Genomic DNA, 144,179 nt, shown 5'->3' on the forward strand with positions numbered 1-144,179 from the left:
GTCGATGGATTTTTGGATGAATCTTAAAGAGGTGCACAAGATGTTTCCTTATGACCTCACACTTTTGTGTCTCTTCCTCTCTTTTTCCCCCTCATTTCAAGGGCCGATCTGTGCACTTCTGAGGTTTCATCTTCACTACAGCGATATTCTGCGTCATCTGCCTCGCCTGGAGAAACGCGGGACGCACCAACAAGGGTTCCCGGTGAGGGATTTTTACAGGAGCACCGGGAATTTCGATCTTTAATGGACCGTGGCGCTCTTTCATTTGCTCAGAGACGGAACAGGAGGAACAGCTTTTTAGGTACGGGAGGATTAATCGTGCGATTCCCAGCTCCGACAAAGAGCGTCAAAGAACGTGAGAGAACTCAACCCCCTCATTTATCTCCTAATCGCCATTGTTAAACAAATGTTATACTGTTATAATAATAAAACTTTACACCTTGAATAAATTAGCGTACCGCCAGCGAACGTGTAAACAAGACAGTTTTGTGCAAGCGCTCGGCTCATTTGCCATTTTATTTCCAGTCTTTGTGCTCAGCTATGCGAGTATATCCCCAGGGTTTCTTTCAATGCGCAGACAAAAATATCTTGAAATAATTCTGAAAACACTTCCCCGTGTCTCTTTCACAGCTAAATACCTCTCGATGACACTCAATGAAATAATTGGTGGTCATAAAAACCTGGCAAGTCTACTACGCGCCATTGGACGCGCAGGAATTGTGTATTACTCTAATCGTCCGCCTCGTTCTGCGTACCCAACTCTGCAGGAAGTCCGGAGTCGTAAAAACCCATTGTAATCTTATTTAATCGTATTCCTTTAATCAAATGGGCTTTTATTACCTGGCAGAGAGATAAAACGATAAAACGGCACATGCAATTTTTTTTTTTTGCTTCGGGGGTGATATGAAACTCTGAATACAGATTAAAAACTTGTTTCCTCTGATATTAAATTAAAATGTCTGTGTCTTTTTCACTCTGCTCGTCTCCCCAGGAAAGCCAGTCCTCTTGAAAATTGCTTTCAACACAACCAGAATACACGATTAATATTTTCACATCGGTGCCATCAGTCGTCCCGGCTCTGTGTCACATCTGTCGATTGAGAATAGAGCACGGAGCTGCAGAAACTGCGTTTAACACGTCTTCGGGTGTGAATTTCAATTCTTACAGAGAGACCTCAATGTGATTTCAAGGTGCCGTATTCATTATTCTGAGAGGTTATGATTTGGATGCTGACGTCTGACTGCTCATTTCAGTGATGGATCAGTCCACGCCTGGGATGACGCTCTTCTGCTCGGCTAATTCATAATATTAGAATACAATATATATCAATCATGGTATAATAATTTTCATCATCATGAAATCATAGAAATGCAATGATGGTGATGATGATGACGATGATGATAATAATAATGATAAAACAACAACAACAACAACAATAATTGTTATTATTGGTATTATTATAATTGTAATAATAATAATGATTATCATTGTAATCATTATTATTATAATCATGATTATCATTACTATCATAATTGCTATAATTGTAATAATAATGATGATGATGATGATTATTATTATTATTGTTATTATTATTATTATTGTCATTAGTCAAAGTAGTATAGTTATGCTATACTTTTGCTTGTACTATTGTTATATTTATCATTGTTATTATTGTTGTTAAAGATATTAAATTACTATCATTTTTGCTCTGATTATTTCTGATATTGTTGTTGTTGTTGTTGTTGTTGTTGTTCTTCTTCTTCTTCTTCTTCTTCTTCTTCTTCTTCTTCTCATTATTATTATTATTATCGTTGTTGTTGTTGTTGCTGCTGATGTTATGATTGCACTGACACTGTTGTGGGGTGAATGTTATTTATTTTGGAATTAATTTTAATCACATTTATGGCAGAGTTTTTTGATTTTTTTTTTGGACAGAGGGGGAAGTGAAACACGAGTATTAGGTTCCATCTGGCTACTTTAACAATCTTTCGTTGTCACGTGGGACAGAGATTAAACCAGAAACAGTTTGCTTTTTGTCATTCGGAGCGGTTGCAGTTGTTCACACACATCTTGCAGACAGCGATCACCTTGTTTCACTGAACAAATGTCAAAAATCAACGTCTTTTTCACTTTACACAAAATAATATACCATATACCACAGGTCACGGTGAATGTTACTTATGGTGTCAGACGTCACATCCTTTCAACCTGCAGGGAAGTATTGCATGAAGAGCATGCATTCAACTCCCAAGAGGTATGGCTCTTGTGTTTTGGGGTGACGCCTGAATTCAAGAATGTGCTGACTTCAGAAGTGGCGAATGGCAACGCCGATAATCGTCCAGTCATTAAAGTGTTGTGATTGAAACCATGTCTCGTCCGGCAAGAGCGACTTGATTTAAAAAGACGGGGAAATGCATCCAAGTAACGCTGAATAATAAGCGGCTCCGCGGGTCGATTTACAAGTCGACGCAGCACACGGATCGAGCGACGGTTTCGCCGATAACAGAATGATTGATTCCTCTGGCGACCGGCGATGCGTTGTTTTCATTTGTTTTCCCTTCGGTTTTACACGGTTTACCGCAACATATCACCGCGGGGTTGGACGTCCGCTTATACAATGTCGCGATCCTCAAAGCCGACATCGGCTCGGAGGACCGATCTACATCGAGACGCACGGAGACGTCGCTAAAAAAATGCAAAGGGATCCCGGCTGAGGCTTTTGTGATGTCCCAAGCTAGGAATTTAACATGGATATATCGCAGCGCTTTGTCACATTCATGTGATTAAAACGCCCGGAGAGGATCATTATTTGCTAAACGCTCGTTCCTTTAGCGAGTAAAAGATGTCCGCGGTCGTTTGACTGGTTTCGATGGAGTAGATTGCTTTGGAATTATTGCGCTTTATTTGGAATTAGGAATGTTTCTCACAGAGCGCTATAAATCTCTTTCACAATCTCATTGGACAGCCCACTTTACAAGGCTCTTAATGAATCTTTGTTAAATCAACACTGTTGCAAGCTTTCAAAGGAGTCCTCAGAGGACGATCTGACCGGCCACCATCTGAGTCCCATCAATCTAACCGTGTCGGTGGTTGGAGAGGAGGGGAGTCACTTGTTATATCACCATAATAAGTGTAACTTCACCGAGGTATTACTGGTAAACTGGTTTTATAATAATGTCTATTATTTGCGTGCATGAATACATTTACCACCAGTCTAATACATAATTGATTCCCAACAATTTCGGCGTTGTTTGACCGCAGCGCCTTGCCGTTTTTTTTTGTTTTTTTTTTATTACATTAACGGTCGTGCATCAATATTACACAAGATATTATAAAGCGGCTTTCAAATTTATAAACACGGCGTTATTCTTCATGGGAAGCGGCGCGTGCATTTCTAGTTCCAGATTCTGAGAAGGTTGAGAAGGTTGGTGTTCCTCCTGTGACTGTCTTTCAATATGATAAATTAAAAACATCAGGTGAAAAAAGGGCTGCATTGTATTATGCACTAATCGTGCGTTGGTGTGAGACTGTTAGGGACTACAAAAATAAAACGGACCGTTTTACAGCTTCCACCTGAAACACCGAAACACATGTTTTCACCGAATGAACTGTTGCGTTATTTATTTCTGTGCGAAAAACATCATAAACAACCAAGATGAGTGGAATCATAGATGTGTGTGTGTGTGTGTGCGTGTGTGTGTGTGTCCACCATGCAGAAATAGCTTCTATGTGAAAGGATCCAGAACGACCTCTCGTCCTCGACGGTTCTGACACGTAATAATTTGATTCCTTTTTTTATTTTTCCAACATTTTTGCAAACGTGTTGAGAAATTCTGAGAACTCATGCTTTCCGACAAAGAAGCCGATGGATCGGAATGCGGACGTTTCAAACCGGATTCTACCCGCACACTGACACTCTCCTTCTCAAAAGTTATTTCCAAATCGAGGTATCGCTGAGTATATTTAGCGCGAATGGATCGCAGGTGAATTCATTACATAATGTTCACTCGCATTTTGACGAAGGGGATTTTCCTTGAGAACCAGGAACTTTTTTCCACAGCAACCGGGGTGTTTATTTAGTGGCAGCCTAACAGCTCTGCATCCAAACTCTTTCCAAAAGCCAAGGAACTCTGGGGAGGCGGCTGCTCGCATTGAATCTGATTATCCGAAGGCTCGAAGCGTTTCTTCTGTGTTTCTCCTTCTTTTTTTTCATCGTGTGTCAGAGCTGTTTTTCGTTCCATCGTAATCCGGGATGAGTCAGAGCAGAGAACCTACAATACATCACACAGCTGATTTATTCTGTCAGGTGATGCGCGCATGATTCAACAAAGTCAAATAAATAAAACAAACTAAATAAATTGGATGCACTTTCTTGTCTGGATCATGATTATGGAAAATAATTCTCTTGTTTGCGGAAACCAATGAACGCTTGGTCAGGGTACGCTAAGAGCTAAACGCACAGATTAAGACAAGTGTCAACAGAGCCAAAAGCCATGAGCAAGGCACGGATCGGACCTCGGGGACGAGAAGGTCCCCGGTTTGATCCCAAAGGGAGGCGTCTTTGCGTGGAGATTGCAGATCGCGGCAAATTCTCGTGGAAATCTCCCGTCGTGGCGACTGGGCGTTTCACCTTTCAACCTAGAAGCGTCTTCAGTTCTGAAGTCAGGTTGCGTTTGAGCGCTCCAGAGCCGATCGGGAGACACGGCGGATTCAAGCCCGCACAGTAAAACAAGAAACCAACATATTGACTGTCATTTCTAGTTCACGAGGTATCGTTAATATTCATGATTGAGGAGAAAAATAAAGACCTTAATCAACTTAATGCTGAGCTGAGATGAGAAGGGGAGAAATTCGAGTCCAGTTGCCACAACAGAGGATTTCAACAAGAATTCACGACAGGGTGAACGGTTGTTTGTCCCCAAACTACGGCCCGGGGGCCGGATACGGCCCGCCTCCACATTTTTCCCGGCCCCTGAGCAATAACAGAGATGCGTTATGATTTTTTTTTTTCATTCTGGCCACGTTATTGAGACTTGTACATGCATAGAACGTAACATTCTATACTACCCTTCTGCAATCTGTGCCTTATCTGAAACTCCTCCCCCCAAAAAAAAAATCCTGGACAAAATCCTGTCAAATAACACAGAATAATGGCGAAAAAGACTCAGAATGCAGGATATTTAACCTGGTAGGTGTATTTCACTTATTAGCCTGCCCGCTTTCTGGTTTTCACAGTGAATTTGATATGAGAGAGCTGCAAACAGTTGTGTCTACAAGAAAGTTAATGTTCCTTGGTCTTTTTTTTTCCATGAAAACCTTTGTTATTATTTGATATTACCGGTATTTGCTTCATAAATAGTGGTATTTATTTCATTAAAAATGTTATTATTTATTTTCTGATTTTTTTTTTTTTTTTCATCCTGTCAAGATCCCAGAAAGGGTTCATTTTCGGTTACGTGTGGGTTTATGTGCGAAAAACCTGAAAAGGGTTATTAGGTTATTATTTGTTTAATAAATAGTGTTAATTATTTCATTAATAATATCATTATTTATTTTCTGATTTTCTTTTTTCCTGTCATGATACCAGAAAGGGTTCATTTTTGGTTACGTATGGCTTTACGTGTGAAGAACTGGAAAAGGGCAATTTGTTTATTATTTATTTCATAAATAGTGTTATTTATTTTATTGATAATGTTATTATTATTCTTTTTTTTTTTTTTTTCTGTCAAGATCCCAGAAAGGGTTCATTTTTGGTTACGTGTGGCTTTCTGGAAAACAATAAATGTTTACATTTAGACACCTCTGCTTCGTCCCCCTTTTTGTTACAAACTGGCCCGGCCCCCCCGTCAAAGAGGGAAAAAATTATTTGGCCCTCGCAGGAAAAAGTTTGGGGACCCCTGATCTAGAAGATGTTTGAATGAAATAGTGAATATGTCATGCGATGGAGTGAAATCTTGCATGGACCTATATGACGTGTGAGTGAAAGAGTGAACGTCTCTGCACCGTAAATGTCCCTGTGATCGACCGGCGTGAATCCCGCCTCTCGACCAATCACAGCCGGGATAACGACCAGCCTCCCCGTGACCTTTAGTTACAATGAATGAATGACTTCCACATTATATGCTAAGGAACACGGACGAGCTCGCGTTGGAACTTTTGACATTTCGCGGCATGGACCTTTCTGCGGCTTCGATGTTCGAGATAAGGCGTCGAGGAGGGAAAAAAAAAAAGAAATAGAGACGTTTTCTGCTGTGTACGCAACACAGTTGTTAATTAGAGCCAGACACGACTGCCAAATTCTTTCTCTGTTTTTTTTTTTTTTTTTTTTTTTTTTTTTCCGAGTTCTGATGTCAACAGCGATATCGCGGCGCAGAAAGTTGAAGACAATAAAATCTGATCGGCTGTTGGAATATTAAAAATTAATTGTGTGGTGCGACTTTAATTCTTGCTCCTTGCTTGTTTTTGACAGTTTAATTCACTTTGAATACGGCGTGAAATACGACTTTAAACCTACGCGGTCGCTCGCTCGCTTGGATTCATTGTTTTTAACCAGAACCTTAATAAAAATCTAATCATAAGAGCGGAGACCCTACTAACTCTAATCGAAACAATCAGCTCGGAGCCGTTAAATTTGTACCTATAAAACACATTTCATCCATCATTCACATATCCGCGCAAGTATTGTTTGTACTTTCTTTATCTGCCTGATCGGATGTGATTTTCTGGCCTGTTAAAGATGATATGTCGCTATCTGTGAGTTTGAGGATGTAAATTACACAAGATCATAGCAAAAGGCAGAAAAGAGGAGAAAAACCGGGCCTTTCGTGCAACTTTAACCCGAGCCCGAATATAAATAGTGAGTTGTATGAAAGCTCATTAGAGTTTTATTAGTGTTGTCTTTTGCCCGCACCTGGTTTGGATTTCACAGGGGTCAGGGGTCATCGTGGATCTTAATCAGCCAGTAATAAGTATCAGCACGAACCTTCACCTTTGTCGTCTTTAGTTTATGGCTCTAGTTGCAAGATCCAAATCGCAGAATTCGCATTAAAATGAGGTTTAAATTATATACTCAGAGATCAGCCCCGAGCTTGAAGCCATTTTCATTCCCCGGGTCGCGTTTGCGAAAATTTTCTCTCAAACCGACGACGACGGGGAGACGAGAGAGAACATCCGAGATGAGACATTTTGTTCTCCCCCGGTCGATCCTGCTCCTCGCTGCGTAAATGTTTATGGCCAATACGGTGCACTTGTGAGATTAACGCAGAGAGCCGAGCAAATGTGACACCCTCAAGAGGGATAAGTGTGACGGATCAGCCAGACGTGTGTGTGTTCAGCAAATGTGATTAAGGGTCAATCAGGGGAGGAACATTTTGACACATGTCTTGTATTTGGAGTTGAGATATCAGTGATTACCGAGGAATGAAATTGCGAGGCTGATAGTTGATACCTTGCCGGACGAGTCCGCCAGGTATTGGAGATTTGCGGGGAAATACCCAGTTTTTTGGGGAAATTTTCCATTTTTGCCACGAAGCCCAAAGAGAGAGAATATTCATTCATTCAACTGCTTATCCTGTACTCGTTCGCCTTGACCGGTCACCGGACCATTCACACCTTATATAGAGACATACAACCTCTTGGTAACCATAAAAATAATAATGCATTTTATTTAAAGGCGCCTCAAGGACAGCGTGCAGACACGTGCGTGCAAAGAGTACACGTTAGTAGCCCGCGAGCATTCACTGAAAGCTAAGTATGCCATCGGAAATCATTAAAAATCTATGAAAGTATTAAAGTCCGTAATCTGTATATGGTCTATAATCGATGTCTATAATCTACATCGATGATCCGTCTAGAATCAATAATAATATCATTTAATCGCATAAATAGCATAGTGATGAGAATAATAATACTGCATTCACACAACATATAGAGACTTATCCTCTCATTCACGCGTCATATAAAGGTATATAAGCGTTCAGTCTGTCGTTATTAAGGGTCCCCAGTGAGCCTCCGGCATGTTTTCGTACTGCGGGAGGAAACCGGAGAACCCGGAGGAACCCCACGCAGACACGGGGGAGAACGTGCAAACTCCGCACGGAGAGGCCCCTGGTCCGAATCCAACCGGGAACCCTCTTACTATGAGGCGGAAGCGCAACCGGTCTGGAAAAAACAATTGAAAATAATAATTTCAGGACGGTATAAAGTTCAATTTCTGACAAAACTGCCATGAACGCTGAAACATCAGTCAGTGGAGGAGTTTAACTTCACCCAAATAACAAATCAAATATTCTTTTCCCTTCGCAATCATTTTGATTGCTGTTTGTCCTGTTGTTTGCAAGGAAGGTTCTTTCAACTATTTATTTTAACTTCAGTATAAATTGCACACTCACATGTCGATGCTAGTCTACGCTTTACTTTTTTTTGGAGTCGCCGGGATGTTATTTGATCCCTTTTTGGACCAAACCTGGCAAACAGAGTGAGCGGACCGAGCATTCCAGTTGAGCTCCACAGGGTGGGGGTTCTCCGGCTATCAAAACGGCACATTTCCGAAAAAGCAGGCAGAGCCCACGACGGCTGGTAAATGTCAAGCTGACATTTCAAATAAAAAATCAAATAAACAAAACAAACAAAATGCAGAAAAAACGTATTTTGTAGATATTCTTCTTCCTGTGCTTATTCTCAGAGCGGCTCCAGCTGCTGGAGTCGTCCTTTCTGTTGATGTATTAAAGGTATTCAGTCACAAACTTTGTTTTTATTCCGAAGCCTGTATCATATCCAACAACAATTGCGCATTTGATCCATTGCAGGACCGGGCTTGATTTTTTTTTTTTTTTTTTTCTTTTATACAGTGTGGGGGGGGGGGGGTTGAACCCATCCAGAACGTAGCAAACTCCGGCGAGAAAAAAAAAAAAAAAAGAAAAAGAAAAGAAAAACACACAGAAGACTGACATGACCTCACATTTCTACAAGCGTAGATGAAGTCAGTAATACGCCGTGGTTCTCTACGTCACTGGAGAGCTCTGTGAAACCATTAAAAGCAGAGCTGCGGGTCTTGTTTTGGTAAACACTCCTCTAGAAACCACCTCGATCAGAATGTGGCTCCGCAGCCGCTGCCAGAAGTAATATGCGGTTAATGACATGGTCTGTGTATGGATTCTTCCAGTCCACTTTATTACCCTAATGTAAAACATTCATCACTGATGATTTCTGCTGTCCAACTCGGCTCAACAAGTTATATGCACTATTTTTCCCCGAGGCAGCCGCAGGCCTCCGTATATGGTTGAGATCATTAGATTTGCATCAGATTTACATACTTTTACTGCTCTACAGCCTTAAGTGGGTTAAAGGCCATTGGCTTGAGGCATTTGTACTAGTACAGTAACATCTAAACTTTTTCTCATGAAGTGCTTTACATGCGTGCACGGCAGGCGTGTCCAAAGTCCGGCCCGCAGGCCAAATGCGGCCCGTGTTCAAATTTCCACCGGCCCGCAGCCTCTGTCATAAAAATCTAACAAAATCTAATTGGGTCCGGCAGCCCATTTTTCTATTTTGTATTTTGATCTGAATCTAAAATTGAAATAATGAAAAACACAGCATTTCCCCTTTTTGATAAGAAGTAATACAAGGATTCGTATGGCACTCAATGCTTTGTACTTCTGAATAATATCACCGGTCACTGTTAAGATCACTGTATTTTCCTGTTTATGTGTTTTGAATTTAGAAGTTCAAAGTGAGCATTTAATAGTGAATAAAATGTAATGTTTCAAATGAACCTATATATGTTTAACCTTATTCCAGATGGACTTTTCCTCATTTTATGTGGTATTCAAATATGACAGAGTAAAACTTTAGATTTGTGTTCTGTGTTAAGACATGAAAAGAATGCCGATTGCAATGAAAAATGTCATGAAATAGTTGATTGTCATTTAATGTTAATAATTCAAAGAATGTCTGGTTGAATGGTCGGCCCTCACCCCTTTTAACCTCACCAAATATGGCCCTCTTTGCAAAAAGTTTGGATACCCCTGATGCACGGTTTATATCCAGTGTGGAGAATAAAAGTGCTTCTGCATTGATAATTTAATGCAATACTGCTAAAAAAAAAAAAAAAAAATAGGAGTGAATTAAACTCTACAGAACATGGATTTAAAACCGCTGTCCGAGCTTTGAGTTAATAAACTGTATGTCAGGGTATATCTGAGAATTTCTTCAAAAAAATGTTCTGTTTGTACATACTGACTATGATAATGTACGATGTTTGGTGCTTTTGTCAAATAGTGCTTGGAGATGATGAAACCGTAACAAGTGGGTTTCCAGGTCGTCCCAGAACCAGTCAGATAAGGACGGCTGAACATTTTAAATCTGTTTAACTTAATTTTTTGGATTTTGGCATGTATATACTCCCTGCAATTGTTTGAATACATTCAAGTCATCGGCTAAAAGGGGCAAAAAAAAAACCCAAACTATAATGGATCTTTTTTTTGCAGATTTCGTTGTAAAAATGTTCAAGAAAAGTCATGACCGCAAATTGGGTTGTTTCATTATAACGCCAGGTAAAACTCCAACAAGTCATAAATCAACTGGGCAGTGTTTAAACGACTGCAAAAAAAAAAAAAAAAAAAAAAGCATCTCAGCTTATATTATTTTGTTTTAATGAAAGTGAAAATATGTCAACATCTGGAGGTGATTTCTACAGCATGGCAGCCTCGCACTCGGTGGGGCGGAGAGGGTCCGCCTCCGAAAAAAGCATGGACCGCTCTCGATGAAACAATTAACGGCTAATGAGAGGCGATGGCGGCGCGGCGAGCCGGGATGCTGTCACACGCTTGGAGGTTTACGGATTCATCCGGCCCGTCGTCGTGCCTCTGACGGTCCCTGGGATGGGCTCCAGGTGTGTTGTAACACTGGAGTCGTTTCCAGTGTACACTTACTGCACAGGCGCCAGAGTGCTGCGGCTCCTCATGATAAGGTTTCATAAACAGTTGGTTTGGATCATCCAGATGTAGCGCCAGTGACACCGACTCACACACTCGTCGAATGAGTGTCAAGACCCACACAGAGCTCATCGGCTCCAGCCCATGTGTGTAAATACCCGGTGAAAGACTGCATACGCTCTTCTGTCCACTATTATAGCAATTTTAATCAGTTGCATGATGTGAAAGCGGAGAGAGGTTTTACTTTACGTTTTGCGAACGCAGGAAACATGAGGGTTTACGATCGGGTCATTGCAAATATTTAATGCCAAAGCCAAGCTTTCTGCCACTCGCCAAGAAATTGTAATGACATACTAAATTGGGCAACCTGTGTTTTGTCATGCAACTACACATGAGAAGCTTTTAGCATGTAAAAACTCCAATAATATAACACAGACTTAGCTAAAATGATATAATTTCTCATAAAGTGCAGCGCTGACAATGAACCCGACAATTATTCCCTCAGTTGCCAAGAGGCTGAACTACTTCCTCTGTGCTTTTTGTCCAAAATCTATAATAAACACGTCAATAATACAACACAGTACCGTTATAATGTTCCAGAATGAACAAAAAAGATCAACACAACATTCAAATCCAACGTTTGTGTTGCGAACACCATTTGAACCAGGAGATAGAAAAGCTCTTGCAAACAAGTAAACTAGGTATGCTAAGCTAAGCTAAGCATGCTAAGCTAAGCTATGGTTTTGTCTTTGTCTTCAGCAGGTGAAGGCCCACACAAATTCACTCGCATTCTAAATCGAGCTTGTATTGCTTCTGCTCACTTTGCATTTGACTTTCTTTTTTTTTTGTTTATTTTTGTTTTTGTTCCTTCCCTCTAAAATGTGCCTCGTGACTGTGTTTGTGATTTTTGAACCGCCACCTGGATCACCGGTTCTCCACCCTGTGTACTGTTGTTGGCTGAGGCGCCGCAACTCCACATGGGAAATATGGGGAGTTCTTGAAGTCAAAAAATAAAAAAAACAAGAAAAAAAAAAAACGCCTTGTGGATACAATCATAAGGGAAGATACTCTGCAGGAAAACATTCCACAGCACATAAATAGGGCTGTAAGCGCAGATGGAGAGCTTGCATTACACTTGCAGACTACTTGTTAACAAAATTTACTAGTCGTGTCTTTAAAAATGCTGCTCAAAATGATCTATCGGGTCGTGATATAAAACATTCTCAGAGAAAATGCCAATTCATTCTTCGGTCATCAGTCACCGAGAGATAATGGTTTAATATTTGATTTCAGCGGCGTGTTGTTTTTCTATTGTGTCTCCTGTTTTTATAACTTCCTGCCCATATACTACCCTTAATCATTTAATTACAGAACGACATTGCACATGTAAATCTTCAATGCCAATATTCTGGAGCCTAACCTAGCGGCCATCGGGCGAGATGCGGGATTCACGCCGGGCGCCAGCGGATCAGAGGGCCGTGTAAAGACACGAAGAGCAATTTAGGGGTCTCCGGTGAATCGTATGTTTTGGGAGTGCAGGAGGAAACCGGAGACCCCGGAGGAAACTCAGACACGCGGGAAAACATGCAAACTCCACGCAGAATAGCTCCCCGTCAGAATCCAATCTTGCTACGAGGTGGAAGCGCTAACCGCTGAGCCGCCGGAGCCGCCAAATTCCAGGATCTATGGGTGCACAGGTTGCTCCGAAAAGCCCGCGAGGACCCGTATTCGGGCTCCCCAAAAAACTAGTATACTTTTAGTTTACCGAATGTTCTTCCTGCCGTCGGCCTCCACCCAGATAGAGAGAGACGCCTTCGCGTCTTATCTTCTCTCTCAATGATCAACCAGAATATGCATTTTAAATCACAGCGCAATTATTTCTTAGTCATGTGTTTGGTGACTTTATCAGATGACGTTACAGTTGAGATATGAATGATGATTAATTTCTAGTATTAACAAAAAAACCTGTTCCAAACCCAGTGTCTATCAACAGAAGAGGAAAACCCTGCCCTTAAAACGAGATATGCTTTCGTTGTTAGACAATAAATCACCAAATAATTGAAGAAAACATCTTTTTTTGCTTATTTTAAAATAATTTGATAAATCTGTCATTTGCCAATGATTAACTATTCAGTGACATAATTTGTATCAACTAATCGTCCTGTTGATAAATTGTCCAACTGTCAACTATCTTCAAAAGGTTATGTGTGAGTTTCATGATTTGGACAGCCCTTCTTTTTATCACAAAATACAATCTATAACATGAAAATTACAAAAATGTGTTGTTTTTATTTCCCCAATTGACTTTACAGATTTTGATATGACCTCATGCACTACATTTCAATGTCCTCAAATGTACTCTGTTACACTATTTTTTTTTTGTTTTTTTTTTCTTTTTAATACATCTGTCCATCGTCCTTCCAGGCGTCCCATTAAATCCCATCCTGCCTCGTCTCTACCTGTCATCATATCCCATCCTGTCCGGTCCCATCCAAGCCATTTTGAGTTTCTCATGTGACTTTCCTTTTTAGAGCCTCCTCCTTCACATTCCTCCACCGCTCCCCCCTTTTCCTCTCTAATAAACACTCCGTCACGATAATATTTGCCTTGCGGTTAAACTATTGACAAACACGACGTGAATCTATCCAGAGACCGCATATCAAACGGGACAAAGTAGCCAAAGAAAGCCACGGACGTCCAGCTTGGACCGCTTCAAAAACACACACACACACACACACACACACACAAACACACTCTGGATATTCATCCCTAAACCTGAACTTCTATTCAAACACATTTACCGCATAAATTGTACTAACTGACACCATTAGGACCAACTTCAAGCCCTAAAAAAAAAAAAAAAAGAAGGCAAATCCATAACATGGAACTGTAGAGATTTATGTCCCTGCAAAGTTAGAAATGCAAACACACACACACACACATACACACACAGTGACATGTGCAAAGGGTGAAGGATTTGTTACAATCCAGCTGCCTCCCATTCGAGGCTCCGCCACGCTGCCAAAGGATGATGATGCTGATGATGAAGTTGCGCTGGACGGCGTGCCAGCATCGGTCCCCTGATGACATCACGGGCTGATGTCATGCGGACGGGTGTGGTGACTGCACGAGCAGCTGAGAAGGGTTATGTGTACTTGTGTGTGTGTGTGTGTGTGTGTGCGTGTGTGTGTGCACGCACATGTTAGGACAGTGTAAAGGTATGCGGTATCCTCCGGGGCTTTCTGCAGTCGGTCAGCGTTTTGGACGGGTACCCTTTATTACGTTTACAGCAGAGGAGGAAAAGATTGAGGAAGTAATGATGAATGACTGCGCGATGAAAAAAGTTCAGCAAAAGCAAATGGGAGCGAATGATCCGCAGCAAGTTGATCAAAATAAAATTCTATTTTGTTATCTAACTTTCAATGGTCATGTTTAGGGAACTTTTTTTTTTTTTTAAGGGAATCTGATGTGTTCCTGTCTTTCGGGCCAGAGGCATTAAAAGCCAGCCATTTTGTACGCAGGAATATTTTGAGCTGGAAGCTACGATCGCAATATCTTGATGATCATGCAAACATGTGAATGCTAAACAGGTGTGTTTACCTTGTTCACATTCTTACTTGGAAGCAACATGTTGACATTTCCCCCATTAATATCCAAATGTATTTTTGGTCCTAAACCAAAGGATCTAATGATGGGAAGAAAAAAAAAAAGAAAAGAAAAAAAAAATCAGGTGAACTCTGTGATTATTTGGATTTGGCCTCAGGCGATTATGAATGTTATGAATACCTCTGAAATATTCCACTAAATCCATGGGATGATGATTTACCAAAGCAGCAAATAAACAAACCAGAATTGAATCATAAAATTGGAGAAAATACTTAAATAGAATGAGGATCTCTGAAGTCCCTTAAAACATGTGGTTACTTGAATAATGAGCTTTGGCTGATTTTGAATGCTTATGGTTTCTCGATTTCAGCCTGGATGATATGGTAGAATTATTACACGGTATTATTTTGAAACATGATAAACTTTGAGATTTCTTTTGAAGCGCAGAGACTGGAAAAAGCCCGAGGAAGTGAATTCTGACCAACGGAGAGCTTTTTTTTTTTTTTTTTTGTTTCCCCCCCACTCCTTTCTCTCACTTCTCAACAATTCACTATACATCGGATGAAGAAACTTTCCAGAACTCCAGGAACGATGTTGCTTTGACATGACAGACTCTATTTGAGACCGCTGTTGTTTGACAACACGATTAAATGGCTTTTCAAAATTCAGCCACATCCTCAGTTACTCAACGGAGGTGGGGATTATCACTGCCTCATATCCGTCCAACGTTGCGTTCCAGTAACACAATGCTCGCTTCCATTTGAGTTGCGAAACGCTATAAAATCTCATTGCATGAGGCGTTCAGGTGCGGCCCTGGGGTTTCAAATTGGCCTGAAACATAGCAAAGCTTTGGAGCTTTGCTTCCTGCCATCTATCAAACATCAAACTTGCAACACTGCGTGGGCTTAAACTCTACAAGTAAACTGACATCTGACAGCTCTTTGGTGTTGGTAAAAGTAGGTAACAGTTAAAAAGATGACTAAGTTGTCTTACTATGCATCTCAACAACAATAGAAGAAGGCTATTCACCAGCAGGTTACATTGTTCTTTCATTTTTGGAGTTTTTAGACTGAAGGTGAAGCCATTTCAGGTTTTCATGTTGCACAAAAACACAAATGTATGTATATTTTACAAAACTTGTATGTGTTGTGCTACTACTGAAATATATATACATTCTTTTTGTTGTATTGTTTTGGTAAAATCGCAAAGAGAGATTTCACAAAACTATCATTTAGTGGATGGGTAGCCTGGAACATCAAATTTCAATCATAATAGATTTATATGCATTTTAAGGATAAAGCTGCTAAACGTTTTGTAACTGCCATGTTCAATATTTAAGCATTTTATTGTTCTTATAAATCATTTAGTGCCATTAATCCCATTGGGAAATCTCAGGAAGATGATTTCACTGTAAAATAAAATATCAAATAACGACACTACACATAATATTTATTCTTGTTTTTATTGTTTACTGTAGCTATTCAGTAAAATTACCAAATAAACGGGGTTTGTCGCTGTTTTCCGGCATCGACGTGCTGACTGATATCATCTTGTGCCCTGACGTTTGCATGTCGCTCGCACCCTTTGAACTCGACAACACATTTAGCATAAGCAAAGTGCAGGTCACTCCACGCCTCATCGCAGGCTCCATCTATTCTCCTATAGGCTCCCATTATAGACGCCGCAGAGCTAGGCTTCCCTGGAAGTTCTTATTTGTAACCCTCCCTGTCCGACCCGTGAGGCAAAGCAGGTAATTCCTTGGACTTTGGTTGGCAGTAAAATGCGCCTCCCACGCAGTCCACATTTGATAAGCGCATATCTGAAGTTAATGCGCCAGAGAGGGTGATGTTACTCAACAATGGCGGAGCCACGGCGCTACTATATGGTGCTTATCACGTGAAGTAAATGATACCAATAAAGAAAAGTAGGATCTGTGGAGACGGTAACAGCTGACAATCGCAAAGGCATGCTTGGTTTTTATCAGATATCGGGTTGTGATGAGTCATGTGTGGGTGGAAGTAGGCCAGTCTGAGAATGAGCGAAAGGATTTCATGTGGAACCGCACGCCTGTCAGTGTGCAGATGACAGATTTAAAAAAAAAAAAAAAAAAAAAAAAAAAAATCGAAGCATTAATTTGGAACTCAAAATGCTGTTTGAGGAGATTTTTTTACATTTTTTTTTATTTAAACCTTTATTTAACCAGGAAAAAGTCCCATTGAGAATAAAAAGCCTCTTTTACAAGGGAGTCCTGGAGATTAGTGGAAAATTAAAAATAAAATAAAAATAAAATTGCAGCGAGCGTACGGTGTCTGCATTCATGTTCTGTCAGATAATAACAGCGGCATTTAATAAATTATAGGTGCTGCTGTAAGAAAACATGTCATCATGGACGTGATGACATGTTTGACATGATATGTTGCTTCTGTGGGAGAGAGCGTGTCTGAAAGATGCAGGAATTCATACCATTTTGTCAGATATATATTCTTGTCTTTTGTTTTTTTTTAAGATGTACAGATCCCATCCCCATTGTTTCAATGAAATGTTGAAGTTTGGCCTTGTGTTAGAAAATGATGCTCTGAAAAACAGGGAAAACGTGGGACTTTAGTTTGCATTTCCACATCGACGAAATTCAAATTCATTCTATACATCGGGAAAATAAAAGCTGCCGGTAAAACGCTGGAATCCGGCGGGTATGAAATGAAAACACATAATTTATATATCAATACCTCCAGCTGCTGAGTTGAGAGCGTTATGACCTTGTTACATAATTTAGGGTTTGTTTTGCTGCTCTGACGCAACTGCAAATATGGCCCCGCAAACCCAGGAGGTTACTTTATAGACATGTAATTTACTTTTATAAGCCCAGCTTTAGTAGTTGAGAGTCAGAGATGCAGAAATGTGAATAACTGCCAGTGTTTGCTTGGATGAAGATGGGGGCAGAAGCGATGGGGGCGGGGGGGTTACACCGGCTTTCCACTGAGCCTGAAAATGAATCTTTTCTGAAATTGAATGTAGAGCATTTCCTAACAGGGGAAAGGATATGTTGCTGTAAGCAAACACATTAACTGACACAGTGCGGCATCTGGACGGGGATTTTTTTCATTTCCTCCACTGAGATAAATCTCTTTGGGTATGAAAACAAACAAAAATGATGTGGTCAAAGTAGGTGTCAGAAGGTATATCCTTAAATACACCTCATCATTATCGTTTTATTCCTGTTGTGTTCGAAATGAAGACAGACAAGAGGCTCCGCAATGGCGTGGAAACAACATGACGAAAAATGACTGTTTGTACTTGTGTGCGTTAATCACATAGACATATTGACATTTAAAATGTCAAGATCGATGCACCATTTCTCTGCCTTCATTGAATTTACTAGTTACCGTAATTCTATGATCGTATTTAAATGATTAGTAATCAGAATTTTGGGTGAATGATGTGTGTGTGTGGGTGTGTGGGTGGGTGCATGCGTGCGTGTTTTCATTTCTAACTTTGTGGACATAAAAAAGCAGGAATTCATTGGCGGCCTTTCGCTCAATGCCAGTTGGGATCTCCCCCGAATCCACCGCGCATGTGCTCCAATAAACAGATAAATAAAAATACAATATCTTGCAATTTAACAACATGAGCTAATGAATGAGGAATGCATAAGTCAGGTAATAGGTGATAGACCGATTCTACAAATATCTGTTCATCTTCACAAACCACCCAAAAAGGAGGTTTCCCGGGATTAAAGTGATCATCGTAAACAATTAATTGTCCTCTAAATAATGAATTGGAGAAAAAATAAAAAAATAAAAAATAATAAAAAAAAATAAATAATATATATATATATATATATATATATATATGTATAATTTTTTTAATATATATATATTTTTACATATTTTTATATTTTGTATATTTTATTTTTTTATTATATTTTTTATATTTTATTATATTTTTTATTTTATTTTTTATTTTATTTATTTTTTTACATATATTACATATATATATATATATATGTATAATTTTTTGGGGGGGAGGGATGACATGTTATGTATGTTTTTTTTTGTTTTTTTTTTTAATTTTTTTAATTTTTTTAATTTTTTTTACTGTTCACACAATTTCCTACTATTATTTATTATTGTTACGTTTTACTTGAAACTCTGACACAACAATTTCCTTCGGGAAAAATAAAGTTGTTCTTATTCTTATTCTTAAATAAAATTATAAATATAAAGTAATTGCATTTTAACTATTAAATTAAATGATATATATTATGTAAAGAAGAAATATATAATTTTATTCATGTTCAAAAGTGTTCATTGATTTCCAAATTGCTTGGATCTGTTTTGCATATATACTTCAGAGCCGAGTCTGTTATTACTTAATTCTGACCAAACTAAGTTTTCATCGTGTGTCCTTGAGGTTTCGAGTGTCCGCACTCATTCTCCTTAGGTACGCATATTATACGCAGAATTAAATCAAGCACGGAGAAATTTTCCCACAGCAGCAGCCGGCTGGTGTCTAAAAAACACGTTATCCCACGCCGAGAAGGTCAACCATCGACGTGAAGTAATAACCTAAACGCATTTCTGAGTGAAGGGGTGGATTCAAAAATACCACCCACTCGTGCCTCGAACACACGCGAAACACCGACCGGGCAGACGGACAGGTAGTTTTGCGGCGGTTGATCCCGAGCCAGAAGGGCGGGAGTTCGATTCCTCTGCCAGCGCCGTGTCAGCCGTCAGGCAGCGGCTCCGTGTCCCCTAGTGGGTGGATATATTGTGCGTTGTCTGGTGATCAAGTGCCCCGTCATGCCAGAGGAATGAGGGAGGAAACTTGGAGACGGCCTAAATGTTTGCAAGCATTAATAGGTTAACTCGCATTCTGCACACGTAGAACGAAATACCCGGCTTTACTAGCGCTCACGAGTGTGTGTGTGAAGGGAAGAGACATGGGCGTGTGTGTGTGTGTGTGTGCATTGCTCGAACACGGCGGGGTCATTCTTCAGCGTCGCCCTCAAGCTGAGCTTCCTGTTGTAGTAATTGTACTTTTTATAGCTAGACTGAGACGCCCCTGAATCCCGTGGCAGACAAATAGAAATGCCCTTCAAAAAAAAAAAAAAAAAAAAAATCACCTTCCAGTCAGTGAATAGGAATCTCTGAAACGAACGAGGAAAGTGAAAGGAGATTGACAAAGGGTTTTGAGGAGTGAAGAATGCAGCGAAACCTTGAAAGGAGGACAAAGCTAAGTGGGAGCATTCGCCGCTGTTTCTTCACAACCTTTGCTTTATTTTGTTCCTCTTCATTCGCGTCCTGCGTAAAAGGAGCCGCGTATTGTTACCGAACAGAATACAAACAAGATTAGACCCCGGCTTTTGCTTTGTGTCTTTACGATAACTCCACCTCTGTGGCATTCATAACCCGAGCCCGGGTCAGCGTCGAGAGGGGAAGGGAAAAAAAAAAAAAAAAAAAAAAAAAAGGATAAAATAAAGCGACGGCAGCTCTCTTATCCGACGTTCCCCTCCCTTTTGCTTTTCCTTCCTGCGAAATCAGATCTGAGCCGTGGCCTGTCTCTCCACCCGGCCCCCCGAGAGGGAGAGGGGAGAGCCGTCTGTCCTCGGCGCTTCCTCTCAGGCCTCGCCAGCAGGGGTGGCGCAGAGGCTGTTGTGTAACTACAGGTTGAAGGAATGATGATATAAGGTCACGGTCCTACAACCGACGCAACGCCGTCCGACTCCTCTCGGGGTCACGCCCGTACCTCCCTTCCTGAGTGCATCCTGAGATACAGCGAAAGTGTGCGTCCCTGTCTCGGGAGAATGTGATTTTTATACCAGAGTTTGTCGGATCTCTTTGCCATCTGTGGAAAGAAAAAAAAAAAAAAAAACTGTCCCCATGCCTTGAAGCTTTGAGCGTTTTCATATTTCAACTGGAACTATCAAAAGAACTCTATCCGTGTACATTTCCTTAAAAGATCAGGTAACAAAAGTAGCAAACTGTCTGGTTATAATCATTACAACTGCACTGAATTTCAATAAAACTCAATATGAGACTTTACAAATTTATACTGGATTAACCCCGAAGTCCAAAAAATGGACTAGTTTTAAATGAACTCGCTTGTATGAATCAGCTAATTCATTTAATCATCAAAATAAACCGTTGGTTTTATATCCCTGATTTAGAATAGTTGCATTTGTGAGATTGTGGTTGAAACATGAAAACACCTGACAAATGTCCCACCGTAGATAGATTTGACAAAAGTTCAGACTAAGTTAAACAAATTTACCTCAGGCTTCTAGATTATCAGAGAAAGCTGTATTTCCAAGTAAGTCCTATAGATTTAGGCTGCTTTAAGATCATTGTTCAACAATAACTAGTTTAATACCATTTGAACTTCACATTTGAAAAAAAGTTTGACTGGTGAATTTCTCCTTTATTTTTTTATTGGATAATGAATCTGTTGTTTTATTGAAGGCTCTTATTAAAACGTTCTGGGCTCAGATTTAGGGGAATCACTAAATATATCTTGTTTTTTTTTTATTTTTTTATGCCTTGAACTTTTTTCTGTTGTTTTTGTTTTACCGTGATTTACGAGCGTTAGGACCCCATTAAACCATGAGCTTTTATATTTATTCATCCACCAAATGTCTCACGGAGCAATCGGTCACGTATGCGTGAAATTTCATTTTTAAAGACGACTTCGGAAATTTTGCCTTCGGTCACGTCCGGACGTAAAAGCTGGATTTAAGCCGAAACGATCCGTCAGAAAAAGAGTCTATCTTATCTTGCTCTACCTGGAGCTGGACTTTAATAGGCCTACTTGGACAAATACTACCTTACAACACCTTCCCACAACACGGCGCTTATTGTGAAACGTTTCGGTTTTTGGAGCGCAGCTCGCCATTTACTGACCGGAGACACAAAGCTGTCTCTTTGTGCTTATCGCAGCCATCGGAGGACTCAAAACAGGAAATGGCTTTTTAATGACCGCGCTCCCCCTGTACCATAACGCCATGCTAACAAATTAGCTCCCAATAATTATATGCTTGTGCGTATTTTAAAAAACGGGCCTCTCGGTTATCAGATGTGCTGAGACAGTAAAAAAAAGGCGGCTTTGACAAGTTCCTCAGGTGTGTTCTGGCATTGCCGCTTTATCTGATGAGCAGCGAGATGAAGATGTTATTATGTGGTTCGCTTTAACATTTCCCGTGGCAGTGACTGAAGCTTGTTGTGTCGCGGCCCGTCACAACATTGAGCGGAGACCGGGCGGCGCACAAAAGTAAAGATTAAGCCTCAATTCGCTCCTGTTCATGACAAAACGTCCTCTGTTGCTCGTACTTTTTTGGACGGTGCCGTTGGCCCTCGGGAAAAAAGGGGCCCCTTTTAAAAAATGAAGATAAATAAAAACACGCTGCAGGGAAAAGAAGAAATTACAGCATTTAGATGGTCCAATCATTCAATGTGTTTCTTGACAAGTGGAGACTTATTACAATAATTAAAAGGTTAGGAGAGTTTTTTTTACACACGGATCCTGAAATAAACCATTCCAGAAAACGAAAAGCAAGAAACACTTACTTTTAACGGATGATATTTTTAAAAATAGAGCAGCGCGTTTTCATGTTTAACACGTGTCACTGAGAATAAGGCACGAATCGGTGCATTTATTTCTAGCACATTTACCGTCATTATCCTATTTGCTAACGAAGATGCTGGGTCAGCAAACTCTCGGCTCTAGGCGGCTATTTTTCAGGGCAGCCGCTGCTACCGAACTGACGTGTGTGTATAGTTTAAGATAAAGGACAGCTTCTATCTGTGAGCGGAGGGTGTGTTCACCATATCAGCAGACGCATTATTTACCCTCTGGTCTGCTGCCAGAGCTTCTCTCCCTCTCACGATGGCATCCGACATTGTTTCTGTGCCTCCGCATTCCCGCGCCGTATATCGCATCCCCGTTGCCAAAATCACGTTCACATTAGAGGTTTGATTTTCAAGGTTTCCGAACCCCGGTTTTCGCGGCGCGCCGGCGTGCTGCGTATAGATCGCTGACAGGTTTGATACTTTATTAAGCCAAGTGTAATTGTATCGCTGGCTGTGGCCACCGTGACATTATAATTTAGGTAACACCCTTATTATGGCTTAATGGGACTTTCAGAGTGACTTAATACTACAGAGACCCTCAACCATATATGACCCCCTTGAAAATTAGCTCTGTTTTGACCTTAGGTTGTATCACTACTTCTACAACATCTGCTCCTCGCCGTTTAACCGCCTTTTCCCCCGATTCTATTCAAGTCTGTTTCGTCCGATAGATCTTCTACCCTATTTATTAAAGTACCGCGATCTGATTTCTTGACTTGCTATTTCTGCGACTGGCATTTGGAAACCTTTCATTAACTTGCGGCGAACAGAACGATTTCGACAACACTGCGAGTCGAACATTTCCATGGAGATGAATTATGATCAAAGATGCCAAAGTAAGCTGTTCTTTGTTTATGATTGTTGCCGACATTTACACGGGCCTGGCGCTTCGACTTTACAATAATGACGGAGAACAGGAATACCATAATAATGGCAGGAGTAATGGAATACTACTTTCAGGTCTGTAGCAGCTGCTTACGCACATATCAGCGTGAGTCACAGGGAGGGTAGGTTCCTCCCTCCCTCTGCAAGTTTGTGGTGACGTATTAAATAAGCGAGAAGAAAAAAAACTGGTTTGACAGACAGTTACACAATCTGGAGTCTTTGTTAAGGAAAGCAGGCAACGTTGTGGTCAACGTGTCGATGAGGGGTCTGCAAACATTTCAGAGCAAGAAAAACTGGCACTGACGGAAAGTTCAATTTCATTTTATTTATTTAGTAGTATCAGATCATTTATCCCTGGGAACTTTTCAGTAAGGGAATGTCTACACCGCAATCTATAAATTTACACAGACCCAACAAGTCTTCAAAGCATGCACAGAAAAACTCAGTTTAATTGCAAAAACCACAAGGCAGAACCAGTCTACTCTGGAAGGTAGAGCGGAGAGAGACAGAAGTCGCTGCATTTGCCCGATTGAATGCGTTGGAGTTTGTGCTGTCATACCCTCGGCGAGATGCTCTTTCGCTCGGTATTGTTTATATTGCAAACGAAGGTTTACAGGTTTGTGTCGGTTTCCATTGCTCTTACCGCGGTGAATGTTTGAACCTGAACTCGGTCACTGGCCCGTTGGATATATGGGGACACATTTGACCTGAATAAATAATGGTTCATTCCATTTTTGGTGAAGTCGGGCCCATAACAACAACAACTGCCAAATCGTAAACTCAGCAATATAATTCCAAAGGTGTTAAAACAAAAAAAAAAAAAAAGGTAAAAATGTACATTTTCATTGAAGTTGTTTTTTGAATTGTTCTTTGAGCCTTAGAGACTCGGACGAGTTGGATTAGATTCCGTTCTTTCCTAGTAATGACTGCGGATAATTGGCGACTGACATGTTTTAATTCCGACACCTGTACAATCATTCGCTGAAATGTCAATGAATTTAAATCTACAAACTACTGACAAATTATTTTTTTCCCCATTTAAAATACTCGAATAGTAAAATCGGCCGTCTTATGGGAACACATAAATTTGTGCGTTGTTCTGATACGATCGAGGGGCCACAAATGGCGACGCGCAACCACTCGTTCTCTCATTAACGCGTCCGGGCAACTTAGAGTCAATTAACTCGATCGATTAACTCACCTAACACCTGTGGTGTGCCTGCATGAAAATTGATCAAAAAACAGTGTAACACTCCAAAGTATATGCTGATTTATAATTGTCATGACTGCATGAATAATCCTCTAATACTGGAAGAGAAACTGAGTTTTTCCAAAAATAGCATCGCATTCTTGTATTTTTCACTGCTCTATGGCAGAGGAAGGAAATTAACCTCCCTGGTGAAACAATATATAGCCCCTATACTCATATGTCACTTTCAGACAAACAAGCAAATGCGAACTGATGAAACGAGAATACCCATAGCTCCTGGCGACGTGCGAGAACACTAACACAACTGTTTAGTCCAAATGACACCTCAGTCACAACACTGTGTACTGTTTTTCTCCTCGCGTCACCCAAAACGCTACGGAGCCAGCTCTTGCACTTGTTCGTTCCCCAAACCCTTGAATTATTTATCGAGAAACAAGGCCAAACACAAAAACAAACAAACAAACAAACAAAAGGCAAATGAATAAGCCTCTCATTGATAGCATGGATGGGCTATAAATAGCAAAATTAGTTATTCTTGCAGTAAGCAAATGTGGTGACACTGGTGCCGAAGAGTCCGATTCAAACACAAAGTTGTATTTTTCCCTCCGCGTACAGCGTGGTGGGGTGTTTGTGCATGCATATGCATGCACAAACATGGTGTCTGTATGCCCATGTCTCACTTAATGTCACCGTAGCACAGAATCCTGCATCATATTTTCCCTCGGTGGAGAAAGATGTTGCTCGCTCATGTCTGTCACGTATATTACAGGCATATATATTACAGGCATCGTGGGGTAGTGGAACAAGTCGACACGCACACACACACACACACACACACACACACACACACACACACACACACACACACACACACACACACACACACTCCGGTTTGCACAGTTGCTGCATTGTGACCTGTAAAATGTCCCAAAGAGGACTGCAGGATCTTTGCTAAAAAAAGCTCTCCAAGAAGTAAGCTAGCAGAAATAACAATCTGATTCAAAGACGTCTCTCTGTAAATTTTTGTGAAGAAAACGCTGATTGTGTTTATAATATAATATAGTGAGAGAATATTTGAATAGATATAAGCGTAGTTGTCTAAATAATTCTGAATCTGCCGATCAAAGAAACACTTTCTTTTAGTTATGATAACAGCTGTAGGCTTCTCCAGTTCAACTGGCATCCTCAGACATATTGTAATTTACCCCCGGTGAAATTTTGCATGTTCTCAAAAGGAAAAAAAAAACAAAAAAACAGCTTGACTGTTACCTCCGGAGGCAACATCTGGCTGGGCAAGGTGTCAGCCTGGGAGCAGAATGCAGCCCCCAGCAATTTTCTACTTAGCATGACAGGTGCACCATCATGCAACTGCAGCCCAATTAATACATATATACATTGTATATATGTACAAAATATATATATACATATACAAAATTGAACATAAGTGTCAACACTGGAAATATTTACATACATGAAGCTTTGGTACCATGTGACACAAATTTAAGGGTAATCATTGTGACAAAATATTTATTTTTAGTGCGTCTATATCACACTGTATGCCTGGCTTGGAATTTTAGAAAAAAGCTATTTTTTTGCGGGTATTTCAACATCACACTTGTGTTTGCTGTTGCAAGGGAGTCATTTTAATGTCTCTGATAACGTTTGCTGACTCACGTCATGAAAAACAGCCCCGTAAAAATAAACACATATCATTCAAGATGAGTCTAAACCTCAAGTGCAGGAAAAAAGATGAAGGGAATATTTCTGGTTGCATGGGGATATAGAAGGATTTTTGAATTAGGTGAAGGTTCAAGACACACCAAAGGCCTTTTAATGAAATGCTATCATGGTTATAAAGTTACGATGTAATATTATCAAGATTTTATATATGTTGTCATATATTTTAACAATCCCCCCATTCAGCTGTTAGTTATGTCCCAGGGGAACTCGATGACTTTATCAGCATCTGTTGCTCTGATTCTACAGAAACCACGGGTTTATTTGTTTTGTATATCCTTTAATTTCTCGGCATTAAAGGACTTGAAATAGCACATATTCAATATTAAATCTGCCGCCCATCATCTTGAATATACATTCTAAATTTCTATATACATCGTCAGGTCATCCAGACCAGGTCGCATGGTCTCATTCGCTATCAACGTGTTAAAAATGAGTAAGTCTCATATCACAGCAGATGAAGTGCTGTACTGTTATGTAGTACAGATCTCAAGTCATGTTAGCCGATAGCGCTGAATTCATAAATGCCAAAAAATAACCAGAAATTAAAAAAATATATAGATTTGGTATCCTTACTTCCCTTGTCTTTTGAACTGCATATAGCACGCTTGTCATTTTTAACATTCATTTTAACATTTGTATATTGCTGTATTAAAAACTTGCTTGGTTTTGATAATGGCAAATATTTGTCATTCTGCTGCAGTGGAAATCCCCCTGGGTAAAACCTCTTAAAAAGTTTGATATCATGTAATAACTGTTCTCTGGCAGTAGCAGGGAATATGAGACAACTGCTGTGACAGGGATCAAGTGTTAATCTTATAAGGCACATCAGTTCTGGTGGTCTGGTGATTTTTTTCTCTTATGTTTCCAAAATAATAGTGAATAATATAATTTATCGTATTTCCTCTCATAGTCCTCTTTTTACATCCAGACACCGAAGATCCATTACATCCCATGGGCAAGAAACATAGTATCCGGCATGAAAAAACAGACTACGTATTTCCACTGATGGCCACGTTTTAATGATTACCATTCGTTTGTCGTGTTTTAATTTGCGGGCATGTATGTGATATGATTTACTTGTCGAGGCAATCCTAATTGAATTCATAAGTACCTCTCAAGTTTTTCAGTTAGATCATTCGATTGTGATACCATAACACGAATGTAGAGTTTTGAATGTCATCAACAGTCGATAAAAATGACTTTCATACTTCAAGCAGAACTATTGATCACAGTTGGTATGAAATCATACGTCTTTGATGCAGTTTCAAAAACGTCCACAACTGCAATGGGTTTAATGGTGTGGCAAAATTCCCGTTTTTAAAAAATCCATGTGAACCTACCAATTTAGTTCATTTCTAACAGGCAGTTTTCGTTGCAGACTCACCAAATCCATGTGTTTAACAGGCTCTTTCTCTCCCTTCCTCCCTCCATCCATCCATCTCTCTCTCTCTCTCACTCTCTCATGTCTACAAATGTACATGTGTGTCATAACGCTTTGTTTTGAAGCCCGACTTCTGGAGCCAAAAGACCGAGTCTGACATTTTGGAAACTGACAGCATTAAATACGGAAAGTCATAACACCTTCACATGCTAACTTACCAATGAGGTTTATCATAATATTACAGTTTCAGGACCCAATTATTGTTGTCGGTAACATAAACAAAATGTTACAACATTGATATAGTCAAAAACAATATCGATCGGTATTGACAGACAATAATAGTAGTGGTGATGTAGTGCGGCTATGTCGCTACAGTTTTTATGACGTGCAATTCATGTCTTTTTATCTAACAAAGCAGGACACATTTTTTTTCTCTTGCGCGATTCTTCTTCCAGCTGATAAGTTTTAGTTTCCTCCTCTGCTTACATGATTGATGCTGGATCAACTTCTTGCCACGGGGCCATTGTTTTTCACTTGATTAATTACTGTTAGACCCCGCAGTGCTGGACACTGCTGAACAAATGCTTTGTACCCATTCCGATGAATAGGACCGCTGACATCCCCCCCTCTCAGATCTTTAGCCTGTGCAATTGCATCAGAAGACATTCCTACAGTGGCACTGAAAGCTTTTTGGAAAAATTGTCATTCATTGAGGCTGTACACAAAATGAACATGGCCGTTTTCCAAGAAATGGACCAGGAAGTCCATGTTTACCATGTAGCTAGTAGCATTCTATTCGTCCACTTCATACACTCTGATTTCATGCCAGTAGTTCTACCTGACTCGGAAAAAGAGGCTGACTATCAAATATTAACGTGTGTGACGAAAATCAAAAGATGACGTTACATTACAAGACACATGGCATTGTTCTTTCGGGCCCTCTGGAGTCGGCGTAGATGCCTTGCACACACGTCATTTGTTGTCGGTAAAGTAAGAGCCACACAAATTGGGCCTTTTGTGACACATTACCACACGCCATGTCGCGACAAAGTGGCTCAAAGCCATGTTCCGTGTGAATATGGCCAATCTGAAAGGATTCGTTCGGTATGAAACCCATAATGGTAAACATTCAAAAATAACCCCCCCCCCCCCCCTATTTCTAGACAGCTTTAAGTGTTTTAATGATAAATGGCACGGTGTCAAGTTCTAACAATCACAACACATTTGACGTAACAGGTCGGTTGTATGACTTTTTTTTCCACGGTAAAGTATCTAATTGAGGCAAGACAGAGGGAGACAGTGAGTGAGAGAGTGGAGAAAGAGCAGAGCTGTTCATGAGCTGGTGGCCCATCTGGTTTGAGTTTCTGAAACCCCCCTCCTCAATTAAACTCAGCATGATGTCAATAAAATGTCAGACTGGAGAAGCTATCATTTAAATTGGGCCTGTCAAGTATCGCTCTCTTCTCGGCATTCCAGCGGGGACCATCAGTCTGAATGATTTGTAGTTTGATTAAGGTAACCGCAACGTGCCATTTCTGATTTGATTTGGTAGGTTGCCTTGAAAATGTTGCCCTACAAGTCGCTTGCCTATTACTGGAGATAAAACCACAGAGAGAAAAATGCACAGGGAAGGAAAAATTATGCTATTGAGTGAGAAAAGACAAAGAGTTCTCTTTTCAGATTTATGTTGGAATATTTTAACTTTAAACTAAGGAATAGTCATGGCATTTATGTCTCTGCCTGTCTCCCCTTTCCTACAGACCATCGATCATCCTGTAGAAACTTAATGTGGTGGTACTCAGGGCTATTGCTGGCATTTTACAGTATATATCCGAATCGTTGCCCCAATCTAAGATACATTTGCAAAAAACTTCCAGAAAAAATGGCAATCCCTCGCAAAGGTCACACATTCCCAACTGCTCCCAATGGAAAAACAGGAGAGTCCACGCCTTCTCCGGAACGCAGGGGCCTAGTACCCCGCAATCTGACAACAATTACCGCATAGATTTGGGGTTATTATAACGCCAAACACTTTATCAGCAGACGTCCTCTCAACAGTATTCAGTCAGTCTGGAGATCATCAGCGGATGATGATGGTGCTGTAGCTGTAAAAACACCGTTAAGTATTAATATGTCAACCAAATTTGCTCAGGAGTTGGGAATAATTCAGATTAGACTTGCCAGAAATTGCAACGATTTACAGTGCATTACACGTATCTGGATGCACCGCGGACGGAAAAGTAAGAATTTCAATGAACAGGGAGACAAGTTTCCCGACTGTGCATATGACATAATAACACTTTTTATCTTGAATCTTGCATCCTCAGAGCCAGTCTCACACACACAGGCTGCTAATCCATAGCATCAAACTGTTGCTGGATACCAAAGTAACTCACGAACATATAGATTTAATCAAGTGCCGTGAGAATGTGACAGACAGGGTTGGACAAGCTCTTAGCCGCCTCCAAATCAATGCCGGCAAGCTCTTAGAGGCTGCAGAACTCTGGTGATCAGCATAATTGCTGCTGGAGAAAGATTTCTGCATCTGAGGTATGAAGACTTTGATGCTTCTTTAGGAGCCCCTCTGATGTTGTAATAAAATGTTTTTTAAAAAGCACTTGGCATTCATTTTACGTGCACAATTAAAAATGTTTCTTTCAAATTAGTTTATTCTACAGCTCGCTGCATAAACATTATGGACCAATATAGTAATAAACTTTATGAGTATAGCATTGTTTATGTAAGAATTGCAACTGAGTTTGAGTTAATGGATGGATTACATGAACCGAAAAAGGTAAATAAAACCCATATATATTCACTTTTAACGGGATCCCCGGTTACCATGATGTTATTGTACTACTACTTGATGTATATTTGTACCAGCTACATTAAACAATCATAAAATCGCTCAACGTGTCTTTGTTTAAATTAGTAAAAAAAAAAAATCTCACTTAAAGGCCGCCATCGTTATTTACGTCACATTGCTGTAGTTAAGTCAAAATGTTGACCTGAAATGAGAGTCAAAATGAACACAAACAAAGTGGCGAGAGTCTGCAAAAGTCGCTGGAGTGCTAGTGGCAACTGCGTGCTATGCTAACAACAACGGAGAATGTTAGGAGCTTCGGTTTTTGTCATCGGCTGTTCACTGGTAACGTACGGGCCGCTGAGCTGACTGACCGCGTGACTCGTCGTCAGATTTATCCGTGACTTTGCCGTTGCCCTGTCTTTCATCATCAGATGCTACTTCTGCAGTAACGGGTTGTCGATGTCCTCGCAGGAGAACATCCAGCATCTTCTACCTGCTAGGTTTCTTTAACCGGGCTTCACTCGCTTCCCGAGGACCTTTTCTATGCTTGTGAAAGAAAACTGAGGGCATGGCGTTTGGCTTCAGTGTCCGTTTAAAACTAGCAACACCTGCGAGCTCTTTCAGCAGCTTAGCTCGGCTAAATGCGTCAAATGCATCCGAAGAGAAGCGGCGGGAACACAGCTGCGGATCTTTAGTAAGTTGTGTATGTTCACAAGCAATTTCCCACTCCTTTCTTTTCTTTTTGACTTTTGGAAAGCTATGTAGACGAGCATCAAGCCGTTTGATCCCCTCGGACTGGAAATTACACCCAAAAGCAGCACGATGTTGCATTATTGCCATATATACCGTCCCATACACAGGCAGAAAGCCAAAGTTGACACAATGCAATCTGTATACTTCATCAATCCAGCAAGCATTGCACTAGTAAAACAATTGCTGCGCCCCTAATTTTTTTATTTTTATTTTAATTTTTCATGCTTTTTTCTTTTTTAAACAACACATTCTAGTTTGAGACCAACATTAAGCATATTTATCTCAATTAGTCCTTCCAAGCCAGGTTCCCTTTTAGGATTCTTGATGATATTAGTAAAATTTAAAATGACAAGATGTAAAACTCTTTCAAATCTAAAATGAAAAGATAAAACAAAGAATATTTTACCAACGCAAGCTCCTTGTTTTGATAGTGAAGTGAATAATATATTACCATATCAAAGAACAGAGAGAAACAAAATAACCCAGATGAATTACTCACAATTCCTTTGGAGGAAAGATCTTAAAAATGGCAGAGAATTTGTTTCAGGTAGAATTCTTTCCGTAAACTATTTAACAGTCGGCACATAAGATGACGTGTCCTCTCAGGCTGTTTTTTTTTTTGTTGAAACTCATACAATTTTTAGAGCAATTACAAACTGGATGCTCCAGGCAATCAACCTTAAATAACCTTTTTTTGAAGCTGTGTTTGCAGTGATAGAGGGATTTAAGATCTCTTCAGTGTTTGAATTACCTTATCAATAGCCTGCAGAAAGACAGAATATTCATTGTGTATTTCATCATTGTAACTGCCATATCTGTACAAATAGCTCATAACCCATTACAGCTGTACTAATAGTATGGATGGATGGATGTAATGGAATGTATGGATGTAACAGCAAGTCGTTTTTGCTGTTACTATTCAGTTATTTATATATATATATGTATCTATATGTACACACACACACACACACATATATATATATATATATATATATATATATATATATATATATATATATATATATATATACCTTTTTTATTTGATCTGTACCAAACCATAAAGGGCTGCAAAAACTGAAATTAAAAAAAACAAACAAAAAAAAAAAAACAATGGGAGTGTGCTGATCAAAGTACCGGTCAACACAGAGACAGGACATCCAATCAGACTTGCCGTCACCCTGGCATCACACAAAATGCATCACCGACTGCTTTTCCCACAGTCTTTAAGATTCCTTTGAACTGATTGGATTTGTTTTTTGGAGGGATATTCAATATAAAAATGTGTCAGATTGTGTTATATTAATGTCATCATATCATTAACAACATTCATTAGCCATCTTCTTCTTTCTCTTTGGGCTTTTCCCTTCAGGGGTCGCCACAGCTAATTATCCTCATCAAACTAACCCTCTTCTCCGTAGCAACATTCATTATCCAGTCATTTGTGAACTAAAACAAAGCAGCACGCTCATCCATTGAAGTGGCACTCATCGTCTCGGGATGCGAAACGATTAAAAAACAAAAACAAAAAGAGTCTATGAAATGTGGCTGGTACTAATTCTGCCGGTGAGGCCGGTCCAGATTGAGACACGAACCAGCCCAAGTTGTCTGTATGTCAACAAGGTGAGCTCATGGGAAGTCCCAGATTCTCCCATGCTAGAAAGACCAGAAATACAGAGAAACACATTCTCTCCAACTCTGGCAGTCTGCTCCCAGGCCTTTTCTTTTTAGAGGCTTCTAATCCTGGCGGGTCCCTGGCCTGACGTCACAGGGCCCTCCCCCTCATCCCTCTGTCTGCCGATGTGCTGCACCCGCACTCTCATTTCCTCCGCAGCTCACGAACACCAGTCTCAGCACTGGCCCGCTTGGCTTCTGACGTCTAAACATCTGATTAAAACAGACTGCCTCATCTGACACCCCGGCTGGCGGAGGGAGAGGCAGTGCTGAGTGAAGACGTGGGCTGGTGGGTGCGTGAGCCTGCCAACACAACTCCCTCTTATACGCTATCCCCCCCCACTTTCCCTCCTGTAAGTCCTGCTGCCGGAGTTAGATCATGTGACCAGGAAGTGTGGCTCCCTTCCATTTCCCCTCCCGGCAGAAAGGAAATATTGTAACAGAGGGGGCTGGAGCTGGGCTCTGTTACGTCGCCGGTTAAAAATAACTGGCATATTTAAGGCTGCTGAGGAATCCCAGGGCAGTCAGAGGCTGGACAGCCTGCCGCCCAGCAGGAGCTCTCTTTTCTCCTTCTCTGGCTGTTTCTCGCTAACGTATCCTTCTTCCTGCCGCCTTCCCTGAACCCATTCCACTTTACACGAGCCCTACAACCATTACTGTGACCATCGCTCCATGCTTCACATATTATTTCTTATTTAAGCGAAGCCCACCGCAAACTTGTGTGTTGAAAGCAATGTGTTCCGTCTTGGCTTGGCTGCGGTTCCATCTGGCTTCGGATTGTCCAAGCAAAGAGTCCCACCTGAATCAGACCTCATTCATTTGCATACCATCACAAAACAGTGGGGTCAACCAGCATCTGTTAACTCAACAAACAGATGACTATTGTGAAATAAAAATCTATCTCCATTATTGTCTTGGCTTTGCAAAGTATTTGGATGGACTATAGCAACAACTCCCAGATCAACACTCCTCTTCTATTAAGTAATATTATTTTAAGTTTGTATCATTTATATTGTGAGACTTCATGTTTTGGTATTTTTTTGCAGCGTTATAAATGCTGACCCTACTCTCGTGCACATTGAGAGGCAGGTGTGGACAGAAGATATCAGTTCACTTACCAGAAAACCCTCGTCATTGGTTGACTTCAAAGGCCATGAATTAAATCTGGGGTCATTATGATAATTAATTTGGATCAGTCATCACAGATAATCTGGTCAGTTGTCGAATAGCCAAAACCCTGAGCTGGTCCAGATGTCACTGCTGCCTAGGACATGATTTATTGATGAATTGAGAAAGTTATCAGGAAGTTATATAAATCATGTTGTAAGAAAATTCATTTCAAAAGAAAAAATTGAAGTCCTTTCTCTGTGAGGGACTTTCAGAAAAGGGAACGTTTTTGCAGCCTAATGAATGTCAGAAAAAAGGTTATGAGGTAAAACTTATTCTGGACACAATGGATAGGGAACATACTAGTCATGTACATGGGATTGAGCAAATAGTTCTTTTCCTCGGTCAATTTAAAGTGTTATCAGCTTTCTTATAGCTAACCATGGAATGAGTAATTTGCTGCATGCACTGCTAACACATAAAAGACAAATACGTCACCAGGTTTGTTGTTTGCACTTGCATTATTGAAAGCCGACATACAGAAACAAAGTTTTATGCGAGCTGTATGAGGTGAAGCGGGATGGAAGAGCAGCTGCAATCATAAAGGAAAGCCGAGAAGAGAGAAGGGAGAATAAAACCACTTCAAGTAAGCAGCTTTCAGAGGCGGCTGAATATCTGAAGGTATGATTCCCACACACTCGTCATCACTTGGGGGTTTTGTGTGTGCAGACTGACAACATCATTTATGCCAGTGTTCACCACTGATGTGTTTATAAATACCAAATGTCTGCATTGCTGCAGAAGACCGAAACCCTCAGTACAGCCAACAAAAACACCTGAGCTCACTCTTAAAAACAGATTTCGATGTGACTTCTTCAGGTAAATGCCATGACATAGGCGCCTCAGCTGATAAGCGGAGAAAAAAAAAATCACAATGAGGAGTTAATAAGAGGAAAATGTGTCACCTCAAAAGTATCAAATCAGTAGGTGTTCATGTGTTAGAAAAACATTACCTCAGTGTCTCCACACCTTTGCGTTTCCATGGATGACTTTTAAATCAGGAATTGTGTTTGTGGGTCTGGTCTTGATCTCTTTCATATTCCTAACACGAATTTCAATTAAAATTATTATCCTTATGGTCACATATTTCACTGCCCAATTGTGATTTACCAAACCTAATTCTAATACACAATATTAATCTTCCCAAAAACAATATTTAGTTTAAACTATTAGCTTTGCATTAAGCTATTCCACAAAAGTGCTCTTTGTGACTTACTACATATATTTCTTATATATAACAGAATATTTATATTCCTAGCACTAAATTCAGTAAAAACTAATAGCCTTGCGTTAACACATCTCACATAAGAGCTCACTGGGACCTTATTGTGTCAGGAAAAAAAGCACATGGTGGTGTTGTTTTCAACTTGTTTCAGTCCTTTCTTTACTCTGTCATTATTCTAATGCAAAACACCTCCGTTGTCAAAGTCAATTCTTTTTTTTCAGGATCATTTTCCAAACCATTATGCCCTTCCATAAAGAATAGATCTGTAATGACCCGGGTCCCATTGTGTTCCAACCTACAGTGGGAAGCAGGTTTTCAGAAACAAGAAATGCAACATTGCTGGTGTGAATCCATCCCTGTACACATACTAATGAAATTAGGAAAGCTACAAGCTATGCGTAAGAGTCTCTGCAATCAAACCATTTTCGACGGACTTCCATTCAGTTCTTCTGCCATTGCCACCAATAGTTACCCCATGGCTTTTTCAGAAATGCTTAAGAATTCATGGGATGAATGAAAAAACAAAAGAGGAAAAGAGAGATGCAGTGGAAGTGTCATGCTGAGGTGACGACATGTTTGTTGACATGCCTAACGGACAAGATCCTGATGCAACAGGATCAGCAGCAATGGCTTTGTTTGCTCTCGCACTGCCGTCTTCAGTCGATGTGTCTGACTAATTATTCTGGATAGAGATGTTGTATTAGCTCCCCGGCTCTATGCAAACTGCCTGAACTCACTTCAAACTCAACGCTGTACTGCTTTCAATCTTCAAATAATCCCAGGTAAAAAAAACTTGATCTTTTCTATGCGTAACTTTCATGTCTGTGCCGCAGCGTCTACTATAACCTTGTATGAGGGTTATTTCCTAGTTGTGGACAAGAATGCAATTTGCAAGAAAGAAAAAAAAAGGGCTTGTATGAGAAAAGAACACCTGAAAACAAGGTATGTAGAAGCTACCATTATCGAGTGTTGTTTAACGTTCATGGTAAACCATATAAGATTTTAGTAAGTGAAAATACTTAAACTGATTATGCTTCCAATCGGTTGTATTAAAGCCATTCCACTGTGAATTCAAGGGCCATAATAAATGCAATTCATTGTATGTGTGTACAGTTTCGATTAGTGCACTTCACTTCACTTCTGAAGTATTTTAACAAGTACTCTTTTCACATATTTTTACCCTTACCTGCCAGTGTCTTGACAGCTCTCCTTTAACCTTGTTTACCTGCCAATGTGTTATTTGTTTGACTTTGATTTTCAGCTATGCAACCCACCAAATGATGAAAAAGTAAAGTGGGCAAAGAATGCCCCGAAACTCAATGTGCTTTTTTATGGCCTGTGAACCCCAATCTGTGGATATAACTTACACAAAACCCATGGAAATAGAACACACGTCTTCACGCACATGCTTAAACTAATTCACAAAAACAATATAAATAACGGCAGCGTGAACAAAAACAATTCAAATAACAAAAACGCAATTGAAATGTAATGTTTGTAAAAATCAGCAAAAAACTATTACAGTAACAATAGCCGCAATTGAACGATAACAATTACAAACATTTCTAAAATAAAGAAAAAATGTTTTTGCTTGATTACCCTGTTAAGATACTGCATCCAAATTTGTGACGTGACAAAATCACTTCGCCGGACCGTCATTCTAAAAATCGGCGTGACCGTGTACACAGAGAGAAATAACTGTACCTAAACAAGTAACACGGTTAAAAACTACACCGGCGTTCAACGGTGAACGCTGTAACACTCAAGTGACACTAGAAGTATCGTCTCGGGGCGCTCGAATAAGGCGTCAAATGCAGTTTGTTGGCGTGTTGAACGCGGCTAACCTGAAGGTAGCCAGGGGGCCGCCATGACAGCAGGTGACCCATCTCCGCTCATTCCGCGGCCGTAAAGCGAGGCGCCGTTGCTATGATCCCAAACAAACCCCTCGCGCGCACCACCCCCACGTGCTCAAATGTTTTCTCCAATGCCTGGCAACGAGGGGCGTGGCCAACGCGAGTGTTTAAAGGTACCTCTCACGCGCGTTCCCTCAGTTCAGCCTGCCGGTCCCTGCATGGCAACAGACGCGAGGGATTCCCCCGCAACGTCGCCCCGCTTGTCTTCCATTTTTTTAACAGCTGGTTTTGAATAAGAAAAGACAAAAAAAAAAAAAACAACCAAAGTTTAAGGAGGCGTCAACGACACTACTGAACCGGAACATGGCGGAGAAGAAACTTTGAAAAACCAGGTGTGGGGGATATTTAACTGAAAAGCGCATCGACGGAGCAGCCGAAGGGCAGGGGGGGACTCCACGCCGTCATTGATGAGGTGTGGACCGGGACGAAGTTCCCTCCGCTCACCGGTGGACGCTGTGGACTACACCCGGAGCTCTCCGCCGGGATTTACCATCTTCTGTTTGATTGCAGGCAGCCTCCAAATGACGTCGAGATGGCTTTAGGCGGAACCCTCCTGCCGTCCATATCCACCTTCGCCAGCCCCACTGTCAAGAGTAAATCCATTGGAAGTGCCAATCCAGTGAGTAGCCCGTGGCTGCATGCAAATACGCAAGAGAACAACCAACGTGTTCAGGTTGTTTACAGAGGAGCTGCTTGTTTCGAGTAAAATGGTGGGATCAGGTTTTGACAGCATAAACCTCGCTGAACCTCAGTTTCTTTTTTAACTTTTCATCACCAATAGGATACTGCTGCAAATACTTTTTAATGAAAGACGCTCATTTGTAAGCGGCACCGTATGACTGTTGTTTTGTGTATTGCGCATAGTAACGTGGTACTAATATATACATAGCTTGTACCAGTGGTCATTTGTGGTCATAAATGTCTGCGTTACCTCCCTCTAGAGATGGAAAGAGGAGTTGTCCCATCTTAAGAGACTCAGCGTGCCAACCGGAAGCAGCTGTTCTGATCCGGACCATCCCACCGCCACCAGCACACCGAGCCCCAGCATGTCCAAAAAAGACTCCGACCCCGACCTGGACTTAGACTACGACTTCATCCTGTCGAACTCTTTGCTGCAACAGCAGCAGCAGCAGCAGCAGGAGGAGGCCATGGCATGCGGCTCTGCCCAGGGCCTGTCGCCGTCCCAGGGCTCTTTCTCCTCGTCGTACCCTCTCCCCTCCCCTCAGGGCACCGGCAGCGAGTTGCTCTATACCATCCCAGACATCAGTGACGTTTCGCCCTCCGGAGGCTTCGTGGCAGAGCTCATGAGACCCGAGTTGGACCCCGCGTACCTCCACCCCACCAGCCTCCACGGCAAGTTCGTGGTCAAGACGACAATGGACCTTGGAGAATACGGCCAAGGCGTGAATGTAAACAAGGCCTGCGTCAACGCCGTATCGGACCCCGCTCCCTCACGTGCCTCGCCGCCCTTTACGTGCCACAGGATAAAGCAGGAGAACCCCAGCAACTGCACCATCTCGCAGTCGATAGACCTAAACCTGTCTTCCCAGGGCCGGGGCGGCCAGCAGCGCCCGAGCCACCTGGATCTGCACGGCTTTCCGGGCGGGGGCCGGGCGTTGACGGGCAGCAGGCTCTCCTCGTCCTCCTCCCTCTCCCCCGACCATCCTCTGAGCCGGGAGCACCAGGTGTTAGGACATCCTCACTCTCAGATTCCTCTACCTCCCCACGGATACCACCACGGCTCCTCGCAGGGCTTCGGCTCCTACCCTCCCCCGTCTTCCATGCAGTACCAAGGTTAGACCGCGTTTCTTCTCGCGTTATTGTGTTGAATCCCGAGTAGAAGAGGACTGTCATTTAAATGTCCATTAATCAAAAAAGAAAAAAAAAACATGCATGCAGTCTCACAAAGAACCGATTGTCAACAGTAATATAAAACTATAGTCTTTTTAAATATATCCCATAAACCATGTGGGTTTTAATTACACCACAAACCAGTGGCTGAAATTGGATTAAAACCTACATGTCACGGCCTCGGACAACAAAGACTCTTTTCATCATGGAGCTCCTAAAATCCGCCAAAATAGGTATAGGACCAGATGTTAAACAAAACATACAGGGGCTGTTTTCTTTGGCATTGATTTCGCCTCTGTGAGACTTTTTGCACGATATTAAGTCTTCTTCTAAAGAGGGCGGGTTCCCCCACAAGTTGTTATTTTTGTATTTGAGAAGAAAGCTGGTTTGCTCCGTTCAATTCCAAAGCCGACGGCGGAAAAAATAATTTCTCGGAAGCTGCCGCTCCCGTAGCCATCGACTTCAGGAGAGGAGCCGCGAAGGTTGACCCGCCGGTCGCACCAGCCGAAAGGGGAAAAATCCGATCTTGTCAAGCGGTTGTAACATCGACTTAGTATGAACGGAGAATGTCTCTCTCTCTCGAGATGGTCTGTTAGTGCAATGACGCCCATGACCTTGACCGTTTGACCCCACAGACCCCCACATGATATCCGCCGGGGATTGCTTGCCGGAGGAACCGAAGCCGAAACGCGGACGGCGCTCGTGGCCCAGGAAAAGAATCGCCACGCACACGTGCGACTACGTCGGCTGCGGAAAAACCTACACAAAGAGCTCCCACCTCAAAGCACATCACCGCACACACACAGGTAGGATTCCCAAAGAGATTCAGGGATGCCGCCGACAAGGACACCCCTCTTTCTCCAGGCGTTGCTTGCTTGGTGTTTGTTGCTGAGTGAATGATTTTATTTTTGTCTATGTTTAGTATTGGCTCTATATTCATCCGTATAAACAAATTGAAATTGTCCTTTCCGTAGATTTGTCATGAGGGAGTCCTTCTCCAAAAAAAAAATTGATTGATTGAATGATTGATTTTAGAATATACAGTTGCAGTTGGTTCTTAAGGCTTCCGGCGTGAAAAATATTACATTGCAATCATCTTGCTGATTCAGCTCTGGAAATACCTTCTCAGCTCGCCAAAGGTGGGACGACAAAGACCCCAAAGTCACACCTTCATATATTTTATACAGAGCTGTTTTGTACATTAATTTACATGTACATGTGCAATTTGCATTGGATCAGAGGGCTCACTGGCCCCCTAGTGGCCAAATCGAAAACTGCTTTAAAACAATGAGGAAAAAGAGAGGAAACTTTAAAAAAAAAAAAAGTACTTGGAAAAATAGCAAGAAGTTTCCTGGAAATGACCAAAAACAAGCCAAAAAAATTTACATTTACAAGACAGGTTTATTAGTTTTTAATACATTTAAAAGTGCAAACGAATGCTGCCTACAGTAACCGGAATGCATTTAAATAAAAGGGAAAATGTTCACTTTTTCTCTTGCTGAATAAAAAGTTCTTCTCATTTATTTGTTCAGATTCTGACGGTTCAACATTTAATTCCAAACAGCCTTGCAAAAAATTAAGTCTCCTGTGTCATTCCATGTCACATATCTCTGAAATACATGAAAAGTTATATGCAAGGAGCATATAATTGTTTTAATGTGAGTGCTTTGTGTACTTTCATGGTGTATGTTTTTTTTTTTTCAAGAGCACTTACTGTTATCGACCCATGTCTTTTAAAAATCACAAGTAGGCTTAGATGGGGGTTTGCTTAGCAGGTGCAGTGAAACAGGTTGACGCTGATCCTTGCTCAAATACAAACCCCGGGCCGATTCGCTCGGCCTTTATACTTCAGCTGCAGGACAGGAAGGTTTGAGCCATTTTAACCTCCGGGCCTCTGCTAACTACTCCATGTGTTCTTTGTGCTCCCGTCAAAGGAGAGAAGCCTTACCACTGCGACTGGGAGGGCTGTGGTTGGAAGTTTGCACGTTCGGACGAGCTCACACGCCACTACAGGAAACACACGGGCCACCGGCCATTCCAGTGTCAGAAATGTGACCGGGCCTTCTCGAGGTCAGACCACCTTGCTCTTCATATGAAAAGACACTTATGAAACCCAGCTGGACAAACCGACTTGGTGGCAGTGAAGAAGGCCTAAGAGAAAACCACCTACACGTTACAAACTGCGACCTTCGCTCTTTCAAAACAACACTTTGCCTTCAAGCCATTGTGAAGCAACAAGACAAGCTGTGGTGTTCACAGTGTTTTAATTTTCCAAAAAGACAAGAATTCTGTCAAGACTTGTGTTTCGACCAGACCCCTCAGTCAGGGCTGTAAACTTTTTATGAAAGGGACCAAAACTGGAATTTGTCTTATTTATGTGACAAAACTTGGAGGACCAGGTGCCAACAACTTTTAACTGGAAAATTATTCTCGTCATGGAAACCAGGAGCAACAGACAAAACATCTCCAGAGGCCTTTTTTTTTAATCAGCAAATGCCATTATACTCCCTCTTAACAACTACACACTGTCCAAAATACTGTATTAATATATACCTATATTTGTATATATATATATATATATGTATGTACATATATATATATATATATATATATATATATATTTCACCTGCAATGCCATTAATTTCAGGTACAATGTACAGAATGGTGCTCAGCGACACTCAAGAAGGTTTTTTTTTTCATGTTGGTTTTTTAAGAAAAGGTACCAAAGATTAAGGGAAACATACAAAAGGATGAAAACTCTGAAAAGTGCCATAGGGTTGTTATTGTGTTTCTTGGAAAACTCTTTTTTTTCCACAATCTGACTTGCATCAGGTGATTACTTCACTTTTGACTGGTGATGGCAATCTTCAATGCACTGCAGCTGCATAGTGCAATAATTTATATGAGACGTTCATATTTTTGTATGGAATGAGTAACTCTGAACAAAGATTTTTTTTTTAAATATCCAAAATATGTAATATAATCTTGAATTTTGTACATTTGTAAATAAAATGCTTTGATATTGTTTTTGTATCTCACTGTATGATAAAATCAAATGTATTTGAAATAATAAAACAACAATCTTTATACTCTTCCACTACACTTACATCAGTCGTTTTTCCCAGTGAAAACAAAACAGCATGGAACCCAAAAGATAATCACTTGTCAGATTGAAAGAAAAAAAAAAGAAAACGCTTAGTAGAGTCTCTATGGACATCATTAGTTCATGAAATTGGAGATTCCGGTAATGGTAATGGAGAGGCACATTTAAATGGAAGCAATAGCTCACAGCTGCACACAATATCTCAGATAATAGCCAGATTGCCGCAAGCAAAACAACACAATGTTGCTGTTAAATAGATTTTCAAAAAATACACTCCTACCATGTCCTGTTTCCATGGGGCTCTTTTTTCCACCTGTCAGCAGGAAGAATGGGAGAGACAGTCGAGTTACTGGCTGACATTCAAAAGTGACACTAAATCTGACTTTTTGCTGAAGCTCTCAGGTGAACAAAAGGTGAATGAAACCCATAAAGTCGCCACAGTGAGGTATTGTCTTCATGTGTTTGCCATATGATTGATTCTCCTTGCCGCATGGTAGCAGGTGTTTGACCCGTTTTTAAAAATCTTCCAAATGTGCATGATTTCTACAACATTATAAGGCGATAAATCAATCTGAATGCGTCGAATGACCTGCAGAGCTGGAATGGCAAGTATCAACGTTAATATGAGCAGTACTAACTCAGTATTTCAGCATGACTGGAGGAAACTTCCGGGGATTGACTCGCTTCAGTCTAATGTTGACCTTTACATTAATATCGTGGTCTCTGGCTCCCCCTTTAGATCACTGTTGTGAAAGGCACATTTAATTTTAAATGTACCAAGAGCTGTTCTTGGACAATATTCACACCTCAATTAATAATTTCCACATTTTCAAACAAACACTTATCTCAATTCATCTTGTTCTACATCTGTATCTGTAGCCAATGTCACGACAACAAGTGTACAGTCGAGTGTCGCACTAACTGAGAAATTTAAAACAAAATGGGGCAAATATTAAACCCTAAAGTTTGACCAAATATAATAGTTTAGCAGATAATGCATATAAATATGTGGTCATTCAATTTTTCATAAAGGCGCACAATATCTTGTCTAGTCTTTAGACAAAAAAAATAATATTTGTAACTTTGATTTTACTGCACCGTTAGTGTTAAAGGGGATTTGTTCCTCATTATAAGCAGCAAACAAGAGATGGATGGCATCTGAGATTTAATGGTCAGATGCTCCACTAGTGGATGGTGGAGGTTCTCTTGCCTGCTCAGACACCGGATGGACTGAGACCACATACAGTATATTTCACACCAAATTAATACACATTGATTAGTACGGAGGTAATAAATGTGTTAATGATAATAATAAATTCAAATGCCTGACTTTGTTCCATTAAAGTGCTAAGAATTCACATTTTTTATGTTGGAACTCTTAACAGCAACACACACACACACAAATAAAAACAGCAAAAACAGAAAATTTGGCTCATATTTACCAATTTTATTTTTTATTTTTTCTGTAAAATTGCCAAGCAAATGCTTTGTGTAGAAATGCCTTGGGAACTGCATTCAATTTCAAGCATTTTAACATTTTTTCCTGTCTCAATCTGGTTGCTTCACATGCACATTGCTGATTTGGAAGAGAAAAAGAACCAGTGCCATTCATGCTGCTTGTTTGTCACCACAACTTTAATTTGTCTAATCTAATTCTTACACACTCAATTTAAAATAATAAGAAAAATTAGAATGAATGCATTTATACAGTCATTTCAAACTTTTGATTTTCTAAAAAAAAGGAAAAAAAAAAAAAATCACAGTTCATAATCAAATCATTAAAGAAACAAAGACCGCATTTGTGATGCAACTTAGTGTACGTAAATTGTTGTGCAATCAAACTGATCACAAATGATCCAGTGTTATTAAGGTAATGATGTGAACAGGGACATGAAGAAAAGCCTTGTTTATATGTGTGACAGGCTTGTATATTTAATGTAAGCATCAAAAAGGTTGAATTACAGAAAAAAAAAAAAATCAAAGTAAAAATCAGTGTGACACTAATCGTCGTCAAAATTCTGTTGTAAAAGAAAATTTGCGGCCAAGTTTTCGTTCTTCTCACAAGCAAAGTAGGCCTGAATCACGAGGCCTTCTGGAAATCCAAGGGCTTTTAACTGGAGTGGAGAGATAAAAGTTGCATTTTAGCCAACGGCATTTTAACGACTAAATACAAACTTTGATGGAAAAGCAGGGATATCACAATAATGTGTATCATATTCATGAAATGAATGTGGATGATGATGTCTGCCTCACCCTTTCAATGGCCTCTTTCTCCTGAGGTGTGACCTGAATGTAGCTCATGGGGCTTCCGCCAGGTGCATCTCCTGCCATTCCACCGGCTCCTCCGCCTCCGCCTCCGCTTCCGCTTCCACCTCCACCTCCGCCTCCTGCCGGCACTGCCTCTGGGTTGGGTTCATTGAGCATCTGGATAAACTGCTCTTGGTGGTTGCTGATCTCCTATGGCGGTACATCAACAGTTCAGGCATAACTAATGACAGAATCGGTTAACATCCACACAATTGTGACATATTTAGTCATGAATAGTGTGTTGATTTTGTACTGAAATGTGAATTTTTAGGATCACTTCCATTTTCATTCATGAGTGAATGAAAGAAAATCGGACTGATCCCATTTGGATTTCGGGATCACTCTCTTTTTTCATTCATGGGTGTAGCTGCTGGAAGTCTCCTGCTAGTTTAAATTGTTGCACCAGATTGTTTATTTTTTTTATATTTTCTGATATCTACTCAACTACTTCCAATGTATTGTACACTTTCTGGTGAGTAAATGGAATTTTCCCCACGGTTAAACAAATAAATATTGTATTCTCTTTTAATTTTAAAATAAAAATGCAACTGTCTTTTATGTACAAAAGTAAAATCCAGCACAGCCGGTTGTTACAGATTATTCAACAGCATCATTCTCACATCAGCTTTGAAATGATGGTGACGCCAGACTTTTATTTACACCTCCAAATATCAGCTCCAAAAATCAAAAAAACATCCAGGCTTGTATATCAGCCATTGCCAGATGTGTCGATGCGCTCTTTATGTCAGTTCCCGTGAGCGATTTACCTGCAGCAGCTCAGGGTTTTCCCGTCCGATCTCTTGCAGCAAGGCGGGGAGCAGAGCGGCGTTTTGCTGGATCAGCTGTCGCATCACGTGGAACTGGGGTTGATTCCTGAGAAAACTCAAGGGGTTGCCTGACAGGACAGAGGAGCCCCAAAGCACGAGAGATCAGGAATGAAAGTAGAACCAAGAAAACGGTCTCCTTGGTGAGACTTGCGGTGGTCTTTTACCTCCCCCAGAACTTTGTGAGGAGCCAGTGGTGGCGGGGTCACTGATGCCCCCGGAGGGTACGACGGGAGCCGCACTGGCTGGAGCCACCGCTGAGTCAGGTCCTGCTGCCTGACCCTGATCCCTGCCTGGGATGCCCTGAACAAAAAAACAAACAAAAAAAAGTTAAACTATTAAAAGTATAAAAACATTTTCAAAACGTTTCAAACATAATGGACAAAATGTGCAAAAATTAACTCATAGTGCAGGTCATTTGAAGGATATTTAGTGACACTGGAAGTAAGTCTTCGACGACAATGAAAATTGAATTTTGTTATAGCACCATTAAATGACAATAATGCTGAAAATATTTTCTAACATTCTCTGAGGTCTAATCTTAACAAAAAAAAAGCATAATAATAAAAAACAAAAAAAGTGATGTGTAGAAGTCCTCTGGTCAATGATTTTATGTATAATGATTATCTGCTTAGGATTTGGAAATCTAAATGTAACACTGACAAACACTGTTTATATCATATTAGTTGTGCTGTTTGGTATTTACAGTCATTATGATATAATCCATTTGGAATGTTAAAAGAGAAATAATTCTTATAAACGATACATTTTTCATATTTCAGAGAGAAAAACGATGGCAACGAGCACTGATATATATATAAAAAATAAAATGTATATTTATTTAATATATATACATAAAAATATAAAGAAAGTCTCTGACACAATGAGACGTGCTCAAACCAATCACGGCAAAACATTAAGCACTTTATGGTCAGACAGCACACTTGTTACCATGAGCAGGTACTCCACAGCTCTGTCTGGATTGTTGAAGCTCGCCCTTAGAGCAGCTACCACCTGTTCCCTCTCGTAGCCCATAAGCATGATCTCTGTCACCATGGCGTCATATGATGGGCCCGTCACTAAGGAACCAACAGGCGCGCGCGCGCACACACACAGACGCACACACACACACACACACACGTTCAAAAAAGCACTTTAGTTGTGGGACAACCAGGTCTGTCTGCTCTGCAAGAAGAGCACTGTGACAAGTCACATCTAACGCCATCCCCAAAATATTAGGACTTCAAGCCAAAAGTCATTCCTTACTATTGATAGCTCGATACTTACCATCTATTTCTCTTGCAAGCTTAAACAGGCAGGAGGGAACCATCTGTCCTTTAAATGACTCAAGACTACAGGAACTTATTGAACTGACTATGCAAACCTGAATGTAATTTCAGACAGAAGCTTATGATGTCTATATTTCTTAAATATGGAGAATTAAAAATGAAGATATGACGATAAAATTGTCATTTTTATTCTAATATACTGAAATTAAAGGCAGTCAAGGACTCGCTAAAACTGAAAATGTAAAAATGGTTTTGCATCTAAATGTCAAAGTCATAGCCTGATGACTTTGCAGGCGGCAATATTAAAATGAAAATTTAAATGTGAAATGACTCTTTTGAGATGAGGTTGAACAGTGAGAAGAGACACTGCCAACTCCACATTACTGGTTGAGTCAAAAAAGGTCTCTTGGTATTCGTTCTAAGTAAAGACCTCTTTGCGATGTCGGTTGCACATGGCGGTGGAGACGGAAGATGAGCTCAGCTGAGCCTGGAAAGTGTCAAATGAAACACATCCACAATGTGCCAGCCAGTGCGTGGGTGTCTCAGAGAAGTCATTTAAGACATGGACAGCATACGCCAATACATGCGCACACGATTGTACGATATGATCGATGATGCCATATATCAACAACCGGAAAATCCCAAATATAAAATCGACTTTACCTAGATTTGAAACTGCGTCGTCGATTAAGTTTGTGTTTGTTGATGCCTCTGAGCTTCTGCAAGAGAATACGAATCTGGGTGAGGCACAGCACGCGTGTCCCCCGTCAAAGGAAGACACACTGATATCAAGAACAAGGTGAAAGGCAAACATCTACCCATCTTTACCCGACAGGGGGGGAAACTGTGACGGCAGCGGTCGACGGACTCTCCTTTGGTTTGTCATCAGCCGCGACGCACTGCGCCTTGTCAGAGCTGGGCGACGAGGTCGTGGGTGCTGGGGGAGGTGTAGTGCTGGCTGTCGACGTGGCAGGTGAGGGCTGAGCTGCAGCCAGGGCCGATTTAGGCTACAAGTCAGATTGACGAGGGGGGGGGGGGGGGGGGGGCGGAAAAAAAAAAAAAAAAAAAAGAATGAAGTCACTCGCCAGAAATCGTTTGACAGTCGCATAATTTCCGGTCAAAATGTTCTTCTCGTAGCAACTTGATTTTTTTCCCCTTCAAGTCCAGTTGCTATGAGACCTGGATGACTGAGAACCTCCACAGACAAGAATCATTATTTGTTTACCAAATGTGACCTCTAGGCTGTCTGATTTGAGTTTTTGGCCAACACAAGAGTTATTTAGGGTAACTCAACTATTAGGAATTCTTTTTTTTTAATCCCTTGCGGAAAATTCCTCTCTGCATTTAACCCATCAGAGATGAACCATGAGCAGTTGGCAGCCGTCTAGCGGCGCCAGGGGAGCAGTTAGGGGTTCAGTGATTTGCTCAAGAACACTTCGACACACATCGAACCAGGAATGTTCGATTCCAGGGACGATCGCTCTAATCCCCTGCACCACGCCGCCAGACAGATTTCTCCGACACGCTTAGATTGACAAACTAGGTTTGCTCCAAGGTGCGAATTACTTTCTGGGTGACATTCATCTGCCTTCCCATCACATTTAAGCTTGTTGTTTGGGAATTAAATATTCTAGTTGCTGTCACTTTGCAAATAATTGTCACTCGCATATGATGCAGGTATACACACACGGATGCATTACAAACATATGGAAAATTAATAATGTAATACACCTTTATCTGAGGAAAAGCTCTGTAATGAACACTGGAAAGAGGTTTACTTGATGCTCCTGTGGTTTTGCTGTACAATCATGACATGAGTTTTAAACAAACTACTTGTTCATGCAATATAGTGAACGAACAGAAAATATAAAAAAAAAATAATAATAATCCCAAACCTTTGTCACCATGACGACCACAAAGTTCTTCTCATCAATTTTGTAGTCTTTGAGGGCCATGTCATCGTAAAGGATTTTACCTAAAGTGGGGAGAGACAATGTCAACCATGTTACAATTGAAAAATGATGGTTCACACAACCGTATTGTAACAGAGAAAATTTGCCTTTTGAAAAGTGACTGCTTTCAGAAAAAAAAAGACGACTTAACGTCACAGGTTAATAATGGAACTTTTTCTTTCTCGATCATAACTGCACTTACTCAGAAATGTCCCTAAGAGACCAGCTTAAAAAATGAAAACATGGTGGTTGTCAGTGAACACACGTATTACAAATACTTGGCCCATCCCTTAAGTTGTTTTCTGTTTTACAGATTTGCTAATTGCTGGCGCCATGGCGTCATGTTCATGTCTCCTACAATTAATATTCTCCCTCAAGCCTTTTATGTCAATGTGCCATTGATTTATTAGCTTCGTCTCCGAGCCGGCTCTGCCTGAAAAACTAATCTAAATACAACGGGCTATCTTAATTTTGTTATGATTCCAATGAATAAATAGCCTGCAACGTACCAGCGTAAATCAGTTTCTGACCCGCAACGGGGAAGCTGTCCTTGCCCTTCTCCTGTTCAATCCTCTCTTTTAATTTTGTCACCTGTGAAAAAGAAACAAAACATTGTAAGGCTTAATTCTATCCGAACATCAGGCCAATAAACTCCTTCCCCCGGTTTATTCTCAAACTTTACTGCATAGAAGGTTAACAATTAAAAATGTCATGCCAATAAGTGCCATCACAAAAGTGGACGGACGAGAATCACCAGTGATATGAGAATGAACTGGAACAACGACTCCTGGGATAATAAAGGTTGGACTGAAATGACGATGGAGATATTATTGAAATATTTATGAATATTAATGAAAATAACCTTAACGGTTGCAGTGACGCGTCGTCGCGATTTCCAATAGAAATGCTGCGTTCAAGTACAGTACGTCATTTTTTTTTGCGGTCGTAGAATTGGGAGCAACTTTTTGAAAATCATTTTTAAGAGGGGATAAATATGACTTTTTTGGGGTGGGTTGGGAGCTATTTATCGGGAAATGTGGAGGTGAAGACAAACCCGTTCAGATGATATAAGCATTTTTAAACTACATGGACGTCAGGAGCCAGTGATAAACGGTTTGTACTGGTTTCTTCGACCGAACCTTTGCAATAACGGGTTAGCTAAAAGCTACATTCGCACTGAATGATATTTAAGTTAGGTATATGATTTAGATTTAACTGAAGGGTATAAGAGGGGTTACGTCACATGAATTTGTGGGTAAAAATGACAAGTAGTTTCCTTTTCAAGCATTTACATCTTGGGCTACGTCTAAATCCTGACACTAACAACCAACGTTACTCCTTATGTACGGCAGCGTTACTCAGTAGTGTGGCGCCAAAGCCGCACGTCTTACTTTATAAAATATTATAATCATTAAAAAAAGAAATATGTACAGGCCAAATAACAGATGTTTAAGCTGGCCATAAATTATAAGAACCTACTTCGAAATGGAAAAAAGGTGGTATTCGGCTCAGGATATAACCAAAACCACCCCCCCCTCACATGATTCTCACACTCACCGTCTCCTCCTCATCGATGTCGATTTTGAACGTCTGCTGTTGTAAGGTCTTCAGAGTTATATGCATTTTGTCGATGTAGCTTTTTCCCCAGCCAAGGTTTAAATTCTGTGTGTCTAACTTGAAACAATCTTTGCAGATTTCGTTGGCTCATTACAAACTGTCAGCCGCCATGACTTTACGCCTTTCTTCTTCTGTGATAGATTGTCACACAACACTGCCCCTAGTGGTTAGGTTGGGAATTGCAGCGCAAACTGCAGAGGTTGTTATCACTAAGAGTGTTGATAAAAAAAATCAAGATTGTTTTTTTTTTTGCTCACCTTTGCACTAGTATGAATTGCGTTAAAGAATGTTATTGTTCGCATACTGTGAAGTGGGCAGGGGGGTCATTGAGTAACTTTGGATGTCACACAGGAGATGCTGTGAATCTTCTTTCTTTTCCTCTGTGATGGTTGGCTTCATTGTTGTTGCAGTAAAGCCAAACAAACAACAGCGAAGTGACAACTGGACAGTGGAAGTAAGGCAACATGGTGAATGGAATCCGTTGTAAAACTTTGTAAAAAGAGTGATCTATGATGTAACATAGGGGAAGCTCACAGTCTGTGATATCCTGTTCACACACGCAATAAAACATTGAATGCATCTGTGATATACTACACAGAAAATTTGACATTTCTATGTCAACCCTTTACTCAGACTAGATGTATATCAATGAATTACACCAGCAAAGTGTGTGTACCATCTTTGTCATCTTTCCAAATGCGATCACTTTGAACTCAAAAAAATAAAAAAAATACAATATAAAGGGTGTCATGGTGGTTAGGTTCTCTTTTATGATCTTTGCTGTTAGTCTTTACAATTACCTAGAATTACCTATTCAGATTCTAACTCAGGTGAGTCTCCGGAATTCCTGCTTTTGTTTCCCAAATTACACACACATTAACATAACAACACTATTCAACCTAGTCGCTGCAAAACAACTCCTTTATTACCATAACAAACCTTCTTATCTCGGACAAACTTCCAACCCCAGCAGTTTTTTTTTTCAGGAAACGCCCCACAGTCTGGTTCAAATGAAGCCCCTCAGATGAGAGTTAAACCGTTGTTTTTTTTTTTAAAGACTTAAGTCTTGTTGCCATGACAAGATTTAAAACCTACCTTACTTAAAATACCACATTTTAGCAATACTCTCTTGTAGACCACACTGACTTTTATTCAATGTTGTTCTGAAAATGCTGCAGAAGAAAGAAGCCTGACATCGGTATTCATGCCGCCATCTCTTTGAGAGACTCACCTTTGTGCCATGACTACCATGTTATGACAAGAGGATAGATGCACTTCCTTTCTCAGTCTGTACACTACAGGACAGGAGGCTCATTTCCCCATAAGCTGCAGTATTTTTAGCTCAGCCTTTGGAATGGGAAGGTGACAAATATTAACTTTGAAGCAATACATACTCTATTGTGACTACTGCTTTAACAATGTCATGGATATCCTTTGAACATATTCACTCGTTGTTTTTTTTCCTGCAACAGTTGAATTTATAAAGCAAATTTCTTCGCAATATGCATGAAATGAGTGGAGTAGTTGTTGCCTCACGATATTTCACAAAAGTTAAGCGTCTCAGATCGATCTCAGACCCTTGCAGAACAGCTGCATATCCATCTGCCATCAGAGGTTTCATGAATCACAGCTCCTTCAAGCATGAGTAATGTCAGAACCATCCACCCAGCACTCTGTATTCAGAGGCTTTATTGACCTCTGTCTTGCATGGGGCCCAGCTCCAACTTTGAGTGGACTGCTAAGTGAGAGAGCTACTAAGCAGGATCTCGACAGATCGCCCTCACCAGACTATTTTTCCCTAGTTCTCATATCACTCACGCTTACTTAATAGGACCCAATGCACGGTTGTAGCTCACATTATCACTATCCCCTCTCAACATCCCCTCTTCACCCCTCATACTTTTCTGCCCACATGACTATTCCGTCTATCTCGCCCCCTCAGTACTTAATCCTTTCTGTGTTCCAGTTATTAGAACAGGAGCAGTGCCCTCTCCCGCCTTGGCGCAAGCATACTCTCATCAGGAATTCCTTGTGATGCTCAAGTCAGAAGCAGCAGTGTCCTCCTTTCCCCTCCCGACGGCGGCTGCGCCTCTTGCTCCAGTCACCAGGGGTCGTCAGTCTGCCACCAGCCCTCTCTGAAGTGGTAAGCCACCCAGATTACTGTCTGATCCCTGGTGACTTAGAGATATTTTTAAGACATGATGTTAGACGTGAAATAAGTCTCAGCCCTTTCTAAAATTGGCAGGAGACGACATGGAGGACATGTGTAAATCTGAGACTTTCAGTAGGAAGACACTGGTACTCCAGTGCTCTGTTTTTTTTTTTCTTGGTCATCTGGTAATGTTGATTAAAGGTCAGAAATTGTAAAATATATGGGGGAAGTAGAAGCATGGTGGACTGAACATGCTGATCTAAATGAGCATTAAGGGTGCATAAGTTGCAGTGTTTCATTCATGTAGGCTATATTACACAGCTGGCTTTTTCAGGGTTTGTGGTTGTGGTCTACAGAGCTCTTGAATGGTGTAGTTTGGAGTGGTGAGAGAAAAGGAAACAGGAGTGTAAGAGAGCAAAGGCCACTGAGTTACCATTTCCTGTGGACAGGCTGTCCAGATTATTATATGTTTTCCAACTGCAAAGGAAACTTTGCCTCTCAATGAAAATAGGACCCAAGTTGAACAAAAGCTTCACTCATAGCCACGGAGACACTGAAACGTTGGTGTATGACCCTTGATGAAGACATAGTCTGAACACGCAAGCCGCAAAACCTTTAAAGCAGGAGCTATGTTTATGTCGGCTTAAAATGCTTCAGACGTTTTTCCCTTCTTCGGCCGGCTCCACATGGTGAAACTTCCATTCAACTCTACTTGTTTGCATTTCTCAAGTGAAATAGCATATGGCTCTCTGCAATCCATGTGAAACTCAGCTGCAACATTTGCACATCTCTCAACCTTCTGAACCTCCTTTATAGCATCCACTAGCATAAATGGCTACATCAATTGTGCTGCGTCATCATTTGCTTTTGTATATTCAACTGGACAGCCCCTAATACTAGATCTGAGAAAACTACCAAATGGAAGATTGTCTCTTGGAAGTTGCGACGTTTCGCAGTTAGCCATTGTATTTATTCAAATTTGATAAGTTATCCATCCTCCTGATTTCTAAGATCAACGGGCGGGAAAAAAAAACAGACTGAGACTCAAAACTGCACATGTTCTCAATGGAATCATTAATAGAAACATACTGAATGGAAAATTAACAATCTGCCAGCCAGTCAGCAAATGTAACAGATAGGGTCTAAGAAACTGGTGTGAGGCTGGTTATTTTCACTTGATCTGGATAAATGTTGGGTTGCATAGAAACTACTACAAACTGTTTGCATGCAACGTGACACTGTGCCAACAATGAAGCATCAGAGGGCTAACATTAAATATGTTGTAATAGAAAGGTAAACATTTACCTTATACTTTCCCTATTTCACTTCTTCCGAGGGATACTTGTAATATTTTGGCAAATGTGCTGCCATGAAATCTAATACTCTGTAACATATCAAGTGCAAGATAGCGTGCATCATATTCCTCATTCAATCTATATCGGAATGAATGACTATGTCAATAAAGGTCGACAAAAAAGCCCAAGAGAGATTTACAGCCCGTATTATGTGTGAATATGGAGAGAAACAGATGTAACCTTTATCTGATAACTTTATTATCAAGTTAAAAAAAGACAATGAATTACAATATTTACAGAATATCCAGAGATAAATGGAATAAAATTGTAAACAATCATCCTAGGCAACATCACAACCCACCATCAGGTAATCAGATTTATATGGGAAGAAAGGCAAGAAGGATTCTAGTGTCAACCTATGGAGCCAACAATCCGAAGAGAGAAATGCATTGGAAACAAACTAAACATATATACAAGTATCCAGTGTGTTGTCAGCAGGGACTTAACTTTGGGTAAATTGGGAATATCACAGTCTACAGACTGCACACAGTGAGGGATTCATAGTCAGTTTCTATTAAAATGATCACAGAACAACAAACAGTTTTGCGTTGACAGCCTCATTACCCAGATTTACCCAATCTATTATCTGGTTTACATTGAGCTTTCAAGCTGGATGACAAGCTGCCTTACAAAGGTTATCTCTACAACAACAGTTTTACTTAAAAAATGTACAAGCTGGTTCTGTAAAACAGAAAAGGGGGAGGGGGCTTTGAAATTCAGCACCAACTCAACCTGTTTTAAAGGTACAATGAGGAGAAGAACATGGAGGGGCTGCTACATTCCCACATATCTGTTGACCGTGAAGACTAACAGCAGACGTACGTTTCTTACAGAGAGCTGCTGCCCTTATTGGTTATGAATACGTTCTACTTAATGTCAGAAATATAAGTTTGGAAATGATCTCCGAGGGATCATAGGTTGACTCACCGAGCCGAGAGAAGGACTCATCAGTTTCGGTAAATGCTTCCACAGGAACTGCTTTTTTTTTTGTTGCTTTCTTTGCCATGTTTTCCCTCTTCACAATAAAAGCATTGGCCATTAATCGGCGGAGAACTGCATCACTGGCCTTTACATATTTAAACATAGTACAACACAGCTCTTCGTATCAGCTCACTCCCATTTCAGTACAAAAAAAGAATTATTTTTCATTGCAACCAGACATTGTACAACAGGGTAATCATATTGGACTGGGGACTCAAAAAGCCCCTAAGGGTAATCTATTATGTTTAGATTTCTTTTTTTTTTTCTTTCTTTTTTCACATTTTTTTAATGGGAACACTCAAAAGGAAAAGGGGTTAAAGTATCCTTTCTGAAACACCACAGTTCAAACACTTAACAAGTAGTTTTCTATACATGGCTGCAAACATGTAGTTTACCAGGGTTCCATCCAGAGAACTAATTCCAAAATTCTATTGTCCAACCACAGATTTCCTGTTTCCATCTATGGTTCAATGCAGTCACAGCAGCAAACACAGCAGGCTTGATAAATATTTTGGTTGTGCATGAGTTCACAATAAAAGTGTATACTGTTTTTCTACAAATTTGATTTTTGCATTTTCGGCTGTTTCATGTCAAATTGTCTGATGTTGCTTTGTCGGTCGTATTGGAATTTGACTAAGATTTGACTTCATTGCCATTCATTCCTCATAAGGCTTTAGGGCATTCAAGCAGCAACTTCCAACAAATACAATCTCTGCCTTTTGTCAACATCAACAATAACATTACAGCTTTGTCTAAAAAGAAGCACACAAATGCAGGTTATGAACGTTGTGTCAACACAGGGTGAGGATTTAAAGGGTAGATTTTATTTGACTATAAAGTCAAACCTCCCATAACTGTCCTGGGTGGCATATGTATGAGATAATTGTGGAAATACGTCTAAATAAGGCTCGCCGGCAAGGTTACGCTTGTCTTTTCAGCGTATCCAAACGCTTCACTAGTACCGCAGGCCATAAAGACCGGGACGATGTCGACAGGATCATCAATACATTTCTGCAGGGGTGTGTTTTGAAGTTGGAGGCCTGACCGGCAGCCGGTGGATGGAGATGTGGAAAGGGAGGACTGCTTGATGAGAGGCCCTGATAAGGAAGCATATCAGGCTCCTAAAATTTCATTTGTGGTGCTCATAGCATTTATAGGATCTATTCTTTTCAAGAGGAAGGAGTTCAAATGAAACTAAGTTACTGTAAGGACTTTGGATTGGCCACCATAATTAGACACTGCTTCTGGACAGGGATTCTGCTTTTAATGCAATAGCTTTTCAGAATAATTCAATTCCCTCTCATTGTATTCGGTTAGAATCTTTTATTTGTAAATTTTGATAAAAACGGGCCTCAGACCGTCATTATATTGTTTTCTTTAAACTATGTAAGGGCTGTATTTTAAGGCACTTTTAATTTTGGCTGAAACACTCAACTAACTGCAGTGATCAACTTTTTTTTTTTTTTTTTTACCAGACAAGTGTTCTTTTACACAGGAGACTTTATGATTTGGCTTCTTGGCTCCATTTCTGGTTTGATGTTGGTCTTGTCACCCATTAGCATTTTTGCTAATCAAAACGTCCAATTAAAGGTACAGTGGTTCACTGAATTTGAGAAGCCATTTTCAATCACATCTAAACCGAGCCACTATGACTAGAAATTAATGCTCAGACATAACATCATAATATCAAACTTCTACGAGTCTGGAAAACAAATTTTTGGAGACTTCAGTTGGCATTTATGCTTTAGGTCTCTGTGCCTGCCGCTGATGTTAAGCTTTTTTTTGGGGGCGGGGGGCTATCTTTTTAAATTTATCATATCCAATTATTTTTAAATTTTTAATCTCGCAATGACTGTCTGTGTAGACGGTGGATTGGTATCCATCCAGGCGTCTATTCCATATTGGACTTTTTGCCAAAAAGTACTGAGGCAAAACTTGGATCTCAGCGCATCCATCGGCTTTTTTATTCCTGGTTGCAGGCTCATGACACCAATCCAACCTGTGCCGGTTTGACGGGTTGAATTTGGGCACTGAAAAGACAAACATAACCTCTTTCTTAGACGTGATGCCACTGTAGTGAAGACCTGTAGTTGTTGAACCCCAAACTCTTCTTACCTTAATGGAATTTTTTTTTCATCATGTTACATTAAACACATGTGTTGTGATAATCTGCTGAGTCCACAGGTCACCAATGATAAGGGTAACCCGGGCTACAAACAACAAAATGCCACGCAGGGTAAGGTTTATTTAAAGTAATCCCATTGTTTCCTTGACACATTTAACGGAACTATACGGAACAATAACGTAGTAAAATCAGAATGCTAAGGGTGCCACAGGCTGACGGCTTATACGCAGTATAATTTTAAGGGACCTAAAGTATAGCAATTTGCTACAAACATCGGGGTAAATTGTCAATATTGATACGAACAAAGAAACACAACTTGTGAATTTGCTAAAAATAGATAAGGTGCGACGCTTCCTCAAGGAATACTTTTACACATTTAACAAAGGCTTTGATGAATATAATTTCAACACGAACAAGAAAAGGTAGCTCTACAGTGGGCCGAGGTAAATGCTTTTGTATTATATTAACTTCTTTTAGGTAGTTTTGCGGTTTTGTAATTATAACATCCTAATTTCTTCAGCCATTTTTGGGGCTCCTTCAACATAAATAGGGTTGTTTTTTTTTTGCTTGTTGTTCTTTTACAGGTGGGCTCTTTCACTTTTGTTTTGACCAGAATGTCAGTAATAAAGAGGTCTGTTCACTATTGGTTACCAATATATTAAGATCTGTCCGAGGGGACCGCCCCGTTAAAAGGACTCAGCCGTTTTATGCAGCACAACCTAAAACTTATATATTTAACATCTAAAATCTAATAATGCGCCAACTCAAAAAAAGTCACTTTTTCCCATTTCGATCTTTTTTTTTGTTTTTTTTGTTTTGTTTTGTTTTGTTTCGTTTCCTTTTTATGTCCTATTTAACATCCAGCTCACTGCTGACCCTACCTAAGCTTATCATTTTCAAGCACAATATCCCAAGAGGCCACAATCTGTTTAACCAAACTGTTCATCCTTTTTGGTGTCAAGCATTTCTTTGTTTTCCATATACTGGCTTTCACTTTGTGATAGATCCTCGGAGTTCCCTTCCTCTTTTGAGTCGTTGCAAAGGTCCAATCCGGTGTCCATTGAGACCGAGGAATCGGTGGAAGATGGGGCTGAGGCCTCGACGGCTGAGGTGGTGCTGGTGTCCGTTTGACTGTTGTTAACCGTCCTGAGGAGGAAAAGCCCAGAGTAAGAACCAGTTTTAGGACGCGGGGAGACACAAAGATAAGTCAGATGGCAGCGAGGACATGAAAAGGATACTATTCATATAAAATAAATTGATTGATTGACAGACTTGAAGGAATAAAAGAAGGCTGGAAAATGAATCAGAATGTTATCGGGACTTCGATCGGGACAGTTTTCGAAAAGCCGAGAGAAGGAGCAATACTTGATGAAGGTGAAATGTGTAAAAATTCCATTTTAAACGCAATAATTCATTTTTTACAAAGATAGTAACCCATATGTCATATTCTACAGACTTGAGAAAATACTTGTGTTTGGTACATATCGATCCATGATCAGGAGCATCCTTTTGTCAGGGAAACGAAAAGTGTACCATAGGATCATGTTATTATATTGACCTTGACCACTGACCTATGTATGTATATATTCATAAATCACTCAGTATTAGAGGTTCAAGACAACCTTAAATACAAATAGTCTTTTTTTCTGTCACAAATGAAGGTCGATGGGACACCCCAATGAAAGAAAAGTATTGCACATTTACTGTGTTGGTGATGACTGTGAAAATGCATGTCTTTTGGACAGATTGCACTTTTCAGTGAAATAAAACCATGATAGAATCCTTTTATACAGCTCAAGGTGACCAACCCATACAAGACCTGGAAGTGATTTAACACTTCTCATTCATAACCTGCTGTTCTCCTAAGAGCTCTCTTAGTGGAGAGATGTAGGGCCAGCGTTAGAGACTGAATCTGGTCACATCAGCTGTTAACATCATGTTGATCATTTCAGTTGATTTTAATTTGTTTAATGTAATATCTCATACAATTAGATACCAATAATATTTCTAAAAAAAACAGTAAACTCGCTATTATAGGAAATGCTATAGTAGAAATGCTTTATTTTAAAAGCTCACACTGGGGCACACCAATGGTGGTTGCTTGTTTCTTGCCCAGCTCAGAAAGCGACTAAACTAAATTCATGGTCTTTTGGAAAGTAGGTTCAATATATTTATTTTAATATATATATATATATTGAACAGCGGCGGTAACATGTCTGAATGTAAATAACACTGGCTGCTGCAGAACTGATGTCAGGTTCGAACCTTTTCTTGTCAGCTGGGCACATCCCACCTTTGAATTATTTACTAGAGTTCCTATGGGCTCTGCTCTGGGTCCCCAGCTAGTTTCCACGGTAACAACATTCGTCTACTGACGAGACCCTAAAAATGACCGCACCGACCTCATTCAGGATTCCAATGGTTCCTTTTCCATTTCTTAAATATGCTTGTTTTGCTAAGTTTGTCTTTGGTAGTTTTACAGATTATTTATGTCTTGTCATAAACTCAGCAGTATTGGTGGGGGAGCCCATAACATTTTAGCACGGGCTAACGCAAATAGAGAAATCAGCAAGGAAGCAGAAAGAGCGTAGGGAATACTAACATCCCATGGCGGAGGACATGGCGTTCCCACTCCAAACTGTTGGTAAAGCAGCGACCACAGAACTCACAGGGAAGACGCTTCTCAGTGCCGCTCGAGCCGGAGCTACTGCTGCTGCTGTTGGTAGGAGACGCAAGGACGCCTGGGAGACAGTGAGCATATCATATTGACACGTGCAATGTTTACTTGTTCTAATCACGCAAACACTGATTAATCTTTTGCCAGAGATCGCCTATGGAGAAAGTCAAGCCGATGTCACGACACGTTAGATGTGTGGGCCGGCAACGACCACATGTGAGGATTTTTTTTTTTCTTTCTTTTTCAAGGTGGAGCGATGAGCCGAAGGGTGTTTTTCGATGTTCTTCCTTGGCTCAGAAAACCATCGCCGCTGCAGGTGAGCGCTGCCTCGTGAGCCGCTATAGGTCACACTATCACACCGGGAGACAACTGAGGAATATCAAACCTCAGCGAGCATAACCGCTCTCAGCTCAAAGCTCAACTTCAGCCGTCATCATCAAAATGTGGGGCAACAAAACTCAACATTAATTAATTGTAACATTATGGAAAAACAGCATCTATGAAAACGGTTATACTTATTTCATAGCTGTATGCACATTGAACTGTTTTTCACTGGTCTGTGGATCTTCTTGAGAGATGTTACTGGTAAATCCATATTTTACTGCCAAACCCCCAAAACGTAGATTTTTGGCTACAAGATAAGCGCCACTTTGCTCTGTTGCATCTGAGAGAAGGCAGTCTTCTCTACGCTTATCTTAAAAATATGTCAACCAGAACAGAAACCATGTAGATGGATAAATTGCCCCCCCGGGCTTGTTGAAAAATGTTTTTTTAATCAGCATTTTTAATTTCGTCGTAAACCGCTCAGCCAAGAATAAGTCAAAAGTACACGAAGTCCGTTACTCTGAAAGCGGGGCCACAATTATTTGGCTCAGGAAATGGAAAACGTATTATAATTTGATATTGAATAACAATGAGGATTTATGTATTCATTTCACCTTGTAAGGCAGGTCTTTCTTCTCCCGCCTCCTTCATTTCTTCGTCTTCGTCTTCCTCCTCTTCCATTTTGATGTTGTTCTCCCGCTCTTCATCATTGATGTCTTTCTCTTCCTCTCCCATGTTCAGCATCACTCCCATCCCGTCATCCCCCTCGGAGATGGCGCCTTGAAAATCTTCCACCATCCCCGAGATGTCTTGGTCGTCTTCGTCGTCTGTGCTGCTCAGTTGTTCTTTTATCATCTCCAGCTGGTCCAAGTCGACTCGCCCCATCAGCTCGAAGTTTCGGACCACCTGATCCAACAACAAAACAACAAAAAGCCTGGTAGGTACGTGAAGTTATCATTATTTTCCATATATTTCTTGAGCAAGTACCTTTATTCAAAAGGATTAGTCTGTAGGTTATAACCTCCTTTATTATTTATGTATCAGAGGAGCTTGAAAAAAAAATTATGTGAAATTCTGCATCCTGCAAATCAGATGTTTCAAATGTCAGCGTTTCCCAAAAGATAAAGAAAAAAAAAAAAGAGTCACAGTGACGCCAAAGTTTAAACCAGTGTGATGAAGGTGGTCTTCGATGGCGAACACGGAAAAAAAAAGCCTTTTTCTGAGCAAGACTGTAAAGGCGTTTGCACTGCAGGGTAGAAACCCACACCGATGAACAACAACAACAACCTTCTTTGGGGGTTTATCCCACAGTAACTCTATAATGCTATTTCATATGGGTATATGTTACATGTGGCAGTTCCAGGGACTTGAAACTGCATTTAGACACACTCATATCCAATTATTAAGAATACAGTTGATGCTCCACACTTGCTGGTTTAGTATTTTTGCCACAAGCCCCCATGCCTGATGCTTTGCTTCCATTTATTTTGAGTACAAAAGCTGCACTCCCAGTTTCTCCCAGTGTCCCTGGGATCAACGTGAGATCACATTTGCCCCTGACCACTAACCAGAAATACCGACGTTAAAATTACCTGAGGTTGAGAGACCGTAATTAATATGTTAAGAGAGACGAATTTGGTTTTGTGCACTGGTCATCCTGATAAGGGTTTAGAAATTGCCTCGTTTTGGGTTATGAGAAGAACCCTCAACTCCTCTCTATGACATTTACGCTTCTTCAAAACATACTGAAAAGAAAACACTGGGGTTAAATACTAGACAAACGCTACTATCATTGATTTCCTTTGGATTCTGTATATTTGACAGTACCTGCAGATCATATTTTAACTATTATTTAGATGGCAGGCCAGCTGCTTTAGAGGCAAACAGACAGGACTTTATATATCAAAAACTAAAAGAAAATTGGCTCTATTTTTCAACAAACGCTTGCCTTCGCCTCTCTTAACTGCCTTTTTGTGTCATTTTGAGAATGATCCCCCCATTTAGAGAGATTAAGATATGAGACCTTTCCTCTTCTGGATGTGGCTCAAGAATACTGAAGCTGCGGCAATCTGATGTGCAAGCACTCAGCCGTGTAATTCCACTTTATCATTCACTAGCTATTTCATTCATATTTCTATCTCATTGTTTGTCAAGGCAAAGCAAAATATTTGATCCCAGCGCTCATGAGGTCACGTAGCCTTGTAATCTACCATTCTGATAAATTTGCTCCATATGTAAATATTCACACTCGAGCGACTCGGAGGAGGAATTAGAGTTGAAAGATGTATCGATGTAGAGCTCACAAGACAAAAAGAAAACAACAAATAAAAAAAAAAAAAAAAAAAAAGGAACGGAAAACACACATTCTTAACCAAATGGAACATTAATCAGGGGTTTCCCTACTTGTCTTCATCTGACCTGTTTCGGTTTGGCTTTCCGTACGGGAACAGCGTCGCGCACATTGAACTGACATTAATCCAGTGCCCACGTAAATCCCATTAGCTATAGATGAGGACGGATGACATACAGTGGATGTTGAAATAAAAATCAGTTAGCGTATTGTTCCGCATTATCACGGTTATTTGATTTTAAGGCACTTTCAATATTTCATTGGATAAATGACGTGCCATTGATAGCAGCTGATCCATCTTACCGCTGTTTACGCGCTGATAGATTAACATGGTTACTGTCTATGCGCAGTAATTCAAAATGTTATTACCAGACCGATCTTTTATTGCTTTATTGCCACGATGACCAGATTCATCCTCCTTTCTTCCTTTTTTTTTTTTTTTTATTCACACACTTCCTTCGATCAGCTCGCACACATGCACCCCCCGTGCGTGGATTTGACTGACCTTGTGCTCGAGGCGCAGATGCTCCTCTAGCTGGCCGCGTCGACTGCTGTCGTAGTAGCAGAGCTGGCACTGGTAGGGCTTGATCTCAGCGTGCTTCTGCAGGTGCAGCTGCAGAGCCTGGTCGCTGGAGCACGTGAAGGTGCATTTGTGGCAACGGAACACCAGGCCCTGGAGGTGGCGTGACAGCTTTGAGCGGCTCACCTCCAGAGGGGCCACGCGCTCGTCTGATGGTGACCCGGATGGGGGTTTGGAAAAGGGGCCGGGGGGGGAGGAGACACAGAACAGACGTATGAGGAACAGGAACACATTATATGTTTAGCATTGATCCATTTCAAAATGCAAACTGAGGTAGTCAAGAGGGAACATCTTTTGCTCCACTGGCGTCTTGATTGGAAAAAAAAGCCAACGATAGCTTAACAAGGTTTTCCCTCGGTTTTGATTAAAATTCGAGTAAATGTCCCAGCTTTTGTTTTAATTTTCTTCAATACGCGACTTGCACAGGGAGATCATTAGCACTGATAACAGAAGCATTAAATAAAAAGCTGATGGCTTTGAGCTTAGCTTTTCACAACCTAAAAAAAAAAAGTTTGCCTGAATTCATCCTGCGGTAAACCTGCCAGATACAGCAGTGTGTTTTCATATATTTTGACTTTTGACTCTTTTTTTAAACATTCACGCTGCTAAACGGCAGCACAGTGATTAGCGCTTTTGCCTAATTGTATGAAGGTCCCCGGTGCGATTCCGGCACGCAGGCCTTTCTGTGTGGAGGAGTTTGCACGCTCGCACGCTGGAGGAGTTTGCACACTGTCCAAATTCATGCAGACCCTGCATTACCAAGACTAGAGAATGAGAATGAATGTTTATGTCTCCATATGCGGCCCTGTGATTGACTGGCGACTGATCGCCCAATGATAGCTGGAAAAGGCTGTTGCTCCCTCAGGACCCTGACTGCAGGGTTTAGAGAATGAATGAATGAATGTTGATATTTTACTCATAATCCACAAATATTAAGTCTCAAGAAGATATATGGACATTTGTAGGAGTTTAACTGTTGCATTGTGAGATTTTCTTTAGCTTCCAAAGTAGTTTTATGTGAGGAGTTCCAAAATCCTTCGGATCCTGACCTAAATAAATGAGCACCGAGGACCAAAGAACCCAACAGTCTCTGGAGGTGGCTCAAGCTCTCTGCACACACACTGACAGGCCTAGATGTGTTATGATCTGATATATTTAACTACTAAGAACTCCCTAGTTAGGCTCAGTATTGGGGAATATTACACAACAGTCATGCCACCATCGTTACTAAAGACCAAAGCAGTAGTGTCACTAGAATGGTAATACAACCAAGTGGAATAATAATCATAAAAAGACATAAGATGGCAAAAAACTTCCATAAGCCAAAGGAAGGCAAGTCCTGAGTCGTAATATCTGGCTCAGAATCAGTCAAACTGATTTACAGGAGTTTTGGCAATCTGTTCACCTTTGTCAATGCTCATGCCAAATACCTCGGTGTGTTATTTTATTTTTCGTTCAAGCTTGACTAGCAAATAATTGCTGCAGTAATTTTTTTTTATCCCTCTAAAGGCGGTCATACCGTTGCTGCATGCAACTAGTCCAGTTAGCCTTCACATTCTCCTGATACTGTAGGTACCTGAAATGGAGACTTTCCGGCACCACATTTGTGTTTGCATTCTCAACACCATGGAACAACGTTCCTTATCCAAACTTTCCAGGCTTGAGCTTTACATATATTAACATGTGAATCCTCCTGGTATAGCCAATGACCACACCCAGGTATATTTGCTTGCTGCAAATATCGTTAACCATTTTCTTGGTATTTTCTTGTTAGATGTCTGTGGTGTTTCTTTGCCTGACTAAACAGTGCAGAACCGACACTATCATAAATCTCTCATAAGGGTTTGGGAGCAGAAAATTTGGGGAATCCCAAATTTGCGGCTGTACCTGCTGTTATGGTATGGTTAAAGAGATCTGGTGCCTTCTGTCTTTTCTGCCCAACGTCAAAAGAATGCAGTTTAGCATGCTGGTAAGACTGGCTGCATTCTGATCTAAACCGTGATCGTTCTAGGAAAAGGTAAACATATTTCGGGAGGTCATTGCTAAAAACAGTAGCTGTATTGGTAATTTCTAAATTTTAGACTCTCGTCCTTTTCTGACACAATGGACTTCTTTAAAAATACAGCTTTATATGCTGAAGGGTTGTTTTTCGTACCTCTGTGAAGGACAACATGGTCAATCATACTGCTCTTATTTTTGGTGTGGTAGAGACAGAGAGGGCAGCGGAGGTCTTTGGGGATTTCCTCAGAAGCAATGTTGCTATGACCGCCTTCCACGTGGATGATAAAAGTATTCCTGAGAAAGAATCACAAATAAGGATAACTATACCTTCACTATTACATGACATTTTGACAGAAACGTTAACGTAGCTAAGAGCATTTTGTAATGGAGTTGGTGAACTTTGTTTTGAGGCGAGTTCCTGCTTCTTCTTACTTGTAGCATGTGAAGAAAGAGCAGTCTTTGCATTTGAAGAGCTTCTTGCCACCGTGACGGTCCCTGTAGTGGCGGCGGAGGCTCTGCATGTATCCGGAGCTGAACTCGCAGAACTCGCAGTTGAGGGAGCAGTCCGACCGATAGTCGGCAAACGGGGAGCCGCTGGGCATCAGGCCGGAAGACATATGAATACGGGAAGCCAACTGATAGTGATTGAGCTGTTGACGAACGTCCGCCGGCTCCAGGTATGAGGCGTCTACGGGCAGAGAGGAAGACAGACATATTTTATATATAATCATAATCATTATATATCATCATTATATTGGTGAAAAGATTCTGGGTAGCGTGAAATGGTCAAAACCAGTGGTAGGGTACTTTTGGCATCGGAAACACTTTTCAGTATTTTTTTCAATTTCAATAGAAGTTAATGTTTTTAAAAATAAAAATCCCTGCTTTTCTAAGACTGTACCAATCTTTAACTCTGAAGTTATTGTACTTAAAACACTGATGCTACTTAAAGGCAAAACCTAGTCATGGCAGTGATGAGGTTTTGTATGTATACCCAAGGCTATTAATTATAATAGCTCTATCAAATGATAAGATACAAAATAATTATACTCAGAACTACTCTATTTTTTTTTTTTTTCTCCATCATCCTATCTCTTAAGAAAATGCAAACTAGGAGAAGAGGTCATTTATCTCTCTTCATCAATCTACCTGTTTTTCTGCTCTTGTCTGGCCATTCTCCGCTGCAGTCATTCTTTTGCACAAGTAATAAATCACCTTGGCGCAATGATGACTGTACAAATGTTTCAGTTGCAAAGGGAGGAACACTTTAACTATTTATCAAGATGGATTTGAGCAGGTTCATGAAGAACGGCAATTTCACGTGGCCGTCAGAAAGTCCGACTGTATTAATACGCCTCTCTTCATTCCATCGATTAGTGGTGTAGGATTATCATCACGGAAAAATGCTCTGATGCGGTAATTTAAACATAAGGATGATAATTCGATTCAAGCATGGTGGCAGCTTATTGTTTTGCATTTCAAAGAAAACAGGGGAGATCATATGCGCGCAAAGAAATTCACACACACACACACACACACACACACACACACACACACACTGCTGGTTGATGTTAAAGGCTTTCTGTTGTAAGAGAGTCAACTTTATGGCGAAATTTTAACAGAGCTCTAGTCCCAGATTGTGAAACAGAAAAGCGGCAAAGGAAGGTGTATCAAACATCTGTAGGGAGAAAGGGTAGTCAAGTACAGACACATAGTGTTCACGCACGCATGAACACACACACACACACACATAGACACACACACACACACACACACACACACAAAAGTGTTGCCCCTTCTCTACAGCCGCAGAAGAGTAAATGTGACTGTCATCATTTGTCCCTTACCTCCTTCCCTCCTCATTCCCTTTCTCAAGAGTCTATAATATCAGTGAGAAAGCTCATCTTCTCGCCCTACTTTGAGCCTCCAACACATCAATAAATAAACCACAGTGACACTAATAGAATATCTATCCATGTGAAAAATGCCTCATTCAGCACTCAGGGTATGAGGAAGCATGCAAGAAAAAAAAAAAAAAAACTTATTTCAACTTTTACTTTAAAAATGCTTCAGATCCAATTTCTCACTTTTTTGCAGACAAACTCATACGAGATCATACGGTGCCACAGTTGATTCATGCTTTTAATATCTTCTGCATGCGGTGGAGATGTATGAAGATGCGATAGGAGTAGCGAGTTACAAATTCAGTAGCGCTCTGATGATGGATCTTCTCTCAGAGATAAAGGGGAAAAAAAGCTCAATGTTGCATATGTGCATTACAATGTGGGTGAATGAAAGAATTAAAGAAATCTGTCAAAAAAAATGACAAATGCACATGAATATATAAAATACTATACAGCAGCAGAGGTTTGTTTTTTTGTTTTTGGGAGGAATTATGGAGGAATTGGATCTCTAAGAAAAAGAGAGCACGGACTGTCTGTCCATATAGGTTTTGATATTTATATAAATGAAAAATTTCAAGTAAAGGGAGTTAGTTCGGCACTGGAGAGAGATATTCACTATGTCAGCTCTTCTGTTTCTCAATGCTTGATTTGTCTTAGTAGGGCGCAGCTGACAGTGGTGGTTGGTGCATTGAGGAATGCTGCCCTGCTTCAGCTGCAGGGAAGTTTCCACAGCTCCAGCAGCAAGGTGACAGCTGCTGCCAAGAACAGTCTGGAACCAAGAAAAAAAAAAAAAAAAAACACCACTGCGCAGCCACTACCTAGAACATGGCACGGGATCAAGGAGTTAGCTACTGCGGAAAGGCCAAATCCGAGAAGTCAGGTGAGCGATTCGAACCGCAGGCATGGCCCTCCCTAACAGAACACGCCACGCAACCTGTAACATTGAGGGGTTGCTTTCAAAAATCAAGAAAAATCAATATGAATTATGTAACAAAGGCCTGGCAGCGTTCAAATTTTTGTCGCTTTCATCAAACTGGAGGATTATGTCAGTTGATGGATGAGTAAATACACAAATCTGAATCTGCAATTAGTCCTTCAAATCCTTTTAGTCGGTTTCGACTGGAAAAAAAAATAAAATTGGCGGATTTTGATGCTGTCACATAATCTGGACACTTCATTGTAATACTGTGGCAAACAATTAATTTGGAGTTAAATGCAGATCTTCTGCAAACCCGTCTTGCATATTATAATCCTAGTTGGATCCCGTTCCCGCACGTGACGAAAAAAAAATTGACTTGACGCTATTCTGCGCCACAAATATTTGCGAATCCTGTCTGGTTATGAGATTCTTTCTGCGATCAAACGGAATCAGGCGTCGACTCGTACCATCCGGATCCGCATGAGTCTGATCAGAGGCGAGAGCCAGGCGGGAAGACCTGAGGGCGGCATGGGCGGCCTGGGTAGCCGCCCGGAGTTTGGCGAGGGTAAGGACCTCGCCATGGTCTCTCAGGGAGTGCTCCTTCAGCTGGCTGATGGTCATGGAGGAGAAGGGGCACGACAAGCACTTGTATGTATGCTGCTCACCTGGAGGAGAAACAGGGCCGGTGAGTCAACTGCTTGTCAGCGACGATTCATATTCGACCAGAAACTTGAGAATACAAATAGTGGCGAGGGTTTTAAAGTCTTGATGATGAACAACACGACTAAACAACTCCCCTCCGAGATAGTCTGAAACAAATATGTCACTTTATACTGACTTATTGCTCCCTTTGGATTAATTAGTGTCATAATTAAATGTTGAGCTGCTTATTTTTTTTTTTTTTTTGTGATTTGAAATAGAAACGTCTCAAGGAAACACACCAGCGTGTGCTCAATGTCAGGTTAAAGTTAACTTTACATTTAATTTTGGAAAAACAAAAAGGGCTTGAAGGAGAGGAAGGGAGGGAGGATGGAGGGAAGGGAGGTAGGAAGGAAGTTATTTAGTCAGCTCCGTTATTTTATCTTGAATGCAAGTGTAGAATAGTAGAAAAATAGGCAATTGGCCTATTAAAAATAGGCCTATTGGTAGCCTTGCTATTTGAATTGATCTCCATCTTTGTGCAACAAATCTGTAAAAAAAAAAAAAAAAAAGAATGCATATGCGCAACTGAGATTTGAAAATCTGCTTTCGGAGTATGCATAGTCAAATCTGTCAGCTTGTGTGAAAAAAAAATCCAAAATGAAGTCCAATGTGTTTTCCAGGTGTGTAAGGAGACTGTGTGTGTTCACACAAATATCGACCGCTGATCTGTACAAGTATAAAACACAGGCATCACTGAAGCCTTACACGGTCACAATCGTCACAGAGGTGATGCTGGGTTCACATCTGCAGCGTGCAAACACTTCATCAGTGTCTTATTATAGGTCTGGATCAACCACAGCCTCCACTCTGCCTTGTATCCCTGTGCAACGCGCATGAAAACAGTGTGACTGCATCATATTTAATGTGACTATGAAATTCTGTGTTTTTTTTTACCCCCGTGTAATTCGCCTTGTCTAGTTGTGTTGCTCTGCACGTGTTAGAATTTCCTCTCTTGTTGGATAATGCTATTGTTCAATGCCGAGTGCTTTTACTGCGAAATGAACAGAGGGAGGGCAGATGTTGATACGCTTGAAATGAGAAGCTTTTGTGTCGCCCTGTTCTTTGACTACAGACACGTCTTATTAGCCTGGACTACACGGTCACAACCAAACCCCTTTAACGTAAAGGAAAAACCACCATGTACTACTGTGACCTTGATGGAATCCGTGTTCTACAAGTGCACCTCATTGGGATTGCACAAAAAAAAAAAAAAAAAAAAAGCCTTGACCAATTCAACAAGCATGGCGGGGGAATGTTGCAAAGGCCAAGGCAGCAGCAATTTATCTGGGAGGGGAGCCATTTAACAACAGCACATTGGCTAAGAAGTGCCCTGCACTAAGTGCCCCCCTTAATTGTTCAAAGAAAATGGCAAAAGAGACTCAGGGGGGAGATATAACCCAGTTGTCAGTCAGCGATAGAGTTCATCTCTGCGGCACACTGCACTGGAGTGAGACCAACACAAATGCCAATGATGGCAAATCTAGCTGTTTTGCTGCCGCCAGTCACGACTACGATGTTCGACTGGTTCACCTGTGATTTTCAAACCGGTTAATTCTGCACACTGGACAATTATCTCCATCGATGCCTGATATGTCGACAGATGACGCTCCTACTGTAAGAGTTAAATATTGGTGAAATGCTAAATGCTGAACAATGGTGAATTAAAAAGAATGGGCTATCTCTACATTTTGATAACCACGTCTTACCAGCGATTGTGGTAGTTTAATTTTTTTTCAAGTGAGCTCACTTGGCAATACACTGGTGGCTGTTTTTTAATTTTTAATTTTTTTGTTATTTTCAGCTTTGTAGTGGAACCTCTTCCTCCAAACTTTCATTGTTTTAGTAACCCGGCCTTTCATCCTTCGATCATATTTTTTTAGAGATTAACTTCAGCTTAGTTACGTGCCAGTCACATTCAAAAAGGCCTCTCCTCGATTAGATCAATCGGTTACAATCTTTCTGACAAGGTAATTATGAAGAGCTGACGATAATAAACCCCTGTTTATCACCATGATTGCGTCTTCAATATGATCTTAAATGCTCGCCTGTGTGAGCTTTTGTGCTTTTACCTGTGTGCGCCTTATGCAGGTGGCTCTTCAGGCGACTGATGTAGGCAGATTTAAAGGGGCAGAGCTTGCACTTGAACGGCTTGTGGTGCCCGTGGTGAGACTGCACGTGTCTGTCCAGACTGTCGACGAGACAAATCACAGAAGGGTTGAGGCGGAGAACAATGACGTGGAGGCAAAAAAGTCACCGGATGAAGCGAGGAAGAGCTGCACTCTTCAGCATTTACTTTGATGATTTTTTTTTTTTTTTTTTCCAAAGGCGTATTACAAAAAAAAAAAAACGCTCGCTCCTGTTTACCTCACAAACAACAGCCACACGTTTCCAGTGACTACAGAACAAGGCGCTGTGGGGGGAAACTAGTCTACCCACAATCCCCTGATGGGAGACTGCGTGAACGCCTATGGGGATGACGGCGGTGTTTTTAATGCCAGCCTCCTAGTTGGCATGGGAATGCAGCTTCTTTCTGGGTCAGGACACATACAGTACAGAGGGATTACACCTGGGAGCTCAGAGGAGATGAGGACTCTCTCGTTGCCTCCCGCTCTTTGTCTCTGTGATGGATGAAACAAATCAGTCTACCAGCGCGCCCGTCTGGCTGCAATGTTTGCCTTACTCTCCTAAGAGGCAGGAGATCTTAGAGATGATGGAGGATTCGAAGGGTTAGTGATAAAGCAAACCGAATAAGGGATATTTGGCCTTGAAAAAAAACAACAACAAAAAAAAAACAAAAAAACAAAAACGCTTTACCATCAACATTATTTGTTGAAAGTGGCAAGGCGGTAACGATGCGAAGGTGCGCGAGAGGGACTTAAGCCCCTGTGAGACCTGGGAACCGAGTGTAAAGACCAAACAAAAGTACCAGTACAGAATGCGTAATGCACAGGGTGTGCCGGCTTTTTGGCTGTTCCATGACGGCGCATCTCCAGCGCAGAGATGGAGCTGGAGCTGAGACAACTTTACCGGCCAGCGTTGGCCGGTAAAAGGTGGGATTGGTGTCGATCCGGCCAACTGCTTTTGTTCCCCTTACAAACAATATGTATCTCGGCGGATCTCCGCTGGCAGGCCAGTGTTGTGGATAATTAAGTTCTACATGCCCAGAACAAACTGATAGTTAATTTCCCTGTCATACACTGGATGTGGTCCTTACCCCGTTGAAATTAGTCATTTTCAGTCATTTAATCACCCCAGACTTGCTGATAAATATTCGCGCCACCGCGGCTAATTGGTAATTACATCGTGTCTGACGATGCGCGGGCCAACTATGGAAGCCAAACACCTTAGACGGTGAATGCACGAGCGGCATTCAAATTGCATTCAATTTGTAGTTAACCTGACGATTCAGCCACTTAGTCTTATTGATTATTTATGAAAGATGTATAAAATAACTTCATGTATATTTCATCCGCCCGTCCCCTAGGGGTGGGGGGGTGAGGGGGGGGTGGGTGGGATCGGGGGAATCCCATTGCGTCGTAGCGAACTGTGTGTGTTTACACTTGCCGTCTACACACATGCACCCGACTTGTGATCGGCTTTCCCGCTTTGTATACAAAAACGAAAAACACCTGTTTTTATATGCATGTATCTTTTAGTATACTCCCTCACTTACTTGTGTCTGAAGGGTGAGACGAACTGGCAGTACTGGCAGCTGTATTTGTCCTCTCTGCTGAACATCGCCATGGCAGAATGGCTCCTTTCATGGGATCTCAGTCCCTGCATGGACATGAAGACCCGGTCGCATTGGGCACAGGGGTGGCCCCCTGCTGCTAAGCGTTGCTTCAGCAGGCCCCCTGACACTGTGGCTCTTGCTGCAGCTACTAAGGCTGCAGCCCGTCCCTCAATAACATCCATCCCTGGTTCCAATGTCCCCCTGGCGACAATACCGCCAGAGCCCATCGCCGTGGCTGCATGTCCAAACAGACTATCACCGTCGCCTGTTTCGTCGTCCTCAAAGTCGCCATTCGCTAAACTCTCCGGAGGCAGGGTCAGCGGGACCTCGGTGACTTCTTGCTGCAAAACAAAGAGTAAAAGCTTTGAAGCTCATGCTGGCATTTCCTTGAGATAACTTTGAATAAAATGCTACAGTTTCACTATATATTTTTTGTAATGGTACGAGAAAGATCATGAAGTAATTCACGTTGAAGCATTAGGTCATTCATGGAATGCTACGTTAACTTAATAAGCCTTGCGAGAACTAAGTGCGATTATAAGTTTTGAAAAATCGAAACTACATTTTCCCAAAAAATTATACCCGAATGGAATGACTGGGTGGTGAATAAAAAAAAACAAAAAACAAAAACCAAATACTGGAATAAATGCAATCTCACAAAGTCACACATTTTTGAATGACCAACTAACATTGTTATCAACACACAAACACAATGAAGCACAAAGGAAAAGCACTTTGTGTCAAAAGACAATCTAGCAATTTGGATCGGTCAGTTTCGGCGCCGTCTTTAAACAAGACTCAGTTGTCATGGTGACTGAAATACCTTGGTTGATTAAGAGATAAATGTATTTCTCCAGCAGAAAATCTGAATAAGACGAGCTGTTTTAAGATATATTTCAGTATAATTTTAAGCTATTGGTCACATCTTTAAGGCTTTAACACGCTGTCTTTCAAAGTTGTTTATCACAAGAACAAGTTGGAAAAGGTTATTTTATTGCGACGGCTACGCGGGTGGCACGGGTTTTCTTTCAGGACAGAAACAATGTGTGAAAGTAGGACTGTTGATGTCAAATCCATGTTCACATTTCAAGTCCAAGAAGTATCGTTAGCTCGTGGCGTTTATATATGTCAACTGTTTTCAAAAGGAATTCATTCTACGGTTCATTAAATATAAAGCGGAAGTCTTTACTGTGAATCCTAAAAGAAGAGGAAAGAAAAACAAAGCATGGATATTTTAAGTATTAATCTTGTGTAATTGCACAAGACAGCCCAGAGGCGAGTAACATTTGCAAAGAGGTGTAATCTGAAGTGGATTCATGTGTTCTCTTCTGTAACTAATTATTTCACAGTATGTATATGAAAAAAAAAGGAATATCTTCAAAATGTATACAAAAAAAAAAAAAATCCATGTTTTAATCCCGGCTCTTTGTAACTTCCTGTTTTAAATAGATAATTCTCGATGATGAAAGAGAGCGAACAATTTGTCTTCTTTTGTTTGATAGAGCTGTGTCTTACCCAGATAGAGATCAAGCTATCCCTCAAGTCGGGTCCATGCTTAACCTTTTTTTCTCTTTCCATTTCACTTCTCTTGGCAACTTGGCAAAACTACTTATCCATCTATTTCTACTTCCCTCCTCTTCTCCAGACTGGGCTTGTTTCTCCAGTTGTCACAAGTAGACAGATGATCACCATGTTTTTTTTTTTTTTTTTTTTTTTTAATATATTGCCTTGAGGAAGCTCATTGTTTCTGGGGAGGGACCTGACCCTGCACTTCATGTGGCCATAAATAAGATGTGGCATCCGCATACCCATCCTTGCCGTCCAGTCTGCCCCGACTGCAGTGTCAGCCTGTTCTTCATCCCAGAAACCGTTGCAGTGCAAGAGAAGACGCTCTTTTCCCAATGCTTCAAAAGACATTTTTGTTCTTTATAAAGTATTATAAATATAGTAAATCCAATGTGAAGTTTTTTTGGATGACACTAAAATACAATTGAAGTGAAGAGACTGTGAGACACTGGCTGCTAAAGTAAATGCAATAAAACTTCACTGTATCACTTTTGCTGTTTTCCAACTCCACAGACAATGAATAACTGAACAACCAGGCCTCCATTTGGGCGAGGCGTTGGATCTTTAGGCCAGCTCCCCTGGCTGGCAGGCTCCGCAGAATACTAATGTTAGAACGGTTGTCGACTGCTGCCTTAAAAGTTATGGCTCAACCACTCTGTCCTCCCCCTCTCTTGTTTTTCAAGGGGGAAACTGCCGGAATATCTACCCGGCAGCCTCCGTCCACAGTAAATAAAAATGGAAAGCAGAACCCGGGTCAGGTAAAACAGATCACTTCCGAGCTAGGAGGAAGCAACACCGAGTAGAATATTCAATCGCTGCTTCTTTCAGTAATAATAATGATCATGATAATGGTAATAATGGGTTCCGATGAAGGAGTTCAGGGGTAAATAATAATTGTATTTGCTTTTTCTATCAAACGAAAAGGGCATGTATGATAAAAAGACAATTTGTACATAATAGGCATATAATTTTCTTTTTTTTTTACCGTGTCCCCATGAGTATTTTGAAACATTGAAAATTCCAAGATGGATGCAGGAAAAATTGTCAAGACAATGCACGACAATAGAAACTCAGTTTACCTTGACATGTCCCTCTTTGACCTCCCCGTAATGGACATGCTTCCGAAGGTGATTGCAAATGGCTCTCAGGGTGGGATGCACCTCGACGCAGAAATTACAACTGAATCCAATGGGGACCTTATTCATAGCACTTTCCTGAAAAGAGAGCAAAAATGGCAGGATCGTTTATTTGGGTGTTTTCCTATTTGTTGTTGTTTTAAAAAGTGCATGGATATAGTTTCGAGTCGTACCATTTTACTTTCATGTGACTTTAAATGATTTTCAGTCAAGTGTCATATCTTACAAGTGTAGACTTTGCTAATCTCAGAAGATACCATCTCTTTTACATGAGATTAGCGGGTTATTAGCTGAAGCTATTCTCTGATATACATTGATTTTGACAAAATGATTAAACTAATTATGCAGCTTTATAGGGCGGCACGGCGGTTAGCGCTTCCACCTCATAGCAAGAAGGTGGTTGGATTCTAACAGCTTTCTGTGCGGAGTCTCCACATTCTCCCCGTGTCTGCGTGGGGTGGGTTTCCTCCGACATGCTCCAACAGTCCAAGAACATGCAAATTGATTAATTGGATACCCTAAATTGCCCAGAATGTATGCGACTATGTGTGGCCCTGTGAACCCTGGATAGGCCTCAGGGGCTTCCCGCAGCCCTGAGTGCAGGATAAGCTGTATAGATGTGAATTAAAAATGATGCTTTATCATCAACGACTGTCCTACCAGTGATTGTGATGAAGGAATGGATAAGCGCATCAGGAGCAATCATTAATAGCTTTATTCTCACTTGACTAAGATTAATGTTGTATGCAGAGTCATGCAATAAAAAGCCAGGATTACAATGTGACGGTGAGGTCATGCGTTAATAGATTTTCACATTTGCCTATCGCATGGCCGGTGTTTGCTCGTGACTCCGCAAAACCGATAGGTTTGCGTCACCACTCACCTTCTCGGATTTGAACCCGGGTGGTTCAGCGCCTTTGTGTTTGCCGAGAAGCTGTCTCCTTCGCTCGGGCCTCGTGGCTCTCTTCTGAAACTCATCGTTGTGGCTTAATAGATGTGTGGCCAGAACAGGGAGAGACAGGAACTTCAGTTCACAATGAGAACACTGGTACAACTCAGAATCCTCGTCCCCAAGATCCGGCGATACTACAAAGTCCCTCTTGAATTCGTCGCTGTGGTGGTGGTTGTAGTGCATAGAGAGCAGCTCGCCTGTGCTAAAAGACAACCGGAAGCATTTTAAACACTTGAATGGCAGCCATTCAGAGTCCGTATCCTGCTCCTGCTCCTGCTCCGGTTCCCGCTCCTGCTCGTGCTCTTGCTCCTGCTCCGGTTCCCGCTCCTGGTCCTGTTCCCGCTCCAGCTCGGGCTCGGGTTCAGGGTGGACCCCCGGCTCTTCTCTGTCTTCCTCTAAGAATTCGCCGATATCGGGCTTCTCTGGTTCTTTGGCATAGATAACGGTAAAGTAGCGACCGAGTTTGCTGGAATGCTGCTTCTTAGGAAAGACACCCGGGTGGCGTTTAATGTAGTGTGACACAATGCTCTTCCTGCTGAAGGCCTGGAAGGTGCACAGAGAACACCTTCGTCTCTCCACAGCCAAACGCAAGTCCTCGCTCATTTCGGGATTTTCTGCTGCCGATGGAGGGGAAGCAATCACTTTACAAGGTTTGTCACTAATGGTCTTGGAAGCGGCCAAGCAATGGGTGTAATAGGCATCGATGTCATGGCGCTTCTGATAGTGCGCAGCCAGACCTTTGCGTATGGGGTTGGTGTACGAGCAGAGAGCGCACTTGAAGACATTGTTTTTGCCCTCCGGCTGAGCGCGGACGTTGTTGTGCTTGATACGATAGTGGCGAGCGATACCTTTCCTCGTGGAGCAGAAGTATTTGCAGAGCTGACACTTGAATACGGCGTGTTTCTCCGTCTTAGTGATGGGTAACTGGGAAAGGGCGAAGTCCAAGTCACTGACCTCCTGGACTTTTACGGCGCTTGATAGATTACTGGCGCTGCATTCAGCTATTGCTTCTGTCGCTTCTTTATTGAGGGAAAAATGTGTAAACGAGGGAGCGAACATATCGGAGACCGATTGATTGTGATATTTTTCGTAATGAATTTTGAGTTTCTCTAATGTCCCGTGTGAATACGGGCACAATTTGCATCTGTATGCGCCGTAGCCCTGCCTTTGAGTTTTGCACTTGTCATCGACATCATTTATATCGCCAATTTGCTCTATGTCGTTCGCAAAGTCCTCCGCAGTGACTTTCACCAGTGGGTGTCTCTTCTGGTAGTGAGTTAGGACGCCGTGGATGCGCGAATTGACGTATGGACAGTGACGACATTTATATACAGAACTGGGGTTGATGTCTGCCTCCTGTGCAAAATCTGCAGCTTTTACTTTCATTCCGGGATGCTTTTTTCCGTAGTGGGTGAGGAGACCATGGAGGCTGTTGTACTCCGACAAACACACGGTACACTGATAGGCGTTATTAGATATGGAAAGACGTGGGTGGGGAGGGAGGGGATTATTTTCATGAGGTTGGGTGCCAATGATCAGCGCACCATCATCTTCGAGAGAAAGGCAGTTGAAAGATGCTTGTTCTTTGGAGAGCTGCTGGTGGAGGCTTTCGGCGGAATGCTTACCCTTAATTATATCCAAGAGCACAGATTCATCCCCTTTAATGGCCCAAGGGTGGACTGCCTGGTAGTGGCTAGTTATGTCGAATATCGTACAGGCCTCGAAGGCACAGTCCCTACATTTGTAGTGTTTAGCTTCGATACTCCCCCCTTGTTCGTGTGTCTCTGGCCCGGCCCATAACTTGCTGGCCATGTATGTGTAATCGACATTGTGCTCGGGATGGCGTCTTTGGTAATGAAGAAGCAGGCCTTGGGGTTCAGCGTGGGAGTAAATGCACCACTCGCAGTGGTAGCCGGCCTCCAGAATGCCATCTTGGTAAGCCCAGTGTAAAATCGTCATCGCTGTGGCTTTCACAGTTGGGTGGTCTTTCTTCAGATGCTTCTTTAGAGCATAGACATAGGGGGATGTATGGGAACAGTGTCTACACTTGAGAGAACGCAAGGGCCCGGCGCCTTCAGAATCCGTGGCAGCCGGGGTCATGGCTGAGGAGACGCTGCTGGACTGTACCATTTGTGCGCGCTCGCGTTGACTCCGGACGACCGCGGTGTGACGACGTACGAGATCAGCGTTGGCCTTGGTCTCCCTGTGCTTTTTCTGATAATGAATAAGCACCCCTTTTACAGTCCGGTTGCCATAATCACAGTGCTGACAAAAGAACAGCTCGTCCTCACATTTCTCCGCCCTTCCCAATTTCGAGCTCGAGTTGTTGCAGCCGTCGTGACCGTTGTTTTGAAACTGAGTCAAAAACTGTTTCGGAGTCGCGATCTGCAGCTCGTCCATTAGCTTCATCAATCCAGGAGTGGGTGCACCGTGCTTTATGTACTTTGCTGTCACTTTTACCTCCGGATGCCTCTTTTGGTAATGGACCAACACGCCGACGACAGACTTGTTGCTGTACACGCAATGTTTACAGTAGTACATTTCGTCGTCTGTTCCATAGAGCGACGAGGCTGACTGTTTTCGCGGTGAGGCCATGCTGAAGCTGAATGAAGAGTTAGCGACTGCTTGTGACTGATCGACCGAGATGAGCTTCATTGTTTTCTGTATGCGGAAATAGGATGCCTTTTGCTCTGGGTGTTTCTTCTGGTAGTGGACCAACACTGAGTGCATGTTGGCGCTGGAAAAGGAGCACACGTCGCAGTCATAGACAACTATGCTGCTTCCCATGGTTTCTTTGAGGGGATCGACCTCAGCGCCGAGTTCGGGAGTCTTGGAGACCATGGTCAGTGTGGGGCTTGAGGACGAGCGGGGGGTCGATGTCGCCGAATTAAAACTTTTTGGGCCAGAGTTTAATATTTCCCTCAGAGTTTGGGATTCGCTGGTCTTGTGCGACTGTTCCACCACGTAGCTGGAGAATATCATGGCGTTGTTAATTTTTACCGTGGGGTGCATTCTTTGGTAGTGGGGCATCAGGCTCCTAACATTGGGGCTTGTGTACGAGCAAAAACGACACATGTACACTAGGTTTGGCTGGTTGAAGTTAAGCACATTGCTCGCTTCGGGGTGGTGATCCATGTAGTGTTGGTGTAGATCATTGTAATTTGTGTATTCGATGAAGCACTCTAAGCAACGGAAGACTGCACTGTGGTCCTCGGGGTCCAGGATGTACTTAAAGCTGAACTTAATGTACGGGTGCATCCGCTGGTAATGAGTGCTGACACTACGAGCCGACTTGTTGTGGTAATCGCAATGTTTACAATAGAAACGTGTTATTCCGGGATCCTCGGAAAACTCAATGTTGTCATGGGAAACATCCCTGCTGTCCAATAGGTCGGCCGAGGTGTTCTCGCTGTCATCGGAGAGCGTAAAAGATATGGGGATAGGTCTGGGTTTAGATTTGGGGTGGCTTTTCCTTTTCCCTATTCTACCTCCGACATGAGACATAAATGATGCCTTTGCATAAGGTGTGTTGTAGGCGAAAATGGCAGTTTTTCTGATGTGATTCCTGCCCAACTTTTCAACGCCGTTGTCATTTTCAGCTAAATCGTCATCGTCCATATCGTCCAGATTGATGATCATGTCCTGTTGGCTTTGGCTTATCTTACTTTGAAGGTTTATCGCAATTTCATCAATTCTAGTCCTCTTTTTGACGGAGGACAAATCCAAAGGCAAGTCATTAATGGACTTCCTGGCTCTTTTCCCTGCGACCAAGGGCTTTTTGGTGGTGAGTCCCAAGATGGATGTCTGGGTTTTTTGTAGGAAGATCGGAGCTGTGTCCACTTCAGCATCCAGTTGGTCAGTCAGATGGCTCTCAAAGAGAGCGGGATCTAGGTCATCACAGTAGGAATGCTTGTGCTGCTGGTGAACCCTCAGACCTTTAAGAGTGGTGGTAGAGAAGCTGCAGAGTGTGCAACGGTGAGGATTCTGCTGGTCGTTTGATGTGCTGGTTACCTTTTTCCCGTTGACTTTGGAACTCACGCCTCCCCCGTTCACTGGCTCCGCCCCGCCGTCGTTCTGAGGTTCTGGGCTATCGCTCGTTAGGTCCATGGTCTCCATATCCGAGGAGCTATGGCTCTGCTTGTGTGTGCCTAGTTTAAGCGAGCTGGTGCAAATAAATGGACATTCATCGCATTTATACACTGTGGTTTTTCCAGAAAGATGAATGTTTTCAATGTGGCGTGAGATGCTCCGCCTGTGCATTGTGAGGAAGGAACAAAAGGGGCACTGAAATCGGTTCATGTACTTTCTGAACGGTATTCCTTTAGTCTCTAGTAGTTTATGATCCTCGTCAGATAAAAGCTGCTTCGCGTCTGCCGACAGGGTTCCGGTGTAGTTGGCATCGTCCAGATCGCCCAAATCTTCGTCATCATCGTCCACGCTGCTTCTTGAATCGTCTTCGTTGAGCAAATTGGCATCTATCTCGATGCCGCTGTTGGAGACATCGGACGAAGCGAACTTCTTGGACAAAATTGAGGAGTCTATGCTGTTGGGGGCGACGTCGCCAATGTGTGCAAACTGAAAAGACGAGATATCCTCGGTCGATTCCTCCATTGCGTTGTCTGGTGTTTTTCCTACTTGCTCGTCGCTTACACAATCATCGGTCAAACTGGTCTTTGATCTAGTCGGGCTTTGGGGCGAGGAAGGAGAACCTGGTTTGGGTGAGCTCGCACCTGCCACCCCTTCCAGCTCCTCAGCGCAGGAAATTATCGTGACCTCATCGCTGTGTTCCTCCTTCACATGATTAGTCCAGCTGTCCTTCTGGTCGGTCTGATAGTCACACCATTTGCAGGCAAATGTTCCCTTGATGAGTTCACTGGCTGAGTCAGAGTCCTCTCCGGAGTCAACACGTTCTGAAGGATCTCCAGCGCCCTCTGAGGGAACTTTGTTATGATACATAACTTGGTGTTTTATTATTCTTGCTCTTCGTGGCGACTTGTATGTGCAATACTGACATGAATATACCTTTGAATTGTCATTATGCATTACCACGCTGTAGCTGGGCTGCTTGGCTGTCAGCGAGGGGACGCTCGCCACCGAACCGTCCTCCACGACATTATGCACCTTTTTGGTGTGATTTCTCAAGAACGACTTTGACCTGAAGTAACGGACACAGAATTTGCACTGGTAAAACAGCAGATGGGTGTCAGCTGTTTGCTTTTGTGGCGTTGGGTCGGAACTGTCGGCAGACTTGGGACCTAAATAAGAGACAGGATGTGTGAGACATGCGCTGTAAAATATAGCATTGTGTTACGTCACACTACAGAATCTATATGAATCTCAAAAGTGGCATACTCATTCCAGCCTTGGAGGGGGGATAATCTGTGTCATCCTTGTCCTCAAGTTCCTCATCCTCATCTTCCTCCTCATCTTTCAGCGACTCAGACTCATCTGCATCTGCAGGCTGTAGGAAAACAGTGTGCACTTCCTGAATGTGGGTCTTCAAGTCATCATATGACTCAGCTCGGAAGTCGCAGCCGTCACACTGCAATACCTCCATCACTAAAAGAGGGAAGCGCTCCCTGGAAAATCAGGGAAACCTGCAAAAAAACAACACGGCAGAAAAAAAAGAGAGTTCCTATTGGTATGACGAAGAAGAAAACAAATATTTACCGAGGCTTTTACTCTCTATTTACAGAACATGTTAATCGCGGGTGGCTTCAACCCTCCGCTTTTCTCCAGAATTCACAGCGCCGCACGCATCCTGCAACCATTATAAGCTAACTATCACTGGGATTTCCTCATCAAAACAAAGAGTAATTACAAGCAAGATGGATAGCACGCGTTCCCCACAAATAAGCGAAGAAATGGTCCGCAAAATATGGGATGCCTCCAAATTAATTATGTACTTCCAAGAAAGTGCCTTGAAGGGGTGGCACTGATGTAACCTGAAGTTAATTAAATGAAATATATCACAAATACTCCGATAAACAATTAAACATTTGAACTACCTACTTGAGGGTTCAGACATTTGAAAAACCAAAAGGACACACATTTGTTTGATCATACCACTTATGTTTATTACCTCATTAAAATAACAAGACCACAAAACAAGGAGAGAGCAATGTTTGTGGCCTCCAGCACATCTTAATGACACTATTTAATAAGGCACACAGGTTTGTAATTATTGCATAGAAGAGTTTGCCTTCCTGTAAGTCAATATGTAATTAATAGTCAGAGAAATTGGTCTTTAAGGCTATTCAGCCCACACAATCTATTGTTTCTCCAACGTCAGTCATCCCAATTCATAACTGACCACAATGTTTGCTAGATGATCTGACCTTATTCAATTTACTGTGCGCAGTTATTTTTATACCAGGAAATGTAAAAATAAATACATATATGTGACATAAGCTACCATTATCGTATTACATTGGTCACTTATTTTCCCAGTATAATCTATTTTAGTGACTGTGTTTTTGCAACTTATAATGGCTTTGATAACGAAAAAACAAAAACAAACGCAAGTTAAAGCAAAAAAAACCCTGCAGTGTAAAAGAAAATGATTCATTTGTTAATCAATTAAGCCAGTAAATGTTTTTGTCCAAGGATTTTAATGGCACTCGGGGCGCAGTCATCAAGTTGCTGCCACCTGCTTTCTGGTGTTTTACACAGTAGCCCATCTAATGAGAAGGCCTCCGGTCCGTGCAGTCGATGCATTTCCAAATGTGATTTGTCATCAGTTATTTTGCAAATGTCTGTTAAACACTAAATGTTATTTACCACCGCTTGCTTATTCACACAAACACAGATATACCTGTACATTCATTCATCTAGAGCTTATGAAGTTGGGAACGATACAAACAACTGAGCACAACTCTGAACAAATGGTAGGGATTTTAATGTTATGGTTGTTGTTGCACTCTGACCCACGATCCTTGTTTAAGAGCATATTTTAGAATTTCACCTGCGTTTAACAAAGAGATATTTACTCTTAAGTCGTCTAGGCTGCAGATTGGGTGACCTTTAGGACCCGCAATGCAATTTTGTGCCTTAACAAAAGAAATTTTACACCTAATGCACTTCATCTGTTGGTGTAATCGTAGTTCAAAACTCTTTAAAATATGTCTTTTAAAACACCAAAAAGGGAACAGCAACATTTCAAACTGATACATTCTTAACTTCTCTGACAATTTGGGAACGTGCTTCAGGCCTAAACACATATGAATAAATATTTGAAAATATATGACAAAGTAGAGCGGCAGACAAGAAAGACCTCGCAACGGAATAAAAGCACGTGAATTGTAATACATGTATATTTTTCTGAATTTGAATTTCACATATCACTGCAACTCTTTCTCAGTTAGATTTCGATTCGGCGTCCCTGTCATTACACTGCTTTGATATGACATTGTTGCTAAGAAGGGGCTGATCATTGTAAAATGCCAGTATGAAATGCAACCATAAGTGTATTACAATGAAAAATTAATTAAATTATTATAAGAGGCTGAGGAGTGTAAGTGACAACGGTTTGGCTGGCAGCGGTGCTTAGGGAGAGCTCAAGACTATTTTCAACCTCTAACAGAACGGAGCCGCCAGATAACTGATAGAACCATAAAAGCAAGATTTTAGCCGACGCTGATGTTCCGCAGAATACCCATTTTTTACCATAGCATCATTCCAGGAACAATGAAGGGACTGAAGAGGGATTATGGGCCGATTTGTCCCGTTTTTATTACCTTGGGATAAGCAACAGCTGGAGAGCAGCTCCATGGCTCAGTATTTAGAGCAAAATATTCCATCAGATTGTATCAACTGCTTTGAAATAAGATTGAATGAATCAACAGAGAAACAAAGGCTTTATGTCTTTGGGCGTCTCTGGAGTTCTGGCTCGAAAGAACATGGACTCCGATGATGTTGCCGTCATTTCACGAGTTCTTTCGTGATGGCTTTTTTTCCCCCATTGGTCGACGTATTGTTTCAAGAATCTCGAAAACGATGCCAACATTGCGTGTTCATTATGTGATAGATTGTTTAAGATCGCGGTATTTCTTTACATACCGAGAAAATCCAATGCTTTTAAGCATTAATTTCCATTTTCTTATCATATTCATTTTGGCAACATCTCACTTACTTAAAATGCTTTAGTCTGCCCACAAAGCCAAACGTGAGTCATATCGGTGTTGAATTACAGCTGTAATTAAGGATCATGTCTTATAATATCTTCAGATATATAAAAAAAAAAAAACAAAAAAAAAAAAAAAAAACACAACAGACCAGTCGAATAAGCCTTGGTCAGGTGTATCTGTGCTAAAAAAAAAAAAAATCCAAAGAAATTGCATCAACAATAGGCCACCCAGCCAAACACTTGTCAGCAAATTGACACTTATTATGATACTTAATCAGTATTTCGAGGGCGGCACAATTTCAGTTTTATTTATTGAGACACTGCACTATCAAAGTAAATTAATAACACGGAAACCGGTGCCTTATCCAGAAAACCTGAAAGGCTATGGCGGTGGGAGTAGGTATTTTATGCATATATGTATGTATGTACAAATTATTATACACATGGCATGCACAGTCGTATGGATACGGAGATCAAGAGCCACTCTAGAGGACTCGGGCCACTCCGAGGTACAGACACAGCACTGCACTGCCTGCTTTTGTTGTTTACCAAAACCACGGAGGAAGTCAAAAACTGTTTTGATGAATATATTGAACAAGCTGAGGGAACCTGGACAGAAAATCCTGTGGCATTTCAGCAAAATAGAGGAGTGTGCTTACGGATCAGGTTTGCTCCTACTATATTTAAGAATAGATTTAAGGGGGGCCTTTATTTCATCAACCTCTCGATTCATTGGCGGGTCAATCAAAATTTCATTTTCCAAGGTCCACGGGGACTAAAAATATAAGAACTCTGCTACCTCTGAGCTTGATTCTTGTAAATATATTGAAAAAATCATCAAAACTAAGTGAGTTATAGCCATATAATAGCATCACAGTAATTGCCCTCAGGGGACAAATACACCTTTTTGAATTTGGATTGAATTTGAATTCATTGTGAAGTTGATTTTAGCGCATCCTTGTCCCTCGAAGACAGTGACTGTATTTAACTCGACCACAAAAAGGTGATGCCATTCAACAGGGCCAAGACTAGATTTCCTCAAAACCGATTAGTGACAAAGAAAAAAAAAAAATGGAAGAGACCGCAGTGGAAAAATTGGTTTATTTAGCGTAAACACACACCCTATAGGGGCGCTGTTGCCTATAATAGTGTTTTCCACTGCTGCACCTGCTTGTTGTGTTGGTGAACGGTGATCAGTAAGTATTCAAGATCTAAATATACCCAAGGGTAAACTATTGGGTATCTGTTGAAAAGTGATGAGAGAGCGAGAGGAAGAGAGAGAATGGCCCGTGTTCATTTTAATGGTCAACAAAATTATCTGCATTGTCCGCTGACATTTCCGATGTCATTATTTATTAATGGAGCTTTGGAAATGTCTGTTCCCCCTCGAAAAAAAAAAGGGACATTTCTCATTTCTACAAATCATAAGCGTGAGGATTTCTTTTTTTTATAAAAAAAAGACGCCCCCCCCAATAAATAATTTTTTGATTGGCCATGTTTTAAGTAAATACATTGCCCACGGAGCAAATGCATGACTATAACTATTCATTAAAATACAAGGTGCTGCATGTTACTTGTTAAAATCGTTGTATTCTATCAAATCAAATCTTCAGCCACACACAGAATATATGATCTACAACACTTGCACATATATTTTATTGAATACGTGCATAGGCCCATGACTTCCCTTTGCATAAAAGCTGTTCAGATACCAATTGGGGAAGTGAAAAAATGGGACCAAAGTCACTGTCAGGTAAAACGAAATAGTACGACCTTAGAAGTAGCTTCGGTACTGCCGTAATGTACAAGCCCCTGATGAAGAATCTAAATCCCAGTATTTCCAAGTGAGATCCGGACGGAGACGTTTGGGAATCCTGCCCTGCTTTCCAAAGCGGCCAGCCACTGGAGAGTTCCATGATAGCAGGCCAAACTGCAAGTATGTCCCTGAGCAACCAGGGGATCCATTGTTGTGCAGGGTCAGGTTTCAACCTCACCGCGGGGGCCCCACCCTGCCCTCTTGGCATTTCGCTACTGCTTTAAACAAAGTTGCCTCTTAATGCCAAGTTCCTTGACATGGATATCAAGAGAATCCTTTTGGAGAAGGAGTGGAGAGGAATGCCCGGGGAGAAGAAAAGAAAGCCTCATACACAACCACCATCTGCCATAAGAGTTGGCTCTTTTCAGCCCATCGGTCCCAGCACCACACCAAGTTAATGGGTGAGATTGTGTAACTGCTTTCATCCTGTCAGACGGGGCTCTTAGAGGCAGATCCTCCTGTGAGCTGAGCTTCAAGGGCAGCCATTTTAGGAGCTGACTATGTACACTTAGGTGTTCAGTCAGCACACAACATGGACCCACAGATCTGATCCTCTTCCTCAAAGGCAGGCAGTCTGTCACTGGAGAACTGCTGGCAGAAATCTATCTGCCAGATGTACACAAGCTCTCTGCCCACACAGCTCAGCAGAAAACATCTCTCACTCTTGCCAGCCTGACTTACACAAAGTCCTCTCATTTCTCAGGGACATTATCTTTCACATCAGGAGATTTTCAGAGAAATTTAAGAATCCCTGTTCCGGGCAAAGGCAGAATAGATCACTGTAAGTGGCATGCAGCAATGCTTCGTGGAGAACCTGAGGAGGAAAAGCGAAGAGGGGAAAAAAAAAAAAAAAAAATGCATATTCCAGGAACCGCCAAGTACGTTCCACAAGGGGGTCTAAAAATGTGAGGCATGTCTGAACTTCTTTATCTCAAAGCTCTGCAACCCTCAGCCCTGAGGAGAAGACAAGAAGGGGCAGAGGGAAGGAGAAGGGGATAGCAGGCCTGGAAGGGAAGGGTGGGAGGAGAAAGGAGGCAGTGAGAGATCAAGACAGGGCCACCTGGTAGACCTTTGGTGGAGAGCAACAAAGCCATCAGACCCGGCTCCCTGGATTCCAAAGTCTACTGACATTTGTTAATCACCAACCGGTCTCTCTGCATCGGTGAGCTCTGCCAGCAGTCACACCCTCTACTCAAACTGGCTGACAGCAGCTGTGCTGACTGAAAGAGGGCCTTTGAATAAGCCAACATTAAGCTGATTAGGAGTACAGAGGTTTTGTCCTTAACTGTTGGCTACTGCTACCATCTCATGCCGCTGGGGAGGCAAAAAAAAATCCACATGAGTTACATTATTATATGGCAGGCATCCTGATTTCAGATAAGTCGTCTGGCGCGGGGATCGCCTTGACCAATTAACGAGCAATTGATCGAAAATGACACCCCGCTTTTACGATGGAAAACTTCAGGAGTATTAACTGCGGGTAGCCCGAGCCATGGAAATGGATCTTTTTTTTCTGTTTTGGATGAGACGTCAACGTCAATAATTTTAGCTGAACTTAAGTTAAAACACAGTGATAAATAACAGGAGTGTGCAAAAGGTGGCTAGATAACTTCCAATTGAAGTCTCTCTTTTGGGTTTTTCAAGTTAAGCTCGACTAAGAGGAACGAAAGGCAGCGGAGATGCATCGCATCGTGTCTGAAGAGGAGCCAAATATGAAACGAAAAAAAAAAAAAAAAAACCTCACAGGACCTCTTGCACAACTTGAGATAGAGACCAGAAGATCAAGATGGCAACTCTCGTCCTCTGACGGAAGCAAACCTCAGCACACCAGACCTGACAAATACGCAAATAATGCACTGACAACACGATGCAGTCCAATATGAAATCGCAACAATGGCTTCCAAACCATTTAAAAATAAAAGTTTAAACTCAAGGAGATCTTTCTCAAAGCTTCAGGAACATGGAACTAATATAAAGGATGAAAATTCCGACAAATTGTTTATGAGATTCAGAACCTTTTTTCGCATTTTGACTCAAACACAGCGTGTTGCTTCAGATCATAATAATAAGTATTTTCAGTACATTAATGGAAATTTAACCTTGAAATCCAGCACTTTCTTCAAAAGTAGTGGACCTGAAAGGTATAAAATTGGCTTGAATTTTCCAAGGTTTCAGCTTATTGTTGTGATTTTTTGTAATTTATTACAAGCACAAGGTGTCCCCATGCGTCCAATACCATTTCTTAAGGCAATAACTCCCGGACCAAGTATCGGCATTATCGCAAGTCCCTCTCACACATTCGCCGCAGACCCGGAATTATCTGGGTTTCGACTTGATAGGCTTCATGTATGAAAGCAAATGTCAGAGTAAGTCGGATATTAAAGATCCTTCTCAAACAAGCAGCTCCGTAATGCCAAACCTGCGACGCCTCCCAAAACTTTCTCCATGGGACTCACGACCAAAGTTTGTTGATGACTTCATCATGTCGCTCGAAAAGACCTGTCCTACAAGAAGTACGAGCAAAGCAAAACAAGGTAACAAAGTAACCATCGTAGCGTGCAGAGAAGAAGTTTCAGGTACTTCAGGTCAAGTTGCTGTAAATATAACAATTCATACTCTGAGGTTTAGTGGTCACGCCTGTCCTCCTGCTGCTCTACCCTCCACATCAAGACACAGAAAACTCCCACTAGGACCTATTTGTGTGAACGGACAAAACCATCTATGATCGAGCCCAAAATTCCACGCGTTCACTTGCGTCCAAGCTCTGCAGCAGAAAAAGATGTTTTTAACCACTATACTGTGGCGATAACTTCAATTCAGTGAAAAGGGCAATAGAACTTCTACTTTGGATGTGGTGAGAAGACAACCGCCTCCTCCCGACAAACAAAAAAAAAAAAAAACACGACTTTCAGTCCAACAGTAAAGACCAATGAAAAAGATCATTACTATTCTGCGTTTCTGATCAGAGTTTATGAAATGAAAGCACAGTTTGGGCAGGTTTTATTGTATCTATTGAGGGACTGGAAAAAATACTGTTTTATTAAAAACTTCATGAATACATAGGACAAGATGCTATTATCCCTTGTGCCAAAATTCAAGGTAAAACACATCTCGCAGCTCAATTCAGATGATAAAGAAGCCAACAAACAAGCTACCACGCTAACAAACACTACAATACATGCAATACCTGCCAACATAACCAGATATTATCATAATCATTGTTATTATCATTGCTTTTATCATTACTGTGTTCGATAAATGTTCCCTAAACATGGTAATCCAATGAAACCTTTAACAAATTACTTTCTTTTGAATCCTTTATGGAGAAACGCTTCTACGACCTCACTGCGGTTTTTCATCCCCGTGTTAGAACATCACTATAAACATCATAAAATTGTGACAGTACTCTTTAATTATGTTGTTCAGGTGTTTGTGAAGTCAGATAAAGTGTCACCCTGTCTGTCACAAAGTCATGCTTTTGTCAGTGTTTCTTAAGAATTGACCAAATCTAATAATGCGCAGTTAAGCCACACCAAAGACGGGGACTTTTATTTTAAAACCAATTCATATTTATCAATTACGTGAATGAAAAGAGAAGGAAAATATTTGTTGTGACCATCCTTTGATTTCAAATATAGCCAATTCTTAGTGATACATGGCTCAAGTTTTTGTTTTTTGTTTTTTTTTTTAATCTCTCTCAAAGAACTCACTTAATTTCATCTGCGCGGTTTCAGCCGAGTAACGCCTGCGGTTTCATGTGATCCAGTTTGACACCACGGTGTTGAGCCTGGAACTCTGCGGAAGCCATACCATCTGCTGTAGGTGTCCAGTGTGTGTTCTTTGGGGCTCTTGTGATATATTTTTGTCTTTCTTACATGATTTACAATGAATCTGGGGCTAATGAGATGGTTCCCCGAAGATTCGGCCTTAAAATCTGCCTGTACTTTCTCAATGTTGAATTCTGACGAAATCCACAACAACTCCCATGTTCAGAGAAGCATCCTCAAACCTGCAGGGAACCTCCCTCATACATAAACGCTGCCTGCTGACACACATATTTGTTGCTGCCTTCCGTCGAAGCCAAATATTTTGAATTTTCACTCAGCTGCTCAGCATCTGCTGTATTTTTTTTTTTTTTTTTGCATCACAGTTACTATGTTTTGTTGAGGGATACATTGTTTTCTGTTGTTCCCCTTTTGAATAGCCGGATTTACAGCTTCAAGTGTTTCTCCCTTGATCTAACTTTTTATGTGGACCTGTTTCTGCTTGTCTCTTGTCGATTGGGGCTGCGAGGCATCTTCCTAATATGAATGAGCGTCAGCTTAATGAGTATTTCCTTGACCGACCGCATTGCCGTGTCCTTCTGCAGATGGGCATGAACAGTTCTTCCGTAAATGCATGCGTGTCAGAGAAAGGCAGGATGAGCGACAGCTTTACTGCCGTGCTCTCTTTTCTATAGCACGAGATTTTTAAACGAAAAAGACTAACTTCTCAACGTTGATTTTTAGCTTGGCTACGCTTTTATTTGTTGTGTTTTACCTCAATTTCAAACTATGTATTGTGTTTCAGAGACATCTGTTTCACTAACTGCTTATTCATCTGTTAGGCTACGGGCCTACAACATCCAATGATTCTTTATCTGGATAGTGTCTGATACTTTTTGTCTCATTGGGCTAATACACTATGCACAAAGGAAATGTTTGGATAACGAAAATATGTTTCTCTATGACGGAAGATCAAAAGTAACTTCCAAAGTAAAATATGTTAACTATATGAACTTAAATACATCAGATCTTTGCACAGGATTCTGTGCAGCTGGACTTGGTAGAATTCCTAGAAGACCTTGAGTAATGTGCTGTCACCAAACGCAAAAACAAATCTGAGATATATGTGGACAAGCACTTAATGCTTTATTTTGGGTGCATTCATCATCGAAGGAAACATTGCGGATCGGTTCGGTTAATTGGCTCACCTCCTGGTGCTCTGCGTTTCAGTCACCTTCCAATACACTTGTTTCAAGTTTACCAAACAAGCAGCTGTTTGACCTGCTTTTCCTGAATATCCAAATCAATAATGTCCTTTGCAATGAAAGGAGCCCAGAGGATATTACATTTTTAAAGCTGATGCTCACGCTTAAAAAAAATGTAAAAAAATGTCTGCCATGAAACTGTTGCCATGTCTATTGCAAGTTAGCTGACAGTTCACATTCATTTCTCATCGAACAGACGTTAGAATCAGCAAGGTTGAGATTGTAAGCGGGTTGGTTTTAAAATCTAATGCTTGGCTTCAAATAAGCAAACCGACAACCAAAGAATAATCAATCTATGTTTACATTATCATTTTGAACTTTAGAGGTTGAAAGAACAATAAATAGTAAAAAAAAATACAATGTCAACTCTAAGACAACAGAATATCATGGGTTGGTAAATGAACACAAATGGGTGACATTTGATGTCCTGATATTGATTCTTGGTATAACCTAAATCATTGCCATGTAGACTGCTGGTTTTTACCCAAATTAACATGTTTCATGTGATTACCATTTGAAAATTTTGATGTAGTTTAATTACAACGGTGCAGACCGATGAGCCAACACCCGCCTTTGCGTGGTTGCAATCATCAGCAGAGCGAAAATTGCTTAGACTGATTATCACACTTTAAACTCAATACAATTTTCTTGAGGCGTCTAAGAAACATGTTGAAAAATCCAAAACTACAGTTCTTCTTCTGATTTAGTATAATTTCCCTTCCAGTCACATTAATATTATATGTTTTCAGGATTGTCTGTCTTGATATGAGATTCCTCACCGCTGCAGTCGTAATAGTTTTGTATCTCAAAAGACGGCTCGGGCCATCCCCCTTAAATCTGCTTCTGGAGGTATGGGCCAAGTTGAGCAGCAGCAAGAAATATTTATTTTGGCAGCAAATATTCAATCATTTTCTAAACCACACCAAGAGGCAACAAAAACAAAAGAAACTGAGGTAAGACTTTAGTTTCACAATCTTTTTTTGTTTTCATACTCCATACTCGGGGATCGGATCCAAAGGTATCATGGGAATGGCGATGAGGTCAAAACAACTGGCTGATTTTCGGCATTAAATCTGTAATATTGCAGACTTTCTGAATTTGTTTCTTATCTGTTGATTTGATCGGGGCGGCATGGCTCAGGTGTTAGGAGCGTCCATCATGGGTTCTATTCTCTGGCTCCTCCAGGCCTGACAAAGTGTTGTTGAGCAAAATACTGAATCCCTAACTGCAGTGCTTACAGGCTGCTCACTGCTTATTGTTCATCTACGATCGGTTAAATGCAGATGCCACATTTCCCCGGTGCGATGCTGCATGCATAACTGAATGAGACAAAAAAAAAGGAAAAGGGATTTTTTTTTTACATAATTCCAACTGCACTTGGACTGTCGGGTAGACTGAGACCCGCGGAGGTGCGGATTTATGGAATATCAACCGAATGTTATAAAAAAGAACAGCATGAAGAATCACTTCCAGTCCATTTGAATGTAATTAGCCCACCATGGCTCTATATTTCATAATTGATATAGAGGCATCTGCTCCTTAGGCCAAACTAGGTGAACCAACAAGGCAAAAAACGACCTGGTACACATTAGGATGCGCTCTTTTGCTCTCCATTTCAAAGTTGGGCCGAGATTCTGAAGATTTGCACCTTAATAGAAGACGCTTTATAGATATATTTAGTATTATCATTATCATTAGTATTTCACAACTGTAATAAATTGATGCTTAGGAAAGATTATATGTTCACCTTTACATTCATTCTAAGGGTCGTATGAGTATAAGTGCGTCAGACTATACTGACACAGAGGAAATTGCGATCCCTAACACACAGGCAATTTCTCGCGCTGACAGTGCAGCGGTGTGTCGTTTATTAGTTCATTCCTGAAACCAGCTGAAACTCTCTCATGACGCCCAGCTCCTCAGCTGCTCGTGAACGGCTTCCTTGAAGGACCTCTAACACACCACTAACCTGATTACTTTATAACCCATAACCAAGCTGTGTGTGAGTAAGCACTGTACAATAACATCAATAACAACAGATGGTGAATAATATCTGTACTGTCCACGACAATAGCACATAGTTTGCGGGCAACATCCAACTCCTCTAAATTTTTTATCCAAATTTAAAAGGAGAAAAAAAAAAAAAAACAATTGAGGCTCAGTTAAGATTTTAGAAAATCTTGATAAAATGCTGACTCAGCACAAAGACCAAAATAAGCAGAAACGAGGGAAAAGTTGTGTAACGTGTGTGTCCAAACCAAAGGGAACACAGAAATAGTTCTCGGTGGCTTTCCCCATCCAGGTGGGACAAGTTGCACATCCAGCTAACAAGAGACTGAATGACTGTCAGTCCATTTGTGCCTTTCACTCGACATCAACTTAAAAGAGTTAATAATTACTGCACATTCATTGTGTCGCGGTATCTAATACCTGTAGATACTCGTGCTTTCATGGAGACAATGAGATGTTATATTTCCTCTGCACATGCTGCATCAACAGCGAATTGCTGCTGATGATGATTATTGATCTTTAAAAAGTGAATAGTACCTGTTATTGTCATTATTTTCTACAGTCATCAATATATAAATAAATGAATGAATAATCACAATAAATCCTGATAAAATAATCATTTTTTTCTGTAATCATTAGCAAATATTATCTTCAAATTAAAATAGTTGAGATTTATTTTTCTCAAACAAATTATTTGTTTGAGAGATGATTATTTGACTAGCTGACAACTTCCTGGACCTTTCCCTGGATATTATTTGTTTGGATAATGATAATTTAACATTTTACAATGCATATGAAGCATCTCCTGTTCCTTAAAAAAAAAAAATTGTTTCATATATGAATTTGTGCATGAAATAATCAATGATTTTGTCAGCACAACAGATGGATACTGGAGAAATATGTTTTGTTTTTTCCTGTTACCGTTAGCAATATTTAGAAATTACATTGCAAAATAGATCACCGAATGTTAGCTGACCATGTGGATCTTCTCTACTTTGGAAGCCTTGAGGCTCTGTTACAGCCAGCCACGGCGGCCTGACTTAAACACAAAGCAATGCTCCATTAAGAAGGATCGCAAAAGAATTTCTTAACATGCCTTGAAAGTTATTTTAGTTCAGAATAGGAATGGTGCACTCCAATGTGAGCCAGGCAACATACCAGCTTCTGCTGGCTGGTAGCAGGTCCTTTGACATGCTCGACACTCCTGCTGCCCTAATTTAGGTTTTTAAGTGTAGCATATTATAACAATGATTCACAAAAGAAAAAAGCCGGCCTACTCTGACTGCCCTCCATAATCCGTCGCAACCTCTCCTTACACAGAAGCTAATGTATTTTGAGAGATAAAACCATGACCAATTGCTGTATGTTTGTAATCGGGTACTTATGGTGGTAAGTGTCCCTAACAATCATTTGCGGTTATGCAGCTTTCCATGAGTTCTAACAACATACAGAATTCAGTGTTGCGGCATGTCAACTGTGATGCTTAAGTGTTGGGTTTCCAGGCACAAGAAGGAACCGTTCACTGTGTGACAAAGTTTACAGTAAACACGGTGTGCGTCGAATGAGGACATCTCAGATGACGGTGAAGAGTGACAAGGAAAGTCAAAACCACAAGGGGGGGGGGGGTGTGCAAATGTGTTTTTATGATGATGATCCACAGACGTTGTGCAAACAATATGCAGTTTGTTTATTTTTTTCTGAAATAATTGGTTCGCATTTATTTCATTGTCAATTTAAGAAATGTGTTTTGTTGTTTCAAATTTACGGCTTTTTTTTTTTTTTATTTACGACAGAACGGTTTTAATTTCCAGTTGACCTTTCAACGGATCGGTTTATTCACAACAAGCGCGGTTGAAAAAAAGGCAATAACAAAACAGTTTTTTTTCCACAGAATATACAAACCGGATGCCAAAATATGCTGGGATGCTGTGTAAAATGTAAATAAAAACAGAATGCAGTGATTTGCAAATCTCATAGTGCCATATTTCATTTCCGATGAAATATAAACACCACATCAAATGTTTGAAACTGAGGCATTTAAGCATTTCACGGAAATTATCTCATTTTGAATTTGATAGCAACAACACACCTCAGAAAAGTTGGAACAGAGGCAACAATAAGCTGGAAGAATTACTGACAAAAATTAAAAACAAATGGAGGAACATTGGACAAGTAATAGTGTTAATTGGTAACAGGTCAGTGACATGACTGGGTATACAAAGGGGCGTTTGAAAGAGGAAGAGTCTCTCGGATGTAAGGATGGACAGGGGTTCACCTATTTGCACCAAACGGTCTCAAAATTGCGTACGAGGCTGGAGGTCGAAAATCACTGTGAACACAGTTTGGCGTGCAATCCACAAATGCAAACGAAAGCTGCGCCGTGTCAAGAAGAAACCATATGCAAGCGCAGTCCAGAAGAATTGTCGTTTTCTCCCGGCCAAAGCTCATTTAAACTGGTCTTAGGCAAAATGGAAAGCATTATTTTAAGAGGCCATGGAACCATCCAGCTTCTTCTCAAAAGACAGCTCAAAAGCCTACATCTGTGATAGTATGGGGTTACGTTAGAGCCTATGGCCTGGGCAGCTTACACATCTGTGAAGGCGCTATCAACGCTGAAAAGGTGCATAGATGTTGAGAGCAACATATGCTCCCATCCAGTCTTTTTCTGTGGAGGTTTTCCAAAAGGCCAGCAAGACAATGCTGAAACCACATACTGCATCCATCACAACAGCGTGACTTTGCAGGAGAAGAGTCCAGGTGCTGAACTATCCTGCCTGCAGTCCAGACCTTTTGCCAATAGAAAACATTTGGCGCATCATGAAACGAAAAAATCCGGCAACAAAGGCCCTGGACTGTTGAGCGGCGAGAATCCTGCATCAGACAAGAATGGGACGGCATTCCTCTCCTAAAACTCCAGCAACTGGTCTCCTCACTTCCCGGACGTTTACGGACAGTTGTTAAAAGAAGAGGGGATGCGACACGATGGCAGACAATGCTCTGTTCCGACCTTTTTAGAGATGTGTTGCTGCCATCAAATTCCAAATGAGCTGATATTTTCCATGAAATTGTAAAGGGTCTCAGTTTCAACGTTTTTGGAATGGGGTTGTAAATATGGCTTGCTATAATAGTGTCAATGTTTAAATCTTTCTTTTGTCCAACGACTCAGATTTCTGAAAAACTAATAATACTTCAGTACGAGTTCTATTTTGAATTTACTGCATATAAAAATATTTAACGCTCGCTTTGAGTGGATAAGAAGTGTCAGTGAGCTGCAACGCTATAGTCGTGATCACCGCTATAGCGTGGAAATTATTGGAAATTATACCATTTTTTTTCCAGATGTTGCATACGTTTTATGCTACTCTCAAGTCAAAAGCAGAAAAAAAAAAACAGAAACAACCATCGATCAGTGACACAAATCAGCAGCGATACATTTAAGAATCGTGTCTGACAAAGCCAGTGTCTCTGGTTGTAAATCCCAGGGTAGCTGGGGAAAATATCGAGGCTACCTGTAGCTGTGAACCACTGATATTTCCATGAGAAATTTAGAGAGGAGGCGATATTGGAGACCATTTTTTTTTTTTTTTTTTTATCAGAAGCTAGGTTTTCCATGGAGCAGTGATACATTGTGTCTGCCAGTAAGACTTCTATGTCAACCAGTCACAGCGCCCTTTCCCACAGCTCTCCTAACTAGCAGTGAGGTTAATGTTAAAGTCTCCATGACGGAGAAAAAACAGTTGCCACGATATCTGCACAGAACTTCTGTCAACTTCAAAATGCGGATTTTGCTACCGAAATAAACCTGCAACGCCACAATCACCTGAAATGTGATCCGTGCGACCTGCTGATATTCTAGTCTTGATGAGCATATCTGTTTCTTTCCAACAGTGTTTCAGTCATCATCTGATAAGAAAAACTGTGACCTCACTCCTACCGGCCTGTGATCAGAGCAGAGAATTTCTTTATCGCACAACGCTGCACACTGGATAAAGTCGGAATACGCAGAAATGAGACATTGATTCCAACCGGCTGATCAATGGTCCCAGGCTTCACAGGCGAGATGGCGGGAATCAATATTGTTCAGTATGAATGTTTTGCTATGACATTCATCAGGCCTAAGCAGGATTGGAGAGAAACGGCACGAATCACAACAGGGAAGAGACCGAAGTACGACAGCGGTGCCATCAAGTCGCCGGGATATAATGTGACTGCGGTGAAAGCAATTTGATCGGCAGAAGTATTACAAGAATTAAACCTCGCTTTCCAAAATGTCACATAAAACTGATAACGGCAAACAAATTACCCAAATATTTTCAAACTGAATTGGCAGAAATGTTACGAGGAAATGTTGGATATTTTTCAGCTGTGTTTTACACTTTGCCGGAGTGTTTGGCCAGTAAAACTTGGATTGTTCCTCTTTACGATTGAGATAGCTGTCAAATATCTGATTCCTCGTGTGAAAAAGAGAATACATTTTGCGCTTCTGAAAATGCCACTTTGTGATGCATGTTTCCAATTGCCTTATTATAAGACAATGAGAAATTACTCAATCAGATTTGTAACGAAATATTAGTCGACAGACGAAAATGCATTCCTTAATCTGGGCAACAAACATGCTTCAGAGCGCAAACTGCGTGAAAAAGATAGGTCAATCATTAACCAGCTAGTTCTTCTTATTGTTCTCCATCATCAGATCCAGTTCCATCTGCTCTGTCTGAGATGAAGCAAAAAGATGATGCAAACTATCTTTTTTTATTAATCTAACCTTTAGTATGAATTTATAGTAACTCTTCTCGCACCTCTGTTCGACATAATTGCGAGTAGCACGTGGTAATGGCCAGAATAAGGTGAAATCATGTTCTCTCCACTTCTAACCGACGGCCCCAACAGTACTCACTGGAACGTCCAGAAGTTTCAAAATCCTTCCGTAACCAATGCCATCAAGACGTTTTGTAGTAATAAAGCTGTAAAGGTCAGAGAAAGAGAGAGAGAGCAAGAGAGAGAGAGAGAGAAGGAGAGAGAGAGCGCTCTTTGCCTTTACCCATCATGAGATTTTCTTGTGTGACACCTTGGTAATGAGACACCTTTTTATAAGCCATCAATTGGGGCTGAACCGGCTGATATTAATTTGCGCAGACAAGGGGCAGGGTTGCTTTCTAATTACTGAACGATTTCTGGTCGTCCCTTAGCCCTCCGTGCATCTTAGCGCCTCCCTTTCTTCATGTGTTCAATACTTTTTCCCATGTGTTGTTATTACACATAACTTAACTACCGGACATCAATGGTTTGATTTCTTTTGAAAGTGTGGAGTGCATGGGTTGTTGCTTACATTTAGTGACAATTTCATTACACTAGTAAATATATTTACTATGGGAAAATGGTGATCAACTTCTTTAAACCACTGTGTATATAAAGTGCATATTCTTCTTCTTCTCCTTTCGGCTTTTGCCTTCAACGGTCACCACAGCGAATCTACCGTCTCCATCTAACTGTATTATCTGTATCCTTCTCTCTTTTACCAACTACCTTCATATCCTCATATATATAAAACATTAGTTTTGCATACATCTTTAAGAGTGACTGGGATAAAAGAGTCCTCTGACTTCCCTTCAAACATGCTATGCTATCTGATTGCCAAATGGCAAAGGGCTGCTCAGTAAAGATTGTAATGGAACATATTTAAACGCACTGTTGCATACAAGGAATACACCAAGGGCATAACCTTTCCAATGGATCACTGTTGCAGTTGGGATTTTCTTCCCTTTCAGCCTTCTGTTGGTTTCAAAGTGGCTGTCAAAAAATAAGCGCGATCTGGGAACATGGCAACCTCTGAAGAAAATCTGGATCATGCAATATTGCCCTTAATTGAACCTGCGCAGAGATGTGATTTTCCCTCAGTGCGAGGAAATGAATACAAACAGCTGTTTTGTCCCTTCTCATTTTTTAACTGTACAAGGTTTAAACTGTAGAAAAAAGCCATGCGTATAGGGTTGGGTTGTAGGGCATCCTAATTTTCGGATACGCCGCCATTGGACTTGCCCGTGATGGGAAACGTCGTGCACCTCTCTGACAATTTCTCAAAATAAGATCGATATCATACAGGCTTTTGTTTTCTACAAGAGCAGATATCATTGTTTCACCGAACCTTTGTTCTAAATTTACGGCTCCGGCGTAAATCCCGACGCAGAAAAGGAGCCCGGTGAGTAGACGATTAGCTCTATTGCAAGAAACACGAATGGGCTAACTCTCATTATCAGGAGGTGAGAATGAAAATAATTTACTAGTCAATTAACCCACCATTCAAATGTCCTCCAAAATAATTCCATACAGTAACATCAATACCATCTCGTCTTGTTTCAATAACTCTTTTCCACGTTTTAGTGACAACGAAAAACAACAAATGACACGGTTCATTTGTAGCTTTAACTGCATGAAAAACGCACTGTTCCAAAAGCATAATTTTTGGAAGCGAATGTCCTGTGGCTGAAGGAGCACCGCCACCAACACCTTTGAGCATTGTTAGGAGGAAACCCAGCAGCACAAAATAATATGCAAAACGTCATGCTGTCCATCTTGAGCAAACACACGAGTATAAATCAAGCGTCGTTGTCGTGCCCATCTCTATACACTTTGGCTTTCATTGGAAACGTCTGCTCAAAATCTGTTTTCCCTCATCTTATCAATGTATCAAACGAAGAACAGTGAGTAATGAAATTGAATCTTTGGTTCAGAACAAATACAAACAGTAAGTTTCTGTGTTTGGTTTGCTTTCACAGTTTGCTCCTCTAATAGAAATAAGAAAAGTCTGTTTTTCCAGGAATGTTATTCAGTGACACCCTTTTCTCTCAGAGGGCTGTTAAATACAGATGCGGAGCCTTTCAGACACTGCAATCCAGAGAGCTTTGCTGATCTGTCTGCAGCCTGACCTTCACGAGTGTCACATTGACAGGACATAAAAAAGGAAAAGCCTCAACACAGCAGGCCCTGACCACCCTTTTGGATCATGTGTGAAGCAGAGGATTGTGCTCATGACCACCGCCATCCCGATTAATTGACCGAATCAGAAAAAATCATAGGGAGGGACGAACCAATTATTAAATCCTAAATGGAAAAATGTGAAAGAGGGTGGGAACACATTCAACCCCTCCCCCCTACGGCCAATTCATCTGGTACGACGGAAACATATCAGGCCAAACCAAATGTTGCACTGATGCAACATGCTGTCAAGGTTCACAGCTGTATTAATTGCGCTAGCAGGACAGAGTAACTGATGCTGACCTTTGAATGAGCACAAGTTTACATGAAAAAAAAAAAAAAAATCATAATAAGAAGCAGCTCTTGCTCTTAAAACAATTGGAAAGTTGTTTAACATAAACAAACACTGCTTTGCCGGTTGCTGGGATGAGTTGATGGCATCTCATCCCAGACGTGGAAGATGCCTGTGTTGCGTATTCTTGGAAATTCGCAAAAGATTAGGAAACTCTTGGAAAGGTGTATTCTGAATCACATTTTGGAGTAAAATGTGTATTCTGTATTCTGCGCGGTGAAATCGTTTTAACCTCTGAAACTGTCCCTCTACTAATCTATATAAGTTGTTTTGTATAGGCCAAAAAAAATAAAATAAACAATGGCATTGAAGCAAAATTGGGTTGTCTGTCAAGAGTTTCCAAGAAGGACTTTAATTGAATGCAGATTTAATTCGCCCAAAAAAAAAAAAGATGGGAGGATAGAAGTGAGGAAATCAAACATTTTTCTCTCGCATCTTACTAATCATGAGAAAACTGTACTGATCCAAACCTGTTAATATTAAAAACGGCGGCACTGGCTATAACCCTGCATTGAACTGAGGATGTTTTCCTGCAGCTGAGTTAAGTTTAAAAACTCAGCCGATGTTATAGCAAACAGCTGATAAATGTCAAATGCAACTAAAAGCACAACTAAGGATTAGATGGGCTCGTGTGTACTGCAATATAGAAAAGACTTGATTAGCATTGTGCTTCAAAACTATAAACAATCCAGTAATCATATCTAAAATGATTAAGCGTTTTTGTTAACATTTGTGAATTCCTTGTTATTGTTAGATAGAGGCTGCTTAAAAAGCCCGTGCAGCTGAGATTGTTTGTTTGTTTGTTTGTTTGTTTTTTTGTAAACAAATACAGTAGTGGCATGTATCAGCTCGTCTACAGCCTAAAAATAGAACACCCCAGTGATGATGATGTGACATTTAGTCGAACCTATTTTTTGGAAATGTGACTTAAAATGGATTACAAGTTGACAACTCATCGGTAATTCGATGAAGCGGCGCACACTCAATAGTGCTCAAGTTCTGTAAAACAAAAAAAACAAAAAAAAATTCCAGACAAAATTTAGGCTTGTGGAGTAAATGTAAGACCAGTGCATTTATTTGGAAAAGACAGTGTTTTCTGTACAAATCCATCCCACCAAACTGATGCAGCTTTTTAGATGTTTTAATCTGACATGACATACGTGCCACTTTTGTAATAAGAGACAGACAGGAGATTATGGAAGAGCGAGGGACTCTGAACTTTGAACCGAAAACTGTTCTGCTGGCTGACACCTCCAAGAAAGCTTGCGCATCACAGAAAGCCAGAAAGAGTAAAAAGACAGAAAGCAGTACATCATTAACATTCAACCCCGTTGAAAAACCATGCTTATACCGGAAAGTTAATTTCAGAAGTTCATCTCTGGCTCATCTTTACTACAAGGTCACATGATGTTTCTCTCTGGCAGATGGTTACCTGACATCAGACAGCCTTATGCACGGCACACTGCACTTAACTCTCATCTATCTTTGAATTTTCTTGCAAACTTCCTCGCCCAACTTGACGCGTCCACATCTCTCTGAGGCTGCACCAAAACACATCATGGCTCAAGTAACCTTGCTTCAAGGGTAGGCTTTTGTTTAGCAAAGAGCTCAGATTGTTCCTTCTGAAAGGTGGGGGTGGCCGCAATACACAGCATTAAGTAGCAACATTTGGCCTGTTTTGCACAGACAGAAGATAATGGCCAAGCAGATTAGGACGAGACAAGCATTAATAGCCATCTTCCACATGTCTTTAAGGTTGTCATGGCGAAAGAGAAACGAAAGAAAAAAAAAAACAACATAGCACTTCATTCACAGCACAGTGCTTGGAGTCTTTATATCTCCTGGATTTAGTTTTTAATCATGAGCCTTCAGATATTTATGTGACCTTCAAGCCCAAAATGTTCACAAAGCAACTAAACAGAGGCTGGTAAATCCCTCAGCTAAAGGCTGCTGGGTGTGAAGGTTAGATAATGAATACCCTTACATAGTCCCTCTCTCCATTCCTGTATGAAAAAAAAAAAAAGAAGAAGAAGAAGCGTTTCATCTAAGCCGATTTTTTTTTTTTCTTCGCGCCAATGCCTGTCCGTTTGACACAAAATGCACAGAATGAGAAATAGAGTGGAAATCAGATATAAAACCCCAGGAAAACCAAGGGGTTCAGTGAGGATATGAGGTGAGAGGAAGCAGACATGCATGGCTTGAGTTCTCTAGAAGTCCATTGCTCAACCTTCTTTTAGTATAGTCACCTCTCTTGGCTGTGCTCTCCTCTCTCTCTCTGGGTGCAGACAGAATTATCTTCTGCATCAGAGCTGAGGCTGGGCCAACGCTCTACACAGAGGACTCCATTTCACACAGCAGCCCCACTGTGGCCAAGGAGACACAGCCAATCACACTGGAGTATCAGTGGCATGGCCATCCACCATTTTGTGCTCCTCAAGGTCTTTGGCTGTCCCCCTCAGCTGAGTGGAACTGCCTCTGCTTGCTCTGCTATCTTATTACACAGATGGAAGTGTTTAAGTCTCAGAGCGAAGACCTTAGCGAGCAGCTTCCCCTCCTGTCGGTTCCTCTGCAGACGCTCAGGAAAAGAAGAAGGGAGATGTGTGGTTTTGCTCACTGCAGAGATGGCCACCTAGAGTGCTGCTCTTCACAGGCTGAAGACAACATCTTAAAAAAGGTTTGCAGACACCGCCTATCAATGAAGCGATGTGTGCAAAGACTCTGCAGGTAATATTACCGAGCGCACCATTCTGGACCGAAAAGCATCGGAGCTGAAATTCAAGGCAACCTTCAGCAACCTGATGAGACATCCCGCCCAAAAAATGATTAACTGAACGATTACATTCATGACTTGCGGCAAGATTGCTTTCACAACAGTATACGGGCAGAAATGGGTATATCTTTGGATTTCTCAGAAAATCGGCCTCTTCCCTAGGAGCTTGAAGCATGAAAAAAAAAAAAAAAAACATCTCAGATTAAGAATTCCGTCAAGTCTTTGCACCTCGACACTCGTTTTGTAGTTCGGAGCTGACACGAGGCTGAAATTATTCTTCATTCAGACCTCCTAAAACTGAAAACACACTCATTTGTGGGCTAAATAAACACCACTGAAGAGTCAGGCAAGTGAAGGATGTCCAAGGACAGATCTTGGAGTGAAACCAGGAAGTGTTTTTCCACAAGGACAATTGCTCCAGGAAACCTTGCATTCCATGCAGCCTTGTAGTCCATCTCTCCTAGGAAACTATTTCCTGGCATAAATCAATCCATGGCTGTCTACTCTAATCTCAAGCGAAATACACAAAGAACTATGTATAAAATCTTAAACACCAACTACCCACTGAGGTCAGCTCTCCTCCAGAGCACGGATGACTATGATGTGAACTCCCTCTCACTTGGGAGCTGAGCTCCTATCTTGGTCAAATTATTTCTATTTCGTGCCCCAATTACAATGGCACCCATTGTAATATGTGATCCCATCAGTTCACCTCAAATAGGAGAAAAAAACATAAAAATAATACTATTACCAGAAAAGTCTGTTAGATGCACAGAGGGGCTTCTTATAAGTGGTGCTGAATGGACAACTGCCAGAAAACACTGCAATGCTGACTTCCTTCTGAGCCTGACATGGCAGTTACTACAGTTACATGGAGTGGGTGAGGTTACAGGCTAGTCTGGATGGGGGTATTTCGGAGTGACCAAAAGAGGACACAAGAAGCTATAAAAAAGGGGGGTTGCAAAAGTCAGCCTTGTTTATGTGGAGAAAAATGTGATGATCTTTAAAAAGCCACCGCTAAGTTTAGAAGAAGTGAGGTTCCTCTCCAGGCTCACCTAACCGACATCTCGGGGGTTACTCCACAAGTTAGAGAAGAGAAAGATGAGAGACCCATCAATATTAACTTACCACTGAGACCTCCTTTCCAAACTCTTAAATATTTAATCGTCCTTGGACAGCTCTGTTGCTTCGTAGGCCGAGTCAGTGGATCCCTTCTACAAGACCACTCCTATTCCTACTCAATGAGGGCCTTGTCCCGTGGCACCACACAGCCCAAGGAACGGGCGTCTCCAAAGAATTCAGGATTTTTTTTTTTCCACCACAGGGAGCTTCAGGCTTACAAGAGTTGCTTCACTGTGTCTTGTTCAAGAAGGGCATAAATCTTGAAATTAGGTTTGAAACCTGAGTACGCTGTGGTGATGGCTTAATTTATCTCCCTGGACAAACTATTTTCATTCTCTAAAAAACTAGATTCCTACCCGCTTAATATAAAGGCTGGTTGTAAAGATAGACGCAGCCGCACCGGGTGTTTTTTTTCCAGGAGGGGAAAGGCAAAGATGGAACTGTTGATGTCCTGATGGAAAGCAGAGAGGAGGAACCAGTTTGGCAGTGGTGTAACGTGGCAACTGACAACAGAAACTGGAATGACACCTCTAACATACCACTTCCTTGTTGGAGTGAAACCCTGCCATGATATGTAGCATTTTTGTTTGCAAATAGGCTCAAAACCTTGGCATTGAATTATTCAGTGGATTGCAGCAGGTGTTAACTAGGCACGGCTTTCATTTGTGACACAATGAAGCGCCGCAGCTGAATGGGCGAAGCGCTGTGTTTTATGAAGATAGGAAGGTCAGTTCAAATACAGGGAGAAGGTAGCGAGGTTGTGGCGGCGGCGCGATGACAGTGGTGTTTCAGCACAAGCGCAGCAGCAGGGCCGGGCCGCATCTCATGAGCCATGCATCATGTCAAGAAAGCACTCACTGGAGCATTTCAATTTGCTTTTGTGCGTCTCCCTAGCCTTCCTCACTGCCCCAGGTGGAGAAGAATGGAGAAGTGCATCGCCCAGTGTGAGAGAGAGTGAATGAGAGGGAGGAAAGGAGGGAAAGGGTGGGTGCGTGTGTTCAAGAGACAGAGAGTGATGTGCATCACAACCACTTCCTTCCAGCATTCAAACCATCACAGGAGTCGCTCTTATTTAATCCTCTGTGTTGAGGTTTTTTTTGGGCAAAATCCTGAAAAACCTTGCTAAAATCCATTATGTAATTTTTTTGGGTGTGCGCCACAGCTCAGTTCTGCCTTGTCACCTTAAGGATGAGCTGCAGTCGTAAAGCCGATTGCATATTTTTGCAGAGGTGGAGTTAAAACAACTTTGATTTTGGACAGCCTTGGAGACAGCGAACTAGATGAGGACCAGGGAAAATTTCCAATAAGGTATTGTAATGGTTTAAAGCAGAAGAAAATGTCGACTTTGGCAAAAACAACAACAATAGATGAATTAGAATGCCACTTTTAAATTCCCTGCCAAATAGTCTGATAAACCATTCACCTGTTACTTAATGGATGATGAAAATAATGGGGAATATTATGATCAATGGTGGCACTGAAAAAGCAATAATGATCGAATTAGAAACAGCATATCCACATGCACACTGAACATGTGCTTGAGGGCAAAAGAATATTAATATTTCAGTCTAATGAACCTTTTTTTTTCCAAATTTATAATAAATGACTTGATCCGGATCAAATTTCACAAACAAGTCTAAGAAAAAGTAAACCTGCAGCTTCGTTGGCAACAAAGAACCCCGGTTCAACTAATACCAAATTTTAAAATGTCATGACAGCACTGAACAAAGGCTCAACCTTGACCTTAAATGAAATATATAATACCGAGTCATTCACAGCCATTAAACCATGACACTGCAATCCTGTTAGCATGCGTGCAGACGTCCTCAATTGTCAACAAACCAAAGGGGTATTTAACATAACCAAAGCATAGTGAGAATTAATTACCGTGGATTTTGTTGGTTTAACAGGACTCGGCCATTAACTGCCGAATTATTTAAAGCTTTCAAATAATCATAATAAAGAAAAAAATCCATGCAGCCGATCGCTATCAGCCAGATTATTTTTAAAAATCGCAGAATGGAGCTTCTATTAAAAGATGGGTGAATCCCCAGAAAGTACAGCCTCGAGCCGAGGCGAACGTGCAGAGGGCACCCTGGGGGCAGTGAGCGTGTCAGCATTAGTAATAGATATTACAAGGCAAATGCTTACTTCATATAATTTAAATGTCCCGTCAAACAGATCGATTTGGACTTTGTGCATGATGATCCGAGACTCTTGCACTGATGCCCACCCAGACCAGCCTCTGTGAGAAGCTACAGATTTTTTTTTTTTTTATTATCATCTACAATAAGATCCCTTCAACACTTTGCATGAGCTGAACTTAAAACCTAATAACCCGACCGCCGAAGACAACGGGATCACTATTCACAACTCATTCTGAAACGCTTCTGAAAGTTACTACAAGAGCTCGGGGTACAAAGAGGCAAGCCGGTGACAGTATCCCAGAGACGTCCTGAGTGGTCATGTTTTTGTAAGAAAAAAAAAAACAAAACAAGACAATAAAACCTCAATCCCATAGATTTAAATCACTGGGCTCATTCACAGAACATCCACCATCTTTCAAACTCCCCATTGCACCAGGCTGTGAGACAGAATGTGTCGACCACAGCAGATTCCTGCCTGACCGTCCTCTAGCAGCTCCTCCTTGAGAACCTGTTTGCCCTGCAACGCCAGAGAGAAGGAGCATCGCCACCATTTTGATTGCTCTTCTCAGCCCCAGCATTGTCGCAGCACAGTGTGTCAAGCTCACAGTCTCCTTGTCAGCAAGATTTCACACAGTGGCCAGGGGAACTGCAGCGCATAGCACAGCCCCACACACACACACACACACACACACACACACACACACACATATATTACTACAGCTTGCAAACACACCTCCCTCACCCTCCTGATAGGCTGGTCAACTGACACCTTTAGGATATAATGTGTGAAAAGTCACCTCGGGCTGTGCAGTGAGCAGAGAGAGACTCACAAACATCTGGTCAAAACGACCACCTCTTGGTCCAAATAACTTTAGCAGAAGTTCACTCACCCATCTATAAAAGAGCGTCTCAATTGATTAGCAGATTATGAATTCAAGCCTTTGGTATTGGCTTGAAAGCAGGTGTATCGTTGCCTTGAAAAATAAAAACAATCCACAAAAACATGCAGAGGATCATCTCAAGAACTTCCTCATAGACACTATCTGCAAGAGCCATTACTTCACTCTTGCACTCGGACCACCGCACGCGTGTGTGTGTGTGTGTGTGCATGCGTGTGTTAAGACCACTTTGTTGAACATTAACTACCTTGATGGTCAGAACGCTGCAACATACGGTATTAGAAAAAGCCCCCGTGCATCCAGATCATCGCAATCCCGAGCGCTGGAAAAAGGACCTGGCTCTTGAAATCCATGACACGAAGGTGTTAAAATGTTTTGAATCACAAGTTAAAAGCCCCGCTGCGAAGGATCTAGCCTCACTTGAAAGAGTTCTTCTGCTTCCCCTTGCAGACAAACTTCCGAGCTGACGAGAAGCAGAAAAAGGACAGCAGAAGGAGAAGGAGAAGAAGGTTGTGGGCGACCATGCAAAAAAAAAAAAAAAAAAAAAAAAGAAACCTCACAACCTTTGTTCTGGCGTGAGGGATCCTGCCTGCCTGACTCCAGGGGCTTCTCCTTGGAGACTCATCTGCCTTCCTCCATTTTACGGTGAAGCTCCTCCACACTGTGACATATCTGACTTGGTGACAGCAAGCAGCCACCCAAACACTGAAGGAGGGGGTTGGAGGTGGAGATGGAGGTGGAGGTGGAGCAGGGAGGAGGACAGGGGGGAGGGAAGGAGGGCATCAACCAGCTCAACAATAAAGCAGGACATGATGATGATGATAGAAACCACCAACATGTCACCTCCATCCAGGTTCCTTCAACCTTGTGAGGTGCCTGAGGAACCACCACCACTACAACCACCAGCACCTTAGGGTTTTTAAAAAATTGAGAAGGAGGTGTGTGTGAAGGGGAAGGTAGAGCCTACTCACAGTGGACATAGTGTGTGTGTGTGTGTGTGTGTGTGTGTGTGTGTGTGTCTGAGAGAGAGAGAGAGAGAGAGAGAGAGAGAGAGAGAGAGAGAGAGAGAGAGGGAGAGAGAGGGAGAGAGAGAGAGACTTGACCAGCGGCTATGTCAGCTCCTCCGTGTCGCTAATGGAGGCTGGTCGTCGGAGGACAGCGGCGTTAGCAATGGCTTCTCCCCGTCAAGCTAACAAGCGCGGCCGGAGTAGAGGGGACGCACCGCCGGGGCCGGTTAGCCCCCTCCTCCGCCCCCCTCTCACCAGACATGTCAAAAAAAAAAAAAAAAAAAAAAAAAGCAAAACACTTCCTCTCCGGTGCCGAACCCCCAACGCCGCCACCCCTCCATCCACACACCGTTTCCTAGTGTCACTCTTTTTTGACAACAAACCGAAAGGCGACATTGCGAGGAAGCTAGCTTGTCCTCCCCCCTCACCCTCCCCCGTTCCACCGGCTCGGATATTTCCTGGAGCGGCGAGGGGACCCACTTGACTTAGCCGAGCCCGGAGCTCCCACACCCCCCCTCCGGTCGAGTTCGCAGCACACCCCCCCTCCGGCTCCCTCTCCGAAGCCGGGCTGAGCGCAGGGGGAAGCAGGGGAAGCAGGGGAAGCAGGGGAAGGGGGTGGCCGGGCTCTTTCCAGGTCATTCACGAGGAGCTCTCCAAACCCATGATCTACCACACGGACGTTCTCGCAGACCTTGAAAGCCACCCCGCCGCCTCCACCTCCCCACACACCTCCCCCTAGACCGAAAATCTTGGGCAAACTGTAAATAATACAGCGTAAATAAAAAATTGAAATAAAAAAGAAAATATAGAACTCACTGCTACAATCTTCTCCACGAGCGATCCTCCCGAAAGTTGTCCTCGTATTTCATGCGTGCGCCCGGTCGGTCTAATGGATGATCGCCATCTTTCCTGCTTCTCCTTCGCTGCAGCTGCAGATGACCTGAGATCCGTCTGTCTCTGAATAATGAGCAACCACACAGACAAGGAAGACAATCTGCAAAGCGGGCTACACAAAGAAGTTTGGGAGACTAGCAAGCACCAGAGGGTGCACAAGAGTTTACGATGAGGCGAGGGAGCATCAGCGGGATGGACAACGTCTGCGACGTCTGAGAAGCTCATCCTTCATCTAGACCCGAAGTCAGATGATCGCCTGCAAAGCTTTATCAGACCACCAGCAGATGCACGCAGGCACCGTGAATTTTATATAGGCTTTCCATAGTGTGTCTGCCACGTCATGGGGTTATCTGCAGTTCACCTTGGTGCTGCTGGTGGAGAAGATGCTGCTGCTGCTTCTACTGCTGCTGCTGCTGCTGCTGCTGCTGTTGCTGTTGCTGTTGCTGTTGCTGTTGCTGTTGCTGTTGCTGTTGCTGCTACCGCTGCTCCTGCTATTGCTGCTGCACATTTGTAGCAATGCACACATTGCATAGATAGATAGATAGATAGATAGATAGATAGATAGATAGATAGATAGATAGATAGATAGATAGATAGATAGGTCCAACATATTAGTTGATGCATAGTTTAAAAAAAATTGAATCCATTAAACTGATCTAAAAGAGATGGCTAGAGCTCATACTTTGCAAAAATGTGAAATATAAATGTTCACATGGGTATATGTGTTCCTATGTGGTTGTCAATTATGTCTATTGATTTATTCAGATCATCATGATGAAGTAAATATAATAGATACGCGTGTTCTCATGTATAGGTTTGTCAATAGGCAGTAAATACGCTGAACGTTTGTTCATCTGCACGTTCATCTGCATCTGCACAAGTGTGTATGTATGGATTTGTAAGTGAAGTATAAAAAAGATGCACAAAAATCAATAATGCCAAAATATAGGCAAATATATATAAGACAATATAGGCATATTCAAATACATGCCATTGTTACAATTTTTTGAGCAGGTAATACATTTTAGATGCTGATAGTATACGTAAATATACACATCCATATTGATTTTTCATAAAATCATAAAGCGCATAAGAAGCCCAATTTAAAAATCATCATTTTACAGGTGAGCCCACTATCGCTGCCAGGACACATAAGTCAATGCATAGCAAATTGACCCAGTTATTTATTTACTTGTTTAAATCAAATGACATTTCAGTGTAAATATAACTGCTGAGTTATTACACAACAGCAGATGAATGCATTGTGACTTCATACGTTTTTTAATGAATCTGTTTGAAGGAATATGAGCGAGGATCCTTTTTCCTCATGTCATTCATATGAATTAAAATATAAGTGGGTCTCAAAAGACCCACTGCAGTTAAAGAATAATTCAAGTTACACAAGAGGGATTATTTATAGATAAATGGGGACATTAAGCACTTATCGGTTTGATGCATTCTTAGGAACAGATAAATGAACCTCAAAGAAATAATCTACTGGAAAATCCAATCTGTTTTTTTTTTTTTTAGAGTTTTTCTACTATATGCCACATAATTCAAAAATGTACTGTGCAGCCTTATTTGCAATGTTGAAGTTTCTTAACTGATTTAATTAAATTTATTGTAATAAAAAAACAACAAAAAACAACAAGATACTACTCCCTCTCAGTTCTGACATAATTATGTCATGAGTCCAACGGAACAGGGCATTTTTGTTTTCATACAGAAAATATACACATAATTTTTCTTGCAGAGTCAGAAAAACAAAGGCAAATATGTTATTTTATTTTATTTTATTTTATTTTATTTTATTTTATTTTATTTTATTTTATTTTATTTTATTTTATTTGTTGAATGAATACATCCTGTCTGTTGGCATTCTTTTGCGTAATCAATATTAATCATACTAAATTAAATTTGCTATTTATCTGAAAAGATAGTCAGCAAAATATCTTGTGTACATTTGTTTTATTTAGGTGTCGAACATATCAGCTAGTGAGTCCAAACAGTCCCTTTCAGCACATGTAAGCAACTTGGCATTTCTGAGCACCGAATAAAATGAACAACATTTTGCACAGTCTGGTTGATTCATTCTGTCCATCCGTCTGGGAAATAAAGCCTGATGTGTTGCAGCGTGCTGTCACTGCACTGTTCCAGGCATGATGCTGCAGCAGGCTGCTGCTCAGTCCACCGGCCGCTAACAAAGAGAGAGCCCAAGACAAAAGGTGCAGGGTCCTGCTCTGATGTATGTCAGTGTGAGGATGGGATGGTGGATGGGGGTTTGGGGGCAGGAGAGGGTGACTCGGTACACGTGATGTCTTGCATCAGTGATCTGAGAACACTGCTGGTGAGAACACCTTTGCAACGTTTGTTATTTGCAAATGTCGATCTTTACTACTATGAGAAATTGTATCTGTTGCAGCTTCTTCCCAATAACTGACCACAGATGATGCTAAAGGGTCACCACTGAGTGAATTATGTGCTATAATCTCATTTCAAACCTCTGTCAAAGACTCCTTTCTATATGTGTGTGTGTGTGTGTGTGTGTGTGTATGTGTGTGTATGTGTGTGTGTGTGTGTGTGTGTGTGTGTGTGAAATATGTAAATATGTGTTTTGTTCGTTCATAGCCCTTCATGTGTTCAAACAATTTTATTTCTGTTAACTTCAGCCACATGATATATAACAGCCAGTTGTTTTTACAGGCTTGTCACAGACATATCAACATTAGTGTGAAAAAAATCTAAAGTAGAAGGCTTTTGCATCATTAATAGTCTTATTTTCCGATAGAAGACCATCGGCCAGAATGAAAGGAAAGGTGTACAAGACAGCGGTGAGACCTGCGACGCTGTATGGTCTAGAAACAGTGACATTGACGAAAAGACAGGAGGCAGAGCTAGAGGTCGCAGAGATGAATTTGTTGAGGTTCTCTTTGGGAGTGATTAGAATGGATAGGATCAGGAGTGAGTCCATCAGAGGAATGGCGCATGCTAGATGTTTTGCAGAGAAGGTCAGAGAAGCCAGACTGAGATGATTCGGTCATGTACAAAGGAGGGATAGTAAATATATTGGTAGACGGATGCTGGAATTGGAGCTGCCAGGCAGGAGGTCTAGAGGAAGACCAAAGAGAAGATTTATGGGCGTAATGAGAGAGGATATGAAGTTAGTTGGTGCGAGAGAGGAGGATGCAGAGAATAGGCTGAGATGGAGAAGGTTGATTCGCTGTGGCGACCCCTGAAGGGGAAAGCCCAAAGGAAAGGACGAAGAATATGATCATCAACATTGATCAATGTCAGCGTCTTTATTTTGCAGCATCACTGGTGCTCCACTTTACCACGTTGAAGCAGAAGATTGTATTTTTTTTTCTTCTAAGATCTGTCTCATTGATTTATTTAAACCATAGATAAATAAATAACCAGCCAAAACCATTACTCAATTGTTTTTTGTGATTCCAAATTTTTAATTTGCATGTTTTTATGCACGTCTGCATGTTATTGAACATCCAAAGGTAAATTTGTCCCTCCTCCGTCTGTTACACAACATTTTAGCGCATTTAAAAATATTTTAAAAAAAGCACTTTGGCCACAAATCATCCGAGTGTGCCTGCTATTGATTGTTGTTTGAGTTACAGGCTGAGACACAGAAAGAAATTAAATTTGTGTATGATACAGACGTATAAATCATTTCTGACAAGTGTTGCTCCTTGCAAGATTCAGTTATGAATTATGTATAGCGGAGTACATATTTTTGTTGAAGTTAATCAGCCTCAGATTGGGAATTATGTTCAGTTTTTCTCCGTGTCACCGATCTGTGATCACTGTTACAGACAGTCATAGGGGGAGGCTTCAGAAGTAGTATGTAAACTAGACGGCGCCTTGGGAACCGCATGTGATATGTTGCTAAGCATGCGATAACATATGGAGACAGGGATGCCTTTTGAAAAGTGGTGTTCTATAGTGCCAGTTCTTGTGCCGCAGTGACGCACATAGCCCCATGTCTTTCCCTGACACGGTGGCAAACGATCGCTTGGCTCCAAACCGAGTCCCTCTTTCAGAGTTATCTCTAATCCCCCAAATGAACTATTTGTGCTGGGAGAAATGATCTAAAAAAAAAAAAAAAACAGCTCAGAAAAAGGCCCAAAAAAATATTTACCCTAATTACTTTTCTGATGTCTCAACAGATCATGGAAGTAAAAATCTCTGGAGGAAAGATGTGTGAAATACAAACACCCATGCAGACACAAACACACTGTGTTGACAGTGCGCCCTGTGGGTGCCAGGTAGCAGCCGGGGTTTATCACGCTGCTTGGACATATGGCTGCTGCGGCAAATCTGATTAATATGGGATGGCCAGGAGTCCAGTGTGCAGCGCAGGACATGCAACACAAGAACAACCCCACTGGTCGGGCCTCCCCCACACACAGTGTCGAGCCTCCAGCCAGCAGAGCTAAAAACAGACCAGTCGTCAGGGACTCTGACAATCTGGGGAGTTACAGGAGAGGGGCTGCCTCACGGATTTAGAGGATGACCATTTATATTAATGTATCACAATGCCTTGGAGGATATGTAATTGCTGATTAAAATCTCCTCTGTTAAAGATAACATATGTAAGAATCCTCCAAAGCGAAGGTAGCAGCATGTCGCGATCCACCTTTATCACTCTTGGACGTCTAGAAATTCAATGATTTGCTGGAGAAATTGCCGCCGTGTCAACGCCGATCTCCGGTTTTTACACCACAACCCGCCGACGTGACAACCCCTGTTGTTTGTCACCGCCTGCTGCCGGCCAGCGTAACAATAAGTGCCCACCGGGGACATCTGGGCGCCGCGTACCCCCCCCCCCCCCCAACCCCCCCGCACCGACAAAACCAGCCGACTGGGTGTACCCGCTCCCTGCAGGCACCCCCGTCCCTTGTGGGTCGACCATCCCGCCATGTCCTTCAGGTGTGTTGTATCACACATTCCAGTGAAATGCGGTTACAGCGCTTCCAACAGAGCAAGCCTCGAATGTCCATCACATCACTGTTGCAAAACAACTCTATTGTTTTGTTTGTGTCTTTTTTTTTTTTTTTTGGTTTGCTTTTACTTTAAAAGACAATGAAAAATGTATCAGGGGACGCTCCGCTTATGTTATAAGATGTATTTATACTGCTGAAAAAATAAAGGGAGCGCTTAAACATTGTAATTCCAAGTCAATCGCACTTCTGTCAAATCAAACTGTTCACTTAGGAAGCAACGCTGATTCATTTTGATTTGTTTTAAGGGCATTACATCCAAGTTGGAACAGCGTGTGGTGTGTTTTTTTCATTTTGAGTGTGACTCCAAATCCAGACCTCCATGGGTTCATACATTTGATTTCCATAGATCATTTTTGTTGTCAGCACATTAATAAGAATATTTCATTCATTCAGATCCAGCATGTGTTATTTTAGTGTTCCCTTTGTTTTCTGGAGCAGTGTATATTCTTTTTAAATGTATTTTCATATATTAATTTTACCTGATTGCCACCCATTTCTTGTATTAGCATTGTTCAAAATATTTTCTAAGTTGGTTTTGTTATCATAAAATGTATTTTAAGATTTCAAGAATGGTCCTAATTCATTTTACAGACTGACATAAGGAAAACGATCAATCTAATTTGGTTATGTTTCAGTAATGTGAGAAAGAAAAGCAGGTCAGTGTTTTTCAATAACGTCCATGAAATCAACATCGGGGTTAAAATTATTCATTCATTCTCTATACGGCTAATCCTGCACTCAGGGGGCCTGGAGCCTTTCCCAGCTGTCGTTGGGCGAGAGGTGGGGTTCACCCTGGACCCATTGCCAGTTTGATCAAAGGGCCACATACAGAGACATACAACCATTCGCTCTCTCATTCACCCTTCTGGGCAATTTAGGGCCTCCAATGAACCTCCTGCATGTTTTTGGACTGCAAAAGGAAACCGGAGAACCCGTGTGAAACCCACGCAGAAAGGCCCGCTGTCAGAATCAACCCAGTGACCATCTTGCTGTGAGGCGGAGACGCACCTTGCCGCTGGCGATAAAAATGAGAAAATCAAAATTTGATTCTATTAAATTGCCTTACAATGGTCTTTCATATTGTCCCCAACCAAACTACACCAGGGTCAAACAGATCGGCATCTAATGGACATCATGGGTTCACTGGCTGGTGCTTTTTAAAGGTTTTTGAGATGTCACACACACACACACACACACACACACACACACATTTATACTTTGCATTACTGTCAGTATCAGACTTGTGAGCTTTGCAAACTCGAGAGCTCGCGTTCTCTAAAGGAAAAAAAAAAAGAATGGAATCATGACACAGTGAAGTGTTGTATTGTCCTGCAGATAGACGATGAGAACATTCTGTAGTGCGGATGAGAAGGACGTACAAGGAGGCAAAAAAAAAAAAAAATGAATGGCTGATAAAAGAAGCTTTCATCAAAACTATTCCAGAGTATTTTTTTTTTCCACTATTTTTACTTCTCTCTTTTGAAAGCGCAGACAAATACGCCACGTCAAAGGACAGTTTCCAGAGTTTACTGTAAGACACAAATCTGAATGGATGGTATTTGTAATGTTGCTCATTTTGGCCAGGTCACTCCTGAAAAAGAGATTGTAATAATGTTAATCTCTTAATGATCTTTTTTTTTTTTTTTTTTCCCGGTTTAATAAAAGGTCCAAATTAAAAAAAAATAAAAATGAAGGCATTCTCTATAGAATGATTTGGTGCTTCCTGTGTAAATAAAAATTGCAGGTGTAAAACCAAGATAGACATTAGTTTATCCATTGTCAGTCTCCAGACTATCATCCCAGGGTGGCGTTTTTCTCGCAATTACATTGCCCCAATGACAGATCACTTAAATTAAAAAAAGGGAAATAAGATCACCGCCTGCTGCGGGAGCGATGTTGGACCCGGCAAACTGATCGAGAATGCGCTCAAAAGGAGCAAGACCATAAATTTTTAATTCTTCAGGCATCAGACTTGAATTCAAGCGCAGGCTGTGAGACGTTTTTCATGATAGCGCGCTCTCCCCCCTGCACGCTCAGCGTGTTTAACCGATTTCAATGTTAAAAATGCAAATTAGGTGAACGGGAGACCCTTGAAGTTGCCCAAAGTGGTATAATTGTGATCGCTTTGTCTTCTGGAAGCTCGCCGCTCCGCCTTATTCCAAATAGAAACACGGAAGTTATGAAAATGAAAAGAATCCTGAAGCTGTTCCAGTTAGATATCCACTGGTTTCCGGGGCTCGGGGCCGACGCCACCTCACATTTTTGCCCCTCGTGTTGCATTCGGTATTCGAATTTTCCCCGTCAAATAAAATGAGAAGAGGCGGCGCAATCCTTTGTGGTTTACCCAAAGAGCACAGTGAACTATTCCAGTCCCGGTGTATGATCTGATTGTAATTTCACACCGTCTAAAATTTAACACGGTCCAAACAAGAATATTTTTTGTTATCATCATTACTTTTTTGTTTTTGAATGAGATCACTTTATGTTTTTAAATTTCTCCTAAAATCCACTCAAGCCATTCTTGGCCGCTGAGTCAGCAGAGCATCTAGGCATTAGTGCAAGTAGAAAGAAAATATTAAAAATAATAATAAAACAATGTTAATTATACATTTTGGTAAGTTCATTCACATACAAATTTACATGTATTTGAGCATACATGGTCATCACCTGAACTACAGCGAGGACTACCGCAGAGAGAGCCACGATATATACCGTATGGCCCGGGAAGTTAAACAGTAAGCGAAACTAGCAAAAACACACATTTCAACATTTTGACCTTTGACATTGAGTTGTAGCTGCAGCTGAAAAGACATATGTATATGGAAAATGGAGAAATACTGCATAACCTGAGTGCGTTTCCGTGATTTCCATTAGCTTTCCGAACTCAATGTGATCAGTTATATACTTGCTGATACAATTTGAAACCCACCTTCACGGCAAGAAGGACCCTGGTTCAATTCTGACGAGAGTGTTCTGTCTCCGTGTTCTCCCCGTGTCTGCATGTGGGCTTCCTACCACAAAAGGTGGAGAAGGTTCATTAGAGACCCTAAATTGGCTGTATGTCTCTTTGACTGGCAACGGGTTCGGGGTGAATCCCACTTCTCCCCCAATGACACCTTGGACAGTCTTTTCTCTCCCCCCCCCCGGGCATAGAAGCGTTATAAAGAATGAATGAATAATCTTCTTCTATTCCCTTCAGGGGTCGCCGCAGCGAATCAACCTTCTCCATCTAACCCTATTCTCTCTATCCTACTAACTTCATATCCTCTCTCATTACGGCCATAAATCTTCTCTTTGGTCTTCCTCGAGACCTCCTGCCTGGCAGCTCCAATTCCAGCATCCGTCTACCAATATATTCACTATCCCTCCTCTGTACATGCCCAAACCATCTCAGCTGGGCTTCTCTGACGTTCTCTCCAAAATCTCTAACATGTTCTGTCCCTCTGATGAACTCCTTTCTGAGAATGAACGAATAGCATAGACGTCAAAATGCAAAATCCGTGTTAAAAGTTAAGCGGGATGGGTGATTAATACTTGTATTTGTGTTTTGTACTGGGATGAGATCACTTTTGTTTCGATTTTTTTTCTCCCCTTTTCTTCATTAAATTGATATGTTGCATGAATTATCAGTCATCAAAAAGAGGTTGTAGGTGTGTAGCAGTGCGAAAGCCTGCTTCACAAAACAAAGGTGGCTTTTAGATACCATCATTTTCAATGCTAATGCTAATGTTTACATTGCTCACATGACCTGGATCTCTGCAAGTAAACCACAGAGGATCTTTTTCATGTGTGCGCGCGCATGTGTGCGCGTGCGAGCGCGTGTGCGTCTTTGTTTAAACCGTTGGTTAATTTCTCATTGTTGGGATGTTTATTGCTATCATGTCCACGCTCTCTGACCTCAGCCAAGCGATTACCTCTGATAATACCATTAACCATTGCCCTGCTATTCTCCGGGGTGCAGTCAAGAGACCGAGAATAGAAAATACTTTTATTTCTTAGAGAGGCGCGAACGCTTCTCGCTGCCCGTCCGTTTAAGGGCAAGAGGTGACCATGTTTAATTCGCTTTAAATCGAATCATTCATTGATTCGGCTCTCACCTACGAAGCCTTTCATTTAGTGTAAAAGATGTGCGAGTGGCAAATTAATTAGCAGCCACAAATTGTTCATGAGTTTATTAAAAAAAAAAAAAAGAGATTAACTCAACCACAAATTACAACTAACACTTGTCACAGCCCACAGGTTGCTTTGCCCTGTTCCCTTCTTTCCCTGCGTTCTCCTCCCCCTCGCATGTCGGGTAGTTTATGCAGGTGTGCTGCTTCAAACCTGTTTCCTCTCTCTCGTCAACAGTCCCGGTGTATTTAGAATCCCTTCTTCCCCAGTGCTCGGGGCCAGATTGTGGTCAGCACATACCCTGTGTTTGTCTCCTGAGTCCCTGCACAGGAAGATCAGGACTGCTCCCGCCCCTTCCCTTCCCTTCCCCTCCCCTCCCTTGCCTGACTACCTATGAGACGCCTGTGACTCTTGACCTAGTTTACGCAAGAAGATCCTGGAGAATCCTGCAAGATCCTGACTCCTTGTGTTGCGTTGTTGACCTCCTTCTAGTCCTTGGTGCCACTCCCTTCTCCACGTAAGCCCGCTGATCTTTGGTTCCAATGAATAAATATGACACCGTTTCTACCCCCGCCACTATTGCTACTAATAATAATCATCACGGTTGATTAATCTATCATTATTATCATTGCGTGGCTTTGTCATGTCTGGGATTGAAACCGTTGTATTTTTACAGCTTCGGAAACGTCTAAATCCGCTTGGTCCACCTGGCTGTTTTTCCTCCGTCTACATGGCCCTGTCTGCCGGCGGAGTCCGAGGTGGCACGTCTTTATCCCCCACCTTTGTAACAATAAATCCGCTCCGCCGTACAAACCAAAATGTCCCCAGGTGAGAGCTGTGCAAAGAGGCCCTCATATCAGGGAACGGCCAAGCATACAGTGGACAGTGGCATCTTTGGGATTAAAAACTGCTGTATCCACTGTTCCCCTGGCCCATTGACGGATGGATAAAGCCTTGGACTTCACCTTATTGAGAGAAGGAGAGAGTGCCCGGGGAGCCATGAAATCCATAGACCCTTCTTTAAATGGGTTTGTAAGAGGCTTCCGCCTTGCAGACCACGGCTGAAAGAGCCCATTAAGTAAAGCCAAGCTCCTCAGCGAGGAGCTGGGGCAGATTCATCAGAGAGAAGAAGGCAAAGATAATGATAGTTCACGGCCAGATGTGCGATGATGGCCTCGCTGTCACGTCATGTGGGACTGTCAATAACAACGGACGAATAATCTTTCCTTTGCCGTCTCTCCGCGGGGAACGTGTCTTGCGGGGAAGCTGTGTACGGTCAGAACATACAAGGTACACAGGTGTAATCTCCCACAATGCTGGACTGTTTCCCTACATAAATAGAATCTGGTTAACTTAGCAGTCCTCTGGTTAGTTTATCACAGAATTGTATAGAAGGGCTAAACCACACCACCTACAGCACGCATTCTGTCTAGCCATGGATTCGGTATCAGGATGGGGGAAAATTAGCCCCCGATTTTTCTCCCCTGACTCCGTTAGGCATTCGCCGGGAGAGACGGCGGAAGGCAGCCCGGGCACATTAGAATATCAGATGGAAAGGGAAGGTGTGTGAAGGAAGACAGAGAGGGTGGAAAAAAAAAGAAGAAAGAAGGCCAGGGAGGGCCTTTGGCATGACTGGGTGAGATTGAAAGAGATGTAGAAAGATTTGTCATTTGCACTTCGTTCCACCTGCTCCCCTGTCATGCATCCTGCTGAGGGGGGTGGAAATACACCCTGATGTCTGAGAAAGATAGACGGATGTGCGAGGTGTGCACGGCGGTGTGTTTGTGTGTGTGTGTGTGGGGGGGGGGGGGGGGGGGGCAGGTGGCTGTGGGTGGGAGGGTGCAAATAGAAGAGGAAAAAGATGGACACGAGCGGCGAGAAAGGAGCGAAAAAGGTGAGAGATGGCTGTAGAGAAAAGGAAGAAAATAAATGCATAACGTTGCGTATTTTGGGTGCCAAGAGCTGGAATGCAGGAGCTAACTACAGGGGCTGGCAGGTATGCAAATAGGAGGATGTACCAGTGCACCACCAGATTACTTTTCCTGCATTTGCTATTCATATATTTGCAAGGTGACTCACTTCAGACAAAGCAGGTGATCAAGAGCCCTTTCCCTTTTGCTCTCGCCCTTTTCCGTTTCTCTCCTCCACCACAACCGAATAGCAAGGAGGGGTGGATAGCAGCGGAGGGCATGATGGATCCACAGCCTCAGCAGAAGTCATAAGCCTTGCAAATGCTGCAACCCACAATTGCATGCCCACAGATTTGACATGTATTCTGTCAGCAAACCCCATTTAATCCATTTTGCTGTCAGTCCCCCCCCCCCTCCCCTCCCCCGCCGCCTCCGAAAATAAAAAAGAATCTTGACTAATACAGGGAGAGTTGCAAATGGAGGAGAGAAACAAACAAGACACCGGTATACATAGTCAACAAACGCCCTGATATCAAGACGAAACATTTGAAATGTTTTATCTGTATTCATTATGCTTCTCCGCAGTGGTTCTTTTCAACCCACGTCCTCCCGTTTCCACCTTTCGGAGATTCAAGGGCTGACTTTCCCAAAAGCATCCGAGCATCTCCGCTGACTAATAGCACCGAGTTAAAATTTTGACTAAAATGCTTTTGGCAACTAAAGCCTAGGTTGCTAATGGACATACTTGACTTTGAAAACACATTTTGAGAAGTGTTGACCTGCTTCTTGCCACCTCTACTTTAATCAACATCTTTCAGAGCTGCCAAACACCAATGTAGCCGTGTCTATGAAAGAAAAAGAGTATAAGAAATTATTTGATAAATGTATTTGAATTTTTGTTGGAAAGCCGATGTGAAAGTGAATATCATGAGGCAAATAAAGTGGGGGAGAAAGACAACAAAATAATAAAATGAAGCATCCGCATCCACAAATTTTATATTTATTATCCATATCCTGCAGTCGGCGGGAGCGTTGACGCCTATTCCAGCTGACATCGGACACATGGAAGGATTCACTCGCTCATTCATCCGCCGGAAAATTTAGAGTCTCCACTCAACTTCCTGCATGTTTTTGGAGAACATGCAAATTGCACACAGAAATGGCTCCAATCAGATTCAAACCAGGAACCTTCTTGCCGCGACGTAGAAATGTTAACCATCATGCTGCCCTGAAACTATATATTATATTATAGCATTATGCTATTAAGTGAATTAGTGTCAATAAGAATGTGTGGGAACGAGAGGAACCCGGTCGGATCGGTGAGGCTACAGGGAGTGAAGATCAAGATGCTGGAGGATTTCAAGTACTTATGTTCAGTCTAGAGCAGGGGTGGGCAATTATTTTGGCTGGCGGGCGCCACATTTCCTATTTAATTTTTAAGCGCGGGCCAACTCGGTGAACAAAAAATAAATTGCAACTTAAATATTTCAATTTGCGGGCATTTTATTTCAATTTTAAAATCATTTATGATAATGTAAAATGTACCGATTGACATTATTTTGTGTGTAATCATCCGTACAAAATTAAACAAAAGGAAAAAAATAAGTTTCTTAATTCAATATTGATTGAAAATTCTTGTTCAAAATATTCAAGTAAAATAAAATAAAAAATAAAAACAAAAAAAAAATTAAAAAGAAATACATAAAAACAATTTTTTTTTTTTTTTTAAATAGAGTAAAAAATAAAATAAAAAAAGCAAAACGGGCCGGACATGGCAATAAATTGCCCAGGTCCGGTCAAGAGTGTGGAAAAGAGGTCCAGGCAGGTTGGAATGGATGGAGTTAATTTTCAGGGGTAGATGACCATCAGCCAGAATGAAAGGAAATGTGGTGACAGTGGTGAGACCAGCGGCGCTGTATGGACTAGAAACAGCGACATTGATGAAAAGACAGAAGGTAAAGCTGGAGGTTGCAGGGATGAAGATTTTGAGGTTCTTTTTGGGGAGTGACCAGGATGGATAGGATCAGGAATGAGTCCATCAGAGGGACGGTGCATGTTAGATGTTTTAGAGAGAAGGTCAGAGAAGCCAGGCTGAGATGGTTGGGTCGTGTGCAGGGGAGGGATAGTAGATATATTGGATGCTGGAATTGGAGCTGCCAGGCAGGAGGTCTATAGGAAGACCAAAGAGAAGATTTATGGACGCAGTGAGAAAGGATACGAAGGTAGTTGGATACAGAGAAGACGGTTAGATGGAGAAAGTTGATTTGCCGCGGGAAGGGAAAAGAATAACAATGGTTGAAGGACAAAGTAAAGTTTAGGGGTTCTACACAAAGACATGGGCATCTCTAGCTTGTTCTAAGCACACATTCTGGAGATTTTACTTACTTTAAATCAAACTCATATTCAATCTTAATCCCTCGGTTTGTCATAGTTTCTTATCTTGATGTTTTCGCCACATGGGGGATTTTTTTTTTCCCCCCTCCTCTGCCACATATCCCCCCTTGTCCATTACCGTGCTGACCATCTGTAAGACTGTGGCTTCCCACAGGAGGCTGGCTATGCTTTTCTCAAACCCTGAGGTGTTTCTGTAGGATTTTTCAGGATTCAGCCCACACTCACCAGAAGAGATGAAGCCACAACGATGCGGGGGCCTTCACATCACAAGATATTTCACCGGGAGTCTTTGTAGTCTCCATCCATGTATGTCACAGAAGTAGATGCAAGCCGCGGCAAGGCAGATGAAAAGCTTCACTCCCAGCACAAACCATGCAAGTACAAAATAAAAATCCAAGTCAAGGTTCAATGTGGACCACAAGAAACGTTACTTCGTTGGAGGAAGAAAAAAAAAAAGTGCTAGAGATGCTAGGACAACAAATGAAACCAGAGTTGTGAGCGCCATTGGAAAGCACAGCGATGGGTCCAGTCTGACAGTTTTTTTTGTTTTGTTTTCTGGACACAGAATGGCGTTTATGTTGATTTATTGTCGTAATGAGAGAGAATGATAATTCCTATTCACGCTGAAGCCCATCCCAGCTGTCACTGGGCGCGAGGTGGGGTTCACCTTGGAGCGGTCCACCAGTTGACCCCTCCTCTGCACGTCAGCAGGACACATACAACCATTCAGTCTCTCGTCCACACATCTGGACAATCTGGGGTTTCCAATGAACCTCCTACATGTTTTTGGACTGCGGGGGGAAACCCGAGAACTCGGAGGAAACCCACACAGGCTCGGGGAGAACATTCAAACTTCACACAGACAGACCCCCTCTGTCGAAATTCAAACCGGGACCTTCTCGGGAATCGCAAACCACTGCACCGGCTAGTAATTCAAATTAAACCACAGCGAATCAACCTTCTCCATCTGACCCTGTTCTCTGTATCCTCCTCACTCACACCAACTACCTTCATATCCTCTCTCGCTGCGTCCATAAATCTTCTCTTTGGTCTTCCTATAGACCTCCTGCCTGGCAGCTCCAATTCCAGCATCCAATATATTTACTATCCCTCCCCTGCAAATGGCCCAACCATCTCAGCCTGGCTTCTCTGACCTTCTCTCTAAAACATCGAACATGCGCCGTTTCCTCTGATGGACTCATTCCTGATCCTATCCATCCTGGTCACTCCCAAAAAGAACCTCAACATCTTCATCTCCGCAGTCTTTTCGTCAATGTCGCTGTTTCCAGACCGTACAGCGTAGCGTCGCTGGTGTCACCACTGTTTTGTACAATTCAACTTAAACGCGGTAACTGCAGGGAAATGTCCGACGGCGGCGCGGAGACGATCCCTCGGTAGCTGGTGAGAAACAGGCGGAGAGTGAGAAAGCCACGAGTTGAACGTCGGAAACGGGTAAAACCGTGAGAGGACACTTTTTCAGATGTGGGATAAATTATAACGGCGTGCGAAAAGGCAAGATGAAAAATAAGCACGGGAGAGTCGGGAGGGCGAGCTACCTCTTCTAATGAAGTGACGATCAGAGGAATAATGGAGAAAAGCCAGGGCTGATATACTGCAGTGATTTACTTGATGGGAGACAGGTGCAGCAGCAGTCAGGGGGGGGGAAGCAGGGGGGGCATTCCTGCTCTTCCTTCATTTCTTCTCAACACATTTTCAACCCTGGCCCCCTTTTTTCCCTCCTCACCGGCTTCCACATCTCATTTCTTATTCTCCTCTTCATTCTTTTTCTCAACTTTCACACATCCCTCTCTTTTCATCTTCACCTCCTCATCACTTTTTACCTCCTCTTATCTTTTGCTTCTCACTCCCTCATCACCTCTCCTCCTCTTGTCCTACTTGCTCTCCTGCTTCACAGACTTTCTCTTTGTGCCTTTCCCCCTCCTCTCTTGCTCGCTCGGCACCGAAGAACAAATTCGTCATCTTGTTCACTGTGCTGTGACTGTTAGTTTCGCTGTCAAGACGGATGAATTCCCGGCGCTAAAAGGTGTCGCCCGTTGAACCGCGCGTCGTCCCCAGCTATTTTACCTTTCCGAGATTCGAGATCGGGTCGGATCACCGCTCTGCGCGCCCAAAGAAATTTGACGGATGGATAGGATGAAGATCATGAAGATCTTTATGAACGTCATATCGCCCAATCTAAATGATACACGGTCAGTTCCCCGCCTGTAAAATAAAGATGCTGGTCAGTTGCCACGTCCGTCATTCCTAAGACGTGGCTCAAAGCATCCATGTTTGCCTGCAGGTTTTAATTTGTCCTTTACCTTGAGCCTCCCTCTGACATGTTGAATGAGACACAGTGCGTCACCTTCACATCCTGGCATGAGTTTTGCCATCCCTTTTTTCCGGGTGTTGGCATTCAACCCTGTTTAATTAAACACCATGTGACCGTTTTTACGGTGCCATCAAGCAGCTATGGATATATCATAGGTGCCGTCGCCTCGTACCGGCGGGTCCTCATGCGTTTTGCAATAGTCTAAACGCGCCTAAAGGGCCTCGGCAGCACTTGTTAATCCGAGTTCGGCTCCACCGAAGTCACCGGCATCTCAAAATGTAATTTGAGAAGAGCGTCTGCCCCCTTCAGGCAACGCACCCCAAACATGCTGCATCATTACCGCGATATTTTTTCATCCATTTATCTATTCGGCCCATCCTGGTTGCGGGGGTTCTGGAGCCTCTGGGACGAGAAGTGGGATTCACCCTTGATCGGCGCGCCAGTCGATCACAGAAACACATATAGAGACACACAACCATTCACATGTCTGTATAATTTAGGATCTGTAATGAAACCCATGCACGTTTTTGGACGTTGGGACAAAACCAGAGAACCCGAACCAGGAGAACTGAGGCGAGGGAGCTGTTGTGCCACTCCTGGTACATTTTTCCCTGTAAATCTGAAAAAAAAAAAAGAGAAAACGTGTTTTTCGGATGTATTCATTTTTTGTACTACAGTATACCCTTGTTTTTCGCAGGGGTTACGTTCCAAAAAAACTCGTGGTCGGTAAAATCCGTGAAGTAGAAACCTTAATTTTTCTTTTTTAAATTATTATACAATTAAATACTCTATTATACATTGAAAAGAAAGAACAAACCATTTTATTGGCTCAATCATTTGTTTCACAAATAAAAGTACTGTACTTTAGGAACGTATTTTTCAACAAATAACTTCTGTACTGTACTGTCAAATAATAATTTTAATCATCAATGTGAACAGAAGGCTTCAAATTGCGGAGATTAGCGCCGCCCACCGCGACCTTATTGCTGCTGCGAAACTTATTGCTGCTGTCTTCCTTATGTTTTTTTCTTCCTTCTTTATGGAAGGAACGGAAGATTCATTAATTCGGTAATGCCGACCTACAGCCGCATAGCTTTTACCTTCCCTTAGCATATCCAGAAGTTTAACTTTATCTGCAATAGATAGCATCTCCCGCTGCCTTTTGGGCCCTGCCGCAGGTCCAGAGCATTTTGTCAACATTATGGGTTTTAGAGAAACTGGAAATCGCAAGAGAATTTGCACGTACGTAATGTAAATTTGGCAAGCTTTTTTTACGTACGTGCACATATCAAACTGCAACGTTATTGACGCACAGGTAGAGAAGAAGCGCAGTGACTTTTTAGCCAATCAGAATGCAGAACACAATGCACGATGCAAATCCGTGAAGTAGCGCAACCGTGAAAAGTAAACCGCGTCATAGCGAGGGATCACTGTATACGAACAGCCTTGTTATTTTTTTGTATTAGTCCTCTTTTCTTCTCCAGAACAGAACAAAATGATGCAGAAATATTGCACCCACCTGCTCTCAAACTGGAAAACGTGACCGTCATCCTCTCGGTCGGGCCGTCGTACCGTACGTTCCGGGGCTCATTTAAGATTATTCCTGGCAACCAAACAACCAGACTCCTAAGAAATAAAATTCTGAAGCGGTGTGCCACATTTTTGAACGCTTCATTTTTTTTTCAACCGACCTTTCCTTAAACAGCTTCGGGGGACTCATAACCTCAAAGTGGGTGTAAAATCACCCGTGCTTTAATGGCATAAAGTGAAAATAGAAGCGGAGGAAACAGAATGTTGTATGTTTCAAAATAATCTCTAATGTATGACAGGCCCGTTCGGCAGCTCCCCGGGACTATGGGATGATCTGCGGAGGAAATGGTTTGTGAAATACCGAACTCATGAATTTCTTTCTGATATAATCCGCGGTCAGAACTCGTTTCTCCAGTCCTGCTGCATCTGGTTTAGCAACCAAACCAAATCCGACTAGGTTCTCTAAGATCTCAAAATCTTTGTACTTAAGACCTTAAAACACTTTATAGCCTTGACTTTGACACTATATAGCTTTATTTGTATTTCTTATTCTCCCCCCCCTTTTTTTTTTGTTCATACAATATCCTACTACCGCATTTTCGAGACTATAAGTCGCGTTTTTTTTCATACTTTGGCGGAGGGTGCGACTTATACTCCAGTGCGACATATGTGTTTTTTCCTTCTTTATTACGCATTTTATGGCTGGTGCGACTTCCTGGAGCGACACATAGTCCGGAAAATACGGCATTATTTATTATTGTTATGTTTTACTTATTCTTATTCTTATTCTTATTCTTATTCTTATTCTTATTCTTATTCTTATTCTTATTCTTATTCTTATTCTTATTCTTATTCTTATTCTTATTCTTATTCTTATTCTTATTCTTATTCTTATTCTTATTCTTATTCTTATTCTTATTCTTATTCTTATTCTTATTCTTATTCTTATTCTTATTCTTATTCTTATTCTTATTCTTATTCTTATTCTTATTCTTATCAGATACTCCTAGCTTTTGTGTTTCTGGAAAAAAAACGAAAACTCAAAGAAATGAATGTATATGTGTATATGGTTTTGAGATGGCTATTTGGTAGAGTGGTGACTTCTGAATAACGACGACTGGTACTTTTGATCTTCGGTTACTGAATTGCAATTTTTGTAAGCCGCTTTTGGATAAAAGCGTCCGCTAAATGACTGTAATGTAATGTAAATGTAATGCAATGGAAAGGAGAAGAAATATTCATTATAGTCAGCAAGAAGAAGTTCGAGGACTGACCCAGTCAATTACCACTTTTTAGACCGGCTCCTCCCCCGCACAGGCAGAGGGGACGGAAGACTTTTTGGAAACGTTTTCTCATCGCACGTGAGGCAAAAATAGTGTAGGTCACCTCGAACTCGGTGTTATTCTGATGACCTGCTAACATCATGTCAAGGGGCGAGCACCAAACGCAGCTGCTCCTCATGTTAACCCCTCGGATGAACAATCTTGTTGGCCATTGAAGGACCGCCGCTTTCATATCAATAAAAACCAGAATCCTTCAACCATTTTTCTCATCACTAAATGCACCCTTGTTTAGCGCTGTCAGTGGGCACCAATGTCCCCAAAGCGGCACTCTTATCATTATTATCATTATCATCATCATCATCATCAACTTTATTTATAAAGCACTTTAAAAAGCAAGAGCCAGACCAAAGTGCCGCACACCAAGCGGGGGAGAAAAGACATAAAACGAACAACAACGGGATAAGACCGCAGAAAGCTAAGATATCAGTAAAAGTGCAACGACCAGTAAGATAAGAAAAAAAATAAAATAAAAAAACGGGATTCATTCAATAAGATCAAATAGGTCTCAAGACCGGTCTTAAAATCGGACCGTTACGGCGCCTGCCTAATGTGCCGAGGTAAATTCAAATTTTTTCGGTTAAACCGGTCGTGTGTCTGTGAGCTGTTTCAGCCCACGCGTCTTCCACAGCAACCATGACATGAGACACAAAACAAGTGAATATTTCTAAGACTTTCTTATCAGCAGCCCTTTGCCGCAGCTTCAACTGCATTCAATAAACCAACCAGCCTTGACCACCACTTTATACGTCCAGATCATTAAGATAGTATCTACACGTCCTTCACCAGACCTTGAACCGCTACAAAATAATCAGTCCAAAGAGCCCCCTTAACATTTTCAAACTTCGCTCACACAAAGCCCATTTAAGAAAATTGCTCCCGGTTGTTCGACAACCGAAAAAAGTCCGACCACCGGACCCATCATCATTATTGACGTCGTTATTCTATTTATATACCGATGTGTCCCTTAATGATTGTGAATCAATTCCTGGTGTGAGCAATTTTTTTTTTAGTTTCTACTTGTATAAGAAATTTTGCATTCATTCCGTAATTTTTCTCAATGTTCCAGTAGTATAGAAAACTATCATGTGGAGGATTTCAAAGTGTTTCTAGTTATTTTGCTTATTTGTTTCTTTTTTGGTTCCCTTTTTTTTAGAAAAAAGGTATTTGATCCATGAAAGTCCAGCATTGAAACACTGTAAATAAACACATTAAATTGCATGTAAGCCCATTTGTGGCATTTTATTTGAGCCTTTGATCCGCTTTTCTTTATTTTTATATATCTGTCTCAGAAGCAGGGAAAAAAAAAAATAGCCACAAAGAGTTCACCGGCGCATCCTGAAAATCTTCAAAAATTTCCTTTGATTGATCTCGCAGCTCTTCTGCGTCTCGCAACCCGGGGTGCTCTGATTCCCGGCTTTGGAAACTCTGCAGCTGTTGAAAGGTTTCCTTGACAGAAACACCCTCTGGTTAGTAAAACAGGATTCATTTCGATATGTAATCTTATTACCATCATTCACTTCGACTCAAGTTGTTTTTAATTTGGGCCGAAAGTAAATTACTTGCCGCTCAGACCGACCAGGAATTAAATGTTCAAATATTAAATACAGGCAATCACGAGCGCCGGAGTCAGACACAATATAGGATGGTGAGACTTAAACATGGTGTAGAATCTGTAATTGGGCGGAGAACCCTCTCAGGGGGGGAGTCGGTCTTACACGTCCGAGGAAAACGACATGCATCAGCATATTGGGAAGGTTGAATCGCGAAGATTGGGATCCGGTGTCTGAACGAGCCTTCGCTCCCGGTTAAAAACAAGGGGTCTTACTACAGCGGTACCGGTTTGTCTTTCTTTTCTAAACATTTGCGACGTCAACCGTCGGGACGAAGCACAAGAAACGGAATATCTTGGATGCCGCTTTAGTCCAAGGATGTGCCAGACTGTCAAAACAAACACAAGATACGGTGAATAGCGTTCTCAGGAGACGGCGGCCAACACTCGTCCGTGGAGCCGTACTCGGGTGAATATTTAGAAATCCAGAGATAGGCTCCAGAAAACACTAACAAAAAACACAGCAAAGTGATGAATTTAATCCTCGTGCGATCATAACATTGTGTTTACTCCCCTTGTCCTACGGGTCAAAAATTACCCATAAGAGAATCTTTGTACCCTTTATAGCCAACATGGAAACATAAACAAAAAAGACTTTTTCTAATCATGGGGTCTCTTTAGGAAAAGTCATAAAATTTCAAGTTGGAAAAAAATAGGTTAAGGTGTTTTTTTCTACAGCTAAACATGGTAGTGGGTCACTTTTGACCCGCAAAACAACACAAGGGTTAACTTGGATTTTGAATTTCTTTAAGTTAAATTTGAATCCGAAAAACTCCGGCAACATCGTCGGCCCAGATTTGTCTTTCCACCTCCTGACTCGGACGTGACTCACTTACCAAACACTTATACTAAACTCCGAATATCCCGCTGAGCGTCATATATGGCTAATTAAAAATGACTTGTTTCCACTATGGGCAGTATGAAACACTTGAAGTTTAATTGAGCCGCGATGGAATTCGTTACCGCAAAATGAACACGATTGTTCTTTCTTGTTATTCAATCCACATTAATATGAGTCGGTATTGCCAAGTAGTCTTGGCAACTCTTCCTGTCCTGTCTGCACTTAAGTCCCTTCATCAATGCATGATGGCAACATCTTCTCTTCTCACTTGATTTATCGCGGCGGTCGTGCCAACGGTCATACCGTCGCTATTTATTTTATAAGTATTAACGCTTTTATGTTTCAAGTCGGCTAACCGTCCCTCCGTCGCCCCAACCTCTTGAGGCTGAAGACCGCCCGTATTGAGCTCAGATCTGCCCAAGGTTTCTGCCATTGGTTTGATTTCTAGCGATAAAAAAAAAAAATGCAATATGCTCTAACATAACTAAGTGGACTTAGCATTCAGAGTGACACATTCATTTTTCTCACAAAATGAACAGCCTAAATGGACCCTTAATGGTTGCCTTTTTTATTCTGCATTACTGACGGGTAATTAACATGCCGTTTCACAATTAAGAAAAAAAACGATGGTGAAAACGTGTCTTTTACCCTCGAGGCCTTGAATCCACATGTAACAAGTCATCGGTAAAAAGATATGAGACATACAGAAACAGGTATGAAATATTTAAGCCGGTTGTTAAACTCCGGGAAGGTGGAAAAGCATTTAATTTCACATCTTTGTTGAGATTTCTCCCAAAGACAGTTGGCAATATCAGCAGATTTCTGCAGCTGGCACAAAAATTCATGGGACAAGCGTCCGTGTCAGCACTTTCTCGCCCCTCAGCCGGCGCGTAAAGGGACATCACGCTCGTCAGCTGCGGTAAGCCGGAATTATAAGGACAAATAACATTGTGTCTGCGAGCAGGGCTTTTCAGAGAGGATGTTCTCGGCAAAACAAAACAACAAACTGTAAAGTGCACGAATCGGGATGAAGCTCCGCCGCATCCGCGACTTTCCTTCAAGAGCGGCGTCCGATGCAAACGTGGATATCGCACGTAGAATTAATCTTCACCGGTGTCCATTTCAGGGAGGGACGGTGATGACGGATTCTATTTATACACTCGGACAAATAACAAAGCAACCGGGGAATGAAATGTTTCGTCCGTTATTTGAGTCAAAAATCCTCTTAGCAACTTGAATTCTGCACGGGAGATTCCCGAAACCTTTCAAGTCCCAAGCCAAATACAAACATGGTAGCGACCCATGACCTCTCAGCACCTGTAAGTTGTTAAAGCATTAAAATACTGCTTGTGCAAGTGGACACACACACACACACACACACACACAGACACACAGAGTTCAAAAGGAGACTAACTCCTACTCTAAATACTTCGATCTTTATCTTGTGTAAGAACTATCTTGAAATGGCACGTTTTCGTTGCACGTATACCGTAATTTCCAGACTAAAAGCTGTTATGTTTTTTTAACACTTTAAACCCTACGGCTCAAACAATGATGCGGATAATTTGTGGATTTTTTTGGGGCTAACAAGCTTCATGCCGCCAAAATATTTAGCTGCGTCACATCGGACCAATGAAATTACCGTGAAATTCTGAGGCTGTTCAATTCCAACACTGAAGAAGACCGTTTTAATGTTTTTTATCGCGCAGGAGGAAAACGAAGATAGCATTTAACTGGAGTAGGACAAAGCGGGGATAGAATATGGATGGATGGATGGATGGATGGATGGATGGATGGATGGATGGATGGATGGATGGATGGATGGATGGATGGATGGATGGTTGGATGGATGGATGGATGGATGGATGAACTTTTCCTTTTCCTTTTGTTATTAATTATTCATCTTTTTCTCCAGCTGTGTCACAAGCACTTTTTGCAAAAAAAAAGCATTTCCAGAGCATATTTGTAGATGTTACTGGGACGTATTTGATTAAAAATTTAAAAACAAATATATGTTTCTGTATAACATCTTTCTGTGTAAATAAAGTGTCCACGTAGCAAAGTGGACACCTGTGGCTTACCTGTGAAGCCTATATACTGTATGTACACATATATTTATCTAGTTTTTTTTTTTTCCAGTGTGCTCAATAGTCCGAAAATTACGGTAAATTCCTTATGTTTTAACAATGACTGTTACAACAAACCTTGTCTGAGTTCACCTGAGGAAAATGTCCTTGTAGAGTGGACAGCATCTCTGTGGAGAAACCCAGGGTCCGATTTCCTGATGGTGAGGAAGACTAATTCACTCTGCACTGACATGAATGCAGCGGTCGGATATTGCCGATGTTGTGCTGTATGCATGACCAAACGTGACTTAATAAAGGGTCTACTTTCAAAATTGATCTGTTTTAACCATGCAAATATAAAAATAATGATAATGATAATGATAATAATAATGAGAAGAATAATTGTCTAAAAATATTGTTTTTTGCTTCAGTCCAGTCTCTTGTGTTGGAAGTCAAGTCTAGTTTCCTACAAATGGCTGAAGGAAAGCAGAACGCTATCCTTAGTCATGGCCTCGGGTATTTTATTCCATGATTAAAAAAAAAAAAAAAAAAAAAGAAAAATTGTACTATTGAAATACCAAAGCACAAGCCGCATTTTACTTTTGCAAAACTATGTAAAAAAAATAAGTGTTTGCTTTGACAGCGGGTCTGTAAAGAATGATCGCAAAACCCAGCGGACTGTCTCGTGTCCCGGGGTGGGTCACAATTCAATTGGCTTGATATTGCGCACCATTTTTCTGCTTCACAAAGCATAATGCCATATTGTTGAATCACGCAGGGCCACTATGCAGTGCTGCGCCCCTGCCTGGGAGTAATTTAGATTTATGTCCGGGATCATCTCTCCCACCTACAGTTTTACAACATGACACCACTATGTAAGGAAGACCCATTGATTGCTTGAGCGTGATCTTGTTTTTATTTGCATACAGAAAAAAAAAAAGATTTTCCTTTTACTCCCACAATCGTCTGGGTTGTGAGTTGAAATTTCCATCCCGCATCTGCGTCTCAGAAGAAACGGACCCGCTCCTGACCAAATGTGTCACACGTGCGCGACTGAAGTGCTTTTACCGCTTGATCGCGAGCGAGAGTGAGTCAGGTTGGGAATTAGTAGGAGGTAGGCGTGGATTAAGGCTTCTTCTCATTAGACCGGGGGCAGCAGAGCTGTAATCCACGCCCTCCCTCGCAGCTTACAGTACTCACACAGAAACAAAACACCCAACTCAAGCCATTGAAAAGTTTAGATTCATTAATTTTGCATGATCAAATAGCAGCGGCAGCCTTTCATGCTTTCAAGACGGGGGCTGCTGATGTAACTGGGTGGAAATGAGAGGTGTGTTGCAGCAGGTGAGCAGGTTCGGTTTTCATCTGAAAAAACGATGGGAACTGATATATTGTTGTTGTGTCTGACCCGGGGTTCAGGGTCTATTCCATTTTTTTTTTTTTTTTTTTTTTTAATCTATGGGTTTTGCAATAACCTAAACCCGCCACAGCTTGGGCGAATGTCCCTGACAGGTGATTTTTCTTAAAATCAGACATCATGCAATGATGACGGTCACATGGAAGAGCGATGTTTGAAAAATATCTGTAAATTATACGATGCAAAGTACGGTACTGTGAGATGGGAGTTGTGCTGTGCATGATGTGACTTCTTCTTCTTCTTTTTCTTCATCTTCTCTCTGCTTCTCCCTAATAAGAGGTTGCCATAGTAAATCATCTGTTTCCATCTTGCCCTTTCCCCTGCATCTTCCAATTCACACCCTCTGACTGCACATCCACAAATCTCCTCTTTGGTCTTCCCCTTTTTTCCTCCTGCCTGGCAGCTCCATTCCGACGCTTTCTTCTCTTCACGGTGTCCAAACCTCCTGTCCGACTTTGTCCCCGAGACGTCCAAAGAAAATCAGAAACCCTTCAGCTCCGCTTGAGGTCTTTTTGGTCGTACAGAAGGGCTGTTCTCACCATCTTGTAAAACCTTTCCGTTCATTTTCATTCGCACACATGTACTCTGTCTTGCCGTGACTGACCTTCATTCCTCTTTTCTCTGGAGCATGTCTCCACCTCTGCAAGTTCTCCTCCACCTGCTCCCTGTTCTCACCGCACAATGTCATCTGCGAATATCAGAGTCCACGGAGACTCATGTCTGACCTCATCTGCTGGCCTGTCCATCACCGTGGCGAACGAGGAGGGGTTCAGGGCCGACGCTCGCTGCAGTCCCACCTCCACCTGGAACCTATCTGTGACTCCTACACTTCACCTCTCTTGTGCTGCCGTCCTAGATTCTGTGTCTTGGACCGCAAACGTATTTCTCTACCATTCTAGATTTCCTCACGCTGCACCACAATCTCTTGGCACTTTGTTGTTCGGTTTCTCTAAAATCCATGGAGACATGATGTAGCTCCTTCTGACTTTCTCTGTCCTTCTCCGTCTGCACCCTCAAAGCATCTGTAGTACTCTAATGAAACCATGCGGCTGCTCACGTTTCGTTCGTGATACTACTAAAAGAATTGTGTTTTCGGCAAAGCTTATGAATACGATTGATTTTTGCGCAAATAGCCTCCTTTGCGTTTGAGAATCCAACATTTTCTGAATGCACGAATCAAGGGGGGACATATTCATGTATGACTGGATCTCGGTAAAAGTGAAACAGAACTATACGGGACTTGTAGTTCAAACTAATTTGGAGACATGAACCCAGATCAGTCGTTCTCGCTAAACCTGACAATATTTGTCTGACATTTAGAATCATAAACTCCCCGAACAAGAGAAGACGTGCTGTGAGGCTTGTCCTTTTCTTTTTTTTAAAAAAATACACAATTTTGCCTCCGCTCTGTGTTTGAATGAGAATCACCGGGAAGTGTGACAAGACCCAAATGTAGATGCCAGAAAGCGTCAATGGGATTCATTATGGAGGCCTAGAAAAAACAGGCTTCAGGTACATTAGGGAACATGCTATGCTATCAGCTTGCTTCGGAACCCCCGGATTTTTTTTTTTGCTTTCATCAATTGCAACCGGTATGTTTAGAAAAAATCCGATTTTTTTTTTGGAGGGGTTGTGTGAGGTCAGATTTTGGAAGGGCGGTGCCAGAAGAAGCAAATAACCTGACAGGCTTTGAATTTTTTTGCCAGGTTATTTCCTTTGATTCAGTTGCTTATGTTGAGCTTCTTGTGAAAATAACCTCTAAAAGTTGAAAAAAAATCTATCTATGTTTTTTTTGTGTGTGTGTGATGTGCATGATGAATTCTGATTCGCCCAAAAACTACAACCGAAACATCTGGTTCTGATAGAACATGGTTGTTTATATTTTTTTCTGTCAAGTTAAATAACAAACATAGTTCCTCTTGAAACGGCTTACCAACGACATTAGCATCGTATTATTATTATGTTCATCATGTTTCTGTGAAATAACCATAATTTTGTTTTGTGGTATTAACAGTGAAGTATGAGCATTCATTCTTTCATGACAAAACATGTTTGGTTTATGCCGTTTAGCTATTAATTTACTTTCCTGTCACTTTTGCTGTTGATATTTTTGCGATTTAGTTGCTCAGTCTGCTGCTCATAACTCTCAGTTCTTTTCAGGTAATCATATGGGACGGTGCTATGGTTTACAAAGGATGCATCTTTGTAAAGAATAAAAAAAAAAAGAATCTGAACTGCAGCTGACTGAGCTTCACTTTATCTCAGAAACACTAGAGGCAGCTTGTCAGGCATCTGATGTTTTATATTCAGGGGTAATATCAGGATTCGGGTGAAAAGAGAAACCCAGGTGTATCTGGCCACTGTCTGTGCAGAATTCAATCAAACACAAGTCAGATCCCTTCTATTTTTCTTAATTTCACTTCAGTTGAGCGTGCTCTGCTGACATGAATGGTATATGAGGCAAAGTTCCGCACAACCCCCCCATTAAAATGTCGCGTACGTCACTAGCGGGGCCACGTTTTGTACTTTTCTATTACAAAGTATTCCCGGTTTGTACTTTCAGATCCCTCAGCTGGATCCCTTTCTGAGCCTTGGGTTTCATCCTACTTGCACCCGATCTTGTTTTCAGTCAGGTGACATCACATTTGGCGTATCTTATACTCTATCACTGATCAGGGCTTATCATAACCAGATGAACCTGTGTGCTCTGCGGAAAGCAGATTCTGATTATAGTTTCTGTCGCTACAAACCACGAGTTTCTTCCTAGTTGCTTTTTTGGAGATCTTTTTATCCAGCACTCTTTGTCTAAAATAAGCTTTTTGTTGTTCTTCCATATACACATATCTTCATTTACATATTAAAAATCTTGATATAGATGTGGTTTGTACCAAGGAGACGCACCGTCCCCCGTTTCTGTCCTGCACAGACCTGAGCCACTGAAGCCAGATCGTCCCAAATAGCGTCTTCGGACGCTGATTTCAGAGTGGTGCGACAATCGGCAACCTTTTCTACGCGGATGATATCGAGCTGTGTGCCAAGAGTGAGCGTGGCATTCATTCTCTGACATCAGGATATCATTAGGACCGGATAAATGTGGACGGATGGTGTGGCGAAGAGAGAAGAAGATCACCACTGAAGGGGTTGAACTATCCGAAGGCAACATAGCAGATGTTCAGGACAGCTACAAATACCTGAGGATCCCAGGGGAAAATTGCAACCATGAGGAAGCAGCACGGAGGTCAGCCACAGCCAAATACCTTTGAGGGGTGAGGCAGGTCCTGAGAAGTCAGCTGAATAGCAAGAACAAGATCCGGGCAATAAACACCTTTGCCCCCACAGCGAGCAGATACCCCTGCTGGTGAAATATTCTGGAAGAAATGGAAGCCACTGATATAAAGGCGAGGAAGCTCCTCAAAAATTCATCCCATTTTACAGTGTCCCGAGGCATACTGTAAAAAGCGGAAAACAGGAGGCCGCGGACTGGTGAATGTCAGGAAGAAACTGCGAGCCTCCGGGAATACATCAGGAAGATGGCCCCAAATGATGAGCCGCTAAGTACATGACTCGAGCGGCAGAGGCCGAGGAAGGAGGAGCCGGAAGTTTCTGTCGTGGACAGACAAGCCCTTGCATGGCAAGTACCATCAGCAGCTCGAGGGACATCGCAAAAAATAGCGGTGGCCGGACCGGAAGACGGCGCGGAGGCATTGATCTTGGCCGCACAAGGGCGAGCCTTGAACACAAGATCAATGGAGGCCAGAGTTTACCACATCGGACAAGGTTGTGGCTCGCGGAGACGTCCCTGAGATAATCAAGCACAAAAGAGCGGGGTGTTAGATGCTGGCAGGAAAAGCATACATCACCAAATGGCAACCGCTGTACAGAGAAACATCTGGGCTAAATGTGCGCTGAAGGTCCCAAGATCAAGGTGGAGCGGGACAAACTCGTGATGGCGATCCGACGGGACATGGTGATGGAAGACAAAAAGCATAACGGCGGATGTGGTGATCCAGAGTGACAGCAACATCAGGAAGAAAGGGCATGAGAAGCTGGACAAATACCAAGGTTTCGAGGAGGAGATGGAAGGGGAGGGGGTGGGATGTGAGGTGTCGGGGCTAAAAGTGGTTCTGGTTGTGATTTGGTCTCTGGGATTCATCACCCCCAGGCGGCGGGGGGGGGGGCGGACGGCTCGAGCAGATCCCGAGCAGATCATCTGAGATCTCCGTCCAGAAGAGCGCGACCCTGGGAACAGAAAGGAGCTCCCGGCCCCCCCCTGCAAGGAAACCTTAGCTCGAAGGAGACGCAAAAACGAAACACTGCGTAGAAGATTTTTTTTTTTTCTCCGTAATATATTGTGGCATCCCTGGCGGCCTTCGAGACGCGATCGGCCGAGGGGTGAGGTATGTAAATGAGCCAAGGACTGAGGGATGTGGGATATAAGCCAAGAGACTGTAATAACTCCTTCACTAGGGTTTGCTATGTGGTGGAGGTTATTCAGTTAGGTCTGTGTTGTGTTATATTTGCGTTGCCAATTTTTAGCAGGTTTCAAAGCCGTGGGTGAAGCAGACGCCCGGGTGAACTGGCCTTCGGGTTTTGGTCAATCCTAAAGAGCAAAACCCAAAGCTCACTAAAGCGTATGCTTTGCATATGGATCAGGCGATTGTTTTTATGCTACGTGCTACATACCGCTACTACAACCGCTAACACCTAGTTTACAACCGCTACCACCTAGTTGAACACAATGCACGTCTTCACATTGATTTATGTCGGCAATATATTTTTTTTTTATCTCAGCTATTGTTAAGTACTTGTTAAAGTCTGTACCTTTTTGTACTTTTTTCTTCTTTTGCTCGGTTTAAAAAATGACATGCCTTCTTCACTTGATCCCGGCAAACAACATAACCTACCTGTTCCCTAGAGGATGCAGAGCCGTACGATAAATTATTAAGGGAACTGTGGCTGATGCATTACTTGCAACAACCTTTAGTGGAGACAGCATGTGTTCTGTTGTGTGGACAGATATTGCTCTCATCTCTGCAGCCAGTGTCATGGTCTCCAGATGGTGGAGGATAAAGGATCCTCTGACTTCCACCACCGCCGGGTCACCAGGCTGCTGGTCCACGTCATAGTTTATAATGACATAATGGAGCCTTTCTTTCTTTCTTTCTTTCTCTCCTTTTTTTCTTCGGACTTACCGTTTAAAAACACGTCTCAGGTCTGGAAGAGAGGAAGCTCTTCACCCGGCCCTGCTGTCCTACTCTGTGTTTGTGATCACACTTCGCTGGGAGGGGGAAAGGATTTTCTCCCTCCATTTGGGCCACCAGTGATTAGATGAGTCTATGTCTGAGAGTTTAATCCCTGTTGGAAGGAGCACCAAGTTGCATGTGGCAGGCACGCATGAACAAACACACACACACACACACACACGCACAATTTGAGATCCAGATGTATCTTTTTTTTTTTTAAGCGGTGCTGCATCTGCAGGGAGTCTGCAGTTCTCATGGCAAAGGCCCAAGCTGCTTATTGATGGGCAGATTTAACCTGCATTCATTTCACTCGGGCATTCCTTTGTCAGACCCTCTCACTCGCTCACTCCCCCAACACACACACACACACACACACACACACATACACACACACACTCATCATCAGCCAAGAGTTGCTTGAGACTGTCAACTAAATTGCGCGTAAGGAAATTATGTCTGAAAAACAAGAATTATTTTATCTAGCCCTTCTTTTCCTCAGTTTCTGTTTTAACAAATTTTATAACCTGAACTGACAGTAACCTCTGCATCTGTGATTTTATTTTCCTTTATTATTTGTCAGTGTTGCTCAGACAGAATGACAGACCGGTTTTAGCATAATAATGTAGATTTGTGCAGCATGTGAATATTCATATTTACAGATTTGGCAACTGCTCTGACAAGTTGCTCCCTCTTGCACCTGCCAAGTCTTTGCACATTTGCATGCAGATTTTATTCCTTTTTTTTTTTTTACATTTAGACTTGTTTCTGCACGTTTACCTGTAAGTATAAAACAGTGTTCATTTGGGTAAGGTAGAATTACAATTAGACAGACAAATTAATCAGTTTTTCTTTTGTATAGACTTTCCAACCTCTGATGGAATTTTCACAGATTTCACAGATGGAATGTGACAAGGAACTATTGTTTTGTTTTTTTTTTTGTTTGTGTTTTCAAGTCACTTGCAAAAAAAAAAAAAAAAAATCACATTAAAATTATATCAAGAATATATCAGTCCTTTGTTAAAATTGAGCGGTGTTTTGGTTGCATATCTGTTATCAGCTTAAAATCATCTTGGATTATTATACATATAGAGATAGAGCAAACACCAAGGAAGGCAGATGAAGGTCTCATAATATTACAAAGACCAATATAGATAAAATGTATCTAGTCTATGATCACAATTCATTCACCTTCACATATTAAAAGCTGGAATATTCATTTTCCTGTTCATTCCCCCCAAACTTATTCCAGCTGATCTTTAGACATCAGACCAAATGTAGTTTCTCATTAACGTGTTTCTTCAACTTACTCTATTAAGATAACTGGCTTGATATCCCAATATTTCAATAGATAGATAGATAGATAGATAGATAGATAGATAGATAGATAGATAGATAGATAGATAGATAGATAGATAGATAGATAGATAGATAGATAGATAGATAGATAGATAGATAGATAGATAGATAGATAGATAGATAGATAGATAGATAGATCCAACATATTAGTTGATGCATAGTTTCAAAAAAAATTAATCCATTAAACTGATCTAAAAGAGATGGCTAGAGCTCATACTTTACAAAAAAATTGAAATATACATGTTCACATGGGTGCATGTGTTCCCATATGGTTGTCACTTATATCTTTATTGATTTATTCAGATCATCATGATGAAGTAAATATAATAGATACGCGTGTTCACATGTTAAGTTTGTCAATAGGCAGTAAAAATGCTGATGTTTACATTTGTGCATCTGCACATAGGTTTGTCGATAGATAGATAGATAGATAGATAGATAGATAGATAGATAGATAGATAGATAGATAGATAGATAGATAGATAGATAGATAGATAGATAGATAGATAGATAGATAGATAGATAGATAGATAGATAGATAAATCCATTTTTGTGTTGTTGTGGTGTTGCAGTGACTCACTCCCACCACCTGGGGACTATGATGTGTCTGGGAGCCGGTCGACGACGACCACCAAACAGTAGAAGAAGAGCGGCTGCCGCTTATGTCATTTATACTCCAGTGCATTCTCATTAACTTTTTGTCCCACCGGAAAGTTTCCTGATTGAAATGTATCTCTTGAGCTACGTGTGAAGAGCGCACCGCAGCAAACACCTTGTTATCCTGCTAATCTCCTGCTGCACAGTCACTGTTATATACGCCGGAGTTCAGTGTGAAGGCCCCCGGACAATGCCGGAGTTTCACCCGGCTCATTCCAGGCAAGAAGTGAAGACTGTTCATCATCACACCGAGCGAGGAGGTGAAGAAACACGTGCAAAGCAGGTTGGAGGTGAGGAAACGTGTGCGAGCGGTTTGAACGACTGGAGGAAAGCGTCAGGTTTGATGCATGTTAAAATGAGGATGAGAGGAAAGGTGTATGAGACGGGCTGGGATCGGGGGAACCAGCCCATGTTAGATGTTTGGAAAATAAAGTCAGATTGAGTTGGTTTGAACGTGTGCAGAGGAGGGATGGTGAAGATCTGGGTAGGAGGGTACTGAAGTTGGAACCGCCAGGCGGGAGACGGTTGCATGGAGGCAGGTGATTGGCTGTGGGAGGCAGCTGAAAGGAAGTGAAGACCAAGGGAAGGTATTTTTCTCACCTGGAATACAAAAACGGCAGTGTGTGCTGGTGGTCTGGCTTTCATCCATGGAAAATGAACGACATTGTGGGACCCCCTCCTCGAACACACACACACACACACGCTCACACACAACTTTCAAAAGAGTTTTTGTTGCAGTTGTTATCATAGCATGCACAGAAGAGACAGAGTTATGCAACTCACACTCTTGAAAATTTGAATTGATACACCTGTACATCATGTTGGATGGGCTGTACGCTACACAAGCTCATGAATCCTTCAAATTAAATACCGGCATGAAATATTTGGATGAGGAATGAAAAGCTCTTAATTATGAAGATGTGCAGGTGTTTGAGTTCTTTTTTTTTTTTTTTTTTTTTTTTTTTCCATTATTGGAGTAGCTTCTGCGTGGAAGCCTGCAATCACACCACAGCAGCTGTCATTTCCTCTGTCCTCCGGTGCGACTCATGCATCCTCTGGCTCCGGCATACACCATCATGTTACTCATTCCCTCCAAAAAATGCACACACACACACACACAAACACACACACGCAGTCTTACTCACTCCATTCTACATGCAGGGCCTGCTCAGACCACGTTTAATTGCACATACGGCATCTGCAAATTTGCAGCAGAACAGGGTTCTGCATCTTCAGATGTGTGCAGAGGCCACTATCCACGCATAGAATTACAAAAAAGGACTTTGAATATGTGAAATAAGGTAAATATGGTGGGTTTTCATGCAAGAGACATGCGCCGGCTGCCTTTTTTCCCCCTTTTTATTTTAGCCTTACATAGTTCAACCTACCGAACGACTGCACAATAAACACTGTCCGCTTAGATGATTCACGTTTTGTCTCTCCAATGCTGTTTCATTTCGGAGGGATAGATAGATCTTTATTTTATTTATTCAACTTTTTTTTTTCAATACCCAGCAAATTAACAATTCTGCATCGGCATATTTGTTGAAATATTCGGGAGGTGAGGATGTGAGCTTACTACAATAAATTAAAAGAGGCTCCCAGACTTTGTGAATCTTTTTTTTTTTTTTTTGTCCAGATCTGAATGGATAATTTAATCTTTTCAATTTTTTGATGGAGCCTTTGGTGATTCAGTTGAATTAAATCACCTAACCTCTGTGTTATCATGATATAATAATTTATTAATCCCTTATGGGGAAATTCTTTCTCTGCATTTAACCTATCATGAATGAACCATGAGCAGTTGAGCAGTTTGGGGTTCAGTATCTTGCACAACAACACTTTGACGCACTGGGAGGAGCCGGGAATCCGACCGGGAATGTTCGGTTCCACTTATTAGTTTGCAAAAGTATAAGTTTGTAATATTGTCCTCAATATGCATCAAGCAATGTATTCCCCTTTGACCCCCAAATAATGCAATTCTTTGAACAGGTTGCTTATGAATCTAAATTCAAAATCCTAATATCAATGTCCAGAACTTTCTCATTTTAAGAATGTATAGAGCGAGCCAAGTGCGCTTTGTTTAATCCTAAAGTGATAATGTTGAATCCAAATTAGGGTGCAATTATGTTAGCTTTCTTATTATAATGGGTGCGTGAGGGGATGTTAAATTGGATCAACTTAAGACTTGCAGAGGAAGCAGCTTGATTCTCTTCAAATAGAAGATTATCCCATGTTTTCGTCGGGACCGCCGGTCGCTGTTCTCCCCAACCGACGAGAGTTTTTCCCGTGACTCATTTTTGAAAGACATATTTTCATTTTATACATATTATACATAATTGCTACTTTCAAATAGGGGTTGTTTTTTTCCTCTCTTTGTATAAGATCCAGTCCATGGGGTAATTCTTATTGGAAAAAAGCGGTAAAAACTAGAAAGTGACACATTACATTTATTGACTAAATCATCAGAAATGTAATGATTTTACATGCGGCGGATTTTTACTTAACTTGCCGGCTTGAAATAAAAAAATGTTTTAAGATGCAACGGAGGGAGAGAGGGATGTCTCGATGTCTGATCAGGGACAAAACAGAATCATTCTGTGGAAATAAAAGCTCATTCGGTCGAATTAAAATTGTGAAATTGGAGAACAAAAGTCATTTAAAATGCAGACATGGACTTCTTGGTGGCCAATGTCAACACTCCTGTGTTGACTTTTTATCCCGAAACAATCGTGCTCCAGGGATTACACCGGAGCTTTCCAATTCGCCGTCCCTTCATTGATGACACTTATTGAGACAGAGACCGAGAAAAATACTCGGTTCTTTGAATAAATTTGTTGCTTGTTCTCCGCTGCGCAATTAGTATGCATCAAATACACCTCGGTGTGGCTCCAATCTGAATCGAGAAAATGAAGGTTCTGGAAAATATGATGTTTTCAGAGCCTTGGGGGGGAAAAAAAAAAAAAGGTAATACACATGTCAGTGAAGCCCTCCCGGCAGCGAATGAAGCCACCGACCATTTTATACCTGACTAAGATATTGGGAAATAACTGACCGGACACTGTTTTGAGAGTTACTGACCTCCAAACAGAGATTTATGCAGAACAGGGTAGAGAGGGAGAAGCGGAGCAGTGTTTCTCATTTGTCCAAGATGTCATTCAAATCAGGAATGGAGTGACACTTCAATTAACTCCCTGTCCTCAACAAAGTTTACCTTGGTGTTCAGAAAGGCCCAATATTTCATCTCATCCTGCAGGATTAGCCAATCATCTTTCCAATCTCGGACCTGTCACCACGCTGTCGCTATGCGGCAGCTGGTAGTCATAATGACAATCTATTCCTCGTGAAGCGAAGAGCTATTTGTTTCTCGATATATCAACCAAAGTGGAACATTGTGGTGTTTTTTTTGTTTTTGTTTTTTTTTCCCCTCCCCTGCAGCTGCTTATTACTTTGTGCTTAATAATAAAAACATATTTTATCCACCTGTCAATATCTACCTTTGTGCCTTGTTGCCGCTGACTTGCTTGAAGTTTGCTTATTCCTCCATCTGTCCTCCCCATTTGTCCGTTATAGACTCTTTTATTTGTTCATCAGTTGTGAAATCCAGCCACGGTGCTCCTCTCGCAAGTTTCCCAAAAAATTGATTTTCTTTTCCCCCCCTCAACCCAGAGCATAGAAGAGAATTGGTCAATGAAAAAGGCAATTTCCTCTCCTGCAACATTCCACCTTTGGGCCAGGTTTTCTCCGCAGGTTTTCAACATCTCCAACAATGCTGGCCCTGGTCGGGCAGGAGCAGAAATACCTGGCATGACTCCAGAGCCTTGTGTGTCTGCAAACTGCCTCAATGGACACAAATTTTTTTTCTTTTTCTTTTGCGGGATTCAAGTCCGGCAGTCT

General features: G+C 41.7%; 3 protein-coding genes and 1 pseudogene across 6 annotated transcripts; 2 read left to right on the forward strand and 2 right to left on the reverse strand.

Annotated features, from left to right (window-relative positions):
* Nucleotides 1-37,067: 37,067 nt before the first annotated feature.
* Nucleotides 37,068-41,042, forward strand: klf4 (Kruppel like factor 4). Of its 2 annotated transcripts, none has more exons than XM_086152093.1 (5): nt 37,068-37,325; nt 37,424-37,532; nt 37,855-38,707; nt 39,400-39,570; nt 40,699-41,042. In XM_086152093.1, the coding sequence occupies exons 1-5, from the start codon at nt 37,321-37,323 to the stop codon at nt 40,872-40,874; spliced, it is 1,314 nt and encodes a 437-aa protein (XP_086008219.1). In that variant the 5' UTR covers nt 37,068-37,320; the 3' UTR covers nt 40,875-41,042. The 2 variants fall into 2 exon arrangements, with proteins under 2 accessions (XP_086008219.1, XP_086008220.1); XM_086152094.1 differs by having other exon boundaries at nt 37,068-37,245.
* Nucleotides 41,043-43,293: 2,251 nt separating this feature from the next.
* rad23b (RAD23 homolog B, nucleotide excision repair protein) lies at nt 43,294-49,985 on the reverse strand. The gene is made up of 10 exons (XM_086152084.1): nt 49,797-49,985; nt 48,749-48,830; nt 48,183-48,262; nt 47,116-47,294; nt 46,951-47,006; nt 45,950-46,077; nt 45,166-45,301; nt 44,942-45,069; nt 44,121-44,324; nt 43,294-43,981 (listed from the first exon to the last, which is right to left on the reverse strand). Exons 1-10 carry the CDS (start codon nt 49,860-49,862, stop codon nt 43,868-43,870), a joined length of 1,173 nt encoding a protein of 390 aa, XP_086008210.1. The 5' UTR covers nt 49,863-49,985; the 3' UTR covers nt 43,294-43,867.
* Nucleotides 49,986-53,545: 3,560 nt separating this feature from the next.
* znf462 (zinc finger protein 462) lies at nt 53,546-108,533 on the reverse strand. Of its 3 annotated transcripts, none has more exons than XM_086152096.1 (13): nt 108,382-108,533; nt 80,666-80,910; nt 75,245-80,568; nt 74,305-74,439; nt 71,600-72,000; nt 69,996-70,114; nt 67,692-67,889; nt 64,834-65,089; nt 64,556-64,695; nt 62,326-62,549; nt 60,085-60,376; nt 59,072-59,210; nt 53,546-57,615 (listed from the first exon to the last, which is right to left on the reverse strand). In XM_086152096.1, the coding sequence occupies exons 2-13, from the start codon at nt 80,868-80,870 to the stop codon at nt 57,399-57,401; spliced, it is 7,650 nt and encodes a 2,549-aa protein (XP_086008222.1). In that variant the 5' UTR covers nt 80,871-80,910; nt 108,382-108,533; the 3' UTR covers nt 53,546-57,398. The 3 variants fall into 3 exon arrangements, with proteins under 3 accessions (XP_086008222.1, XP_086008224.1, XP_086008223.1); XM_086152098.1 differs by lacking the exon at nt 108,382-108,533 and adding an exon at nt 103,519-103,534; XM_086152097.1 differs by lacking the exon at nt 108,382-108,533 and having other exon boundaries at nt 80,666-87,112.
* Nucleotides 108,534-133,707: 25,174 nt separating this feature from the next.
* Nucleotides 133,708-137,313, forward strand: LOC147231025 (uncharacterized; annotated as a pseudogene).
* The last annotated feature ends 6,866 nt before the right edge of the window (nt 137,314-144,179 follow it).

Source organism: Fistularia commersonii, chromosome 9, assembly GCF_037954325.1.
Source record: "Fistularia commersonii isolate RoL2024-O1a breed Wild chromosome 9, RoL_Fcom_v1.0, whole genome shotgun sequence".
NCBI lineage: Eukaryota > Metazoa > Chordata > Actinopteri > Syngnathiformes > Fistulariidae > Fistularia > Fistularia commersonii.

Excerpts from the sequence above, each read along its gene's own strand:
- rad23b (XM_086152084.1), bottom strand. The coding sequence starts at position 49,862 with ATGCATATAACTCTGAAGACCTTACAACAGCAGACGTTCAAAATCGAC. Across the intron at positions 46,078-46,950 it reads CGACGCAGTTTCAAATCTAG|TGACGGGCCCATCATATGAC; the intron begins GTAAAGTCGATT and ends TTGGTTCCTTAG. Across the intron at positions 45,070-45,165 it reads CTCACAAAGTTCTGGGGGAG|GCAACCCCTTGAGTTTTCTC; the intron begins GTAAAAGACCAC and ends CTGTCCTGTCAG.
- znf462 (XM_086152096.1), bottom strand. The coding sequence starts at position 80,870 with ATGGAGGTATTGCAGTGTGACGGCTGCGACTTCCGAGCTGAGTCATAT. Across the intron at positions 72,001-74,304 it reads TCAAAGAGGGACATGTCAAG|CAAGAAGTCACCGAGGTCCC; the intron begins GTAAACTGAGTT and ends TTTGTTTTGCAG. Across the intron at positions 59,211-60,084 it reads AGAAAGACCTGCCTTACAAG|GCGTCCTTGCGTCTCCTACC; the intron begins GTGAAATGAATA and ends ACTGTCTCCCAG.
- klf4 (XM_086152093.1), top strand. Across the intron at positions 37,533-37,854 it reads CCATTGGAAGTGCCAATCCA|AGATGGAAAGAGGAGTTGTC; the intron begins GTGAGTAGCCCG and ends ACCTCCCTCTAG. Across the intron at positions 39,571-40,698 it reads ACATCACCGCACACACACAG|GAGAGAAGCCTTACCACTGC; the intron begins GTAGGATTCCCA and ends CTCCCGTCAAAG.